Source organism: Tachyglossus aculeatus, chromosome 1, assembly GCF_015852505.1.
Source record: "Tachyglossus aculeatus isolate mTacAcu1 chromosome 1, mTacAcu1.pri, whole genome shotgun sequence".
Classification (NCBI taxonomy): Eukaryota; Metazoa; Chordata; class Mammalia; order Monotremata; family Tachyglossidae; genus Tachyglossus; species Tachyglossus aculeatus.
Window position 1 is genome coordinate 102,243,779 of NC_052066.1, and position 144,179 is coordinate 102,387,957.

At 43.2% G+C, this 144,179-nt stretch overlaps 1 protein-coding gene, 1 non-coding gene and 1 pseudogene across 4 annotated transcripts; 2 read left to right on the forward strand and 1 right to left on the reverse strand.

Moving 5' to 3' along the window:
* Window positions 1-24,930: 24,930 nt before the first annotated feature.
* Window positions 24,931-108,020, forward strand: AGTR1 (angiotensin II receptor type 1). Of its 3 annotated transcripts, none has more exons than XM_038752357.1 (2): window positions 24,931-25,043; window positions 105,986-108,020. In XM_038752357.1, the coding sequence occupies exon 2, from the start codon at window positions 106,031-106,033 to the stop codon at window positions 107,108-107,110; it is 1,080 nt and encodes a 359-aa protein (XP_038608285.1). In that variant the 5' UTR covers window positions 24,931-25,043; window positions 105,986-106,030; the 3' UTR covers window positions 107,111-108,020. The 3 variants fall into 3 exon arrangements, with proteins under 3 accessions (XP_038608285.1, XP_038608294.1, XP_038608303.1); XM_038752366.1 differs by lacking the exon at window positions 24,931-25,043 and adding an exon at window positions 99,716-99,794; XM_038752375.1 differs by lacking the exon at window positions 24,931-25,043 and adding an exon at window positions 103,266-103,283.
* Window positions 49,764-49,901, reverse strand: LOC119935398. The gene has a single exon (XR_005453287.1). It is a non-coding gene; the product is annotated as a small nucleolar RNA SNORA7 (small nucleolar RNA).
* A 23,593-nt stretch (window positions 108,021-131,613) lies between the features above and the next one.
* LOC119927122 lies at window positions 131,614-140,746 on the forward strand (annotated as a pseudogene).
* The last annotated feature ends 3,433 nt before the right edge of the window (window positions 140,747-144,179 follow it).

A 144,179-nucleotide genomic window follows, 5' to 3' on the forward strand; every position in this document is an offset into this window, starting at 1 on the left:
AGGTGATTTACCTCATTCTCTCTTTCCCTTTAACTGTGAGCCCCTTTTGGAACAGAGTGTGTGCCTGATCTGCTTATACTGTATCTACCCCCATGCTTGGCACTTAACAACTCCTACAATACTATTATTGATTTTCAGGTATACAGAGAATAACAAAAGGGGTGTAACAAAATTAAGATGGGTAGAAAGACTGGCTCGTCGGGTTTGCAAGCGTCAATGATGTCAGGGACGGCACCAGTGACTTGGTGGGGGAACACCCCAGTAGTGCTGGAGATAGTGGAGCCCTCTATCCCAGCCACTAGGAGTGCTTCTGCATTATAAAATGAAAGAACATAAGAAGGTCCAATTTTTTGTATGGGAAATTTTGATTATTTTTTTCACAACTTTCTGGGTTTGTCATGTTGGGGAAGCAGGGAGGGGTCCAGAAGGTCTATCTCGGAGTGGGTAAAGGGTCATAAATATAAGATGGAAGGGGCTGGGAGTGTCCAGAGGCTGGACTATGGCCTGGGGACCCTAAGGGAATGGCATATATGGTCTCAATTAAACACTGATACTCATTGAGCAGTTATTGTGTGCATTCATTCAACTGTATTTGAGGGCTTACTGTATGCAGAGCAGTGTACTAAGCACTTGGCAAGTACAAGTTGGCAACATAGAGACAGTCCCTACCCAACAGTGTGCTCACAATCTAGAAGGGGGAGACAGACAACAAAACAAAACATATTAACAAAATAAAATAAATAGAATAAATACGTACAAATAAAATAGAGTAATAAATACATACAAACATATATATATAGGTGCTGTGGGGAGGGGAAGGATGTAAGGTGGGGGGGAGGAGGAGGAGGAGAAGAAGGAGGGGGCTCAGTCTGGGCAGGCCTCCTGGAGGAGGTGAGCTCTTAGTAGGGCTTTGAAGGGAGGAAGAGAGCTAGCTTGCAGAGCACTTTATTAAGTGCTTGGAACAATACAATGCCACAGAGTTGGTAGACTTGTTCCTTGCCCACAAGAAGTGGGAAGCAGTGTGACCTAGTGGATAGAGCTAGGGCCTGGGAGCCAGAGGACTTGGATTCTAATTCCGGCTCCTCCAATTACCTACTGTGTGATCTTGGGCAAGTCACTTAACTTCTCTAAGCCTCAATTTCCTCTGTTAAAAAAAAATTCATTTAATTGTATTTATTAAGCACTTACTGTGTGCAGAGCAGTGTACTAAATGTTTGGTAGAGTACAATATGATAAACAAACATGTTCCCTGCTCACAGTGAGTTTACAGTCTAGAGGGGGGGAAACAGACATCAGTACAAACAAATAAGGTATTCATTCAACCACATTTATTGAGCACTTACTGGGTGCAAAGCACTGTACTAAGTGCTTGGAAAGTACAATTCGGCAACAGAGAGACAATCTCTACCCAACAACGGGCTCACAGTCTATAAGGGGGAGACGGACAACAAAACAAGTAGACAGGTGTCAATACCATCAAAATAGATAAATAGTTATAGATATATACTCAGGTAGATATGTGTATAAGTGCTGTGGGCCTGGGTGAAGGGAAGAACTAAGGGAGAAAATTGGGGTGACAACGCAGAAGGAAGTGGGAGAAGAAGAAAGGGAGGGCTTAATCTCGGAAGGCCTCTTGGAGATGTGCCTTCAATAAGTTTTTTGAAGGCAGGAAGAGTGATTGTCTGTCAGATTTGAGGAGGGAGGGTGTGGGCCAGGGTTTGGTGGCAAGATAGGTGAGATTGAGGCACAGTAAGAAGGCTAGCATTAGAGGAGTGAAGTGTGAGGACTGGGTTGTGGTAGGAAAGTGGTGAGGTAAGAGGGGGCAAAGTGATTGAGTGTTTTAAAGCCAATGGTGAGAAGTTTTACTTTGTGGAGGTGGAAGGGCAACCACTGGTATTTTTAGAGGAAGGGGAGAAGGGGATGACATTTTTGCAAAAAAATGAATTGGGCAGCAGAGTGAAATATGGACTGGAGTAGGGGGGGACAGGAGGCTGGGAGATCAACAAGGAGGCTGATACAGTAATCCAGGTGGGATAGGACAAGTGACTATTGTCATAGCAGTTTGGATGGAGAGGAAAAAATGGGGATTCAATATCTGTTCTTCCTCCTACTTGACTGAGCCCCATGTAAGACAGGGACCGTATCCACCCTGGTTACCTGTATCTACCTCAATTCTTAGGACGGTGCTTGCCACATGGCAAGCACTTAACAGATACCATAAAAAGGGAATTTACCATTTACAGCACCAAATGCCATAGTGAGCAGGAAATTATGGTGGCCACCATAGTGACAATCCCATGGCTGACACTTTCAGCAAGTCTGGACCTGTTAGCAGGGGCTCTGCTGCAGATGCAGCCTATGATGGGAGAGAAAGACAGAGATCAAGGAAAACTAAGTGACAAAGCATTCCCTCAGCTGCATTCTCTGCCTCAAAACTTTACTCATAAGGAAGGTCCAGCACAACTAACCTAAAGTTTCCTGCACTGCCTGTTTCTGAACTATGGGACTCATGGAGAACAGAGATTTGTGCTGGGGTGAAGTCATGAGGATCTCACTGTGGACAGGAGATATGCATACCAACTCCATTGTATTGAGAAGCAGCATGGCTTAGTGGATAGAACACAGGTCTGGGAGTAAGAAGGACTAATCCCACTTGTCTCCTCTATGACCTTGGGCAAGTCACTTAGCTTCTCTATGCCTCATCTGTAAAGTGGGGATGAAAACTGAGCCCAGTGTTGGACAGGGACTGTGTCCAACCCAATTACTCCTTATCTAACCCAGCACTTAGTACAGTGCCTGGTATATAGTAAGTGCTTAACAAATACCACTATAATTATTATTATTATTATCATCATCATCAATCCTGGGTCTGCCATTTTGTGTGACTTTGGGCAAGTCACTTAATTTCTCTCTGACCCAGTTCCCTCATCTGGAAAATGGGGATTAGGACCGTGAGCCCTATTTGAGACAGGGACTGTGTTCAACCCAATTACCTTGTATCTATCCCAGATCTTAATACAGCCCCCAGCACATAGTAAGCTCTTAACACAATTATAATTATTATTGTACTCTCCCAAGTCCTTAGTAAGGTACTTTGCTCCAAGTAAGTGCTCAGCTGATCTGAGCACTTTAATACCCTAAAGAAAAGCCTGGAGACCTGTTGCTTCCTCATAGTCTCTTTAATGGGCAGGAACCGTCTGTCAATCCACACCAGAGGGTTGTGGAAATCAAAGGTGAAGTTAGATTTCATATTTTCTCTGAAAAATATCTGCAGCTGTTGAAGCAGCAATTTCCCAAAGCACTTTGAACGAGCAAGCAACAGCACAGACAGGGAGCGGAGCAGAGGAATGATGCAAGAGTAGAGAAGCAGGTCAGATTAGCAGTGTCTGGGCCAGGATGAGAGAATGGTGGCTGACACAGCTTTTATTGACCTGCTCATTAACGGAGCTCATTAGTGGCTTCAGAAGATAGAGGCTCCACAGCTGGAGCCTGACAGGCTGAAGAGAGGCTCAAAGCAACCATGGCACAAGTTGTTATAGGGTCTTGAATTTAGCCTGGTCGCCTTTCAGTACTGCTAGTGCTGTTCCAGGAAAGCTGAGCTAAATGACAATGCCTGCCCCCGCCCTTCACTGCTTGGCCTTTGCCTGCCCACATGTATCCAGTCTGTAGCATGGTGAGCCATGACTGGACCTTAAGATGTGAGATTTGCCTGTGCAGTGAGACCATAGCTGTACCACACCAAGGACACGCTCCTCTTGGGCATAAAGCAATTGTAGCTAGACTGTAAACTCCTTGTGGGCAGAGGTCACCTAGCAGATGGCACCTTGTGGTGGTTTTTTTTCCTAAGATAAACTGTGAACACTTGTTTGCATTTATCATGGTATTTGTTAAGTGCTTACTATGTGCCAGGCTCTGTACTAAACACTGGGTTGGATACAAGTAAATTGGGCTGAACACAGTACCTTGTCCCTCGTGGGGTTCACAATCCCAATCCCCATTTTACTGATGAGGTAACTGAGGCACAGAGTAGTTAAGTGACTTGCCCAAAGTCGCACAGCAGACAAGTGGCAGAGTCGGATTAGAACCCATGACCTTCTGACTCCCAGGCCTGTTCTCTATCCACTATACCATGTTGTTTCGCTCTTCTGCATTCTTCCTTGTTCCTTATTCCTTGACCCTTGTTCCCACTGCCTTGCCCTCTGGCACTTCATAATAATTTTGGTCTTTGATAAGTGCTTACTGTGTGCCAAGCACTGTACTACACACTGGGGAAGATACAGTATAAGCAGATCTGACATGGCCCTGCCTACGAGCTCCTCTTAATATCCTTGGTCTTTGGTAAGTGCTTACTATCTATCAATCAGTCCATTATATGTATTGAGTGCTTATTGTGTGTGGAGCACTGAACTAAGCAATTGGGAGAATACAATATGTGCCAAGCACTGTATTTAAACACTGGGGAAGATATAGTATAAGCAGATCTAACACTGTCCCTGTTCCATATGAGGCTTAAAGTCCTAAAGGGGAAGGAGAACAAGTATCTTATCCCCATTTTTTACAGATGAGGAAACTGAGGCTTTGAAAAGTTAAGTGATTTGCCCTAGGTTACACAGCAGGCAAATGGCAGAAGTCTCCCGACTTTCAGACACGGACTCTTCTTTCTCTGGGTCATGCTTCCTCTTCAGTGTCATAATGTCCTGGAAGAAGTTAGAATTTTGACTCTCAAACACACCGTGGTGGTCACTTAAAGGTCAAGACTAGGTTACTGATCCATAGACACCAGTCTACATTCCAGAGGTTCAATGACTTTTTAATAATTTAAAAGCCATAATAGTCCCGTTCATGTCCTGAAAATTTTGTTTTAACCACTACTTTGTCTAATTGGGTTAGGAACCAGATGTTCAAATAACTCCCTCAGTGGATAAACACTATTTTATAGTTGCAGGAAGCTGTTAAAGAGGCTTTGGAATTAGGAGAAGGACAGCACTTCCTTTGGAGAGGACCAAGTTTTCCTATGTGGTCAACTGGTTCCAAATGTAATTTTCTATCAATCAGTCATCCGTGGTCTTTTCTGACCACTTATTGGGTGCCAAGTAGTGTAAAAAGAGTTTAGGAGAATTGTTGTTTGTAATCTTCTAAATGCTTAGTACAGTGTCATGCACATAATAAGCACTCAAATACAATTGATTGATTACAGTATAACAGGGTTGGCAAGCATGTTCCCTGCCCACAGGGAACTTAACAGCTTAGGGCTCCTGAATCCCAAGGTCTGTGTCTATGGCTTCCAGCTTTGGTTATAGTCCACAAGAAATATCCCCACAATATGACAACCCATTCATTGTCCCATCAAACTATTGCCTACAAATATCTAACTTCATACATATGGCACTGGCCAGAGGAGCAGGCCTAAAGGCTTCTGTTTTTAATATTGGAAGTGCTTGGGTGTGTACATGGGGGACACACAGACAGACACCAGCAAGGAGGGATTTTGTAAAAATTGCTTTCCCACAAGCCCTGTCTTTGACCCTTTTGGCTAGTTCCTCTGAAGTGCCAGGAATTTTTTGGCATTGCCTTCAGGTGGTCATGACATTTTTAGTAGATCAGCATGGCTTAGTGGAAGGAGCACGGGCTTTGGAGTCAGTGGTCATGGGTTCAAATCCCAGCTCTGCCAATTGTCAGCTGTGTGACTTTGGGCAAATCACTTGACTTCTCTGCACCTCAGTTACCTCATCTGTAAAATGGGGATTGACTACGAGCCCCCTGTGGGACAACCTGATCACCTTGTAACCTCTCCAATGCTTAGAACAGTGCTTTGCACATAGTAAGCGCTTAATAAATGTCATTATTATTATTATTATTATTATTATTTTGGTTCCTGCTCTTGATGGCCTTAGTTGGATCCAAGTAATATTTCAGTATGTAGGAAGATCTTGATAGATTTTGATACACTGCCTTTACTCACACAATTACTCTACTCTTTTTTTCATAATTCATAAACCATTTAAACAGTAGTGGGGATATTATATGGGTCATTTAGGAAGTAGGTCTAGTTATGGGGCTGTGTAGGGAGAAGAGGAGAAAAGGTGAGATCCCTGCCTTGAGAGTAGGGACCAGTTGAGTCCATTTAGTCTATTGTACTCTGCCAAGGGCTTGAAACAGTGTCCTGCATCCAGCAACTGCTCGATAAATGCCATTCAATCGATCAATCAATCGTATTTATTGAGTGCTTACTGTGTGCAGAGCACTGGACTAAGCGCTTGGGAAATACAAGTCGGCAACACATAGAGACAGTCCCTACCCAACAGCGGGCTCACAGTCTAGAAGGCAGAGACAGAGAACAAAACCAAACATACTAACAAAATAACATTCATTTAAAGGAGAATGAAAAGGAAGGCACTTGAAACAGCATATCTTCTATACTGCACTCTGATGAGTGCTGCACATAGGCACATATTGTGAACTGTACAGTTTTCCCTTGTCCTTTATTCTGTTCTATTGTTTTAGTGTTTCATTGCTCCCGGTGTGTCTCCAGTCTTCCCCAGCCTTCTAGATTCATAGATTGTGAACCCTTCCCAGGACAGGGTCCAAATCTACTTCCCACCTGCATACTCTTTCCTAGTGCTTAGTACAGTGATTGGAACATAGAAAGCACTCGGTAATTACCACTGATTCGATAGGATTCCCTGGGGATGCTAGGTTGAGATCTAAATGTTTTTGAAAATGTAAAGCTACATAAACATTCAGGGGTGACCTGAAACTATTTTTAAGAATTTCATGGAAGTGAACTTTGTGTTGGAAACATTGTTCATCTATTCAGAAGGGCATATTGAGCTTCAGGAAATAAATGGGGTGGATGTAAGAAAAATCCTACAACTCTGCCAATTCTTCCTAAACATCTCCCAGATCCCACCCCGTCCCCTCTGCTCAAATTGCTGCCAACATGGTACAAGTTCTGGTTTAGACTATTGCCTCAGCCTCCTCACTGGTATCCCAGCCTTCAACCTCTCCAGTCTTGACTACCCACAACTAGAAGGATCATCTTCTTTAAACATCACTCCGTCCTCATCTCTCGCCTCAAAACCCTCCACTGGCTTCTCTCAACCTACAGCTTGTCAACGTTGCCATGAGGCTCACTTCAGCCTATTGTCATGCTCCTTCTGTGGAGTGTCTATTTTGGGAAAGTCACTAATGAGCTCCATTAATGAGCAGATCAATAAAATCTGTGTTAACCACAGTTGTCTCATTCTGGCCCAGACACTGCAAAAGGTGTTCATTCATTCATTCAATCATATTTATTGAGCACTTACTGTGTGCAGAGCACTGTACTAAGCGCTTGGGAAGTACAGGTTGGCAACATATAGAGATGGTCCCTACCCAACAGTGGGCTCACAGTCTAGAAGGGGGAGACAGAGAACAGAACAAAACATATTAACAAAATAAAATAAAATAAATAGAATAAATATGTACAAGTAAAATAGAGTAATAAATACGTACAAACGTATATACAGGTGCTGTGGGGAAGGGAAGGAGGTAAGGTGGTGGGGATGGAGAGGGGGAGGAGGGGGAGAGGAAGGAGGGGGCTCAGTCTGGGAAGGCATCCTGGAGGAGGTGAGCTCTCAGTAGGGCCTTGAAGGGAGGAAGAGAGCTAGCTTGGTGGATGTGCGGAGGGAGGGCGTTCCAGGCCAGGGGGATGACGTGGGCCGGGGGTCGACGGCGGGACAGGCGAGAACGAGGCATGGTGAGGAGATCAGTGGCAGAGGAGCAGAGGGTGCGGGCTGGGCTGGAGAAGGAAGGTGAGGTAGGAGGGGGCGAGGTGATGGAGACCTTGGAGCCAAGGGTGTGGAGTTTCTGCCTGATGCATAGGTTGATTGGTAGCCACTGGAGATTTTTGAGGAGGGGAGTATCATGCCCCAGAGCGTTTCTGGACAAAGACAATCCGGGCAGCAGCGTGAAGTATGGATTGCAGTGGGGAGAGACAGGAGGATGGGAGATCGGAGAGGAGGCTAATACAGTGTTCACAATTGGCTTCAAGGTTCTCCACCATTCATTCATTCAATCACATTTACTGAACGCTTACTGTGTGCAGAGCGCTGTACTAAGCACTTGGGAAGTACAGGTCGGCAACATATAGAGACGGTCCCTATCCAACAATGGGCTCACAGACTAGAAGACTTACCAACTCACCTACCATAGATATCTTAGATCTAGCCTCCTCCCCCTCCCTATCCTCCCCCGCCTTACCTCCTTCCCCTCCCCACACCACCTGTATATATGTATATATGTTTGTGCGTATTTATTATTCTATTTATTTATTTATTTTATTTGTACATTTATTCTATTTTATTTTGTTAATATGTTTTGTTTTGTTGTCTGTCTCCCCCTTCTAGACTGTGAGCCCGCTGTTGGGTAGGGACCGTCTCTATATGTTGCCAACTTGTACTTCCCAAGCGCTTTGTACAGTGCTCTGCACACAGTAAGCGCTCAATAAATACGATTGACTGAATGAATGAGCACGGGGAAGTGGATAGAGCATGGGCCTGGGAGTCAGAAGGTCATGGGTTCTAATTCCAGCTCTGCTACTTGCCTGCTGTGTGACCTTGGACAAGTCACTTCACTTCTCCATGCCTCAATTACCTCATCTGTAAAATGGGGATTGAGACTGTGAGCCTTCTGTGGGACAGGGACATGACAGCTTGATTTGTCTGTACCCACCTGAGCGATTAGTACAGTGCCTGGCACATAGTAAGTGCTTAAATATCATCATTTATTGTTATTATTATCTGCTCTCTTCACCCATTACTCCCCAACCTACTTCATTCCTCCCAAACTCTCCTGTCACATCCCCTCTACACCTAAACTCAGTGCACATACGTACCCACTAAATGAATGGCATTTGAGTGTTTACTGTGTGCAGAGCACTGTAATAATAATAAGAATAATAATAATGGCATTTATTAAGCACTTACTATGTGCAAAGCACTGTTGGAAGCGCTGGGGAGATTACAAGGTGATCAGGTTGTCCCACCGGGGGGCTCACAGTCTTAATCCACATTTTACAGATGAGGGAACTGAGGCCCAGAGAAGTTAAGTGACTTGCCCAAAGTCACACAGCTGACAATTGGCAGAGCTGGGATTTGAACCCATGACCTCTGACTCCAAACCCCCGGCACTTTCCACTGTGCAACGCTGCTTTTAAGCTGTACTCAGTACCGGGCAGAGTACGATACAACAGAGGTGTTCCCTGCTCACAATCTGCTCTTTCCCACCTACTAATCCTCGTTCCTTTTTCACTAACTTCCAGCTCTTATGCTTTACTCTTCTCAACCAACCCATTCACTGTCCCTCATTCTTGCCTCCTTAACATATATCACATATCACGTAACACATGTCATTTTACTACTCACTACTAGTCGCCTCAATGAACCCACTACTGCATTGCTGGATTGAACTGTCACCTTTTTCATCTTCTTCCTCTGATCCGTGAAGACTTGAACATTTGTGTTGATTATCAGATGCCTTCTGACCCCCCACTTCCAACAAAGCTCCAGTATGCTATCAACAGACCCACCCTGCAACAGCTCTAACTCACATGAATACACTATGGGTCTGCACTTCCACCATCACTAACTTCATCCCCTCCACCTTCTATTCTCTGTCACTAACATCCCCTTGTCCTCCACCAAGGCCTCTCAATGATCCTCTCAGCCTGACGATTTGAAACCATTTCACAAAGAATCCAAATTGTTTTCTGATGTCTGCTTCCAGCACCTAAAATGCCCTTGAGCATTGTGCCATAAAAAAAGGTCCATCAAGGTGGACCTAGTGCCCATTCCAGCTTAAATTCATTGCTAATAGACAAAACATCAGGCAAGGCCAGAATTAGCCATGTCATATAAAAATGCAAGGAGAGCATGATGGTCAAATGTTGTTACTGAGGAAATGGCACAAAATTCAAAATGACACCGTTGTCACGATCTTCAAAAAATAAAGGGGTAAAGTCCGGTTTTGGAAACTATCATAGGATCTCACTTCTCTCTGCCACTGTCAAATCCTAGCCACAGCCTTAGGCCCAACTGCTGAAAAGCATCTTTAAACATGTGCGACTTCTCACTGCGGTGGGACAGATATTTTCTGCATGTCAGGTGCCATGGAATGCAGGAAATTGTGTCCAAAGACCTTTCAAAAGTTTTGGTCTCTGACAAGATTTAAAGGTTTGGTGACTAAGTATCTCAAGATCCTAACATTACTTCACAGTGAAATGTCTCTGTCAGAATTGGAGGGGCTCTGTCTGAACCTTTGCCTGGCATCAACAGAGTAAAGGAGTGCTATGAGCTTGATCCAGTCTTGGTACACAACCATGTTCACAGACACTTCAAAAATCATGGATGCTGGAGTCATAGTTCAATTCCTAACTTCTGAAAAACCCTTTCAGCTTGATGTGTTGAGTGCATCAGGTGTCTTTGAATCATTAATGCAGGAATTCCTCAATGCTGTGGAGCCTCTCCTGGTGGAAATCCAAACACCAGGCTGACCTCGTCCACCTCAAATTCAACTTCGCACTAACTTTGCCCGCTCCTCCTCCTGTTAACACTATTTCTCCATCCTTATTGACTCCCATGCTAGCTATTTCAGATGTCTAATTACCTCTTCAAAATACTATCCCCCTAAACTCCCCATTTCTTTCCCTTAATGATCTGACCATGTATTTTACTGATAAAATTGACACCTTGTCCATGATCTCCTTCTGGCCCGGAACTCCCTCCTGCTTCTTTTCCAGCAGACTAACACTCTCTCTACCTTCAAAACCCCTACTAAAATCACATCTCCTCCAGGAAAGTCTTCCCTGTCTAAGCTCTCATTTATTCTACTCCCTCCTCCTCCTGAATTGCCTGTGCATTTTTATCTGTATGCTTTAAGCACCTGATATTCATCCCACCCCCACAGCACTTGCGTATGTGTCTGTAATTTATTTCAATGTCTGTCTTCCTGTCTAGACTGTAAGGGCATGTGTCTACCATTTCTGTTAAAAATGGTTTCTGTCTTCTACCATTTCTGTTGTACTCTCCCAAGCACTTACAGCACCGTTCTGCAGTCAATAGCGTTGACTGCTTGATCAATGCCTACTGTTGACCAGGCATTGACAAACCCTGGTTTGAAAATGGAGATTGTTAGCTATGTGTAGGGTTTGCCTGGTGTTGGTTTTTATATCACCTTGCTCTTTCAGAAGAAGATTTATGGACTGACAATTTTTCTAAAGACCAAAGATACATATAAAAGCCCACAAATGGAAAAATGTTAGACATAGTTAACAGTCTCCATCTGAAAGTGATAGCTGAGAGCTATCATTGAAATCTGTTACCTGGGGGTAGTGCATTGTCTAATGACACAAAAACAGACAAGAAGGTAGAAAACCAAATCAAGACTGTAAACTCCTTGTGGGCAAGGAACATGTCTACCAATCCTGTTGTATTGTAATCTCCCAAGTGCTTAGTACTGCACTGTGTATACAGTAAGCACCCAATAAAGCTGGGAAACAGCATGCATGGCGTAGTGGAAAGAGGTAGACTCCTAGTGAGAATCAGAGAACCTGGGTTCTAATCCCAACTCCACCACTTGTCTGTTGTGAGACCTGGGGTAAGTCACTTAACTACTCTGTGCCTGTTACCTCATCTGTAAAATGGGGATTAAAGCTGTGACCCCCATGTGGGACATGGACTACATCCAACCTGATTAGTTTGTACCTACCCTGGCATTTAGTACAGTGCCTGGAAAATAGTAAGCACTTAACAGATACCATTAAAAATCACAATAAATTAATAAATATGATTTATTGAAGAAGATAATGAGGACTTTGGAAGATTAAAACACTGGATGTGGTGACAATATGGCTTCTTCAAGATTTGGACTAAACAGAAGTTCTGTAGAGCCATTTAAGTTCCCCCCGTTCTTAAAGCCTGAGAACTAGCCCCTGCAAGGAAGCCACTTCCCCACAGTTCCACATACCCATGTTTCCCCATCCTAAAAAAAGCCTCCCTTGACCCCATCTTATTATCTCCAGTTATCTCCCCATCTCCCTCCTACCATTTCTCTCCAAACTCCTTGAACAAATTGTCTATACTCCTGTCACAAATTCCTCTCCTCCAATTCTCTCCTTGACCACAATACAATCTGGCTTCTGCCCCCTTCACTCCACAAACACCACCTTCACAAAGGCCTCCACTGATCTCCTTCTTGTCAAATCCAATGGCCTCTACCCCATCCTAATCCTCCTGGACCTCTCAGCTGCCTTCAACACTGTGGACCACCCCCTTCTCCTGTAAACATTATCCAACCTTGGCTTCATTGACTCTATCCAGTCCCGGTTCTCCTCTTATCTCTCTGGCTGTTGATTCTCAGTCTCCTTCACGGGCTCCTCCTCTGCTACCCCCTCCCCTGCAACTGTGGAGGTCCCTCAAAGTTCAGTTCTCGGTTCCCTTCTATTCTCTATCTACACTCACTCCCTTGGAGAACTCAGCTCATTGTAGGCAGGGAATGTCACAGTTTATAGTTGTATTTTACTTTCCCAAGTGCTTAATACAGTGCTCTGCACACAGTAAGTGCTCAATAAACATGATTGAATGAATTCCCTCCCATTGCTTCAACTATTCAACTACCATCTCTAAGCAGATGCTATCCAAATGTACATCTCCAGCCCTGAACACACATACACACACACTCTCTCTCTCTCTCTCTCTCTCTCTCTCTCTCTCTCTCTCTCTCTCTCTCTCTCTCTCTCTCTCTCTCTCTCTCTCTCTCTCTCTCTCTCTCTCTCTCTCTCTCTCTCTCTCTCTCTCTCTCTCTCTCTCTATTTCCTCTTGCCTTCAAGACATCTCTACTTGGATATCCTCCCATCACCTTAAGCTTAACATGACCACATGTCCAAAACTGAACGCCTTATCTTCCCACACAAACCCTGCCCCCTCCTTGACTCTTCAATCAGTGTAGATGGCACCCCCATCTTTCCTCACAAATCTTTAACCTTAGTGTTAGTCTTGACTCCTCTCTCTTATTCAAACCACATATGCAACCTATCATTAAAATCTGTCAATCCTACCTTCACAACATAGCTAAAATCCACACTTTCCTTTCCATCCAAGCTGCTACCATGTTAATACAATCACTCATTCTGTCCCACCTGGATTACTGCATCAGCCTCCTGATTAACTGATGGTATTTGAGTGCTTATTCTGTGCAGAGCACTGTAATAAGCAGCTGGGAGAGTACAAAATACCAGAATTGGTAGATACATTCTCTGCCTACAGCGAGCTTCAGATCTTCACCTTGTGGAACATATGAGTGCAGCACTACACTTAAATGGCTCCTTTGTGTTCAGCTGAAGTGGACAAAATAAATGATTAGTTTGTAAGTTATTTGAGGATTAGGATCTTGTGAATGGCTTTGGCTTTAATGTCCCAAACACACAGCTGCTTCGCACTCAGTAAGTACCCAAAAAATACCTTTGACTGATAGACTGATAGAGAATAATAATAATAATAATAATGGCATTTGTTAAGCACTTACTATGTGCGAAGCACTGTTCTAAGTGCTAGGGGGGATACAAGGTGATCAGGTTGTCCCACGTGGGGCTCACAGTCTTAATCCCCGTTTTGCAGATGAGGTAACTGAGGCACAGAGAAGTTAAGTGACTTGCCCAAAGTCACACAGCTGACAAGTGGCAGAGCTGGGATTAGAACCCATGACCTCTGGCTCCCAAGATATGGGTTCTAATCCTGGCTCTGCCACTTGTCTTCTGTGTGACCTTGGGCAGATCACTTAACTTCTCTGTGCCTGTTACCTCATCTGTAAAATGGAGATTGAGACTTTAAGACTGCAAGGGACTCTGTCCAACCTGATTAACGTCTATCTACCCCAGAGCTTAGAACAGTGATCAGCACATAGTAAGCGCTTAACACATACCATAATCATTAATTATTATTATTATTGACCTAATATATGAAATGCTGTAAAGACAAACCAAACAATAACAGAAAATATTTGGGAGGCAGCAGCAGCAGAAGACTGATAACTTGATGTGCAGAAATCAGAAATAGGATGAAAGTCTTAGAGCTGAGGCTTTGGGAAGACTATGACACCAAGAGGTAGAGATGAAAACAGCACTCATCTCTCTGGGTAGCAAATTCCAAAATGTATTAAAAGGCCATTTTTACATGCACATGATGCAAATGTGATTGTCAGCCCCTCTCTGGTCTTAACAGCCACCCTTGCAGGCATCGATAAAATTCATTCAATCATATTTCTTGAGCGCTTACTGTGTGCAGAGCACTGTACTAAGCCCCTGTAAGATAAAATCTTACATCCTGAAGGTAGTTATGTATTTAGTCATGAAACTAAAATAAAATATTTCAACTCAAAACTGAAAGGAGGGTGGCTCTGTAAAGCCAGTGGGATTTCAAAGATCATTTCAAACTGCTTTCCTAAACCTTACTTTTTTCACTTTTTTACATGGTATTTAAGTGCATACTATGAGCCATGCACTGTACTAAGCTCCTGGGTAATGCCAGTTAATCACTTTCAAGAACTAAGGTTAATTTAGTAGGTAGTTTTACCAATAAAACCAAAGTGAGTCTAACAATGAAGATTTGGCATCTATGCTTTTCAAATGATAACTTAGATGCAATGTTTTGTAGCATTATGCTACACAGCCTTATGATCTCTGAATACAATGGACATTTTAGAAATTTTTTATCAGTTCTCATTACATTGAGTATTATGCATGCATATACATAGAGTGTACTACAAAGATCAGGGAACACTAATGCATCTTCATTTAAAAGTCCTGTTAATACTGCTCATGAAAAATTCTCCATAATGATCAGTGTCCTTTCCTTTTGAGTTTCTACAAATGAACTCTTCCAATTTGATCATTTTAGTTTTTCATTTCTGGAAACCCTACTGAGTATTAAAAAAGCATGTTTTTCAACGTTTCAACATACTTTTAACACATTTCATTAGCATTTTTAGTCCAGCACTTAGGTTACATTTTAAAATACAAACTAATATTTGCTTTATGCTGGAAACCCTTTCTAAATATTATCCATAAAATAAAATGTTTTTTTATGAATTTTGAGTCATTCTAATGTTGTTCAATCAGAAGTTCTGTGGAAAATAGTGAATGGCATATGGTCAGAGAAATTCGAGGAAATAATTACAGCGATAATAATTCTGCTCTTCAAGATGTGCCAAAGGGAAGAGCCAGGAAATTATCAACCAGTTAGCTTAACCTCAAAACTGGGAAAATATTCAAACTAATAATGAGGCCATTGATCTGGCAGCACTTAGACAAAAACAATTTAATGAGCAACAAGCAGCATGAGTTCATGAGGAGACGATCAGGCCCGACAAATCCAATGATAGAAGTCCAAGATCAGTAAGTCAATGGGATTTAAAGGAAGGGGGACATATCCAAGTTTTGCTAGTTTTTTTTCTGGAAGAATTTGTCAAAGATGGCCAGAGGAAGTGCCATTTTTCCTGACTATGACTGTTCTCCAGTCCAGAAAGAAAATAGAATCAACTACTAATGAAATGTCCCTTTTAGCTTTCCTGGGACCTGCCCAAGAAAGAAATGGGGCAGAGTCAGTAGAACAACCACAACAGCAAGAAAAAAGGCAGTACATCATTTTAAGCTCTTTGTGGGAAAGGGTGATGCTTCAGCTCCTTTCCTTGTCATCCAAATTGCTACTATGTTAATCCAAACACTTATTTCCACCTTAAGTACTGCATCAACCTCCTCACTGACCTTCCTGCATCCTTTCTTGCCTCTCTCCAGTACATACTTCACTCTGCTGCCCCAATCATTTTTCTAAAAAAAGTTCAGTCCACATCCAGTGCTTAGAACAGTGCTTCCAGTGTTTAGAACAGTGCTTTCCACATAGTAAGCGCTTAACAAATGCTATTATCATTATTATTATTATTATTATTATTATTATCTCCCCACTCAAAAACAGCAGCACGAGAAGCACCGTGGCCTAATAGATAGAGCAAAGGCCTAGGAATCTGAAGTACTTGGGTTCTAATCCTACTCTGCCACTTGTCTGCTGTGTGATCTTGGGTGGGTCACTTCACTTCTCTGTGCCTCAGTTACCTCTTCTGTAAAATGGGGATTAAGACTGTGAGCCGTATAAGGGACAGGGATTGTGTCCAACCGGATTACTTTGTATCTATCCCAGAGCTTAGTACAGTGCCTGGCAAATAGTAAGCACTTAACAAATACCATAAAAAGCCCCTCCAATTGTTGTGCATCCTTCTCCACATCAAACAGAAACTTCATAGCATCAAATTCATTATTGTTAGTAGTAGTAATAATGATAACTGTATTAAGTGCTTACTATGTGCAGGCACTATACCACGTGCTGGGTTCCCTTCTACTTCACCACAGCAATCTCCTACTATAATAATGATAATAATTCTGGTATTTCTTGAGTACCTTCTATGTGCAGGGCACTGTACTAAGCTCTGGGATGGATACAAGCAAATTGGGTTGGACACAGTCTCTGTCCAACATAGGGCTCACAATCTTAATCCCCATTTTACACATGAGGTAACAGGCACAGAGAAGGGAAGTGACTTGCCGAAGACCACACAGCATATGTGTGACAGAGCTGGGATTAGACCCCCTTACTTTCTGACTCCCAGTCCTGTGCTCTATCCACTATGCCATGCTGCTTCTCAAACTATAAAATTCAACCCACAGACTTCACTCTAATGCCAACCTACTCACTGTGCCTCCATTCATTCATTCAATTGTATTTATTGAGCACTTACTGTGTGCAGAGCCTCCATCTCACTGACTCCTTGCCCACATCCTCCCTTTGGCTTGAAATGAACTCCCACTTCATATCTGAGAGCTCACCACTCTCCTCATCTTTGAAACCCTCCTAAAATCACTTCTTCTCCAAGAGGTCTTCCATGACTAAACCTTCATTTATCCTATCCTCCCTCCCTTCTGTCACCTATGCACCTGTCTGTGTACCCCCTAATCACTTGGATACTAACCCCAGTCACACATCATTTATGTACATATCCTTATACTCAACTATTTCCCCTAACTGCACTTCATTTTATTGTCTTCTCTCCCCAGCCCCTCCTCCCCACCAACCCCCAAAAAGATAATAAATTCCTTGTGGGCAAGGATCCTATTCACCAACTCTATTGTTCTGTACTTTCCAAATCCTTAACACAGAACTCTGCAAATAGTAAGCACTCAAGAAATATCACTGGTTGACGATTAATAGTGTTCTCCCTAACACTTAATATAGTGCTCTGAACACAGTAAGTGCTCAGTAAACACCATTGTTTGATTGGTGGGAGGAAATAATCTTTGTATTTCTCCACACTCTTAGGCAGTGCTGTCCTGGGCTGTCATAACTTCATCAGTTCTAAAAGTTGCATAGGAGCTTTAACCTGCTTTATACTACTGCAGGATGATTTTTCTTCTGAACAGTGGTGGACAGGGAGGGTGGGAGTGGAGAGGCATCCCAGTGATAAAAAAAAAGTCTGATGTCCTCAATGATCTGTGTGCTAAAATCGCATCGTATTAAGGTCACATCTCCTCTGAGATTCTTTCCCCAAGTAGCCCCTCTTTTCCCTGATTCCCTCTTCCTTTCGTTTCATCAATCAATCAATCAATCGCATTTATTGAGCACTTACTGTGTGCAGAGCACTGTACTAAGTGCTTGGGAAGTACAAATTGGCAACATATAGAGATGATCCCTACCCAACAGTGGGCTCACAGTCTAGAAGGGGGAGACAGAGAACAAAACAAAACATATTAACAAAATAAAATAAATAGAATATATATGTACAAGTAAAATAAATAGAGTAATAAATATGTACAAACATATATATATATATATATACAGGTGCTGTGGGGAAGGGAAGGACGTAAGGCGGGGGGGATGGAGAGAGGGTGAATGGGGAGAGGAAGGAGGGGGCTCAATCTGGGAAGGCCTCCTGGAGGAGGTGAGCTCTCAGTAGGGCCTTGAAGGGAGGAAGAGAGCTAGCTTTGGCAGATGTGTGGAGGAAGGACATTCCAGGCCCGGGGCATGACTTGGGCCAGGGGTCAACGGCGGGACAGGCGAGAACGAGGCACGGTGAGGAGATTGGCGGCAGAGGAGCGGAGGGTGTGGGCTGGACGGTAGAAGGAAAGAAGGGAAGTGAGGTGGGGGGGGGGGGCGAGGTGATGGAGAGCCTTGAAGCCGAGGGTGAGGAGCTTCTACCTGATGCATAGGTTGATTGGTAGCCACTGGAGATTTTTGAGAATTTTTCATCTGTGCACTTGGATCTGTTGCCCAAAAGGAATTCCCCCAATCGCACTTATAATGCAAAGCATTGTGCTAAACACTTGGGAGAGTACAATACAACAATAAGCAGACACATTCCCTGCCCACAGCTAGTTTACAATCCAGAGGGGAACATGTCTACCAACTCTGTTGTACTCTCCCAAGCTCTTAGTATGATGCTTTGCACAAGTGTTCAGTGAATACCATTTATTGACTGATTGACTTCCTTCAAAATGCAGTAGTAGTTCTACTGTCCAACTACTTTTTCTCTCCCCCATGGGGTAGTAATAGTTGGGATTGTTCTATTTTGTCATTGAATACTGAGTTCAATGCATGGAACTATCAGGGGAGACAGACATAAAAATATTTATAAATAATCAGTAAATAATAGAACATGCAATTCAGTATACATATATACAGAAGTGCTGAAGATGAGTTTAATAAATATATACATGATAATGGTAGCCTTTGAGTTGATATGATGAGATGGGGGAATCAGGGAAGGCTTGTTAGAAGAGGTGAAATTTTAGGATGACTTTGAATGAGGGGAGAGCTGAAGTCTGGTGGATTTGGAGGGAGAAAAAGGTCCAGGTTAAGGGAACAGGATGAACAAAGAGTCTAAAGTGAGTAAGATGAGAGTGAGCTAAACTTATGTTAACCTGGGGGCATGAAGAGTGTGAACAGGGGAGGAGTGAAAGAACAGCAAGTATATGTAAAATGGAGTGAGTGAGTGGAGAGCCTTGAAGCCAGTGGAAAAGTGTTTTTGTTTGCTGCAGAGGAAGATGGGCCACTATTGGAGATTTTTGAGGATTGAACAGACTTGTCCTGCCTGGAGTATAAACTGAATGAAGAAGAGATTGAAGGCAGGGAGACCAGTAAGGAGGCTGACAACACTGATATGATGATTCCTTCAATGCCAACCTATGCACTGTGCCTCACTTTGGTCTCTCTTGTTTTGACCTCTTCCTCTTGCCTTCCCTCCTTGCCTGGAACTCCCTCCCTCTTCATGTCTGGCAGACCACTACTCTCCTCATCTTCAAAGCCCTATTAAAATCACATCTTCTCCAGGAAGCCTTCCCTAACTAATCTCTCAGCTCCCCACCCTATTTCCCTCCCTCCTGCATTACCCGTGCATTGAATCTTTACTCCTTAAGCACTTAGGTATTCAACCTACCACCTCTCCCCACAGTACTTGAGGGTATGGCTCATATCTGCCTACTGTACTCTTCCAAGTGCTTAGCATAGTATTCCACTCACTGCAAGTACTCAAATACTATTGATGGATTGACTGCGATACTATTTGAAAAGGAATGGACCCCATCCATCCAGGCAGGAAAGTGAACAGCTGTCCTATGTCCAAACACCACTGTTTGAGACAAAGGTGTGAATCTGCATGAGAGAAGACTTTCCACTGGCTCTTACCTCGTTGTCTTCCAAACACTTGTTCTTCATTCCACTAAAACAAATCTCTCAATCACCCCCCTCTCGATTTCTTTATCTCTGAACCATTGATCATCCCTTTCCCCAGGCCTGGGAAAACCTATGAGTTCAGCTTTTAAGTGCTTTACCAAATATTATTATTATTATCATCATTATAATAATGATGATATAATATAACATATTACATATAACATATATGTTATATACATATTACATAAAACATATAATATGTTATATACTTATTACATATAACATATATGTTACATGTACATATAACATGTATAACAATAATAATAATGATATTTGGTAAAGCACTTACCAGACACTGTTCTAAGCACTGATATCACATCCCACCTCTCCATCAAGCCCTTCTAAAAAGCCACCATCCTTCTCTACAACGCATTTACTGATAATTTCCTCCCCCCACCACTGCCCTGTCGGACATTTCTTCAGCAAACATGGATCACCTTATATGCAATGTGGCCTAATGGATAGAGCACTCTCCTGGGAGTCAGAAGGACCTGGGTTCTAATCCGGGCTCCAATATTTTGCTGTCGTGTGATTTTGGGCAAGTCATTTAACTTCTCTGTGTCTCAGGTCCCTCTTCAGTAAAATGGGTATTAAGATTGTGAGCCCTATTTGGGATAGAGACTGTGTCCAACCTATCTTCTATCTCCCCCAGGGCTTAGAACAATGCCTGTCACATAGTAAGCACTTAACAGATACCACAATCATTATTATTATGCAATTACCTTTTTGTCATTTAGTGTTTCGTGCTTTTTATTTCCATCTGAGCTCACGAGCCACTTCCATGCATGGGTCATTGGCTGTCCTACAATTGGCTGTCCTACAGATGCTTATCTTCCTCATTTTAGTGAAAACTTCCGAGGATGTCTCTGGGCTCCACTGGGCATTTACTGTGTGCAGAGCACTGTACTAAGCGCTTGGGAGAGTACAGTTCAGCAGAGTCGGTAGGCAGCTTCCCTGACCCCAACGAGCTTATAGTCTAGAGGGGAAATCAGTCTAGAAAATTCTAATTCTCTGCAATCATGTGAGCAGTTGGGAAGTCGAGCACGTCATCTTGGACTATGAGGGAGAAATGATGGACAGTGACTGAATTCCGGCCTTTGGACGAGAATACACCCTCTGCAGCTGTGGACGGACACGAGGCCCAGACAGTGGGTCTTCTTAGGACTTAGGATGCAGGTCTGAGTGTCCCCTGTGCCAAAGGAACTGAATGCACTCCCTTTTTCCAGGCATTCCCCCGACACCTCCGACTTTCCAACCCCTGAGTGAACACCCTAGACGCACGCATTCCAGCAGCCCACAGTAACGACCGTGCTAAGCATTCATTGATTCATTCAGTGGTAATCCAGCATTTAGAACAGTGTCCAGTGCTTGGCACATAGTAGGCGCTTAACAAATACCATCATTATTTATTGAGCCCTTAATGTGCGCAGAGCACTGTACTAAGTGCTTGGAAAGTACAATTCAGCAACAGAGGCAATCCCTGCCCACAACGCGCTCACAGTCTAGAAGAGGGGAGGCAGATATCAAAACAAGTAAACAGGCATCAGTAGCATCAATGCAAATAAATAGAATTATAGATAGATGATGGGTGGATGATGGAGTGGACAGACCACCACACCTCCAAATACCTGAACCTGTTGGACACGGCGGAGGGCGTGAGATGCTCCCAGTTAAACGCGCTTCTGAACACCGGGAAAAAAGTTGGAAGCCACTTCCACTCCCTCCTCGAGGAGGTTTTCTGTTTCGTCTGTTCAGTGTCGGAAAGGAGATGGTAAAAGGATCACCCGGTGCGCGGGATCCCACTCCCTTCCACCCCGTTCTGGAGAAATCCACGGTGGAAAGGTGGGAAGAGAAAGGTTGAGTTTATCGGGAGAGAAGTTGCCGGCTGCAGCGCCCAAGAATCCAGACCCGTTCCCCCACAGCCGGGTGGGTCTCAGCCATAGCGGCTGCCCCGTGGATAACAACAACGATAATAAAAAATAATGGTAGTTAAGTGCTTACTATGTGCTAAGCACTGTTGTTATTAATACTAATAATAATGATGATGATGACAATAATAATAATGATATTTGTTAAGCGCTTACTATGTACCAAGCACTGCTCTGAATAATAATAATACTAATGGTATTTGTTAAGCGCCTACTATGTGCCAAGCACTGTTTGTAATAATAATAATGGTATTAAGCACTTACTATGTGCCAAGCACTGTTCTTAGTAATAATAATAATAATGTACTAAGCGCTTACTATGTGCCAAGCACTGTTCTTAATAATAATAATGGTATTTGTTAAGTGCTTACTATGTGCCAAGCACTGTTCTTAGTAATAATAATAATAATGATGTATTAAGCGCTTACTATGTGCCAAGCACTGTTCTTAATAATAATAATGGTATTTGTTAAGTGCTTACTATGTGCCAAGCACTGTTCTTAGTAATAATAATAATAATATATTAAGCGCTTACTATGTGCCAAGCACTGTTCTGAACAATGATAATGGTATTTGTTAAGCGCTTACTATGTGCCAAGCACTGTTCTTAGTAATAATAATAATAATAATGTATTAAGCGCTTACTATGTGCCAAGCACTGTTCTTAATAATAATAATGGTATTTGTTAAGCGCTTACTATGTGCCAAGCACTGTTCTTAGTAATAATACTAATAATAATGTATTAAGCACTTACTATGTGCCAAGCACTGTTCTTAATAATAATAATGGTATTTGTTAAGCGCTTACTATGTGCCAAGCACCGTTCTTAATAATAATAATGGTATTTGTTGAGCGCTTACTATGTGCCAAGCACTGTTCTTAGTAATGATAATAATGTATTAAGCGCTTACTATGTGCCAAGCACTGTTCTTAATAATAATAATGGTATTTGTTAAGCGCTTACTATGTGCCAAGCGTTGTTTTTAGTAATAATAATAATGTCTTAAGCGCTTCCTATGTGCCAAGCGCTGTTCTTAGTAATAATAATAATGTCTTAAGCGCTTACTATGTGCCAAGCACTGTTCTTAATAATAATAATGGTATTTGTTAAGCGCTTACTATGTGCCAAGCACTGTTCTTAGTAATGATAATAATGTATTAAGCGCTTACTATGTGCCAAGCACTGTTCTTAATAATAATAACGGTATTTAAGCGCTCACTATGTGCCAAGCACTGTTCTTAGTAATAATAATAATAATAATGTATTAAGCGCTTACTATGTGCCAAGCACTGTTCTTAGTAATGATAATAATAATGTATTAAGCGCTTACTATGTGCCAGGCACTGTTCTAGGCGCTGGATAATAATGACGGCGTTTGTTAAGCGCTTACTCTGTGCCAAGAACTGTTCTAAGCGCTGGATGATAATGACGGTATTTGTTAAGCGCTTACTATGTGCCAAGCACTGTTCTTAGTAATAATAATGTATTAAGCGCTTACTATGTGCCAGGCACTGTTCTAGGCGCTGGATAATAATGATGGCATTTGTTAAGCGCTTACTCTGTGCCAAGAACTGTTCTAAGCGCTGGAAAATAATGACGGTATTTGTTAAGCGCTTACTCTGCGCCAAGCACTGTCTAAGCGCAGGGATCCTAATAATGATGGCATTTCCTAAGCGCTTACTATGTGCCGAGCACTGTTCTTAGTAATAATAATAATGTATTAAGCGCTTACTATGTGCCGAGCACTGTTCTTAATAATAATAATGGTATTTGTTAAGTGCTTACTATGTGCCAAGCGCTGTTCTTAGTAATAATAATAATGTCTTAAGCGCTTACTATGTGCCAAGCGCTGTTCTTAGTAATAATAATAATGTCTTAAGCGCTTACTATGTGCCAAGCACTGTTCTTAATAATAATAATGGTATTTGTTAAGCGCTTACTATGTGCCAAGCACTGTTCTTAATAATAATAATGGTATTTGTTGAGCGCTTACTATGTGCCAAGCACTGTTCTTAGTAATAATAATAATGTATTAAGTGCTTACTATGTGCTGAGCACTGTTCTTAATAATAATAATGCTATTTGTTAAGCGCTTACTATGTGCCAAGTGCTGTTCTTAGTAATAATAATAATGTCTTAAGTGCTTACTATGTGCCAAGCACTGTTCTTAATAATAATAATGGTATTTGTTAAGCGCTTACTATGTGCCAAGCACTGTTCTTAATAATAATAATGGTATTTGTTGAGCGCTTACTATGTGCCAAGCACTGTTCTTAGTAATAATAATAATGTATTAAGCGCTTACTATGTGCCAAGCACTGTTCTTAATAATAATAATGGTATTTGTTAAGCGCTTACTATGTGCCAAGCACTGTTCTTAATAATAATAATAGTATTTAAGCGCTTACTATGTGCCAAGCACTGTTCTTAGTAATAATAATAATAATGTATTAAGCGCTTGCTATGTGCCAAGCACTGTTCTTAATAATAATAATGGCATTTGTTAAGCACTTACTACATGCCAAGCGCTGTTTTTAGTAATAATAATAATGTCTTAAGCGCTTACTATGTGCCAAGCGCTGTTCTTAGTAATAATAATAATGTCTTAAGCGCTTACTATGTGCCAAGCACTGTTCTTAATAATAATAATGGTATTTGTTAAGCGCTTACTATGTGCCAAGCACTGTTCTTAATAATAATAATGGTATTTGTTAAGCGCTTACTATGTGCCAAGCACTGTTCTTAGTAATGATAATAATGTATTAAGCGCTTACTCTGTGCCAAGAACTGTTCTAAGCGCTGGAAAATAATGACGGTATTTGTTAAGCGCTTACTCTGCGCTAAGCACTGTCTAAGCGCAGGGATCCTAATAACGATGGCATTTACTAGGCGCTTACTATGTGCGAAGCACTAAAGGTCATCGGGTTGCCCCACGTGGGGCTCCCCGCCTTAATCCCCATTTGACAGATGAGGTCACTGAGGCACACAGAGAAGTGAAGGGGCCTGCCCGAGGTCGCACAGCAGACAGGCGGCGAGGGGGAGGAGGAGGAGGAGGAGGGGAAATGCGAAGCGGCCCCCTCCCTCCCCCCCCCCCAGTCCCCTTCCGCCCGGGCAGCAACGCCCCCTCTATAAAGAGGGGGCCACCAAAGCGTCCGGATAGTCGGGGGGGGGTCCAAGGTGGGCTGCAGGAGTTGCAGGGCCGAGCTGCAGCGGCTGCAGGAGTTGCTGCAGGAGTTGCTGCAGGAGGAACAGCGGCAGGACGCGGCCCGGACCCGCTTTGGCCAGGCGGAGGAGGCGTCCAGCCAGTAAGCTCGCCCGCGCGTCCGGGGGGGGACACGAGAGACCAGGAGCGGTAACAGTAATGCTGGCATTTGTTAAGCGCTTACTATGTGGCAAGCACTGCTCTAAGCCCTGGGGCAATAATAACAATAATGATGGCATTTGTAGAGCGCTTACTATGTGCCAAGCACTGTTCTAAGCCCTGGGGTAATAATAATAATAATAATGGCATTTGTAGAGCGCTTACTATGTGCCAAGCACTGGGGCAATAATAATAATGATGATGGTATTTGTTAAGCGCTTACTATGTGCCAAGCACTGCTCTAAGCCCTGGGGCAATAATAATAATAATGATGATGGCATTTGTTAAGCGCTTACTATGTGACAAGCACTGCTCTAAGCCCTGGGGCGATAATAATAATGATGATGGCATTTGTTAAGCGCTTACTATGTGGCAAGCACTGTTCTAAGCCCTGGGGCGATAATAATAATAATAATGATGGCATTTCTAGAGCGCTTACTATGTGGCAAGTACTGTTCTAAGCCCTGGGGCGATAAGAATAATAATGATGGCATTTGTTAAGCGCTTACTATGTGCCAAGCACTGTTCTAAGCCCTGGGGTAATAATAATAATGATGATGGCATTTGTTAAGCGCTTACTATGTGCCAAGCACTGTTCTAAGCCCTGAGGTAATAATAATAATGATGATGGCATTTTTAGAGCACTTGCTATGTGGCAAGCACTGCTCTAAGCCCTGGGGCAATAATAATAATGATGATGGCATTTGTAGAGCGCTTACTATGTGCCAACACTGTTCTAAGCCCTGGGGCGATAATAATAATGATGATGACATTTGTAGAGCGCTTACTATGTGCCAAGCACTGCTCTAAGCCCTGGGGCGATAATAATAATGATGATGGCATTTGTAGAGCGCTTACTATGTGCCAAGCACTGGGGCAATAATAATAATGATGATGGCATTTGTAGAGCGCTTACTATGTGGCAAGCACTGCTCTTAAGCCCTGGGGTAATAATAATAATAATGATGGCATTTGTAGAGCGCTTACTAAGTGCCAACACTGTTCTAAGCCCTGGGGCAATAATAATAATAATGGCATTTGTAAAGCGCTTACTATGTGGCAAGAACTGCTCTAAGCCCTGGGGCGATAATAATAATAATAATGATGGCATTTCTAGAGCGCTTACTGTGTGGCAAGTACTGTTCTAAGCCCTGGGGCGATAATAATACTAATGATGGCATTTGTTAAGCGCTTACTATGTGGCAAGCACTGTTCTAAGCCCTGGGGCGATAATAATAATAATAATGATGGCATTTCTAGAGCGCTTACTGTGTGGCAAGTACTGTTCTAAGCCCTGGGGCAATAATAATAATGATGATGGCATTTGTAGAGCGCTTACTATGTGCCAACACTGTTCTAAGCCCTGGGGCGATAATAATAATGATGATGACATTTGTAGAGCGCTTACTATGTGACAAGCACTGCTCTAAGCCCTGGGGTAATAATAATAATGATGATGGCATTTGTAGAGCGCTTACTATGTGCCAAGCACTGGGGCAGTAATAATAATGATGATGGCATTTGTAGAGCGCTTACTATGTGCCAAGCACTGCTCTAAGCCCTGGGGTAATAATAATAATAATGATGGCATTTGTAGAGCGCTTACTAAGTGCCAACACTGTTCTAAGCCCTGGGGCAATAATAATAATAATGGCATTTGTAAAGCGCTTACTATGTGGCAAGCACTGCTCTAAGCCCTGGGGCGATAATAATAATAATAATGATGGCATTTCTAGAGCGCTTACTATGTGGCAAGTACTGTTCTAAGCCCTGGGGCGATTATAATAATAATGATGGCATTTGTTAAGCGCTTACTATGTGCCAAGCACTGTTCTAAGCCCTGGGGTAATAATAATAATGATGATGGCATTTGTTAAGCGCTTACTATGTGCCAAGCACTGTTCTAAGCCCTGAGGTAATAATAATAATGATGATGGCATTTTTAGAGCACTTACTATGTGGCAAGCACTGCTCTAAGCCCTGGGGCAATAATAATAATGATGATGGCATTTGTAAAGCGCTTACTATGTGGCAAGTACTGTTCTAAGCCCTGGGACGATAATAATACTAATGATGGCATTTGTTAAGCGCTTACTATGTGGCAAGTACTGTTCTAAGCCCTGGGGCGATAAGAATACTAATGATGGCATTTGTTAAGTGCTTACTATGTGCCAAGCACTGTTCTAAGCCCTGAGGTAATGATAATAATGATGATGGCATTTTTAGAGCACTCACTATGTGACAAGCACTGCTCTAAGCCCTGGGGCAATAATAATAATGATGATGGCATTTGTAGAGCGCTTACTTTGTGCCAACACTGTTCTAAGCCCTGGGGCGATAATAATAATGATGATGACATTTGTAGAGCGCTTACTATGTGCCAAGCACTGCTCTAAGCCCTGGGGCGATAATAATAATGATGATGGCATTTGTAGAGCGCTTACTATGTGCCAAGCACTGGGGCAATAATAATAATGATGATGGCATTTGTAGAGTGCTTACTATGTGGCAAGCACTGCTCTAAGCCCTGGGGTAATAATAATAATAATGATGGCATTTGTAGAGCGCTTACTAAGTGCCAACACTGTTCTAAGCCCTGGGGCAATAATAATAATAATGGCATTTGTAAAGCGCTTACTATGTGGCAAGCACTGCTCTAAGCCCTGGGGCGATAATAATAATGATAATGATGGCATTTCTAGAGCGCTTACTATGTGGCAAGTACTGTTCTAGGCCCTGGGGCGATAATAATACTAATGATGGCATTTGTTAAGCGCTTACTATGTGCCAAGCACTGTTCTAAGCCCTGGGGTAATAATAATAATGATGATGGCATTTGTTAAGCGCTTACTATGTGCCAAACACTGTTCTAAGCCCTGAGGTAATAATAATAATGATGATGGCATTTTTAGAGCACTTACTATGTGGCAAGCACTGCTCTAAGCCCTGGGGCAATAATAATAATGATGATGGCATTTGTAGAGCGCTTACTATGTGGCAAGTACTGTTCTAAGCCCTGGGGCGATAATAATACTAATGATGGCATTTGTTAAGCGCTTACTATGTGCCAAGCACTGTTCTAAGCCCTGGGGTAATAATAATAATGATGATGGCATTTGTTAAGCGCTTACTACGTGCCAAGCACTGTTCTAAGCCCTGAGGTAATAATAATAATGATGATGGCATTTTTAGAGCACTTACTTACTAAGTGCCAACACTGTTCTAAGCCCTGGGGCAATAATAATAATAATGGCATTTGTAAAGCGCTTACTATGTGGCAAGCACTGCTCTAAGCCCTGGGGCAATAATAATAATGATGATGGCATTTGTAGAGCGCTTACTATGTGCCAACACTGTTCTAAGCCCTGGGGCGATAATAATAATGATGATGACATTTGTAGAGCGCTTACTATGTGACAAGCACTGCTCTAAGCCCTGGGGCGATAATAATAATGATGATGGCATTTGTAGAGCGCTTACTATGTGCCAAGCACTGGGGCAATAATAATAATGATGATGGCATTTGTAGAGCGCTTACTATGTGCCAAGCACTGCTCTAAGCCCTGGGGTAATAATAATAATAATGATGGCATTTGTAGAGCGCTTACTAAGTGCCAACACTGTTCTAAGCCCTGGGGCAATAATAATAATAATGGCATTTGTAAAGCGCTTACTATGTGGCAAGAACTGCTCTAAGCCCTGGGGCGATAATAATAATAATAATAATGGCATTTCTAGAGCGCTTACTATGTGGCAAGTACTGTTCTAAGCCCTGGGGCGATAATAATACTAATGATGGCATTTGTTAAGCGCTTACTATGTGCCAAGCACTGTTCTAAGCCCTGGGGTAATAATAATAATGATGATGGCATTTGTTAAGCGCTTACTATGTGCCAAGCACTGTTCTAAGCCCTGAGGTAATAATAATAATGATGATGGCATTTTTAGAGCACTTACTATGTGGCAAGCACTGCTCTAAGCCCTGGGGCAATAATAATAATGATGATGGCATTTGTAGAGCGCTTACTATGTGCCAACACTGTTCTAAGCACTGGGGCGATAATAATAATGATGATGACATTTGTAGAGCGCTTACTATGTGACAAGCGCTGCTCTAAGCCCTGGGGCGATAATAATAATGATGCTGGCATTTGTAGAGCGCTTAATATGTGCCAAGCACTGGGGCAATAATAATAATGATGATGGCATTTGTAGAGCGCTTACTATGTGCCAAGCACTGCTTTAAGCCCTGGGGTAATAATAATAATAATGATGGCATTTGTAGAGCGCTTACTAAGTGCCAACACTGTTCTAAGCCCTGGGGCAATAATAATAATAATGGCATTTGTAAAGCGCTTACTATGTGGCAAGCACTGCTCTAAGCCCTGGGGCGATAATAATAATAATAATGATGGCATTTCTAGAGCGCTTACTATGTGACAAGCAGGGCTCTAAGCCCTGGGGCGATAATAATAATGATGATGGCATTTGTAGAGCGCTTACTATGTGCCAAGCACTGGGGCAATAATAATAATGATGATGGCATTTGTAGAGCGCTTACTATGTGCCAAGCACTGCTCTAAGCCCTGGGGTAATAATAATAATAATGATGGCATTTGTAGAGCACTTACTATGTGCCAACACTGTTCTAAGCCCTGGGGCAATAATAATAATAATGATGGCATTTGTTGAGCACTTACTATGTGCCAAGCACTGCTCTAAGCCCTGGGGTAATAATAATAATGATGATGGCATTTGTAGAGCGCTTACTATGTGCCAAGCACTGTTCTAAGCCCTGGGGTAATAATAATAATAATGATGGCATTTGTTAAGCGCTTACTATGTGACAAGCACTGTTCTAAGCCCTGGGGCAATAATAATAATAATGGCATTTGTAAAGCGCTTACTATGTGGCAAGCACTGTTCTAAGCACTGGGGTAATAATAATAATAATGATGGCATTTGTAGAGCGCTTACTACGTGCCAAGCACTGTTCTAAGCCCTGGGGCGATAATAATAATAATGATGGCATTTGTTAAGCGCTTACTATGTGCCAAGCACTGTTCTAAGCGCTGGGGTGATAATAATAATAATACTTGTACATATCTATTCTGTTTATTTTATTTTGTTAGTATGTTTGGTTTTGTTCTCTGTCTCCCCCTTTTAGACTGTGAGCCCACTGTTGGGTAGGGACTGTCTCTGTATGTTGCCAATTTGTACTTCCCAAGCGCTTAGTACAGTGCTCTGCACATAGTAAGAGCTCAATAAATACGATTGATGATGATGATGATGATGAATAGTGGCATTTGTTAAGCGCTCACTATGTGCCAAGCACCGTTCTAGGCGCTGGGGAGGATGCAAGGTCATCCGGTTGCCCCCCATGGGGCTCACAGTCTTCATCCCCATTTTCCAGGTGAGGGAACTGAGGCCCGGAGAAGTTAAGTGACTTGCCCAAAGCGGCGGAGCCGGGATTAGAACCCACGACCTCTGACTCCCAAACCCGGGCTCTTTCTACTTATAAGCCACGCTGCTTCTCAAATACTTGTCCAGACTTCCGTGCATCCCCTGCCCTCCCCTTCCGTCAATCAATCAATCAATCAATCGTATTTATTGAGCGCTTACTATGTGCAGAGCACTGTACTAAGCGCTTGGGAAGTACAAATTGGCAACACATAGAGATAGTCCCTACCCAACAGTGGGCTCACAGTCTAAAAGGACCCTGCGGGCCCAGGGTGCAGGGGCCGAGGCTTGAACCCGGGAGGTTTTGCGCTTTGAGAGCCCCCTGGCAGGACATCTCCCCAAACTTGGGTGCAGTTGGCACTGCCAACTTGGTGGCGCCCCTTAAAAGCTCTCGGGCTGTGCCCAGGCAACGGCCCCAGCCCCCGAAGTCGCCCTCCTTTCCCTTCCCAGCCTTTTGGCCTCCAGCTGTCCCAGGCAGGAGCTCGCCCTGTCCTCCGGAGGCCTGGTTGTCCGGAAGCCGGCCCTTTGCCAGGGTGGTAAGCGCCCCTCCGAGCTGGGCACTCCCTTTTCCCCCCTCCTGGGTCTCTGCCCAGGCCCTGACCTCCCCTGGGTTTAGGGATCGTGCCCCTCAACTGGCCGGCACCCTGCCTCAGTCACCCACCCACCCTCTGCCCAGCCCCGGATTCCTCTAGTAAAGTGTTAGTAAAGATATTTATTGGACGCCCAACCAGTGTGCTGCCCGCTTTAATAATCATAATCAGGGTATTTGTTAAGCACTTACTATGTTGCCAACTTGTACTTCCCAAGCGCTTAGTACAGTGCTCTGCACAAGTAAGCGCTCAATAAATATGATTGATTGATTGATTGATGTGCCAGGCACCATATTAAGGGCTGGGGTGGGGACCAGCAAATCGGGTTGGACATAGCCCCGGTCCCACGTGGGGATCACAGTCTCGATCCCCACTTTCCAAAAGAGCAACCTCAGAGAAGTTGTGATAAGGCCCTGAGAAGTTAAGTGACTCACCCAAGGTCACACAGCAGACAAGGGGCAGAGCTGGGATTAGAACCCACGACCTTCTGACTCCCAGGGGGGTGCCCTATCCCCTACACCATGCTGCTTCTCTGTACTAAGCGCTACAACAGAAACAAGAATCTGACTTCTTTGCTCCTTCCCAACTCCACACGCCCCTAGTTACTCTCCAGCCAGGAGTTGTTTCACAGGGATACCAGATCTTCCTCAGGTTCTCAATCTACCACCCCCTCCCCCACCCCTCACCCGCCATGTGGATAGAGCAGGGATCTTAGAACAGTGCTTTGCACGTAGTAAGTGCTTAACAAATGCCATTATTATTATTATCTGAAAGTCAGAAGCATCTGGGCTCTAATTCCTGCTTCACCACTTGTCTGCTATGTGACTCTGGACACATCACTTTAATTTCTCTGTGCCTCAGTTCCCTCATCTGTAAAATCAATCAATCGTATTTATTGAGAGCTTACTGTGTGCAGAGCACTGTACTAAGCACTTGGGAAGTATAAGTTGGCAACATAAAATGGGGATTAATACTCTGAGCCCCATGTTGGACAGAAACTGTGTCCAACCTGATTTGCTTGTATCCACCCCAGGGTTTAGTACAGTGCCTGGCACAGTGTAAGCACTTAACAAATACTAGCACATTATTATTATTATGCTCTCCACTACCTTCACTATTATTATTATTATTATTATTATTATTATTGTTATTATTATTATTCACTGATGGGTCTTTATCCTGAGTTAGCAACCAGCTTCATTCAGCCTTTCCAATTTCAGATTGGCAGCATCCAAGTCCCTCCCTTTTAAGGAGAAGCAGTGTTGCCTAATGGTTAGAGCACAGGCAGACCTAGTAGTCAGAGGACCTGGGTTCTAATCCCAACTCCACCACCTGTCTGCTTTGTGACTGTAGGCAAGTTACTGAGCTTCTCTGGGCCTCAATTACCTCACTGTAAAATGGAGATGACTGTGAGCCCCATCTGTACCCACTGTTGGGTAGGGACTGTCTCTATGTGTTGCCAATTTGTACTTCCCAAGCGCTTAGTACAGTGCTCTGCACATAGTAAGCGCTCAATAAATACGATTGATTGATCTGTACTTCCCAAGTGCTTAGTACAGTGCTCTGCACACAGTAAGCGCTCAATAAATACGATTGAATGAATGAATGAATGACTGTGGAACATGGACTGTGTCCAAACTGAAAAGATTGTTTAGCAATAATAATAATAATAATAATAATAGTGGTATTTGTTAAGTGCTTACTATGTGCCAGGTACTGTACTAAGAGCTGGGGTGGATACGAGGAAATCAGGTTGGACACAGTCCCTGTCCTGCATGGGGCTCACAGTCTTTATCCACATTTTACAGATGAGGTAACTGATGCACAGAGAAGTGAAGTGACTTGTCCAAGGCCACACAGCTGACAAGTTGAGGAGCTGGGATTAGAGCCCATGACTTTTTGACTCCCAGGCTGTTGCTGTATCCATCTACCTCAGGGCTTAGTACAGTGCCTGGCACACAGTAAGTGCTTAATGCATACCATAAAAAGACTCCTTCTGAGATGTGCCCTCACCAGTTAGAATGGGGCTCCTAGGGACTCTGCCCTTTCCTGGTGCTAGTGTGAGCCCCTGGTCTGCCATCCACGCATCTCTGAGCAACCCGCCTCTTGCTCTGTCCCTGGAGGGAGTCTGAAACCAAGTCTCCCTCTGGGATCCCAGTTGTGAACTCCCCGTTTGGGGACTTTGAGCGCAGAGGCAAGAGGGAACTTCTTCCCCAAGGGAGCATGGACCCTAGACCTTAGTCACATAGTCACACAGAAGCAGAGTCCGATTTCTTCATTTGGTCAGTCATGAGTCTTCCCACTGCTGGGAGAGCATGATCCTTCCCTTTCCTGGTATATGAGAAAGGGGTCCCCTAAAGCCGCTGTCGTGAATATGAGTGCCCCGTCCTGACTTTGGCTCGCGGCCCTAGCTTTCCCAGTCCTTCTCTTAAATTCTTTCTGTTCATTCGATCCATCGAGGGTAATTATTCAGTGCTTACTGTGTGCAGAGCACTGCACTAAACACTTGGTAGAGTGCAATATGCAGTAGAGTTGTCGCAGCCTTTAGTGTCGTGGAGCTAAACTTTCACCACTGTTCTTGTGACCCTTCTCCATGTTGGCCTCCTGTTCCCTAAGGGTCTGTTTGCTCAATTAAATGTGCTCTCTCCTCAGGCTCTTATTCCACCTAGATGACTGTGCTTGAAAAGTTCTGCCCCAGTCTAAGGTGGTGGGTACAAGTGGCCCTGGAACTTCTTCACAGAGCTGTAATGTATTTGAAGATCACATTTTTTTCTTTTAATGATATTTATTAGCATTTACTAAGCTTCAGGCACTGTACTAAGCACTGGGGTTGATACAAGATAAACAGGTTGGACACATGTCCCACATGGGGCTCATGGTCATCATCCCCATTGTAAGAGGAGATAACTAAGACAAGTGACTTGTCCAAGGTCACACAGCAGACAAGTGGCTAAGATATTCATTCAATCATATTTATTGAGCACTTACTGTGTGCAGAGCACTGTACTAAGCGCTTGGGAAGTACAAGTTGGCAGCATATAGAGACGGTCCCTATCCAACAGTGGACTCACAATCTAGAAGGTATGATAGTAGCAGAGCTGCTTCTTGCTGAGTGCCCCAAAGTGAGGACTCCAGAGAGCCTAGCAAGAAAAAGAGCAGCAGCAAGTGGAGCAGGTGAGAAGAGAAATTGCCCATGTTACGCCACACTATGCCACTTTCTCCCAGCTTTGTGAAGTAGTTTCTCTCACACCAGCTACTGCTGCCTTATGCCCTCTGCTCTGGCTCCAGTGAGCTTTCCCTCATGAGGCGGGTAGTGGGGAAAGGAGGGAGGCTCTTTGGAAGACCCTTTGGGATTGTGAGTTACAGGTTCTAAAAGAATAACAACCCTTTCTTAAGTACTCAGTAGCTTTTGCTTCTGAGACATTTAAAGGTTAAAAGTCTTTCCAGTTAAGCTGTCGTCTTAAATGAACCTGGTTAAATGTCCCTGGGGTACCATCTGTAGGTCAGCTCTTCCCTGTTCTAAACCATCTCTCTGTGTATCTGATCATTCATAGATGTTTATCTAGGACGTGGCCCTTTCAATTTCCACCTTTCTTAGTGCATCAAGCTCACCACCCTGGCTCCTCAGACTCTATCTCTTCCAGTCCTGTGGTCACTAGACCTGATTCTTGCGTCAAGTCCTCTCTGCTCCCCACCTCAACTGGAATACCATATACTTGGGTGACTAAAGCTCAAAACTTTCTCAGAGAGTCTTAAAAGTTCTTCTATTTTTGTCTGTCATGGGCTAGACCTTCCTGCAACTCCTGCTTTTAGTATTGTTTAGGAATCTTAAGAAAAAAAAAACACTTCCAAGTATAGTATCCCAGAGTCTTGTTACAGCTTTGAGAGACTTGCACTCTACTCTTGCTAATTTAAGAACTTGTAAACCAGTGTGTGGGTAATCTAGGCCTCATGCTTCTCTCAGCCACCAAGCTTTTATGATTTGATAAGCAGCTAAACCCAAAGGTTGGGAAGAGCGAGAAAAAGTGGGTACTGTTTCAGAAAGTCCATTACCGTTGGTGGGCCATTTTCTGCAATGAGGAGAGAGGGGAGAGGAGAGAGAGAAGGGGAGAGGGTGAGAAGGGAGAGAGAAAGGGAATGGAGAGCGAAGGGGAGAGGGAAGTGTAAGCCGGGTGTGGGCAGGGATTGTCTCTACTGCTGAATTGTACTCTCCAAGTGCTTAGTGCAATGCTCTGTACACAATAAGTGCTCAATAAATATGAATGAATGAATGAAAGAAGGGAGATCGAAGGGGAGAGGGGAGAAGGGAGAGTGAAGGGGAAAGATGGGTAGGGGAGAGAGAAGAGGGAGAAAAAGGGAGGGGAGGGGAAGAGAAAAGGGGAAGAGGGAAGAGGTGGGGAAAGGGGAGAGGGAAAAGAGAAGGGTAGAGGACAGAGAGAGGGGGACAGGAGGGAGAGGAATTGGGTAGGGGTAGATGTGGGGGAAGGAGAAGTGTGGGAGAAAGAGAGAGAGAGATTCAACAGATGGTTAAAGTAAGGGGTTTGCATTCTCTGAAAATTTTTCTGATCCACCCTCTCCCTGAAACCCATCTGCATGGATCACCAAAAGTTGGCTCGAGTTTGCCTGTCAAATTGTTTCCAGGAGAGACACTGAAAAGCAGGACCAAGGCCAGTTCGGGAAGCCCACGCCTTGCGTTTATCTCATTAGGCAATCACAAGATAAATCTTGCTCACATGTTCATGGCCACATGTGAGCGCCTCTCAGCCTCTTATCAGCAGTTACAGCTAATAGAGAGAAGAGGGTTCCACTTGCAAGAAGCTGTGATTTCATGTCTTTGTAAATCTAGCAATGGTAGGGTGTGGTACTAGAGACTCCTAAGTGAACTTCCATGAAGGCTTAAACAATAAATGTTTCTGTTAAAAATCTGAGTTTCCTTCAACTTCCTAAGCGTAAGCTGTTACCTCTACATGAATGCAAGAGCAGCGCAAGTTCTGAGCAAAAATTGTTTTCATCATAATGAGCTGCTTAGCATAGTTTGTTCCAAAACAAAACATGATTTTCAAAAGTCAATGTAGAACCTTTTTTTATTATTACTACAGTATTTGTTAAGTTCTTACTATGTGTCAGGCACTGTTCTAAGCAGTGTGGTAGATACAAAGTAATCAGGTTGGACACAGTCCATGTCTCACCTGGGGCTCACAAGCTTAACCCCTATTAACTCAGAGAAGTCAAGTGACATGCCCAAGGTCACACAGCAGACAAGTAGAGAGCTGGGATTAGAACCCAGGTCTTTCTGGCTACCAGGCCCGTGCTTTCTGGAGTTACGTAGCCCCTGCATATTTCACTGACTTATTGATTATTTCAGATCAACTTAACAAATTGCAGTTGAAAACCGGAGAACACTCAAAGCACTGCACTATAGGAAAGTCAGACTGGTGAATGCTGTTGCTGATATGGTCATGCATTTTTATGGTCATTTCTCTTCCTTGTTGTAAATGTATAAACATAATAGGTATTCTTATTCATTAAAACGTCAGTTGTAGTTTTATATAGCATTAACCAGTTGTGTACCACTGTGAATTACATACCACTGTACTGATGTACTAATGAAGGACTCTAGTTTCTGAGGCAGTACACTCTTTTGTGCTCTACTACCACTTATATATTTTTTAATTTTAAGCCACCGTATATTTGAATGAGTCCACTAGATAAACTGGTTTGGAAAGAATTGATTGTGGTTTCTTCCTGTAGATTTTAAGCAGGGATCTTGCTTACTAACTCTATTGTACTTTCCCAACCACTGTATACCATTCCCTGCATACTGTCAGGGCTCAGTATTCATTCATTCATTCATTCAATCGAATTTATTGAGCACTTACTGTTTGCAGAGTAGTGTACTAAGTGCTTGGCAGAGTACAATATAACATTAAACAGACACATTCCCTGCCCGGGAAATATCACTGGTTGATTGATTGGCTGATGTTCCCAACTGTTTTGCAAGGGATGTTTTCCTGCTGAAAACAAGCTTTGGCTATTTTTTTAGAAATGTATTAAAAATTGTATTTACCAACACCTGAAGATAAAAGGGACTTAATGGAGACTGGCTGCCTGACTAGAAAAGCAGGGCAAAGCTGGCTGCCTTCTGGCTTCCAATCCTGATGATGGTCTTCCTTCAGATTTGTCTGTCTCTCCTTTAACCTATCCATTTCTAGCATTTGACTTTCCTTTGGGCAATACTGAAGGATATTTTTTGTGTATTAGATTATACTTTCTTCACTTTGTTTAATGTTGTGACTGGTCTGAGAACATAATGGCAACTTTCGGTGTCTGGAATGGTGTGATGATTAATAGAGGTGTATATTCCCAAATATAAGGTTTGAGAGGTTAGTGGTGTCTAATCCCTGGAACTTTATCTTAAATCTTGAGCCAAATCCAAAAGCCTTAATCTTAAACTCCTAAGGCAATCAAGCCTCCCTTTCTTAAAATAAAAATACTTAATCCACCACAGGAACCATTGGTTCAAGTATGCATCATGTGTTTACTCTCTCAAAACTATTTCTACCAAATCTAGGAGCCAAGTGTTTAAACTTGGAACTCAAGTGCCTTCATTTCTCTCTGGCAATTCACTCTTTCTCCCTCCATCCTGTAGTTCCCCTGTGTGAAAAATGAAACATGTCTGTGGACTTTTTCCAAATTCAACTAGCAAGGTCTACTTGGAAACTGCATCATGAATTGAGGTAACAAATACTGTAATGTATAAAAGGGTTAACTGTTCAGCAATTGATATCTCTTGCTTCATTGGTTCTGCTGAATATAAACCTCTCAGTCTAGTTTCCTTCCATATGCTGGATGAGCTATTCCCGAGGGATGGAGTAAGGGCCGGAAGCCAGTAAGTTTCTTACTAACCATCCCGAAAAGGAGGTGAGGCAAGTCGCTTTAGCTTTCTCTGCTCCAGAGCCAATCATGTAATGACTCTCATCGTTTCACCCCCAGGGCCTTGGGGAGAGGCCCAAGGCCTAGGCAGGAAAAGAGAGTTCCCAGGAACATAAAGGAGAGCCAAGGTTGTCTACGGTTGGAGGCGGTTCACGTGGGAATCCTTGGAAGGTGGGACCAGAAGGCCTCTGCTGCCTAGCCCTGGAACCTAACCTCTCTCCTCTTGGCCAATACCCTGACTCAGACTGCCTCCCCTCTGGAGCCTCTTGCATACCGACTAATTAGGACTTCCCAAGATAGAGAGAATGTTAGGATGTCTCCCCGACCTGGATGTGTCCTGTGGGCCATGGCACATCCTCCCTCTGGCCTGGAACTCCTCCCCCTTCATATGTGACAGACCACTGGTCGCCCCACCTTCAAGACCCTTCTAAAATCACATCTCCTAATAATACTAATTGTGGTATTTAAGTGCTTACTAGGTGTCGGGCACTGTACTAAGCGCTAGGGTAGATGCAAGTTAATCAGGTCAGTTTCACAGTCTAAATAGGAGGGCAAACAGGTATTGAGCTCCCATTTTGCAGTTGAGGAAATGGAGGCACAGAGAAATTTAGCGACATGCCCAAGGTCACACAGCAGTCAAGTGGTGGAGCTGGAATTAGAACCCTGGTTCTCCGGCTCCCAAACCTGTGCTTTATCCGCTAGGCCTTGCTCCTTCTGAATACTGTATTCTTTCCAAGTGTTTAGTACAGTGCTCTGTAAGCAGTAAGCGGCGAGAAGCAGCGTGGCCTAGTGGATACAGCCTGGGGCTGGGAGTCAGAAAGATCTGGGTTCAAATCCCAGCTCCACCACTTGTCTGCTATGTGACCTTGGGCAAGTCACTTCTCTGTACCCCAGTTCCCTTATCTGTAAGATGGGGATTAATGCTGTGAGCCCCACGTGTCCAACGTGATTAGCTCATATCCACCCCAATGTTTAGAGCGATGCCTGGCACGTAGTAAGCACTTTGCCAATACCATTAACATCATTATTATTATGACAGTAAGCACTGAAGAAACACCCAGACCATTAGCGGGAGCCATTTCTGGACACATGGGAAGAACCCTCAGGGACCTTGGAGTGCTGGCTCCAACACAACCAGATGACCACGGTGCTGTGCTACCAACCTACAGTCACCTATGGCTGCCTACCTCTATTGCCACCTAAACTGTGGGAATGGCAGGCGATGACATCAACAAAGAATAATGGAGGGCTGTGGCAACAGCAGTACTGAAAAAGGTGTAGGGGTGGAAGTGGGAATGGGCAACCGTTCTTACCCATTTCTTTTATTTTCAACCCCCCCACATAGCACCTTCTCCCTTTCCTCCCTCAGTTCTACTCACTCTTTGCCTCGTTCCCACTCCCTAGTCCTGCTCACTGACCAGCACCTAGGCTTGGGTCAATTCAGATGGTGTCAGTGGGATGCCAAGCCCATCACACCACAGTCACAATGATGGGAGGATACCGGGATAGGGAAAATAAGGCAAAGACTGGGATGCAGGAGGCTGAGAGAGTGTGCTTGGGGGAGGACTAGAGGGACAGTGTGAAGAAGGGGAAGAAGACCCTCTCCTCCCAGCCCCACTAAATTGTAAGATCCTTGTGGGCAGGCATCATGTCTACCAACTATATTGTGAATTCTAAGTACTTTGTATGGTGTCCTGCTTACAGTCAGTATTCAGTAAATACCATTGATTGCCCATTTCCCACTCTTGTCCCTACCATTTCTTCCTGTTCTTTCCTTTTTCTTATTTCCTCATTCCTTTTCTCCTCTCCTTCCCCATTCCTGTCCCCTATTTTTACTTCCCCCTTTCTCACCAAGTTTCCTCCTTGCCACCCCACAGTGCCTGGGGTCCAAGCAGCAGAGGGGAAAGGCTCATTGCAGCGTGGCTCAGTGGCAAGAGCCCGGGCTTGGGAGTCAGAAATCATGGGTTCTAATCCCAACTCTGCCACTTGTCAGCTGTGTGACATTAGGCAAGTCACTTCACTTCTCTGTGCCTCAGTTACCTCATCTGTAAAATGGGGATTTAAGACTGTGAGCCCCATGTGGGACACCCTGATAATGTTGTATCTCCCCCCCCCCCCAGTGCTTAACAGTGCTTGGCACATAGTAAGTGCTTAACAAATGCTATCATCATCATTATTATTATTATTATTACTGCGGGTGGGGAACACATCTGCCAACTCTGTTGCATTGATGTGAATAGTAAATGCTCAATAAATACCATTGATGATCATCCTCCAGACTGTAAGCTCTTTATGGGCAGGGAACATGTCTACCAAATCTGTTACATTGAACTCTCCCAAGCTCTTGAGAAGCAGCATGGCCTAGTGGATAAAACATGGGCCTGGAATTCAGAAGGACCTGAGTTCTAATCCCAGCTCCACCACTCGTCTGCTGTGTGACTTTGGGCAAGTCTCTTCACATCTCTGTTCCTCAGTTAGCAATCTATAAAATGGGGGTTAAGATCGTGAGCCCCCTGTGGGACTGGGACTGAATCCAATCTGTTTAGCTTGTATCTACCCCTGATCTTAGTACAGTGCCTGGCACATAGTAAACACATAGTGAATACCATAAAAAAGCACTTAGTGCAGTGCTCTCAGGAATAGTAAGTGCTCAATATATACCATTTGGGATGATGATGACGACAATGAAAGAGGGTAGGGGAGGTTTTCTTATCCACCCTTTTCTCCTTTTCTAGAGCAGGCAGTACCGATTGGCTTGAGCCAAAAGTAGACTTCGGAAACAGCCGATCAGAATCGGTCATTCGGGCGACAGTTGGGGTCACTGTAAACTGGGATCAGGTGGCCTGGATAGAGCAGAGCTGTTAGGTTTGGAGGAACTTCTCACTCGGAACAAACACCAGGGGTCCCAGATGATCTTGGAACCAAGTCATGTCTAATCTCTCATGGTGTACAAACAGGGTGTGTCTCTTTCTGGAATTACTTGAAATCTCACTGCCAGCACAGATGTGAAATTACTTTCTTGGTTATCCATTCATTCTGGGACTTTTCACCCACCCTTAGTACATAAATTTCCAAGAAAATGGCCCAGAGTACTTGCTTCTATGTCTCTCAATTGCCCTCTGCAGGCCACATTGTTGGCTTCCAATTTTGGCACCCTCATTTTCTCTGAAAGCGAAAAGGTCAATTTTTAACCTTAATATATCTTGTCCATTGCTGCTGACGCAGTTCTCAGGCTTTCAAGTCTACAAGGTATGGTCCTGGGGTAGGAATTTCCTACCCAAAGAGCTTCTGATAGCCGAACACTTTCAGCAAATGATGTCATTTCGTATCTATCTATACCCAGATAATCTTCACACAATTCCCTGCTGGCACCTCAAGGACTAAGAGACATCACCATACAGATGCTCTGTATCTGCAGTGCATTCCGTCCATTGTTTTTGTGCCTTGGACACATTCCACTCATGGAAGGAGACTCAAGTCTTGAGACTGATCTCCAATCACATCTGCCTTTATTCCTTCAAATCTCTGCCAGTCACATGACCTGGAAAGCTCATCATTCTTCTCCTAAAATCTCTTACTTTAGGCTTCTAGCTGAACTTCATTTATAGACCTTCCCTGACTAAGCCCTCCTTTCCTCTTCTCCCATTCCTATCTGAATCTCCCTGAGTCACTCCTTTTATCTATTCCCCCTCCCAGCCTCACAGCAGTTATGTACATATCTGTAATTTATTTATATTAATGTCTTTCTCCCCCTATAGACTCACTAACTATTCTTACCCAAGCTCACTGTGGACAGGGAATGTGTCTGTTCATTATTGTATTGTACTCTCCTAAGCGCTTAGTACAGAGCTCTGCATACAGTAAGCACCTAATAATAATAATAATGATAATGGTATTTAAGTACTTTCTATGTGTCAGGCACTGTTCTAAGCACTGGGGTAGATACAAGGTAATCAGGTTGTCCCACGTGGGACTCGAAGTCTTGATCCACATTTTACTTCTCTGTAACTGAGGCACAGAGAAGTTAAGTGACTTGCCCAAGTTCACGCAGCTGACAAGAGGCTGAGCCAGGATTAGAAACCACGACCTCTGACTCCGAAGCCTGTGCTCTTTCCATTAACCATGCTGCTTCTTAATAAATACAATTGACTATAATTGACAATTTAGTGTGCCACAGGCCAGTCTGATCTGGGGAGAATGTGAAACTGTTCCCTTTATTAATCCACCCTCCTAGCCCTACAGCATATATGCACATAGCTTTAATCTTATTTATTTATATTATTGTCTATCTCCCCTTCTAGATTGTAAACTGGTTTTGGGCAGGGAATGTGTTGGTTATATTGTACTCTCCCAAGCACTTAGTACAGTGCTCTGCACATAGTAAGCACTCAATAAGTATTATTGACTAAATATTAATTGGTCATACTAAGTATCTATTATCTTCCAGGTCAGTTCTTCAACTTTGTCAATATTCATTTCTGCAAACAGGGTGGTCAGTAATTTAAAATCAAATTTATAGGAAAGCAAATCATAATTACCAAGGAAAATGAAATGTTAAAATACTGTGCTAAGCACGGGAGATGATTCATGAGAATCAGATCAATAGTGATCACAGTGACTGTCCCAAATAGTTGTCAGACAGGGAATGAGAATAGGTATCTTATTCCCACATTACAGATAGGGAAACTGAGGCATAATCAATCAATCAGTGGTATTTATTCAATGCTTGCTGTGTGTAGAATGCAGTACTAAGCTCATGACAGAGTACACTACAGTAGGCAAAATCTCTGCCTCCAAGGCACAAATCAATCAATCAGAGGTATGGAGTGTTTGCTATGTGCAGAGTATTGTGTTTTTAAGTGCTTACCTTGTGCAGAACACTGTGCTAAGCATTTGGGGGAGTACAATACAACAGAGTTGTTAGACATGTACATTGCCCATGAGGAAATTAATCACAGAGAGTACATTCCTTTTGGAAAGAAAAATGTCTTTTTTTTTCTGGCTTTTCCCAAGCTCTTACACAATGTGTTGAGCCCAGGAGGTCCTCAATAAATGTAACTATTCTTACCCAAGAGGTTAAATGACTTGCCCAAGGTCACACAGCAGGCCAGTGGAAGAGCTGGGATTAGAATATGGGCTTCCTGACTCCCAGTCTCATGCTCGTTCCACAAGGCCATACTAGTATGATACCCATGTAGCACCAATGCTGAAAAAATGATCTATTTATAGAAGGGGAGCTGAAGCTGTGTATTTGCATCATTAATTCTGAGCCTAAGGATACATTTTGGGTCTCAATTATCCGGGTCTTTCAGGATCTCAAAAGTCTCCTCTATAACTTTCACCCAAATATTTCACCCAAAATAGTTTCCTCATCTGTAGAATGGGGATTCAATCAGTCAATCACTCAGTCATTTATTGAGCACTTACTATGTGCAAAGCTCTGTAATAAGCACTTGGGAGAGTATGCTACAACAGAATTAGCAGTAACGTCCCCTGCTTACAGTATAGAGGAAATGTCGTCCCCCTCTCCATCCCCCCCGTCTTACCTCCTTCCCTTCCCCACAGCACCTGTATATATGTATATATGGTTGTACATATTTATTACTCTATTTATTTATTTATTTATTTATTTATTTTACTTGTACATTTCTATCCTACTTATTTTATTTTGTTGGTATGTTTGGTTCTGTTCTCTGTCTCCCCCTTTTAGACTGTGAGCCCACTGTTGGGTAGGGACTGTCTCTATGTGATGCCAATTTGTACTTCCCAAGTGCTTAGTACAGTGCTCTGCACATAGTAAGCGCTCAATAAATACGATTGATTGATTGATTGATTGGTATCTATTCTCCCTCCTGTTTAGACTGTGGCCTCCACATAGGACAGGGACTGGATCCTACTTGACTATCATATATTTATCTCAGTCCTTAGTGTAGTGTTTGGCAAGTAAACTCGTAGGCGGGGAATGACTCCACTAATTCTATTGTATTGTATCCTCCCAAGTGCTTAGTACAGTGCTCTGCACACAGTAAGTGCTCAATAAATCCCATTGATTAACAAATAGCACAGTTATTATTGTTATGATCATTACTACTCAGAAAGTTAAGGTTTATGTGTATTTTGGCATTTATGGCATTTAGCTGATGTGTTTGTCCAAATAATTTGTTACCACAATCACAACTTTAAAGTACTCTGGATTTCTTGGAATAAAATATTTTGCAATAGAATACTGAATGCACTTAGAGTTATCATCCATTACTATCTCATTTTTCAGATCTGACACATGATAGAGCAGCTTGAATTGCCAACCTTTCTCCTGGGCAATAATTAAACAAGAAACCATCAGTATGATTTTTATTGTATTTAAGTGCTTGCTATATGTCAAGCACTCTCCTAAATGCTAGGTTAAATATAAGTTAATCAGGTTGGACACAGTCTCTGTCTCACATGGGGTTCAGAGTCTAAAGTAGAAGGGAGAACAGGCATTGAATCCCCATTTTAGATTAGGAAACTTTGGCACAGAAGTTAAACGACTTGCCCAAAGTCCCACAGCAGGCACGTGGCAGAGCTCGGATTAAAACCAGGTCCTCTGACTCCCGGACCTGTGCTCTTTCCAATTGGCCATGTTGTTTCCCATCATGATAAAATTGGGATTATTAGGTCAACTTTCTGCTGTCAATAGTAGTAAGTCCTTCACAACACTTCCCTAATCCCTAAGGCTCTCGCAGGCTCCAAACATCAAGCATCTAAAGTTGCGGTGTGGCTCAGAGGAAAGAGCCCGAGTTTAGGAGTCAGAGGTCATGGGTTCTAATCCCGGCTCCGCCACTATACTATCTCGAGCATTTAGTACAGTTCTCTGCATGCAGCAAGCACTCAATACCGTTAATTGATTAGTATGATCCCTGACCTCAAGGAGCTTACAATCTTGAAGGGGAACCAAATCATAAAAATAAAAATTACAGGTAGAGGATTGCCAACTCTATATTGTTTCCAGTGACAATGTATGGATCCGATAGCTGGACAGTGAAAAAACAGGATAGAAAGAACATTGATTCTTTTGAAGTGTGGTGCTGGAGAAGGCTTTTGTGAATACCATGGACTGCCTGAAAAACAAACAAATGGATTTTGGAGCAAATTAAACCAAAGCAGTCTTTGGAAGGCCAAATGACTTGACTTAGATTAACATCTTTAATCATTCATTCAATGGAATTTCAATCATATTTTATTCAATCGTATTTATTGAGCACTTACTGTGTGCAGAGCACTATACAAGCACTTGGGAAGTACAAATTGGCAACATACAGAGACGGTCTCTACCCAACAATGGGCTCACAGTCTAGAAGGGGAGACAGACAACAAAACAAAACAAGTAGGTGTCAATACTATCAGAATAAATAATTATAACAATATACGCATCATTAATAAAGTGAACATAGTAAATATGTACAAATAAAATAAATAGGGTAATATATATGTAGAAATAAATGCAAGTGCTGTGGGGAGGGGATGGGGGCAGCGTGGGGGGGAGGGGGAGAGGGAAAAGGGGGCTCAATCTGGTAAGGCCTCCTGGAGGAGGTGAGCTCTCAGTAGGGCTTTGAAGGGAGGAAGAGAGGAGGCCTGGCCAGCCAGCAAGGGAGCCAGAGTGGCCTCCCTGATGAAAAATCCTCAGTTGGCTCACTGGTGCCCGCCATTTCATTCATTCATTCAATCATATTTATTGAGCGCTTACTGTGTGCAGAGCACTGTACTAAGCGCTTGGGAAGTACAAGTTGGCAATGTATAGAGGCGGTCCCTACCCAACAGCGGGCTCACAGTCTAGAAGGGGGAGACAGACAACAAAACAAACCATATTAACAAATAAAATAAATAGAATACATATGTACAAGTAAAACAGGGTAATAAATATGTACAAGCATATATATATATATATATATATATATATATATATATATATATATATATATATATATATATAGACTGTGAGCCCACTGTTGGGTAGGGACCGTCTCTATAGGTTGCCAACTTGTACTTCCCAAGTGCTTAGTACAGTGCTCTGCATACAGTAAGCACTCAATAAATACGACTGAATGAAATATGTATATATATATATATATACACACACACACAGGTGCTGTGGGGAGGGAAGGAGGTAAGGCAGGGGGAGGGGGAGGAGGGGTAGAGGAAGGAGGGGGCTCAATCCCACTGAGGGCAGCAACCAGCAGAGCCGACTCGGGAGGGGGCCAGTAAAAGCTGGCCAGCCAGAGGCACTGTACTAAGTGCTGGGGTGGATACAAGCAAATTGAAGTTGGACACAGTCCTTGTCCCACATGGGGCTCACATTTCAATCCCCATTTTGCAGGTGAGGTAGCTGAGCACAGAGATGTGAAGTTACTTATCCAAGGTCACGCAGCAGACAAGTAGTAGAGCCAGGATTAGAACCCATATCCTCCTGACTCCCAGGACCATGCTCACTATGCCACGCTGCTTCTCTTAAAGCCGATACAGCACCAGCTGTCAGGGCGAAGGAGGTGGGAGGGGGCATCTCAGTCTCTTCTGGAAAATCCCCCTCCACCCGGGAGCCTTCCCGAGCCCATACTCAGGAGGACTAATTCTCTGTAGAAGACACTCATGCTAGGAAAAGTCCAGGGGAAACATGGAAGAGGCAGACCAGCAGCTAGGAGGATAGAGACCATAACAATGATAACGGAAGAACCGTAAGATTGCAGATTATGGCAGAGGACAGAACGTTCTGGAGAAAGTGTATCCATGGAGTCGCTATGAATTGGAAACGACTTGATGGCACTTAATAATAATAAGAGGAGGGATTGGAGTATAATGATATGTACATATAAGCAACTGGAGGATGTGAGTAATCAAATGCTTGGGTGATGCAGACATATTAAAGTGGCAGCTGAGGGCAGGGAGATGTGTTTCATCAGGAAAGACTTCCTGAAGAAGATGTAATTTCAGAAGATGGGGATAGCAGAGGTTACTGGATGTTAAGAGGAAGGGAGTTTCAGGCTGTTCTCCCTGCAAGAACATAAAACAAGCTTGATCCCAATTTGCAATTTGTCTCTGGACCAAATTGATATTTCCACAGATAAAATGGGTGGAGTAAGATCCAATAATAAGTTAAGCACATTTGCAGGTAACTATCTTTCATTCTTGACCCTACTACTAACAATAATAATAATAATGATGATGGTATTTGTTAAGCACTTACTATGTGCAAAGCACTGTTCCAAGCACTGGGGAGGTTACAAGGTGATCAGGCTGTCCCACAGGGGGCTCACAGTCTTCATACCCATTTTACAGATGAGGTAACTGAGGCACAGAGAAGTTAAGTGACTTGCCCAAAGTCACACAGCTGACATTTGGCAGAGTCAGGATTTGAACCCATGACCTCTGACTCCAAAGCCCATGTTCTTTCCACTGAATCATGCTGCTTCTCCTTCCAGCTTGGAATATTCTCTCCTCATTTTAGCAAAACCACACCCTTCTTATAATGCTTCTGGCAAGCCACCTCCTCCAGGAGATATTCCTTGATTAATCCACTCACCTTCCTAGTCATGCCACCTCTTCAGTCAACTCAGCAGTCTTAGGCATTTGCTTGTTTATCTGATGTTGATTTACCAATTTATGTTCATTATTTTTATTTATTCTCATTATTTAGATTGTCCTGCTTTGTAAGTACACAGTACTTTTGCAAATGGTCTTATACTCTGTTTCCACTATCTGTAATCTATTTTAATGTCTGTCTCCCTCTATGTACTATAAGATCCTTATTGATGATAATAATAATTAATAATAGTACTTGCTAAACACTATGTGATAGTTCTAGGAACTGGGATTGATACAAGGTACTCAGGTTGGACACAGCCCCTATCCCACAAGGGACTCACAGTCTGAATTGGAGGAAAGGGGATTAAATCCCTTCCAGATAAGGTAACTGAGGCACAGAGAAGTTAAGTAACTTGCCTAAGGTCACAAAGTAGACAAGTGACAGAGCCAGGATTGGAATCCAGGTCTTCTGACTCCCAAGCTCATGCTCTTTCCACCAGGCCACACTGCTTCACGTGTGGACAGGTATCACATCTACCAACTCTGTTATACCGGACTTTACAAAGCACTTCGTACAGTTCTCTGCACATTGTAAGTGCTCAGTAAATACCATTGATTGATCCTTATGTTTCTTTTTCCCATTACTGTAAGCTTGTATTGCACCCAGTAGGTGCTCAGTAACCCTGATTACTACTACTTACCCTCTTCAAATTGTTTCATGTGCTTATGTCTGCTTGTCTCCTCCATTAGATTACTAGCTCCTCGAGGCCAAAAATCACTTCTTTTCCTTTTTCTAAATATTCCCCAAGTAATTGATTCCACTAAGATATTCAAGTCAAGTCAGCCCTTCTCTCTAACTCCCCACTCACATTCCCTTCCAGGCATGTTGAAAATTTTTGTTTGTTTGTTGGTTTCTTAGTCAAACATTTCTAACCGAAGCATGGCGGGGGCTGGTGAAAGTGGGTTTTTAACCCACTTTTAATAATGTTGATTTGACTGTGCTTATGGTCGTGGATGATTCATCTCTGCTGGGCAGCAGCGGCATGGGAAAGAGTCAAGGGTGGATGATCAAGTGGTCAAAACGTTGATCAAAGACCAAGGCAGAGACTCAAGTTTTTTACTGTACTGAAGAAGGCAACGGTAAACCACTTCCATATATTTACCAAGAAAATTTTGTGTATATAAATACCAGAATAACTTTATGGCAGAATATGGGATGTTCTGGAGAGGGTAGGTCCATGGAGTCGTTATGGATCAGAAAAGATTCGACGGCATTTGAAGAAGATGATCATGGACCTCACAGTGTAGTGTAGTATAAATATTTACATTGCTAGGTCCCTCCAAAATTTTGACATAGTTTTGCAGTTGTAGAACCCTGACCTCTTATTGATTCACCCCATTGTTGATTTTAACCAACTCTTGTTACCCAACAGTCAAGAAACTAGTTCATTTGGACCAAAGGGCTTATGATGAAATCTATTTACCAAAAGAAGAACCCACAAAAAAACCAGAAGAGTTTAGTGGCACCTTTAAAGGATTAAGCTCTCCTTTCTCTTATGTCATCAGAACATTAAGTAGAGGCTGTGGAATTGGGATGGCAGTGCTGAAATGTTTTCTAATTGAGCCTGGAGTCTCCGTAATGAAAAGCAGCATGTCCTAGTCATTAAAGCAAAGGCCTGGAGTCAGAAGGACCTGGGTTCTAATCCCAGCTCCATTGCTTGTCAGCTGTGTGACCTTGGGCAGGTCACTTCACTTCTCTGTGCCTCAGTTACCTCATTTGTAAAATGGTGATTAAGACTGTGAGCCCCTATGTGGGGCAGGGATTGGATCCTAACTTATTAGCCTGTAGCTACCCCAGAACTTAGAACAGTTCCTGGCGTATAGTAAACACTTAACAAATCTTGTCTTATGCTGCGAGTCATGTCCGACCCGTAGTGACGCCGTAGACACATCTCTCCCAAAATGCCCAAACTCCACCTGCAATTATTCTGGTAGCATATCCACAGAGTTTTCTTGGTAAAAATACGGAAGTGATGTGCCATTGCCTCCTACCGCGCAGTAAGCTTGAGTCTCCACCCTTGACTCTCTCCCATGACACTGCTGCCCAGCAAAGGTGAGTTTTGACTTGTAGCAGATTGCCTTCCACTTACTAGCCACTGGCCAAGCTAGGAATGGAATGGGTATGCCTCTGCTTGACTCTACCTCCTGTAGTCATGACTGGTAGAGTGCTGGAAACTCTCCAGGTGAGAGTTTAAAAAAAAATAAAAAACTAGCTGCTCCCTGGGGAACTCATAATTCAGAGTTACCGCTGTGCTGCTGCTGCTGCCTCCAAGTTGTCTGGTTTTGGGGATGGCCCTGAGACCTCCTAGAAAGGAAGTAGGAATAGATGTGTCAGTTGGATGTCTAAATGCTCTATTACCAGTCAAGCAAACAAGGTGACAACAGAATTCTGGAAAGGGTTTAGAGGTAAGGCTCATGTCACATGCCAGGAGTAACTTGTAATGTGGTGTTAAGCAAGGATTTTGCCCCTGGCCCAAACAGTATTTCCCATTCAAATTTTTTCTCCCTGAAATTTTTATTCCCACATGGGACAACCTGATCACCCTGTATCCCCCCAGCACTTAGAACAGTGCTTTGCACATAGTAAGTGCTTAACAAATACTATTATTATTATTATTATTATTATTATTATTATTATTATTATTATTATTCTAAGGCCTGGAACTAACATCAAGAAAATAGGTCGATGGAGATGGATTTAGGTCTCTAAAGGTTTCATTTTACTCAACATAAACTTTTGAAGAGTGCACGTGTTGCTCTGTTTGGAAAATAATAATAATAATAATAGTAGTTTGGTACTTGTTTGGCACCTACTCTGTGCCAGACATTGAACTAAGCTCTGAGATAGATGCAAGATAACCAGGTCAGACATGGGGCTCACAGTCTAAGTAGAAAGGCTGCATGGACAATGAATGTCAACTTAAATGATTTTTCAGCAGGCTGCCACTTCAGTTAGTGATTCCATCAATCAATTGAATTTACTGAGCGCTTACTGTGTGCAGAGCACTGTACTAAGTGCTTGGGAGAGTATAGTAAAGCAATATGAGACACATTCCATTCCCACAATGAACTTACAGTCTATAGGAGGAGTGTGGCGAAACAGTGGGGTACAGAAAGTCTTGACCACTTTTATCAAGTTGAATCATTCCTTGTAAGAACTCACCTCCATTCTTCAGCAGACTATTGGCCAGCTGTAAGATTATCCAGGTTGCAGATTTTTCTCCCAAAGAGACCATCTGGAGTTGTCAAATGAGAGAAGATTGTTGCTCTTCCAATCCCACCTCTGATCGATTTTTCTAATTTGTTTTCTCATTTGCACTGTAGTATTATTATTACTAAGTGCCATCGGAGTCGTTTCTGATTCATAGCGACTCCATGGATATACTTTCTCCAGAACATCTTGTCCTCCGATTTAATCCACAATATAATGGTTCTTCCATTATCACTGTTATGGTCTCTATCCATCTAGCTGCAGGTCTGCCTCTTCCATGTTTTCCCTGAGCTATTCCTAGCATTAGTTTCTTCTCCAGAGAATTAGGCCTCCTGATTATGTGTCCAAAATATGCTAATCTAAGTCGAGTCATTTAGCCTTCCAAATGCCACTTTGGCTTAATTTGCTCCAAAATCTATTTGTTTGTTTTTCAGGCAATCCATGGTATTCACAAAAGACTTCTCCAACACCACATTTCAAAAGAACTGATGTTCTTTCTAGCCTGTTTTTTCAGTGTCCAGCTTTCTGATCCATACATTGTAAAGGAACCTGTATAATAATTGTATAAAGGAACCTGTATAATATTTAGTTGTATCTCCTTTTTTCAGTATTGGAACATAAGCTGATTAGATGGCAATCAGATGGCCATTGAGTGGTTAGCCATACCTGTTGACGTAATTTGGCAAGGACTTTTACCAATTCCTCTCCAGCTGCCTGAAACACTTCAATAGGAAGCCTATCAAAGCCAGATGGCTTATTTTTGGCAAGGCAGTGTAAAGCTGATCTAACTTCACTTTCCATGATGAGTGGCTCTAATACAAAAGGAACTTCTTCAAATACTTCTTGAATATTGCTATAGTAGATACAAGTTATTCAGGCCAGATATAATCCCTGTCCCACATGTGGCTCACAGTTTCAGCATTCAGATATGAAATCACTCGAACCCAAGTCTATTTGTCAAAGTAAATAAAAAATATTAAGTTTCTGAAAAAAATATAATTGCTTTCACGAAACTACAAATAGAGTGTAATCTGAACCTGACAGATTTAGGCAAGAGGGAACACATGGTTTTGGCTTACATGCAGTTGTTTTTCTGTAATTCAACCTGTTCAGAACACATTATTGGCACACATATAGGTGTGAATGGGAACACCATGCTTTGCATAAGTAAATATAGCCAGGATCAATTTTTAAGGTGCTCTGCATTGTAGTTCTGAATTCTGCACTAAACCACACTCCATTGAGAAGCAGCATTGCTTAGTGAAAAGAGCCCGGGCCTGAGAGTTAGAGGACCTGGGTTTCAATTCCAACTCTGTCTCATGACTGCTGTGTGAACTTGGGCAAATCATTTAACTTCTTTGTACCTCAGTCGCCTCATCTCTAAAATGGGGATTCAATATTTGTCTCTTTGTGGGCAGGGAATGTGTCTACCAACTTCGTTATATTTTACTTGCCCAAACTCTTAGTACAGTGTTCTGTACATAGTAAATGCTCAGTGAATACAGTTGACTGATTGCTTGTTCTGCCTCCTACTTAGATTGTGAGTCCTATTTGAGACAAGGACTGTGTCTGACCTGAATATCTCATATCTTCCCTAGTGCTTAGAACAGTATTTGACACATGCAGCCTAGCCTAGTGGATACAGCCTGGTCCTGGGACTCAAAAGGACCTGGGTTCTAATCCTGCTCCCCCACTAGTCCGCTGTGAGATCATGGGCAAGTCTCTGAACTTCTCTGTGCCTCAGTTACCTCATCTGTAAAATGGGGATTAAGACTGTGATCCCTATGTGGGACAGGCACTGTGTCCAACCCAATTTGCTTGTAACCACCCCAACATTTAGTAGAGTACCTGGCATATAGTAAGTGCTTAACAAATACCATTATCATCATCATCACTTAACAAACATCACAATTATTATTATTATTAGTTAGTTCAATTTACCACCCTCCCATCTGTCAGCCACCAGTATTCCAGAAGTCCTAATGCTGTGATGTCATTAGTTGCCTCTTTGCCCATTATTGTGCAAACCTGCAGATTCGGCTTCCCACAAGAACTCCAGTTTCCCGGCACCCAATATTTCTTGAAGTGGAGCTCTGTCCATTTATGTCAGTAAATGCGTCTTCGATTTTGAGTTTCTAAAGATGTGTCTGTGTTTGCCTCTATGTCTTACCAGGGCAATAATAACATTTCTTCAACTTCATCTTTAGTTTTTCCCCACATACAGAGCAGTGGACCGGTTTCTTGGGAGTCTGTATCTCTGCAGTCTGCCAGAGATTTCTGGTTCTGTCTGTGTGTCTGACTGTAGCAGCATTTTTGTCTGTAGATCAGTGATGAATCTAATGGTCTTGCTGAGCATTTCTGTGACTTTTTCTACACATTACTTTGTCTCCATACTCAACTGTATAAGTAGCATCTCTGCCTCATGAGTTTGTTTCTGTGATTGTACTCTCACCTATGTTGCTGTATGTATTTCTGTTGAAATAATAATAATGATAATTGTGGCATTTGTTTTAGCACGTACTATGTACCCAGCGCTTAGAACAGTGCTTGGCACATAGTAAGCACTTAACAAATGCCATTGTTATTACTATGTACCAGACTAAGCGCTGGGGTGGATACAGGCAAACTGGGTTAGGCACAGTTCCTGTCCCACGTGGGGCTCACAGGCTTAATCTCCATTTTCCAGAAGAGGTTACTGAGGCCCAGAGAAGTGAAGTGACTTGCCCAGGGTCACACAGCAGACAAGTGGCAGAGTAGGAATTAGAACCTAAGTCCTTCTGACACCCAGGTCCATGCTCTATCCATTAGGCCACGCTTTTCCGATATTGTTGTATTTCTAGGATGAGCATTTTCTTGTTGTTACAGTGTATTCCAACCCGATTTCAATGATTTTAGGTTTTTGTATAAAAAGTACTGCATTATCAAACCTTTGGACTAGTATTTGCCAGTGTTTTCCATTCTTCCATTTGCTTCCACAAACATTGTGAAGTCACATGCCATGTCAATCTGTCTGCCTCCCTTCAATCAACAGTATTTATTGAGCACCTACCATGTAGGAAGCACCCTCCCATCTCTCACCAATCCTCAGTTTCACTGTTGCCTCGTCTATCCTTCGGTGTGTCTTTAAGATAAGTCTCTTAATTTCTCTGTGCCTTAGTTACCTCATCTGTAGAATGGGGATTAAGATGCAAACCTCATGTGGACAGGAATTATGATCAACCTGATTATCTTGTATCTACCCCAGTACTCAGTACAGTGCTTGGAACATATTAAGCACTGCACAGATACTTAGATATAGCACTGGCTACTGGAAAAGCCCCCTCTGGCTTGGCAGATGACAGCTTATCCAAATGACTTCAGGTGCCTAGAAATCAGCTCTCTTTGACTCTGATAGTCTTCACAGTAAATTAGGAAGGCTGTGAGAGGGAGAGGCTCTGAAGTGGCATGTATATGTTGGAGAGCCTACTTTTCCACAGCTCTGGGACTCCCTGAGGCCTGAAGAAGATGAGGCTTCCTGACCTTGGATGAAGGTGCATGGTTGGGGCGGAGGGAAAGGGAGGCATTATAGTAAAGTGGGATTGAAGAGGTTTGTGGAATTATGAGATATTAAGGAATCACAGACCAGAAGGCCCAGGAAATAAAGGAAATGTCACCTTATGAAAGTCAAAATGGTACCTAAAATGTAGTCATGATGGTCCTAAATAGCAGTGAAGTGTAGTGAAAAGAGCAAAGGTCATCTGGGAGTCAGAAGACATGAATTCTAATCCCTGCTCTGCCGCTTGTCTCCTCTAACTATCCCAGTGTTTAAAACAGTGTTTGACGCATAATTAGCCCTTAACAAATATTATTATTATGATGAACATTATTGTTATTATTATTGTTAGACATCCCTCCCAAATTCAGGCCACATATTTTAGTGGACTTTATCCTGAATTCATTTTCTGATTTGATTTTGTGTGAGTTTGGGGACCTTGAAATATATATTTCAGGGCTTCAATGACCCTGAAAAATTTCTAACAACTCTGTCTTGGAGCATCTGCCTTGAAGATGAAAACAGGGGGTGCAGAGAAGGCAGAAACTGTGGCTGGAGGGAAGCCTATTTCTTCTTTTATTGCTTGGATGTAAGTAATGTTGATTGTTTGAGGGGTCTCCCAATCCACACCCAGAGACCCACTTAGTAAATCAGGGTTAAGGGGACAGAAAATGCAGTAATAAGATGAGAACAAATGAAATCAGTAGGGCCATTAGCCATCAATCAATCAATGGTATTCATTGAATGCCTCCTACATGCAGAGCACTGTACTAAGTATTTGGGAGAGTACAACAGAGTTGGTCGTCTTGTTCTCTGCCCACAATGAGCTTACAGTCCAGAAGGGGAACAGACATTAATATAAATAAATAAATTAGCCATGCCTGTATTGTAAGAAATTCACAATCTGTGGCAGAACAGGCCTTGCAAACTAAATAGGTATGACCTTGGAGTTGCCCAGTTTGCAGGTTGCTGCAGTTGGAACTGTCCCAGGTAGCTAAGGCCAGATTTTTGGTGGACTGGCCTTTCTATTCTCTTTTTAAAGGAAGCAACAATTAAAAATATATATATATCTACTCCTGCCCTCCTTTGCATCACCATTTTCTAGTGAGGGTTAGAAAACAGTCACATTTAGAAATCTGTTTGCAGGTTGGGAATGAGAAAATGAAGATTAATAGTCGTTTCTCTCCTGCTAATTTGATTTTTGCAACTCCTCTTCTGCCAGCTCGGCAAAGAGGGTTTAGTCACTCTTTCCAGCTAATGGATACAGGAAGAAGGTAAAGGTGCCGTGACGTCATGCCTCCCAACATGAGGCCAGCTGGCTCGCTCTTCAATTAAAGACTTTCCGCTCATTCAGAAATGAGGAGCAACTGGTACCTAAGTGACAAACACCTCATTTTCTCTTCTCCGACCGTATAACCCCTTGGCTGGAAAAGAAGGATTTAGAGGAATTTGATTCCGAAAATGAAGCTAGACTCTGATCTCTTTTCTGCCCCAGTGCACAGCTTGTTAGCTGAACCCTGTCCCTTTCCCAATCGCTCTCCTGACTGGAAATATGACAGAACTATTTTAGGGCTGGCCACCTCTTTGTAGTCTCAGTAGTGAGGAGGGCAGACAGTATTTCAAGTCTTGAAGTATATTCAGGTTCTTAAAGTGTCAAGATTCTTAGGAATGGATTGCCAATCTACTGAAAATTGTTACTGTCTTCCCAATATCTCCCATTCAACTTTTATCCTTTCCATGCACATCAGAATGATAATAGCAATAATAATGTATTTGTTAAGCATTTACTATGTCCCAAGCACCTTACTAAGATCTGGGGAAAGTGCAAGATAATCAGATCAGACACACAGACCCTGTCCCAGATGGGGCTCACAGTCTAAAGTAGGAGAGAGAACAGGATTGATTTGGATCCCCATTTTACAGATGGGAAACTCAGGCACAGAGTCATTAAATGTCTGCTATGTGTCAAACACTATTCTAAGCGCTGGGTAGATACAAACTGATCAGGTCAGACACAGTTCCTGTCCCACATGGGGTTCACAGTGTAAGTAGGAGGGAAAATAGGTATTGAATATCCATTTTTCAATGAGGAAACTGAGGCACAGAGAAGTTAAGTGACTTGCCCAGGGTCATGCAGCAGGAAATTTTTTTAAGGGTATTTGCTAAGTGTATGTATCAGTCATGGTACTAAATGCTGGAGTAGATGCAAGCTAGTCAGGTTGGACATAGTCCATGTCCTTCATGGGGTTTACAGTCTTAATTCCCATTTTACAGATGAGGTAACTGGAGCACAGAGAAATTAAGTGACTTGCCTGCTGTGTGTGACCTTGATCAAACGGTGGAGCTAGGATTAGAACCAAGGTCCTTCTGACTGTCAAGCCAGGACTCCTTCCATTATGCCACACTGCTTTTAGGAATCAGGTTGTTTCTCTGTACTGAAAAATAATTTGATGAAAAATTAACATGTGGACCGCAACCATCTTCATCAAAAAGAGATTCAGTCTTAGGGGTAAGCCAAGCCAATGGGAATCCTTCCAGATGAGGTTTTGAGTCTCTCATCATTCAGTGTTCAGGATTTGAGACCTTTTTCGATTGTTAGCTACCTCCTTGTGGGCAGTGATCACTTCTACCAATTCTGTTGTATTGCACTCCCCTAAGAGCTTAGCTCAGTGCTTTGCATACAGTAAGCACTCAATAAATAGCCTTGGTCTATTTGTGTTCAGGCTTCTAGGTTAGGGGAAATAAAGTGTGGATTCTAAGGAATACTGCGAGAGTTGGAGGATGAGTAAAGGCTGAATATCATGAGGTTTTGTGCACAGCATCAAAAGACACCTTTAGGGTGTGAGTCTGGAAGCATGACAACCATGATGAAATAGATCTCTCTGCTTGTGACTCACTGGGTGAGGTTGAGCATTATTTTTGTGGCTGAGGTCTAATTTCAAATCTAGCTGAAATCACCACATCATCTATCACCTATAATGCCACAGAACTTATCCGCTGGGGAAACGGGACGGTAGAGAAAAGACATTTTGTAGCCCTAGACAGCCCCAACCTAGAACTGGCTCCTGAGGTTTTCAATTCCAGTGCTCCTACCAACCCATCAAGTCAGTGTACATCACCAGGAAATGCAATGTCCACCTGTTAGAACAGCTTCATGTGATAATAATAAATCAGTAGTATTTATGAGGTGCTTACTATGTGCAGAGCACTGTTCTTAAGTATAATTTGAGACTAAATTATTCAAAAAGTATAGCACAGTAAATGTTATTCAGCTGACAATACCAACAATTATAGACAATCTTCCAAACTCGCAACCTGGATATCATCAGTTTCTAAGCAGGAGGGAGAAAGCAGTTTAATAATTAAAATCCACCAACCTGAAAACTGACTGGAAATTCAAGCTTACTTAGCTCCTTTATACCCCAAGGTTTGTAACTGAAGTAATTTAATACACTTTGCATTATGTACCTTTCAATAATGACCCAAACTGGGCTTTTTTCCTGGGCTTGATGGAACTCTAAAGAGTTAAAAAAATTAACTTAGAGTCACCTGTAGAAGCTTTGGCAAGAGTTTATTTTTTTAAGTATTAAGCTTTGAGGTGAATCCAATTGATCTTCCAGATAACATTTTCAAACTATCTTGATTTTCAGAAAGTGATATATGAAACATGGCATTTCCTCTGCTTATTCTCCTCAAAGCATCCAGGACAGCGACATGATGCAATAATGCTTCTTAAAAAAAAAGAGAGAGAGAAAGAAGCCTTTGGTTTTACACTTTGCCTTTCAAGACATGTAGTTTTTGCAGTGGAAGTGATGGAATTACAGTCCATGACAATAATTCATTAATCAGTCCCAAGCTTAACATGAGTTAGTAAATCATGATTCTTAGGTCTAGTAGTTTCCAACAAATACATTTCATTGAGTGGACGGATACATGTAATTTTTTTTCTTAAATAAGCCTAACCGAAAGAAAAGCAGATCTAGTTTCATCAGGCATCACTATTAGAGATCATTCCATCTTACCCACAACTGAAAGGTATTTTTTTTAATCTTTGTAGAACTTCCTGAACAACGCAATAACTCTCATCATCCCTGTAAATTCACAGGGCACAATGGCATTTGAATCATGACCCAAACTATAAAATCTGGTTAATAATGAAATGAAAATGGAGTGAATGAAATTATGGGCTTGCAATTAAGGTGGAAAACAGTGGGTTTGTTTTTTGTAGTTCCTGCCACTCTCAGGTTGAAAATTTGGGTTTGTAGTGTAGTCTGATATAAGATTCAAGTGCCCCTACTGATGCACTTGCCAAATATAAACAGTTTGGGAGTGAAAACTTTGTGGTACTTTCAAATTTGGGAAACTTAAAGGCAACAACATCTCTATTATATATGAATAACTGTTTTTTTGTTTAAAATGATTTTGAATACAGGTTGTTTTAAGGTTTTATTTTCAAGTGAGGTGAAGTACCAGTGGACAGATGTGAGGCAGCATCTATCAGTGGTTTTTCTTGATCAATCAATTATATTTATTGAGCCTTGACTATGTGCAGAGCACTGTACTAAGTGCTTAGATAGAACACTATAACAGAGTTGGGAGACATGTACCCTGTTCAGAAGCTTACAGTTTAGATGTGGAGACAGATATATAATAGTAATAATAATGATGGCATTTATTAAGCGCTTACTATGTGCAAAGCACTGTTCTAAGTGCTGGGGAGAATACAAGGTGATAAGGTTGTCCCACGAGGGGCTCACAGTCTTCATCCCCATTTTACAGATGACGTAACTGAGAGAAGTGAAGTGACGTCCCCAAAGTCACACAGCTGACAATTGGTGGTGTTGGGATTTGAACCCACGACTTCTGACTCCAAAGCCCGTGCTCTTTCCACTGAGCCACACTGCTTCTCTATATGTACATAGGTGCTGTGGGACTGAGGGTGGGGTAAACAAAGTGTACAAATCCAAGTTGAAGGGTGATGCAGAAGGGAGAGGGAGTAGAGGAATGAGGGCTTAGTCAAGGAAGACTTCTTGGAAGAGATGTGTTTTTAATGAAGATGGGGAGAGTGATCGTTTGCCAGGTATGAGGGGGAGGGAGTTCCAGATCAGAGGCAGAACATTGTGAGGGTACGACAGTGAGATGAGATCCAAGTACAGTGAATAGGTTGACATTAGAGGAGCAAAGTGTTCATGCTGGGTTGTAGAAGAATAGCTTTAGGTGTCAAGGGAACATCTAAGTAGAGATGTCCTGAACGCAGGAGGAAATGCAAGACTTCTGAGGATAGGGAGAATCAATTAATCAACTGTATTTGTTGAGCACTTACCATGTTCAGAGATTGTGTTAAGCACTCGTGAGAGCACAATATTAATAGATATGTTCCCTGCCAGGCTGGAGCCATAGATTTGAGAATCAGCCACATCTGTTAGAGATGGTGGTTGAAGCCACAGCAGTCAATGAATTCTCCAAGGGAGTTGGTGTAGATGAACAGTAGAAGGGGACCCAGAACGGAGCCTTGAAGAAGTTTCACAGTCAGAAGGTCAGAGGCAATGGAGGGGGCCACCAAAGAGACTGAGAATCAGTGGTCAAAGAGACAGGAGGAGAACGACAAAAAGAAAGTGTCAGTGAAGCCAAGTTAGATGTTGCTTCCAGGAGAAGGGGGTGGTCGACAGTGTGGAAGGTAGCTGAGAGATCAAGGAGGATTTGGAGAGCATAGAGGCCACTGAATTTGGCAAGAAGGAAATCATTGCTGACTTTTGAGAGGGCAGTTTCTGTGGAGTGTTGGGGACAGAAGCCAGTTTGGAGGGGTCAAGGAGAGAATTGAAGAAGAAATGGAGGCAATGGGTGTAGACAAACTGCTCAAGGAATTTGGAGAGGAATGGTAGAAGGGGGGATTGGGTGATAACTGGAGGGAACCAGGGGGTGAAAGGACATCTTTTTTTTAAGGTAGGGGATACATGAGCATGTTTGAAAGCATTAGGAAAGAACTCATTGGAAAGTGAAGAGTTGAAGATGGCAGTCAGGAAGGAAAGAAGGGACAGGGCAAGTGTTTTGATAAGGTGAGAAGGGTTGGGGTCAAATGTGCAGGTAGAGGTGGTAGATTTTGCAAAGTGATGGGAGAGCTCCTCTTGAACTACTATTAGGAAAGATGAGAGAGTTGAAGAAGAGGCAGGAGGAAGGAGGTACTGGGAGACAAACAGGGGAGATTTTAGGGAGATCACACCTGATGATATGTGGCCAGATCATTAGGGGCAAGAGATGCAGGGCCAGGGAACAGGAGGTTTGAGAAGGGAGTTGAGAAGCAGCTTGGCTCAGTGGAAAGAGCAAGGGCTTTGGAGTCAGAGGTTATGGGTTCAAATCCCGGCTCTGCCAATTGTCAGCTGTGTGACTTTGGGCAAGTCACTTAACTTCTCTGGGCCTCAGTTCCCTCATCTGCAAAATGGGGATTAAGACTGTGAGCCCCCTGTGGGACAGCCTGCTCACTTGTAACCTCCCCAGTGCTTAGAACAGTGCATTGCACATAGTAAGCGTTTAATAAATGCCATTATTATTATTACTATTAACTGAAACAACTGGTGAGGGCAATGGGCATGGAAGTCAATAAGGATGAAGAAATAATTGCCAGGCGGAGGAGAGGGTTGAGTTAAAGCAGCTAAATGAATTTGAGATGGACTAGGGTCAGCCTAACATCTGGATTTCCACCAATAGCACTCTGCAGCTTGTGCCCAGGAGTGAAGGAGGAGTTTTGTGGAGAAAATCTAGGATTTTGGTATAACATCATCGAAGGGGTGGAGAGAGAATGAGTTGAGTTCAGAAGAGAGGGTGGTCGTTGAGGGTGTCAGTTTGTGCATCAAAGAAAGGTAGTTTGGCTTTGGAGTCTAAATGAGGCGTGATAACGTGAAAATCTGTGTGGGTCCAAGGATCGGGGTCTCTGTTAAGGAACAGATGTATTTTGGGTTTGGGGGGGGAGGGTGTGTTTAGATAGAGGGATTTCAGAGATGGTGAGGGTAGAGACTGAACAGCAACTAGAGAAGATGTGATCAGGTATGTGTCCAAGTTGGTAAGTGAGTGAGGTGGGGTAGAGCAGGTGGAGTTGAGGGGTGATGGGAAGTGGATAATGGACAGGTCATTGGGAACATCCTTATGGATACTAAATTCCACAAGAATCAAAGTAGGGATAGAAAAAGAGAGAAGGAATATGAGAAAGGGATCAAAATGGTTCAGAAATTTGGAGGTAGTACCTGAGGTGGCAGTACATAACTATGACTAGAAACTGAAGTGGACGGTAGAGACCCTCTTCAAAGGAAGAGAAAGAAAGGGATGGGGGAGGTGGAATTATACAACAGCAGGATTGGAGAGTGAGAAGGTAGCAGACTCTTCCACCTTTCCCAGTGAGTTTTGGGAAGTGGGAGAAGGTGAGACCCCCCTCTAGAGAAAGTGACAGGGGTGACTGTGTTGTCTGGGAAGCAGTGTGACCTAGTGGATAAAGCATGGCCTGGGAGCCAAAGACCCTGGGTTCTAACCTAGCTCCATCTCTTGCCTGCAGTATTACCATAGGCAAGTCACTTAACTTTTCTTTGTGCCTCAGTTTCCTCAACTGCAAAATGTGATTGCAGTACCTGTTCTCTCTCCCACTTAGACTGTAAGCCCCATGTGAGGCAGGGACTGTACCTGGCCATATTTACATTTTAATATATCTATGGTATTTGTTAATAATAATAATAATAATAATAATTGTGTGGTATTTGTTAAGCGCTTACTATGTACCAAACACTGTACTAAGCGCTGGGGAGGATACAAGTAAATCAGGTTGGACACAGTCCCTGTCCCACGTGGGGCTCACAGTCTCAATCCCCATTTTACAGATGAGGGAACTGAGGCCCAGAGAAGTGAAGTGACTTGCCCAAGGTCACACAGCAGACAAGTGGCTGAGTTGGGATTAGAACCCACATTCCTCTGACTCCCAGGCTTGTGCTCTGTCCACTATACCATGCTGCTTCTCATATTTGTTAAGCGCTCTCCCGCATGGGGCTTATAGTCTCAATAGGATGGAGAACTTGTGCTTAGAACAGTGCTTGACATATACTAGGCATTTAACAAATGCTATTTAAAAAAAAGCCTTGGGAGAGCCATGTTTCAGTGATGGCCTGGAGGAAGTGTGACTGGGGCAGGAGTAGGTCAGAGATGCAGGGAAGCTTTCCTAACATGGAGTGAGGGTTCCATAGGCCACACTTGGCTGAGGCTTGGTGTGGGAGGGGAGGAAAGCACAGCATGAAGGGTGTGGAGGGGTTGGATGGGAATAAGCTGATGGGGGTCAGAGCAAGCGGTAGGAGATGAGGGTCTGCGTAAAAATAATAATAACATTAACAATAATAGTTGTAGTATGTGTTCAGCAATTACTATATGCCAGGCACTGTACTGAATGCTGGGGTGGATACAAGCAAATTGGGTTGGACTCAGCCCCTGTCCCATGTGGTGCTCACAGTCTCAATCCCCATTTTACGCAGAAGATAACTCAGGTCCAGAGAAGTGAAGTGATTTGCCCAAGGTCACACAGCAGACAAGTGGCGAAGATGAGATTAGAACCCTTGACCTTCTTACTCCCAGGCCCGGGCTCTAAAAGGACAAGGATGGGGCAGTGTAGAGGGGAGGGGATGCTACAAGGAGTGGGATGGGGTGGGATGAAGGCGGTGCTGGGAAGAAACGATGGGATGGGCTGATTAGAGGGCGGGGATTGAGGGGACATGATGAGATCGGAAAAATTTAATACTTATTGAGTGTTAACTCTGTCCAAAGTCAGTCACTCAATTGTATTTATTAAATGGTTACTATGTGCAGAGCATAGTACTAAGTGCTTGGGAGAGTACGATATAACAGTAGAACAGACATATTCCCTGCCTCCTATGAGCTTACAGTCTGGAGCACTGTACTAAGAGCTTGGACAATAGAGTTAGAAGACATGATCCCTGACCTTAATAATAATGATGGTACTTAAGTGCTTACTATTTACCAAGCACTGTTCTAAGCACTGGGGTAGATACAAGGTAATCAGGTTGTCCCACGTGGGGCTCACAGTTTTAATCCCCATTCTATAGATAAGGTAACTGAGGCACAGAGTAGTTAAGTGACTTGCCCAAAGTCACATAGCTGATAAGTGGCAGAGGTGGGATTAGAACACACAACCTCTGACTCCCAAACCCGTGCTCTTTCCACTAGAAGAATGTACAGTGCAGCAGCAGTCAGAAATTGGTGACTGTCTTAGAGCAGAGGCTTTGGGAAGATTGTGACACTACGTGAGAGAAAAAAAAATGGTGGCAGCCCCCCTACTAGACTGTAAACCCACTGTGACTGTGGGTTTTTAGACTGTGAGCCCACTGTTGGGTAGGGACTGTCTCTATATGTTGTCAATTTGTACTTCCCAAGCACTTAGTGCAGTGCTCTGCACATAGCGCTCAATAAATATGATTGATGATGATAAACCCATCGTTGGCAGGGAATTTGTCTACCAACTATGTTATATTGTACTCCATTAATAAGATTGATTGATTGCAGCAAAAGAAAATCTTTGACATCTTGAGGAAGGAATCAGGAGTCTCAAACTGGTCAACATCTGCACGCTGAAAATCTCCCCATTAGTATTGATTTTTGAATCGAAAAGACTGTGACTTATGACTATCATTATGATAAAATACTATCTGTGAAATTTACAAATGGGCCCAAATGTTTTTCAAAATCATTTTTGATCCAGGTTAGGATCAATCAGGAGACAAAAACTCATGGAACCTCAAAACCAAAACAATCAAAAACCAAAACATTAAGTTGTGAAACAAATGTCTGAGCCAATTAAGCCTGGAATGAATGAAAATTATTTTCAGTTTTCCTCTTCTGCTAACATTAGGAAAACATATTGCATAAATGATGTCACATAGAAATCATGAAAGAACTGAATCTACAATGTGGAAGCATTGGTCGTTTTCATTTTCATTTTCAAGGAAAGCATTTTACACGGTACAAATGTGTTTTCTTCATTTGGTTAAGGAAATTAAAGGAGAGAAAAAATTGGTATTCTAAGCAATATTAATGTTGACTTTTGTTTGAGTGACCTTATTTTGTAATATTAAAGTCAGAAAGCTGAGTATTCATCAATAATAACGAAGGAATTTGGAAATCCCCCAACAAGGCCTACAGAATTACTTCTGGTAGGACCGTCTTCTCCACTTCTTAAGAACAAGGGGCCCTCAAAATTTCCTTTATTTGAAGCAAATACTGAGTGTTGACATTGTTGAGTAATTACAATTTGGTAGACTGGAATTTTTTTGAAACAGGTAATACAGACCTCTAGCGGTGGAAGCACATATATTTAAAAAGTTCTTTATTTTTTTTTCTACCAAAGCAAAGATGCAAAGTCTGTATGGACAGTAACTATTTTTAAACCGTCCTTTTTGCATTTGCAAATGCATACCTCAGCCACAAATAAATGCAATTTTTTGACCATTTTAAGGGATCAGATTAATATTTTTCATACCAATTGCAAAGCCTGGGCTGTGGTCCAGTACCTAGTTTAACCATATTAGCAAGCATTTTGTCTCCGTGAGGAGGTGTAGGTGACTGTGGGCACAAATGTGAGAATTTTTGCTAGTTCCCTTGAGTTTCTCCCCCTCTATAGACAGTAAGGATCATTTTTTCATTCAATCGTATTTATTGAGTGCTTGCTGTGTGCAGAGCACTGTACTAAGTGCTTGGGAAGTACAAGTTGGCAACATATAGAGACGGTCCCTACCCAACAGTGGGCTCACAGTCTAGAAGACTGTGCAGGGAACATGTCTACCAACTTTTTCATATTGTACTCTCACAAGTGCTTAGTACAGTGCTCTGCAAAGGGCTAAATAAATAGCACTGATTGATTGATTGCTTTCTTTTTTAGCATCTTTGCAAATACTGAGCCCTCATCCTTTTTTTTTTCCCTATGCGACTCACGGTAGAGTGTTAAAACAAAACTTATTTTCTACGTTCCCATTCTCGGTTCTCAGTGCACACCTTTTCTGTTTCAGATAGTTCAGATCTCAAGTTCAAACTCAGTACTTTGAAAAATAATGTACTTAGTGGGCTACTTTTTTGAGTGGGTGAGAACTATCTCTCAACCCATGAATTTCATGTACAGCTGCGGGGGTAATAACACCTCTAATTACCTAGTTTGTCGGGGAAGGAAATCACTGTAGGTGGGAGGAAAAATTCGTAAGGTCCAAGTTGCATCCACATTGGAAAATGACAGAATAAATAGCACTATTTGATAGCATAATAGTCACAGATCAGATTGAATAGTATGGAAACTTATTTTCAGATGAATTCTATTGAAGTCACTCAGCTGGAGGAAGGTACACTTAGTACATTGTCAAGCCACTGTGTGAAAACCATAATTTGGGTACACCCTGTGTCATGAACTAGTCAGAAAGAGCAGCCTAGAAACTTTTATCATTTATTTTTCAATAAAAATTATATTAAGATTTTCCTGGCAAGAAAGGAACATAAATTATTATGCCTGTGTGGCAATTTCCATACTCTCCTCAAGCATGACTTAGCTGAAATAATTAACTATGTACAATACTTAACAATATGCAAGTAATTTGTCTAATTGCCTCATTCTACCACAGCCTAAATAAACACATCATCCAATTAAACGTTAGAATTTTACTGATTTTGTTTTCTTCTCAAGTTTCCATTTTGGTTAGTTGAGGTGTAGTGATTTTCAGTGAGACTGGGCCTCTCATCAGTCAATCAATCAGTGTTACTTACTGAGTGTATTCCATGTGCAGAGCACTCTACTTACTTCATGCCTGTGAGACTGCAATACCGCAGAGTTGGTAGTCTTAATCCCTGCTCTCCAGGAGCTTAAACTCTAGTTGGGGAGACAGACATTAAAGTAAATTACAGATAGGTGAAGCAGAAGAGTATAAGGATATGTTCAGAACTGTTGTGAGGCTGAGGCTGGGGTAAGTATTAGAGTTCTTAAGGGGTACAAACCCAAATGAATAGGCGATGCAGAAGAGAGGGCGAGAAGGGTGGGAATGGATGGATGGGACTGTAAACTCTTCGTGGGCAGGAATGGTTCTGTTTATTGTTATAGCGTACTCTCCCAAACACTTGTACAGTGCTGTGCACACAGATCTACCATTTTGGTTAGGTAACTTCCACCATTCATGTTTTTAATGACTTCCCTTTCATGGGTGGGGTGAGTATTACAGTTCTTCAAGGGTGCCAACCCAAATACACAGGCATCGCAGAAGGGAGAGCAAATAAGGTAGGGGTGGATGGGTACAGACCTACTATTTTTCAGTTGGGTAACTTCCTCCGTTCATGTTAATAATGAATTATTCTTCATGGGAGGCCCATGAAGATTGTTATCTCATTTTGGGAAATACAGTGGTATTTGTCGAGCACTTACTATGTATGAGGCACTGTACTAAGTGCTGGGGTGCATATAAGCAAATAATGGAGTTGGACACAGTCTCTGTCTCCTGTGGGGCTCACATTCTCAATCCCCATTTTACAGATGAGGTAACCGAGGCACAGAGAAGTAAAGTGATTTCCCCAAGATCACATGGCAGACAAGTGGCAGAGCAGGGATTAGAATGCATGTCCTTCTGACTCCCAGGCATGTGCTCTTTCCACAAGACCAAATTTTGGTTTCCAGAGCCAAGAGAAATATAGTGGGGGATGGATTCAATCAATCATATTCATTGATTATTTACTGTGTGTAGAGCAGAGTACTGAGTTGTAAGGAGACAAGATGACCGTGGAGGGAGGCAGCTGCATGTCCAGTCAATCAGTCATTCAATCAAATTTATTGAATGTTTACTATATACAAAGCACTGTACTAAGCACTTGGGAAAGTACAATATAACAATAAACAGACACATTCCCTGCCCACAACCAGCAATAAAAGCCATCCCCTCCAACCTGCTCAAACCTTGGTAGGCTGGGACTCCTCTTTATAATAATAATATAATGATGGCATTTATTAAGCACTTACTATGTGAAAAGCACTGTTCTAAGCACTGGGGAGATTACAGGGTGATCGGGTTGTTCCACGGGGGTCTCACAGTCTTAATCCCCATTTTACAGATGAGGTAACTGAGGCACAGAGAAGTTAAGTGACTTGCCCAAAGCCACACAGCTGGCAATTGGCGGAGCTGGAATTTGAACCCATGACCTCTGACTCCAAAGCCCGTGTTCTTTCCACTGAGCCACGCTGCTTCTCCATCCAGACTTCCCACACAGCTACTTTGAGGGAGGAAGAACTAATGATAATGCTAATGATATTTGTTAAGCCCTTATAATGTGCGAAGCCCAGTACTGAGTGCTGGGGTAGATGTAAGATAATCAGGTTGGACACAGTCCCAGTCCCACGTGGGGTTCACAGTGTAAGTGGGAAGGTGAACAAGTAGTGCATCCCCATTGTACAGATGAGAAACCTGAGGCACAGAGAAGCTAACTGACTTGCTCAAGGTCCCCCAGCAGGCAAAGTGGTGGGTCAGGATTAGAACCCAGATCCTCTGGCACCTAGGCCCGTGTTCTTTCAATTAGGTGGTACTGCAAGCACAAGTCCAATGTGAGGAAGCTGTTGACTCCAGTCCTAGTTCTAAACTACCATCTAGTATAATTGCTTATGGTGTCCATAGCACTGGACTAACATTTTCCCCTATTGTCCCCTAGCATTGGGGAAAATAATCACAGTTAGAAATGAGACATAGTCCCCATCCCTCAGGGGGATATTTTCACAATTGAGAATAAAAAAGGGTGAGGGGGCTAGTGACAGGTGTTTGCGGAGGATGAGAAGCAGTGTGGCTTAGTGGCAAGAGCCCGGGCTTGGGAGTCAGAGGTCACGGGTTCAAATCCTGGCTCCGCCCCTTGTCAGCTGTGTGACTTTGGATCAGGCACTTCACTTGTCTGGGTCTCAGTTACCACATCTGTCAAATGGGGATGAAGACTGTGAGCCCCACATGGGACAACGTGTTAATCTTGTATCTACCCCAGCACTAAGAACAGTGCTTGGCACAGAGTAAGCACTTAACAAATACTGTCATTATTATTATTATTATCTAGATTGAGCACTTAACAAATGCCATTATTCTTCTAGACTGTGAGCCCATTGTTGGGTTAGGACCATCTCTATATGTTGCTGATTTGTACTTCCCAAGTGCTTAGTATAGTGCTCTGCACACAGTAAGCGCTCAATAAATAAGATTGAATGAATTGAATGAATGAATGAGGAGAGGTGAAAAAAAACACTAAGACAACATGGAGACTAAAATGAAGTTCTGTAGGGGACTGTGTCCAGAGGTCAGGCTATGGTCAGGCTCCCTGAAGCTTGGAGTCCTCAGTCATAACCGCAGCCACAGTGACTTCCAGAGCATCAGCCCCCACAGTCTTCTTAGCTGTCTTAATCAATCAACTAATCAATCGCTTTTATTGAGCACTTACTGTGTGAAGAGTACTTGGGAGAGTACAATATAACAGAGTTGGTAGACATGTTCCATGCCCACAACAAGCTTACACTCTAGAGAGGGTGACAGACATCAATACGAATAAATAAATTTCAGATATGTACAGAAGTGCTGTGTGACTGAGGGAAGGGTGAAGAAAAGAAGGAAATCTAAGTGTGAGTGTGTTGCAGAAGGGTGTGGGAGAAGAGGAAATGAACGTTTAGTCAGGGAAGGCCTCTTGGAGGAGATGTGCCTTCTCTAATAACTGGCATATTTGGATCTTGGGGTTCTGAGAGGAAGTTCCCTGAAGGTTTGTTCTTCTGACCCTCAGTAACCTCTTTTCCTTTTGGATCTCTTCTATTCTCCATCTATGCCAACTCCCTTGGAGAACTCACTTGCTCACATGATTTCAATTACCACCTCTATGAGGATGATTCCCAAATCTGCATCTCCAGCCCTGCTTTTTCGCCCTCGCTGCAGTTTTGCATTTCCTCCTGCCTCCAAGACATCTCTACTTGGATGCCCTGCTGTCACCTCAAACTTAACATGTCCAAAACAGAACTTCCTATCTTCCCATCTAAACCCTGTCCTCCTTGTGACTTTCCCATCACTGTAGACAGCACCTCCATCCTTCCTGTCTCACAAGCCCATAACCTTAGTGTTATCCTTGGACTCATCTCTCTCATTCAATCCACATATTCAATCTATCACTAAATCATGCTGGTCCCATTTTCACCGCATTGCTAAAATCTACACTTTCTTCTCCATTCAGACTGCTACCACTTTAGTCCAGGCATTTATCCCCCTTGTCCCCCTCTCCATCCCCCCATCTTACCTCCTTCCCTTCCCCACAGCACCTGTATATATGTATATATGTTTGTACATATTTATTACTCTATTTATTTATTTATTTTACTTGTACATAGCTATTCTATTTATTTTATTTTGTTGGTATGTTTGGTTTTGTTCTCTGTCTCCCCCTTCTAGACTGTGAGCCCACTGTTGGGTAGGGACTGTCTCTATATGTTGCCAACTTGTACTTCCCAAGCGCTTAGTACAGTGCTCTGCACATAGTAAGCGCTCAATAAATACGATTGATGATGATGATGATTTATCCTTTCCCATCTTGATTATTGTAACAGCCTCTTTGCTGACCTCCCTGCCTCCTGTCTCTTCCTGTGCCAGTCCATATTTCACTCTGCTGACCGGATATTTTTCTACAGAAGCATTCAGTCCATATTTCCCCACTTCTCAAGAACCTTCAGTGGTGCCCATCCACTTCCACGTGATACTAATCATAACAGTAATAATTATGGCATTTGTTAAACACTATGTTATCAAGCACTGTTTTAAGTGTGGTGGTAGGTGCAAGGTAATCAGGTTGTCCTACATTGGGCTCACAGTCTCAATCCCCATTTTACAGATGAGGAAACTGATGCACAGAGAAGTTAAGTGGCTTGTCCAAAGTCACACAGCAGACTAGTGGCGGAGCTGGGATTAGAACCCACGTCCTCTGACTCCCAAGCCCATGCTCTTTCCACTTAGTCACATGCATCAAACAAAAACTCCTTACCAGTGACTTCAAAGCACTCAATAGCTTTGCCCACTCGTACCTCATCTTGCTACCCTCTTACTACAGCCCAGCCCTCACACTTCAGTCCTCTAATGCCAACCTATTCACTGTACCTCAATCTCGTCTATCTCACCACCAACCTCTTGCCCACATCCTGCCTCTGGCCTGGAACACCCTCCCTCTTCATATCTGGCAGACAATCACTTTCCCCACATTCAAAGCCTTATTGAAGGCACATCTCCTCCAAGACGTCATTTCCTTTTCTCCCACTTCCTTCCGTGTCATCCTGAATTGCTCCATTTATTCACCCCATGCTCAGCTCCACAGAATTTATGTACATATCTGTAATTTATCTGTAATTAATGTCTGTCTCTCCCTCTAGACTGTAAGCTCGTTGTGGATGGGAAATCTGTCTGTTATATGGTTCTATTTCACTCTCCCAAGCACTTACTACAGTGCACTGCACTAAGTTCTCAATACATCTGATTAATTGAGGGACACAAAATAAAGTGTATCTGATGCTCCAGGATCCAGGTTGCAAAGGTCTACCCCGTGGAGTCTTCTCCTGCATAAAAAAACCTCAAACGTGGAAGTTTTTGCCATTATGGGGCTCCACTTAAGACTGTGAGCCCTATGTGGTACAAAAAGTGTGTCCAATCCATTTATCTTGTATCTACTCCAGAGCTTAGAACAGTGCCTAGCACATAGTAAGAGCTTAGCAAATACCACAATTATTATTATTAATGGGAAAAACAAGACGAGCTTCCAAGGGGAAAAGAGGCACAACCTCTTCTTTTTTCTTTTCCATTGGTATTGGTTAGGCACTTACTATGTGTCAAGCACTGTTCTAAGTGCTGGCGTAGATAGAAGGTAATCAGGTAGGGCACTGTTCTGCCCCACACGGGCCTCACAGTCAAGAAGCAGCATGGCCTAGTGGATAGAGCACAGTCCTGGGAGTCAGAAGGTCATGGGTTCTAATCCCAGCTCTGCCGCTTGTCTGCTGTGTGACCTTGGGCATGTCACTTCACTTCTCTATGCCTCAGTTTTCTCATCTGTAAAATGGGGATTGAGACCGTGAGCCCCTCATGGGACAGGGACTCTGTCCAACCCAATTGTCTTGTATCCACCCCAGCGCTTAGTACAGTGCCTGGCACACAGTAAGCCCTAAATAGTACCATAATTATTAATAATATTAGTTATTGACTCTCTGTTTTGCAATTGAGAAAACTGAGGCATAGAGAAGTGAATTTATTTGCCCAAGCTCACCCAGTAGACAAGTGGCAGAGCCAGGATTAGAACCCAGGTCCTTCTGCCTCCTAAACCCGGGCTTTTTTCACTACACCATGCTGCTTCCTATGATTGCCTTCTGGGGACTGGCATTTTCCTTATGTGTTTGCCCCTTACAGATGCTGAGACACTCTGGGACCTCTCCTCCCCTGAGAGAGAAGTTTGCCTAATCCAGCAATTAGTGACTATGCATGTGACTCTTACTGAGCCATCCACATGACTCTCCCTTCCTAGTCACTGGCGTGCCTCCCAGTTGAACGGTGGTAGCATAGCTCAGTGGAAAGAGCCCGGGCTTTGGAGTCAGAGGTCATGGGTTCAAATACCGGCTCCACCAATTGTCAGCTGTGTGACTTTGGGCAAGTCACTTAACTTCTCTGTGCCTCAGTTACCTCGTCTGTAAAATGGGGATGAAGACTGTGAGCCCCCTGTGGGACAACCTAATCACATTGTAAACCTCCCCAGCACTTAGAACAGTGATTTGCACATAGTAAGCGCTTAATAAATGCCATCATTGTTATTAGTACAGTGCTCTGCACACAGTAAGCGCTTAATAAATACGATTGAATGATTGAATGAACAATGAGAGCCTTCATATATGTACCTCCTGATTGGGCTGGCATCCTAAAACACCCCTGGAATTCTATCCAATTGGGCTACTTCCATGTTCTTGGCCTATCTGTCCCAACAAGCAATTCTAAAACGGGTGTAAAGTTTGTCCTCTAGACTAAGCTCCTTGTACGCAGGGAACATGTCTACCAACTCCATTTTAATAATTGTGATATATGTTAAGCGTTTAGTATGTGCCAAACACTTACAAAAGCAGTATGATCTAGTGGATAGAGCATGGGCCTGAGTCAGAATGTCATGAGTTCTAATCCCGCCTCTCCCATTTGTCTGTGTGACCTTGGGCAAGTCACTTCACTTCTCTGTGCCTCAGTTCTCTCATCTGTAAAATGGGGATTGAGACTGTGAACCCCACTTGAGAGGGCGTCGTGTCCAACCTGATTTGCTTGTATTACCCCAGCGCTTAGTAAATTGCCTGGCATATAGCAAGTACTTAACAAATGCTATTATTATTATTATTATCATTGTTATGCTCTCCCAAGTGCTTAGTCCCATGCTCTGCACACAGTAAGCACTCAATCAATCAATCAATCGTATTGAGCGCTTACGGTGTGCAGAGCACTGTACTAAGCACTTGGGAAGTACAAGTTGGCAACGTATAGAGACAGTCCCTACCCAACAGTGGGCTCACAGTCTAGAAGGGGGAGACAGAGAACAAAACAATAAATACCATTGATGGATTCAGAGAAAAACCTTAAACAAACCCCCTGGTAATAGCAGGATCATGCCCCCCTCATACAAAATATAATGAATTCTCTAAAAGTCACAAAAGTTCTGTCTTTCCATTCAGCCAGCTTTTACTGAGATCATGACAGCTCTGTTGTATTTTCCAATGAATCTGGACATTTTGTTGCACTGGCTAATATATTTTATTAGAACTAGAATCCCAAATGTACAGTTTGTGTTGCACTATTCAGTTAATCAGAAACGTACTGGGTTCATCCCATATTCACCTCACACTAGGCACTAAAACTAATTCAGTCAATTCATCTGCTTACTCTACGGCTTATGTTTTTAGCCCGCTGGTTATGAAAACAGAAATGAACAATTATAATAGTCGGTAAAAACCTCCTCTTTACACCTTGCATTCTTGGTGCCCAAATCAAGAAAGAGCAAACTCATCAAAGACGATATTAACAAAAGATAGTATGTAGCTTTGATGTCTTTGATATTTACATTTATGGAGCAAATCTCATTTTGAAGAGAATTTTATTTCTTTAATGAACTTTTTTAAGTAGAGAATATTTTCTCAACATAAGCAGGCCTAGATGTAAAGGTTTGTAAATGATCTATATCACCAGTATCATCATCAATATGTACTCAGTGCTCACTGTGGATCTGGAGGCATACCAGGTGGCAGGGGGGCTGTACAGAGCAGAAGACGAAAGTCTTGCCCTGATGGCTCACAGTTGTTTCCACAAGCCTAGTAAAACCAAGAATTTCCAGGATCCTCAAATATAATATGACGGTCACATTGCTGGTGATTAGCAGTCATAGGGCAAGGAATATATAGCAGATGACCCGTCTGGCCACTGTCGGACCAGGAAAATGCTTAATCCAGGGAAGGAAAATCATAGACTGGTCCATAGAAAATTGAATCCACTTACTCTCAAGTTGAAAGGAACTACTTTTCCTTTGGCAAGTTGGGGTCCTCCACATCAAGCATTCACACAATACCTCCATTTTCTAGATGATCCAGGTTTTTGGAACCGAAATCGCTCAAAATATACTTCATTCATTCATTCAATCTTATTTATTGAGTGCTTATTGTGTGCAGAGCACTGTTCTAAGCGATTGGGAAGTACAAGTTGGCAACATATAGAGACGGTCCCTACCCAACAACAGGCTCACAGTCTAGAAGGGGAAGACAGACAACAAAACAAAACATGTAGACAGGTGTCAAAGTCATCAGAACAAATAGAATTAAAGCTATATGCACATAATTAACAAAATAAATAGAATAGTAAATATGAACAAGTAAAATAAATAGAGTAATAAATCTATACAAATATATTTACAAGTGCTGTGGGGACAGGAAGGAGGTAGAGCAGAAGGGGGAATGGGGAGGAGGAGAGGAAAAAGGGGGCTCCGTCTGGAAAGGCCTTTTGGAGGAGGTGAGCTCTCAGTAGGACTTTGAAGGGAGGAAGAGAGCTAGCTTGCGGAATGTGTGGAGGGAGGGCACTCCAGGCCTGGGGAAGGACATGGGCTGGGGGGTCAACAGCAGGACAGGTAAGAACGAGGTACCGTGAGGAGGTTAGTGGCAGAGGAGCGGAGGGTGTGGGCTGGGCTGGAGAAGGAGAGAAGGGAGGTGACGTAGGAGGGGGCGAAGTGATGGACAGCCTTGAAGCCGAGAGTGAGGAGTTTTTGCTTGATGCGTAGGTTGACAGACAGCCACTGGAGATTTTTGAGGAGGGGAGTAACGTGCCCAGAGCATTTCTGCACAAAGATAATCTGGGCAGCAGAGTGAAGTATAGACTGAAGTGGTGAGAGACAGGAGGATGGGAGATCAGAGAGGAGGCTGATGCAGTAATCCAGTCGGGATAGGATGAGAGATTGAACTAGCAAGGTAGCGGTTTGGATGGAGAGGAAACAGCGGATCTTGGCGATGTTGTGGAGGTGAGACCGGCAGGTTTTGGTGATGGATTGGATGTGTAGGGTGAATGAGAGAGCGGAGTCGAGGATGACACCAAGTTTGCAGGTTTGTGAGATGGGCTTGTCTTGCCGTGAGACCTTGGGCAAGTAATTAACTTCTCTGGGCCTCAGTTACCACATCTGTAAAATTGAGATTAAGACTGTGAGCCCCAATGTGGAACAGGGACAGTGTACAACCTGATAACTTGTCTCTACCTCAATGCTTATAACAGTACCTGGGACATAGTAAGCCCTTAATAAGTACCATAATAATAGTAATACTAATTATCATTATTATCATTATTGTTATCTACCCCAAAACTTAGAACAGTACTTGGCACATAGTAAGCGCTTAAAACAAATACCATAATAATAATAGTAATAATAATAATGACATTTATTAAGCGCTTACTACATGTAAAGCACTGTTCCAAGCACTGGGGAGGTTACAAGGTGATCAGGTTGTCCCACAGGGGGCTCACAGTCTTCATCCCCATTTTACAGATGAAGTAACTGAGGCACAGAGAAGTTAAGTGACTTGCCCAAAGTCACACAGCTAACAATTGGCAGAGCCGGGATTTGAGCCCTTGATCTCTGACTCCAAAGCCCGGGCTCTTTCCACTGAGCCACGCTGTACATACATACATACAAGAGAAACAGCGTTACTTAGTGGAAAGAGCCCCAGCTTGGGAGTCAACTCCTCCACTTCTCAGTTGTGTGACCTTGAGCAAGCCATTTAACTTCTCTGTGCCTCAGTTACCTCATCTGTAAAATGGGAAATAAGACTGTGAACCCCACGTGAGACAATCTAATTACCTTGTATCTACCCCAGCGATTAGAACAGTGCTTAGCACATAGTAAGCGCTTAACAAATACCATAATTATTAATTTTATAATCATTATTATTAATGCACTTTGGAGGTCTTTAATACAATCTTGGATGTGATACCCATAATGGTGGTGATGATGATGGTGACGGAGCCAGGGGTATTTTAATTCTAAGGATTTGTATTGCTTTAACATCAAAATCCAACTTTCCCTCTTACAATTTTCTAGTGAACTGAAAGGAAAAACCAATAAAAAGTAAATAAAATAGCCATTTAACTTGTTACAGTGAATTTGCAGGACCTAAAACTCAAACTCTCAAGCCTTCTTTCTCTGGTTAAGTGGTTTAATGCAAATATATCCAATATGGTTTTCTAATTTATTCATCAGCGAACACATGTTAATGGTAGTTTAATGTACTGTGTGGATAATCTCTCTGAACGGTTAATGGGTGGGTGGAAACCTGTCGCTAAGAATTGTTTATACACTTATGCATACTGGAAGAGCAGTGATTTTTTCAAAATCAGATGGCTTGGAACCTATACCAATCAGGGGAAGGGTAGAAATGTGAAATTTACAAAATGTTCCTTTTACAGGTCCACAGACTTCTTGTGAATTATAATTCAAAATCTGGCTTGAAATGTATCTGAGTAGAGAAATGTTTAGTGAAATATTTTCAGTTCAATGTTTTAGCAAAGTAAATTGAAAGACATTAAATGTAATTCCCAGTAACAATCTAGAGGTGTGCAATTGATAGATTGTAAGCATCACTTGGAGGCAGCATGGCCTAGTGGGAAGAGCACAGTTCATGGAATCAAAGGGCATGGGTTCTAATCTCAACTCTGCCACTTGCCTGCTGTGTGACCTTGGACAAGTCATTTAACTTCGCTATGTCTCACTTTCCTCATCTGTAAAATGGGGAGTTACTTAGACTGTGCCTCCTTGTTACTTAGTCAGTGAGCTCCATGTGGATCTGGGACTCTGGCCCACTTAACTTTTACCTTGACACATAATAAGTGCCTGGCAGAAACCATAATTATAATTGTAAATTAATCACAAAAGTAAAGGACCCTCAGTTTACAACACAGCAGAGGAGAGATTTGGAAGAGGAAACTTCCTGAGTTCTGCCTGATATGGGGTAGCTTCCCCAATTTAATGACTGAAAGGTCACCCTAACCTCAAGGTATAGGAAGAGTTTGTTTTCCCATTCCTTTACTCCTGATAACTGGAGAGCCATAATGTTAAGATGCCCAGTGTCCAGCTCCATTACTCCTGTTCATTCCTGAAGAAGAGTGAAACATGGACTTGTCTTTCTGTATTCAATGAAGAATTTCTACTATTTATTTATTTATTTATTTTTATTTAATGGTATTTGTTAAGCGCTTACTGTGTGCCAAGCACTATACTAAGTGAATATCCAATGCTGGCCCAGTGACAATGGAGACTGTGGTTTTTGGAGTCTTGCTTCCCTAATCTCCATCCTCCCACATGCCCAAGGAGTTCACATGTCAATGTGTCTACAGACTCACCAGGTATTTCAGCATTTTCAGTTCCTTCAGGCCTGCCTGCCCCCACCCAGTGTCCAGCTCCATAATATGGAGCTCCATTTCGAAAGGGGGTCCCTGGTTGTCCAAAAACCAGATCCACTGCTGGTGAGTGTGGTTTAACAAATTTAAAACGAGATGGAGTCCCAGGAAAGGAGAAGGACATGAGCTAGGGACTGTAGATCAGAGAGTCAAGAGGGTGGGACAGTGGGAAAATTTGCTTGGGGAAGCGTGTCTACCAATTGTTATATTGTACTCTCCCAAGCACTTAGTCCTCAGTGCACACTGTAAGCACTCAATAAATACCATTGATTGATTGGAAGAGCTAGGGAAGAGAACCGATGAGAAATTGATCAATCAATCAGTGGATATTTTCTGATCACTTAATGTGTTACGAGCAGAGTACTAAGCTCTCGGGAAAGTACAGTACAACAGAGTTGGTAGACATGATCCTTACCTTCAACTAGTTTTCCCGAATATTTGAGATATTTGCTGGAGTAGATAACCATACTGGACATAGTCCCTGTCCCACATGAGGCACAGTCTAAGTAGGAGAGAGAACAGGCATTTAATCCCCATTTTACAAACGATGAAACTGAGGCACACAGAAGTTAAGTGATTTTCCCAGGGTCACCCAGCAGGCAAGAGATGGAGCCAGGATGAGAACCCAGATTCATGGTTCCTAGGTCGGTGCTCTTTCCAATAATAATAACAATAATAATAATAATAATGGTATTTGTTAAGCACTTATGTGTGAAGCACTGTTCTAAGCGCTGGGGGAATGCAAGGTGATCGGGTTGTCCCACATGGAGCTCACAGTCTTAATCCCCATTTTACAAATGAGGCACAGAGAAGTTATTGACTTGCCCAAAGTCACACAGCTGACTCCCATGCCTGTGCTCTTTCCACTGAGCCATGCTGCTTCTCCATAGGCCAAGTTGCTTGGAGAGAGAACTAGTGAAGAGCCTTGAAATCAGTGATCAGGATTGAGCAGATTTTGTTTAGTGTAGAGGGGACATGGGCATCCACTGGAGGGTTCTTTGGTGGAAAGAGACATGAGTTGAATATGTTCTTAAAAAGATCTGGATCTATAGTATAGACTGAGAATGGAAGAGGTTGGAAGTAAAGACACCATTCAGGAGGCCCCTGCAGTAGTCTAGTTGGGAGAAAATAAGTTTGAAACAAGGCGCTGGTCATTTGACTAGAAAGAAAGAGGCTTATCCGAGAAAGATTTTGGTAAACGAGGACAAGATTTAGCAACTAAATGAATGAGGGTAAAAATATGAGGAGTCAGAGTTCATTCATTCATTCAATCGTATTTATTGAGCGCTTACTGTGTGCAGAGCACTGTACTAAGCGCTTGGGAAGTACAAGTCGGCAACATATAGAGACGGTCCCCAACCAGCAACAGGCTCACAGTCTAGAAGGGGGAGACAGATAACAAAACAAAACATGTAGACAGGTGTCAAAATCATCAGAACAAATAGAATTAAAGCTATATGCACATCATTAACAAAATAAATAGAATAGTAAATATGTACAAGTAAAATAGAGTAATAAATCTGTACAAATATATATACAAGTGCTGTGGGGAGGGGAAGGAGGTAGGGTGGGGGGATGGGGAGGAGGAGAGGAAAAAAGGGGCTCAGTCTGGGAAGGCCTCCTGGAGGAGGTGAGCTCTCAGTAGGGCTTTGAAGGGAGGAAGAGAGCTAGCTTGGCGAATGTGTCGAGGGAGGGCATTCCAGGCCAGGGGAAGGATGTGGGCCAGGGTCGACAGCAGGACAGGCGAGAACGAGGTACAGTGAAGAGGTTAGCGGCAGAGGAGCGGAGGATGTGGGCTGGGCTGGAGAAGGAGAGAAGGGAGGTGAGGTAGGAGAGGGCAAGGTGAGGGAGAGCCTTGAAGCTGAGAGTGAGGAGTTTTTGCTTGATTCGTAGGTTAACAGGCAGCCACTGGAGATTTTTGAGGAGGGGAGTAACATGCCCAGAGCACTGCTGTACAAAGATAATCCGGGCAGCAGAGTGAAGTACAGACTGAAGTGGGGAGAGACAGGAGGATGGGAGATCAGAGAGGAGGCTGATGCAGTAATCCAGTCGGGATAGGATGAGAGATTAAACCAGCAAGGTAGCAGTTTGGATGGAGAGGAAAGGGCATATCAAAGGCAACTGAGGGGACAAGAAGGGTTAAGGTAGATTAGAGGACTTTAGACTTGGCTGAAGGTAGTCATAGAAGACCTTGGCGTGTATGGCCTCAGTAGAGTGAAGGGGGCCAAAGCTCAGTTTGCAGAGATCAGACAGAGAGATGAAGCAGAGGACATAGTGACAGTGGGTGTATCAGTCAATCAATGGGATTTATTGAGCACTTACTGTGTGCAGAGCACTGAACTAAGCACCTGGGAGAGTAAACATAAGAGAGTTGGTAGAAATGCTCCCTAACCACAAGGAGCTAGCAGTCTAGAGGGTGTATTGTTTGAGATGTTTATGCAGGAAAGGGAAGAGGGACATGGGGTTTCAATACCAGTTCTCCCTCCTGCTTAGACTGTGAGGCCCATTTGGGACAGGGACTGTGACTCCCCTGATTAACTTGAATCTACCTCAGTGTTTGGAACAGTGCTTGGCTCATACAGAGTACACACTTAACAAATACTATAAAATGACAGGGTAATAACTGGAGGGTTTAATGAGATTCAGAGGTTTTTCAGAATGGCAGACTATTATTGCTTGAAGATTTAAGGGGAGAAGCCAAAATAGATGCTGCGTGAGATTGCTTTTGAACCATGAAGAGTCTCTTGGATTTCTTTAATCTTGGCAATGCTCAGGTGGATAAGACTGCAAGAAGAATTAATGGACTCTTTTCTTCCCTTGCAAACCCATGTGGAAGCAACAGAAATAAGAGGGTTAGAAAGTCGCTCTCATCCTCTGCCTCAGTCTTGATTGGAAGCCAGCTTTAGCCAGCTGGAAAAGAGTTTAGTGAAGCTAGGAGGAGAGGGAAAAGCTTTCCCTCAAAATTTCCCACCCTACATGCCCAAAACTCTGCCTTCGGCCAGATCCCCATATAGTGCCCGTGTTTTATGCAAATGATCACTTGCACCATCAATCATTCAATCAATCAATGGTATTTATTGAGCATTTACTGTGTGTGCAGTACCATACTGAACAATTGGAAGAGTACAGTACATCAGAGTTGGTTGGCACATTCCCTGTCCTCAGTGAGTTTACAGATTAAAACATCTGGGATGGGTCTGGGATGCCAAATCGCATGCCAGCCCTAGGCACCATCGAGACAAAGGGAGAGCTATTTTTCCACTTACCAGGGTGCATTCTTCTCCTTTCCATGCAGATAGAATTCATGGCCTAGTGGATAGAACACAATCAGAAGGGCCTGGATTCTAAACCCAGCTCCGCCACTTGTCTGCTATGTGACCTGGGGCAAGACACTTCACTTCTCCATGCCTGATTTACCTCATCTGTAAAATGGGGATTAAAACTGTGATCCCCATGTGTGACATAAACTGTATACAACCTGATAAACTTGCAACCCAGTGCATAGTATAGTATCTGGCACATAGTAAATGCTTAAATGTTTGGTTTTGTTTTCTGTCTCCCCCTTCTAGACTGTGATCTCATTTTTGGGTAGGGTCTGTCTCTATATGTTGCCAGCTTGTACTTCTCAAGCGCTTAGTACAGTGCTGTGCACACAGTAAGCATTCAATAAATACGATTGATTGATTGATTGATTAAATACCATGAAAAAGTGTTCTCATGTTCCAACAGCTATTCTAGCTTCCCCCTTTACTGAAGTAACTGTGATGGTTTGAAATTGCCAAGGGACACAAAACTTCATTTTCAGCCAAAGTATTTGTTTATAAAACCAGGGAGGACTCTGCAAGTTTGTCAAGTTAGCTTGTCATTTTCCATTTAAGGGGCTAAACTGAAATTTAGTCTCTTGGGGGTTCTCTTCTTACAACATTGAATTTGGATGGGGGCCTGTTATTTGTGTGGACTGAAAAGCAGATCATCTGTAAGGAAAGTGGGACAGAATGCAACTTTGGGAAGAAGCAGGTGAGATATCGAGGTTGGGTTTTTTCCCATCTGGGACAGGAAGAGAGAAGTTTAGGAAGGCAGCTTTTACCTCTCAAGACCTTGTGGTTAGTGGTAAAAATAGAAACCACATAATAGTAATATAACAGAGAAGCAGCAAGGCCTAGCAGAAGGAGCACTGCCCTGGGAGTCAGAAGACCTGGGTTCTAGTCCTGATTCTGCTACTTGTCTGCTGTGTGACCTTGGGCAAGTCAGTTAACTTCTCTGTGCCTCAGTCATCTCATGTACAAAATGGGGATTTGATACCTGTTCTACCTCCTACTTAGACTGTGAGCCTTCTCTGGGACCTGTTGATCTTGTAGCTACCCTAGTTTAGTATAACATCTGACACCTAGCAAGTGCTTAACAAAAACATTATTATTATTATTATTAACAATAATAATAATATTTAGTAATAATTATAGAACAGATTTAAAACTTAATCTGTGTTTAGGCAGTGGGATGAAAAGAAGATAAGCAGGCAATGTTTGGAAAGGTGTGAACACAGCAGAAAGAGAAATATCTAGGATGAAGTTAAAGAAAACAAGAGACAACACTACTCTTGGAATGGAACAGAATGTTCCAACCCAAACTAGTTCTTAAGGAGTTCCTGTGGTCTGAGGAACATGATGTTTCACTCTCCAAACTTCTACAAGCAGAGGGATTCCTCTTATTTTGCATTTATAGGAGGAACAAATAATCCATCAATCAATCCAAAAGAATTGTGCATTTACATTACTCAGCTCCCTTGCAGGGAGTTTGACTTCCCTGTTCATAGTCAGTCTGAACTCAAATCCTGGAAGCATATTTTAATTTCAACTCTCTGATGGGTGACAGCTGTTTACTCATTTATTGCTAATGGAGTTTTCACAGGAAGCAGCAGACACTGGTATCTCATCTTATTTTTCATTTGGCCAAGTGTTGTTTATCTTTGCCCAGCCTAGCAGTTTAATTAGAAAGCAGATATTTGAACTTAGGTAGTGAGGGGGAGATATAGAGTGGATAGACTGATCTGAGGCATTACTTGCAATCAATTACCTATTTAAATTGAGATCGCTTATGAAAATGTAAAAACTAGATAAGAGGTCAGCAACTTAGCACTCAATCAGTCAAGGCTATTTCTTGAGCCCTTACCTGTACAGAGCACTGTACTAAGTGCATGGGAGAGTACAGTACTGTAGTTAGTAAGTACAATTCATGTGCTCAAGGATACAACCTAAGGGAATTTAACAGAAGCTTTGCTTTAGGACAGAATAACAAGTCACGTCCTCATGTCATCAAACACTTCAGCTTTCTGGCAAAAACTTCCATCGGGCTGACAACTTTATGTGTAAACTACTACTCTCCCAGTTCATTATGACTTCATTTTATCAGGGATCATCAGGATTTAAACTAAATTCAAAACATTCATGCTTTATTTGGATAAATACAGTGCCAACAGATTTCAGCTTTCAGTTTACCAATCCCATCTGGAAGGTTATCCATTTCTCCTCTCCTCATTACAGAGATGTGAGAATGAAATTTGTAATCTGTGTAGCATTGAGTGAATTTAGTAAATGAAACGATTCATTTTGATGAAGGTTTTTCGTGGAAATTCCACATTAGTCTCTGGAAGCAGTGAACTCAACTCCAATTGGAGGGGTGTTTTTTTTAGTAAATTCTATAAGACCTACAGAATTGGTGATGATTTATTCAGTAATTTAAAGATGAAATGTACCAAATGCACATCTACCTTTCCAATCAAGTGGCAGAAAGAATTAATAGTGACCATGTCCTGGGAAAAGTTAGTTTCCAAGAGGCCAAATTTTCTCTCCCCTCTCAGGATCAGACTGATGATAATGGTGAGTTTCCAGTACTCTACCAGTCTCAGCTATGGAAGGGAGATTCAAGCAGAGGCATACTCATTCCATTCCTAGCTTGGGTAGTGGCTAGAAAGTGGAAGGCAATCTGCTACAAGTCAAAATTCACCTGTGCTGGGCAGCAGTGGCATGGGAGAGAGTCAAGGGCGGAGACTCAAGTTTACTGCGCGGCAGAAGGTGATGGTAAACCACTTCCGTATTTTTACCAAGAAAATTCCATGGAAATTCTACCAGAACAATTGCAGATAGAGAGTGGGGCATTTTGGGAGACATGTGTCCACGGAGTCGCTATGGGTCGGAGACGACTCGACAGCCTAATACAAGACAAATTTCCTCTACTGTTTACTCTGATGTCCCTGTGCTGTTTCAGAATTTTGTGCACATTTTCAGTGGTGGATATTTTTTCCTAAATAGAACGAAAACACAGTGAAACCTTAGAAATGGAAAAGACCAACTACAGTTGTTTTCATAACTGGCTGCCAGTTCCCTTTAAAAAGCTGGTAGATATTTAAGTAAAAATGTTATTTGTGACATAAGCTAGTTTAAGCTGCAGAGATTGAAAATGGAATGGAAGCTTTTGCAGAAACAGGAGTGCTGGGTTTTCAATTATTCATGATGACTGAGGCAAGAGCATTAATTAGAGATTTTCCCTTTCAGTGTAAACATACACTTGTTTTCTCAGCTTTTTTTATTTTTTTGTGAGAGTTCATAGGCATGAAATTCCAGCTTCTTGGACTGGGTGAAAAATGCCAATAGATGATCAATAAATGTCAACAATCAACAGTGGGAGACCAAACTACTAAAAAGGAATCATTATAATAATTATGACATTAAGTATGTACTATAGTCTGTAGCAATATGTTAAGAACTGTGGTAGATACACAATGATTATGACAGTGGAGGAAGGAGAGCATTCCAGCATCTATCTTGTCTTTGCTGCCACCAAACCATTTTTTAATGGTATTTGTTGAGCACTTACTATGTGCAAAGCACTGTTCTAAGTGCTGGGGGGATACAAGGTGATCAGGTTGTCCCACGTGGGGCTCACAGTCTTAATCCCCATTTCACAGATGAGGGGGCTGAGGCACAGGGAAGTGAAGTAACTTGCCCAAAGTCACACAGCTGACAATTGGCGGAGCTGGGATTTGAACCCATGACCTCTGACTCCAAAGTCCAGGCTCTTTCCACTGAGCCACGCTGCTTCTCTGTTGTCCACAGGTCCAGCCACCAAGATTGGGAAATTCTACCTGACCTTCCCTCCTTGATCCACCCTAGGATCAAGATAGTTTCCATGACAGCCTGAGGGAAATCATTCCCTGAGTTGATTTGCATTTGGTGATTTGTATACCCTTCCCAATCTCCTCTGAAAAGCCCTCTCTAAGCCCTCTCTAAGGTCACCAGTGATCTCCTTCTTGCCCAATCCAAAAGCTGCTTAATCATCATCATCATCATCATCATCAATCGTATTTATTGAGCGCTTACTATGTGCAGAGCACTGTACTAAGCGCTTGGGAAGTACAAATTGGCAACATATAGAGACAGTCCCTACCCAACAGTGGGCTCACAGTCTAAGGGGGGGGGGGGGATTAAATGGATTAAAATTCTTAATCCATTTTAATCCTTCTTGACCTCTTAGCTGACCTCAACACTGTGGATCACCCCCTTCTCCTGGAAACATTATCTAACCTTGGCCTCATTGACACTATTGTCTCCTGGTTCTCCACTTATTCTCCATCTCTTTCACAGCCCCTCCCCTGCCTCCTACCTTCTAACTTCCAACTCCTTACCATCGGCTTTACTCAATCACCATGCCCCTTCTAAACTTACCTGTGGTTTCTTACTACAACCCAACCCACAAACTTCGTTCCTCTAATGCTAACCTCCACACTCTACCTCAGTCTCATTTACTTTGTCACTGACTCCTTGCCCATGTTCTCCTGAGCTGTAACTCCCTCCCCAATCAAATATGACAGTCCACCAGTCTCTCCATCTTCCCTGACTAAGCCCTCATTTCCCCTACTCCCTCTCTCTTCTGCATTGTCCATGCACTTGGAACTCCACCTTTTAAGCACTTGATAGTTCATTTATTTGATTGTATTTGTTGCGCACTTATTGTGTGCAGAGCACTGTACTAAGCTTTTTGGGAGAGTACAAAACAACAATAGACACATTCCCTGCCCACAACCAGCTTATGGTCTAGAGGAAGGAGACAGACATCAATACAAATCAATAAATTAAAGATATGTACATAAATGCTGTGGGGCTGGGAGGGGGAAAGAACAAAGGGAGCAAGTCAGGATGATGCAGAAGGGAGTGGGAGATGAGGAAAGCCACCCTCACCTTCAGGCTCTCAGCACTTTTATCCAAATCCTTACACTCTGCACAATCCCCTATCAGTATTTTTTTAATGTCTGTCTTAATGATGGCATTTATTATTTACTATGTGCAAAGCACTGTTCTAAGTGCTGGGGAGGTTACAAGGTGATCAGAGTGTCCCACAAGGGGCTCCCAGCCTTCATCCCCATTTACAGCAGAGGGAACTGAGGGCCAGAGAAGTGAAGTGACTTGGCCAAAGTCACACAGCTGACAAGTGGGTGAAGCTGGGATTTGAACCTATGACCTCTGACTCCAAAGCCCGGGTTTTTTCCACTGAGCCACGCTGCTTCCCTTCTATACAGTAAACACCTTGTGGGCAGGGACCGTATCTATCACCTCTGTTATATTGTGCAATCCCAAGCACTTAATACAGTGTTCTGCACATAGTAAGCACTCAGTAAGCACTTTGATAGATTCATTACTATGAAAGTTTGGAATCAAAGATTATTAGCATCCAAAGATTATTTAACATCTAATCAATTGTATTTACTGAGCACACAGTAAGTGCAGAACACTATACTAAGTGCCTGAGAGAGTACAATATACCAGATTTGGTAGAGGCAGTCCTTGTCCACAAGGGTTTTACAGTGTAGAGCAGGAGACAGACATTAATATAAATAAACAAGTTATGGCTATTGTTAGAAGTGCTGAAGGGCTGATGGTGGGATGAATAAAGGGTGCAAATCTAGGTGCAAGTACCTTGCAGAAAGGAATGAGAGAAGAGAATATACAGACTTAGGGGAAGGCCTCTAGGAAGAGATGTGATTTTAATAAGTCTCTGAAGGTGGGGAGAGTGATCATTTGTCAGATATAAGAGGGTAGGGAATTCTAGGCCAGGGGCAGAATATGTGGGCAAAGGGTCAGTGAAAAATAGACAAGACTGAGATACAGTGAATAGGGTGGCATTAGACGAGTGAAGTGTGCAGAGGGAGAAGGGGATTGAGAGATTTAAATCCAATGATAAAGAGTTTCTGTTTGATGTTGAGGTGGATGGGCAACCACTGGAGGTACTTGAGGAGTACTTGCGGAGTGGGAAAACCTGGATTAAATGGTTTTGTAGAAAAATGATCTGGGCAGCAGTGTAAAGTATGGACTTTAAGTGGGGAGAGACAGAAGGCAAGGAGATCCACAAAGATGCTGACGTAGTAATGAAAGTGGCATAGGATAAGTGCTTGGATTAACATAGTAGTAATTTGGATGAAGAGGAAAGGGTGGATTTTAGCAGTGTTGTGAAGGCTGAACCAACAAGGTTTGGGAACAGATTAAATATGTGATGAGACTCTGGGACTGTAAAATCTTTGTGGGCAGGGAATGTGCCTGTTACATTGTACTCTCCTAGGTGCTTAGTACAGTGCTCTGCACACAGTAAGCACTCAATAAATACAGTTGAATGGCTGATTGACATGGAGCTAGTCGAGGGTTAGGCCAAGGTTATGGACTTGTGAGATAGGGAGGATGGTGGTGCTCTCTAGAGTGATGGGAAAGTGGGGGAGAGGACAGGATTTGTCTGTTTTGCATAAATTAAGTTTGAGGTGTCAGCAGGATGCCCAAGTAGAGATGTCCTGAAGGTAGGAAAAAATATGAGACTTCAGTGAAGAAGAATGATCAAGGCTGGAGAAGTAGATTCGGGAATCATCTGCATAGAGTTGATGCCATGGGAGCAAGTGAGTTCTCTGAGGGAGTAGGTATAGATGGAGGATAGAAAGGGATCCAGAACTAAACCTTGAGGAACTACCACAGTTATGGGGTGGGAGACAGAGGAGGACCCTGTGAAGGAGACTGAGAATGAGCTGCCAGGTAATATAGGAGGAGAACCAAGGAAGGACAGTGTCAGTGAAACCAAGTTTCACTGTTATTCACAAGTTTCCAGTTATTTCACTGGAAATAAGGTTGGCAGGAGAAGGAAAAGGTCCACAGTGTCAAAAGAATCTGAGGTGCCCAGAGCTGAAATTGTAAAGATCCCTCAAGCATTTCCTCAAAGTACTAAAGATTGCTGGAAATCACTAATGATGGGGTCTCCTGTCGAGAATGACAGATGAACATCAGAACTGACACTTTGGGATTGAAAATAACATAAAGGAATTGATTATAAGCACTAAAAGCTAGGGACAATGTGAGGAACACAGTGTGTGGAAAGTGACTCATGGGGAGTTTTCTGGACTTGTTTCAAGAAACAGAATTTTGCAACAACTGTAGAGTAGATGGAAATTCGGATAACATTCTGATCACGTACTATAGGAAATGCAGTGCCAAGAAACAAAAACTGTTAATCTTGTTAGACAAATACAGCTCAAATTAAAAAAAAAACTGTTCCACATCAAGCCACGTGTATGAGTCTAAATGCCCGCCTGATTCGCATTATTACTACAGATAGATCACACATCATTCTCATTCTCATCTTTCCCTGCTATTGACTTCTTGCTCATGCCCTTCCTTATTCAAGGTACTCCTTCCCACTTCACATCCATCTTCTTCTCCTAAAAGCTTTCCCCAGTTATTTTTTACTTATCCCACCTTATCTCCCAAGTGCTTGGTACAGTGCTCTGTGCATAGTAAGTGCTTAATAAATAAGATTGATTAATGGATATACCCACCCCTGCTATTTCAGTACTTTCTGCCTTCTAAGCACTTAAATTCTCAAAAAACCCTGTAGCACTTATTTGTGGTTCTTTATTCTCTGATTATTTCCTCCAGTCCGTCATTCACATTAGTGTCTATTTTCCCCAGTATAATAAAAGCTTCTTAAGGGCCAAATTTCTATTGCAGTGTTCCCAAGTGCATAGTACAGTTCTCTGCAAACAGATGACATTCTGTAAATACTTTTGACAGACTGGTTGTTTGAGAAGCCAGTAGCCATATTGTAGGCATATTGAATCAATCAATGAATGGTATTTATTGTCCACTTACTGTGTGTAGAGCATTGTGCTAAGCATTTAGGAGTGTACATTGTAACAAGAGTGGTAGACTTGTTCCCTGTCCAGAAGGAGTTACAGTCTAAAGAGGAGCTTACAGTCTCTTGAAGACTGTAGACTTTGTATGCTATATCTCCAACGTTGGCTTTGTCTCCTGGGCCTCCTATCTCTCTGGCCACTCATTCTCAGTCTCTTTTGCAGGTTTCTTCTCTTCCTCTCACCTCTTAACTTTGCATGTCCTTCAAAGTTCAGTTCTGGGCCCCCTCCTTCTATTCTCCATCTAGACCCACTCCCTTGGATAACTCATCTGCTCCCATGGCTTCACCTATCACCTCTATGCAAATGATACCCAAATCTACACCGCTAGCCTTGATCTAATTTCCTCTCTGCAGTCTCATATTTCTTTCTGTCTTCAAGAACCTCTACTTGGATGTCCTCCCATCACCTCAAACTTAACATGTCTAAAACAAAACTTTGTATCTTGCTACCCAAACCCTGTCCTTCCCTTGACTTTCCCATCACTGTAGATGGCACTACTATCCTTTCTATCTCACAGGCCTATAACCTTGGCATTATCCTTGACTCCTGTGTCTCTTTCAATCCACATATTCAATCCATCATTAAATCCTGTTGGTGTGACCTTCACACTATTGCTAAAATTTGCTCTTTCCTCTCCATCTAAAATGCTACCACATTAATCCGATCATTTATCCTATCCCCTTTGATTACTGTATCAGCCTCCTTGCTGATCTCCCTGCCTCCTGTCTCTCCCCACTCCAGTCCATACTTCACTCTGCAAAAATATTAAGGCCATGTTTCCCCTCTCCTCAAGAACCTCCAGCTGTTGCCCATCCACCTCCATGTCAAACAGATACTCCTCACCATTGGCTTTAAAACATTCCATCACCTTGTCCCGATACCTCACCTTGCTATTCTCCTACTACAACCCAGCCCATGCACTCTGCTCCTCTAATGTTAACCTTCTCACTGTACCTCTGATTTCATCTATCTCACTGCTTACCTCTCTCCCATATCCTGCCTCTGGCCTGGAGTGCCCTCCCTCCTCAAATCTGACAGACAATTACTCTCCTCTCCTTCAAAGCCTTATTGAAGGCCCATCTCCTCCAAGAGACCTTCCCTAAGTCCTCCTTTCCTCTTCTCCCTCTCCCATCTGTGTCATCCTGACTTGCTCCCTTCATTCATCCCTTCTCCCAATCCCACTGCACTTATGTACATATCTGTAATGCATTTAGGTATATTAATGTCTGTCTCCCTCTCTAGACTCTAACTTCATTGTGGGCAGGGAATATATCTGCCATACTGTACTGACTTACATCTCCTTTGTAAACCCACTGTTTTGTCTGAAGTTTAATGCACAGGGTCACTTGATCAGCTTTCCAGAAAGCATTCCTGCCTTCTTGATTCCATTTTCCACTCATTTGTCCATCACTGTGGCAGCTTTGAATGCCGTTATTATCACTGGAAATGTTTGGTTGTGTTTTCAATTCCCTTGGTGTGGATGTTACACAAACTCAGTTATGCTGTTCTGGGCACTTTTCTTGTTTTCTATTTGCAACAGAGATCTGTCTAAAACCTCACTGACATTCAGGAAGTGACTGGGTGTCACTGTTTTTCAGAAGCCGGTTCAGAATGACTCTGACTGTCTGCTCTGTGATCTCCCAGCAGGAGAAAACACTGAGCTGCTATAATTGCCCACAATCAGTTTTCTCACCTTCTTAAAGATGATGTTGATGGTGACATCCCTTATATCTTATGGCATGTCCTAGGCATGCCATATATTCAGAAGAAATTCTTGAAGCTAGGATCTTCTTTTCCCTGAAGATCTTGACCCATCATCTCTGAGAGCTTTATCGGGTTTTTCTTATGTTCCCCAGATGACAATGTCTCCCCTGCCACTTTCTTTAGAGGGGTCCTTATCTTCTCCCACTCCCCAAGACTCCCTGGGAAAGGGGGAGGAATCCGCTTCTGTCTCGCTCCCCAGTGCCGCTTTGGCACAATTCCACCACCTTAATTCTTCTCGTTCTCTTCCTTTGAAGTCCATTATCATCCGCCTCTACCATCCACTTCAGCTACTAGTCACGGTCATCTACCACCCCCCAAGCCCCACCTCCAGCTTTCTGAACCATTTTGATCCCTTTATCACATTACTTCACTCTTTCCCTCTAAACTGTAAGCTCTCTGTAGGTAGGGAACATGTCTACCACCTCTGTCATGCTGTACTCTCCCAAGCGCATAGGTCAGGGCTCTGCTCACAGTAAGTGCTCAATAAGTACGATTGATTGATTGATTGATTGATGCCCCTGCATGACTTCCTGACTGATGAACATTCCTTACCTGTTGGACTTGAAGAGAGGTCCATGATGGATTTCCACAAGTAAGAGTTCTAGAAATTCAGCGAACAACTTTAAGGTTGACTGTCCTTAGGCATTTAGAGTGCTATGTCCAGCTTAGTTGCGATTGAGCTGTTGCTGACCAGTCCACATCCTTGGATGACTTGACCTCAGCTGCTGCCTTCAATTCCAAGAAGGAAAAAAAATTGCAGCAGTAAACTCAGGACACGTTTGCCATCTGGACAATGTTTCTTCCTTCCCTAGTTCAACTGCAGGCCTAACTAGTTTGGGGACCTAATGGTTGGAGTCAGAATATGGAATTTGGAATCCAGAAGGTCAAAGATATTATTTATATTATTCTCCTCTTAGATGTTTGCACGACTTTCTTCCAAGATGTCTTTTTTCCTTCCTACCAGCCTCCTACAAGTGACAGAAAGGCTTTCTTTTTTCAGCGCAAACATGTTTGGCCTTATGGACTTCACATAACAGGAATATTTCCTAGTAAAACTAAGTCAGAGGGAATATTCAAGTATGTAGATTAATCTTTTAATTCATTGGTGTGTTTTTCTGGCTTTGAGTTCTATTTCTTCCTTTGTGGAAAAAAAAAAGATGATAAAAATAACCCAAAATTTGGATTTAGGGAGAGAAGCAGAGAGGAAGAAGGGGAGGAAGAGAAAGAAAAAGCTGAGACAGGAGGAGTAATTGAAACAATTATATCAGTCAAAGGGCTTAGACTGCAATTTGCAATAAGACTTATAAGCTCTTGACTAGACTGTAACCTTGAGAGCAGGGTATGTGTCTACCAGTTATACTGAATTGTACTCTCTGTGCCTATCTCATCTGTAAAAAAATGAGGATTAAGTTTGAGCCCAGTGTGGGACAGGGACTGTGTCCTATCTGATTAACTTGTACTACCCCAGTGCTTAGAACAGTGCTTGGAACAAAGTAAGTGCTTAACAAGTGCCATAATTATTATTATTATTATTATTACTCTCCAAACCACTCAGTACAGGGTTCTTTGCACATAGTAAGCACTTAATAAATACCCTTGATTGGTTGACTTATTGATTAGAAGTTGGAGAAGAGAAAATGGAGGAAGCAGTTGTATACAAATGAGGAGTTTGAACCAGAAGAGGAGGAGAAAGGTGGGTCGATAGCTGGATAAGTTATTTTCCTTGGAAGGCTTTTCCCTTTAAATTAAGGGAAATATGAGCATGTTTGAAGGAAGTGGGAAGGCACCATCAAAGATGAGTAGTCGAAGGTGTATAGGCTTTCTCCACCGAGATGTTGGGAGAGTTTTCTGAGCTGAATTCCCAGACTTGCTTACTTGGGTCTCCATTTAGGGCAGAAGAGACCCAAAGTGGTAGCTTTCTGAGCTGTCAGCTCTTTGAAGCCTGCCCCATCCCCTTTAAAGCCCTGGTTCCCTTCTCAATCCATGCCCAAAAGGAAGAATAGTAGGCACAGGTGTTTCTAGAAAGTGAGAAGGCATGGGATCAATGATACAGGTGAATTTTGAAAGCAGGTGGGGAACCTCCTCTTGGGGACTCCACCTCCATGTCACAAAGGACTTGTCTATGATTATATGCCAAGTACCTGGGAAAACATATACAGGAATCGTAAACTCCTTGAGAGCAGTGATCATGTCTACCTACTGTACTGTTCCCTCCCAAGTGCTCTGCACACAATAAGCACTCAATATATTGAATGATGGTATTAATTGAGTGCTTAAAGAAGAAAAAGGGATCTCCAATTAATCATTATTATATTCATCACTATCATTAGTGGCATTGACTAAATGCTTACAGTGGGCACTGTGCAAAACTCTGGGGAGAGTCGATGGACACAATCAGACACAGTTTGAGGCCTTCAGGAGACTCAGTCTGAATGAGGAGTAAGACAGACATATGAGGAAAAACATTGCAGTCGAGGAACTGCAACTGAAAAACAAGAGTTCATTAGTGCTAAGAGGTAACAGTCTTCAAATGCCCCTCTCCCAAGAAACCCAGGGGCAACAAGCAGAGCAGGAGGCCAAGAAGTGGGGATAGGAGTTGAGTCATGTGGAGTCAGGAGCTGGGAGAGGCCGAGGTCTGAGGAGCAGGTGTCTGGCTGGCAAAAAGAGTGCCTCATGTAATAATCATATTAATAATGCTATTTTTTAAGTGCTTACTATGTGTCATGCCCTGTTCTAAGTGCTGGGGTAGATACAAGCTAATCAGGTTGGACACAGCCCCCATTCCACATGGGGCTCACGGCCTTAATCTCCATTTTACAGATGAAGTAACTGAGGTACAGACAAGAGAAGTGACTTGCCTTAGGTCGCACAGCAGACAAGTGGCGAAGCAGGGATTAGAACCTGGATCATTCTCACTTCCAGACCTATACTCATTCCAGTAGGCTATGCAGCTTCTGGGTTGAGCTGGGGAGAGAGCAGAGCTGTTTGTAGGGCAGAGTGGACAGTGGGCCTGCCATCCTCACCTCTGGGACCAGTTTCCTGGGGAGGGGACAGAGGGGAAAATTGGATTCCTTGGCCACCACTTAAGGAAGCCAAACCCAGTATCTGCTGCCTGCCTCACGTGACTCCATCTCACCAAACTCTGTTTCTGCATCCTGACCGAGAGATCTGGGGAGGGATAGGTTGGGGAGACGCCGGTGCAGGCTGGGAATGGATAAGAGAAGCTAGAGCAGCCATCTGCAGGGAGGGGATGGTGCTGAGAAGACTGGTATTCTGCAGACTGGGGTTGGTGGATGCAGAGGAGAGCAACTGTCTTTAGCTGCAGCTGGTGGGAGGGGGTGCAGAGGAGATCAGCTACCTGTAGGCTGCTGTGAGGGGCGTGCAAAGGAGCGCAACCACCTGCCCGCTACCCGGGGTGGGAGGGTGATGCAGAGGAAAGCAGCTCTCTGCAGGCTGCAGTGGGGAGGTGCAGAGGAGAACTGCAGGTTGCAGTGGGAGAATGCGGAGGAGAAGTGCTCTGAGCTGTCTACAGGCTACAGCATAGGGAGGGTGCAGAGGAGAGCTGCAGGCTGCAATGGGGACATGCAGAGGAAACCAGTGCTCCGCAGGCTACAGTAATGGAGTGTGGGGAGAGTGCAGAAAAGAGCAGAGAGGGAGAGTGGAAAGGGCAGACTGGGAGTGATGGGGCCAGGGGTGTGAACCACTGCCTCGGACAACTGTGAGCCCCATGTGGGACAGGGACTGTGCCCAATCCAATTTGCTTCTATCCACCCAGTGGTAATGCTGACCAGAGTGCTGGCATTGGTTAAGGAATTAATTATGGTGGTAATGGATTCATTCATTCATTCATTGTCATATTTTTTGAGCGCTCACTGTGTGCAGAGCACTGTACTAAGCGTTTGGGAAGTACAAGTCGGCAACATATAGAGACGGTCCCTGTACAACAACGGGCTCACAGTCTAGAAGGTGAACTAGGTGATAGCTTTCCCACTCCTGGGCTCTTCCCATCAACCAAATGATGACCCTCCCTAAATGGTAATCAGGGTAGGGGGAAAGACAAGGAGAGCAGTACCACTACTGCTACTACCACTAATTATGATATTTGTAAAGTGCCTACTATGTGCCAAGCTCTGTACTAAATGCTGGAGTAGGTACAAGATAATCAGGTCCCACATGGGGCTCAGAGTTTGAAGGAGAGAGAACTGAGGCACAGAGAAGTTAAGTGATTTGCCCAGGGTCACACAGCAGGTAAGTGGAGGAGCTCAGGAGTCCACTCTGCTTCTCTACAAGCCTATACAACCCACAGGCACTGCTCAAGGGCTCAAGTGCTTCCTTTGACCTCAAGCAACAGCCACCCATAGGGGAATTAAGTACCAAGAACTGACTCCAAAGCAATGGTCTTAGGACTCGATGTACTCACTGAGAGGGGCCCAACCCAACAGGCAAATTTGGAAATAGATGCCTTGGTGAATTTGTCCTTTTAGGACCTTGAACTCATCTTAATGGCAGATTATTCGGAAATATAATTACTTGGTCTTTCAGTTTCCTCCCTATTATCGGAGGATACTGTGGGGCTGTTGTTTTTTTTCCCCTTTAGATTGCAATCTCATTAAAAAGCAACTTGTAATGAACAGTTTAATTAGATTGTTTTTAGCTTGCCTAAAAGCAAAAGAAGGTATTAATATACTAATCAAACGTTCTTGAGGGGAGGGAGAAAAGAATTTGTCACATTTGGAAAGAATGAAAAGAACATGTTTTTGGAGGTATTTGGGTTGTTGTGAAAAGCTGGGAAACCTTTTTTATTTTTTTAATGGTATTTGTTAAGCACTTACTGTGTACCAGGCACTGTTCTGAGCCCTGGGGTAGATAAAAGATAATCAAAATGTATGAGTCCATGTCCTACATGGGGCTCACAATTTTAATCCCTGTTTACAGATGAGGTAACTGAGGCATAGAGAAGTTAAGTGACTTGCCCAAGGTGACACAGCAGACAAATGGTGGAGTCAGAATTAGAACCCAGGTCCCTCTGTCCCAGGCCTGTGCTCTATCAATTAGACCACACTGCTTCTCTAACCTGCAGATAATGTAAGCAAGCCTCCAAAGAAAAATTCAGAGAACAATGTCTTTCAAGCTGTGAATCAGGCTGCTATTAGAGCAGGCCAAAAGTCTTCACCTGTTGTTTGTTCAATTTGTTTAGCTACCAAAAATGACATTTTTCCCCAGTTTGAAAGGGCAAGGGCCTTCAAAATGTGGACAGTTTGACACTTTTAGACATTTTGCTGCTGCTGGGGGAGCTTACTGAATACAGAAGAGTGAATTTTAAAAGCAAATCCCAATTCCATATAAATCTATGAACTGAGATTAGTGTTCAGCCTCCTCACTGACCTCCCTGCCTCTTCTCTCTTTCCCCACTCTGGTCCTCATTTCAGTCTGCTGCCCGGATCATTTAAAAAAAAATATTCAGTCTGTGTCTTCCCACTACTCAAAAATCTCCAATTCTTGCCTAACCACCTCCACTTCAAAAAGAAACTCCTTATCATTGTTTTCAAGTCACTCAATCAGCTCCCCATCTCCTATCTCTTACCTTGCTGATCTCCCACTACAACCCAGCCATTGTACTTCATTCCTCTAATGATAATAGTTATGGTATTTATTAAGTGCTTACTGTGTGTCGGGCACTGTACTAAGCACTAGGGTGGACACAAGCAAATTGGGTTGGACACAGTCCCTGTCCCTTGTGTGGCTCAGTCTCAATCCTCATTTTCCAGATGAGGTGACTGAGGCCCAGAGAAGTGAAATGACTTGCCCAAGGTCACACAGCACACAAGTGGCAGAGCCGGAATTAGAACCCATGACCTCCTGACTCCCAGGCTCTATCAACCACGCCATGCCGCTTCTCTTGCAGGTTCTCATGCTGCTTCTCATAAATTTTACATACTCACTATTACCACCATCTCTTCTACCTCACCGCTGATCCCTTACCCACGTCTTCCCTCTGGCCTGAAACTCCCTCCATCTTCATGTCTGACTTGCCACCACTCTCCCCACCTTCAAAGCCACCCTAAAATCACATCTCCCCTGAGAGACCTTCCCTAAGTCCTCATTTCCCCTCTCTCTCTCCCTTCTGTATCACCTATGCATTTGGATCTGTCCCTTTTTTGTGGTATTTGTTAAGTGCTTACTACGTGCCAGGCACTGTGCTAAGTGCTGGAGTAGATACAAGATAATCAGATTTAACACAGTCCCTGTCCCACATAGGGGTCACAGTTTTAATCCCCATTTTACAGGTGAGGTAACTGAGGCACAGAGAAGTGAAGTGACTTGCCCAAGGTAACACAGCAGACAAGTGGCAGAGCCAAGATTAGAATCCAGTCCTTCTGACTGTCATGCTGCTGCTTCTTTCCCTGCGAGCAGTTGATATTCACCCTACCCTCAGCACCACAGCATTTACATATATATATATATATATATATCTGTAATTTATTTACTTATATTAATTCTGTCTCCCCCCTAGTCTGAGCCCCATGTGGGACAGGTACTGTATCCAGCCTGACTATTCAATCTATCAATCATATGTATTGAGAACTTACTGGGTGCAAAGCACTGTACTGAGCATTTGGGAGAGTACAATATATCAAACACATTCCCTGCCACATGAGTTCACAGTCTAGATGGGGAGACAGACATTCATATAAATAAATAGATATATAAATAAATTACAAAACTATGCAGCGATATACATATGTTCTGTGGGGAAGGGAGAAATGATGAATGAAGAAGTATGAGAGACGCAGAAGGATGACACGCAAATTCGTGAAGCATTCCATATTTTTCTATTTATTTTATTTTGTTAGTATGTTTGGTTTTGTTCTCTGTCTCCCCCTTTTAGACTGTGAGCCCACTGTTGGGTAGGGACTGTCTCTATATGTTGCCAACTTGTACTTCCCAAGCGCTTAGTACAGTGATCTGCACACAGTAAGTGTTCAATAAATACGATTGAGTGGGAGAAGAGGAGAGTAGGGTTGAGTCAGGGAAGTCTTCCTGGAGGAGATGTGCCTTCAATTATTCATTCATTCAATCATATTTATTGAGCGCTTACTGTGTGCAGAGCACTGTACTAAGTGCTTGGGAAGTACAAGTTGGCAACATATAGAGACGGTCCCTACCCAACAGTGGGCTCACCGTTTAGGCTTTGAGGCGGGGGAGGGCAATTATCTGACTGTTATGAGGAGGGAAGGCATTCCAGGCAAGAGGCAGGATATGGGAGAGAGGTTAGTGGTGAGATAGACAAGATCTAGGTACAGTGAGAAGGTTAGCATTGGAGAAATGTAGTATGCGGGCTGGGTTGTAGTAGGAGAGTAGTGAGGTGAGCTAGGAGGGGGCACTTGAGAGCCAATAATGTAACAGACTTGGTAGACACATTCCCTGCCCTTAACATATATCTACCCCAGCACCTAGAACGCAACTTGACATATAGTGAGCTCTTAACAAATACCACAAAAAAAACAAACACAACAGAGAATCAGGTGAGAGAGCTTACACAACCAACAAGACATCCTGCTGGTTTCCCAGCAGCCTCACAGAGTCCCTTGGTTGTCAGAGAGCACTTACTGTTCTCAAACTCTTGGGAGAGCAGAGTGAGGGGGAGAACTAATAATAATTACAATGGTATTTGGTAAGCGCTTACTATGTGCCCAGTACTGTACTAAGTACTGGGGTGGATACAGGCAAATTGGGTTGTACACAGTCCCTGTTCACATAGGTCTCACAGTTTTAATCCCTATTTTACAGATGAGGGAACTGAGGCACAGAGAAGTTAAGTGACTTGCCCAAGGTCACAAAGCAGACAAATGGCAGAGCCCTGAATAGAACTCTTGATGATAGGGACCAACCATTGATCCTCGTAACTTCTGCAGTATACTGCCTCTCTGATTCACATCTGATTCCTGCCACCAACCTCACTCATACAACTCCTAGAAATATGAAAAGGATTCAATCAATCAATCAATCATATTTATTGAGCGCTTACTGTGTGCAGAGCACTGTACTAAGCGCTTGGGAAGTACAAGTTGGCAACATATAGAGACAGTCCCTACCCAACAGTGGGCTCACAGTCTAGAAGGGGGAGACAGAGAACAAAATAAAACACATTAACAAAATAAAATAAATAGAATAGATATGTACAAGTAAAATAAATAAATAAATAGAGTAATAAATATGTACAAACATATATACATATATACAGGTGCTGTGGGGAAGGGAAGGAGGTAAGACAGGGGGATGGAGAGGAGGACGAGGGGGAGAGGAAGGAGGGGGCTCAGTCTGGGAAGGCCTCCTGGAGGAGGTGAGCTCTCAGTAGGGCCTTGAAGGGAGGAAGAGAGCTAGCTTGGCAGATCAATCAATCAATCAATCAATCGTATATATTGAGCGCTTACTATGTGCAGAGCACTGTACTAAGCGCTTGGGAAGTACAAATTGGCATCACATAGAGACAGTCCCTACCCAACAGTGGGCTCACAGTCTAAAAGGGGGAGACAGAGAACAGAACCAAACATACCAACAAAATAAAATAAGTAGGATAGAAATGTACAAGTAAAATAAATAAATAAATAAATAAACAGAGTAATAAATATGTTTATTACATAAAGATGGGCAGAGGGAGGGTATTCCAGGCCCGGGGGATGACGTGGGCCGGTGGTCGATGGTGGGACAGGCGAGAACGAGGTACAGTGAGGAGATTAGCGGCAGAGGAGCGGAGGGTGTGGGGTGGGCTGTAGAAGGAGAGAAGGGAGGTGAGGTAAAAGGGGGCGAGGTGATGGACAGCCTTGAAGCCCAGGGTGAGGAGTTTCTGCCTGATGCACAGATTGATTGGTAGCCACTGGAGATTTTTGAGGAGGGGAGTAACATGCCCAGAGCGTTTCTGGACAAAGACAATCCGGGCAGCAGCATGAAGTATGGATTGAAGTGGGGAGAGACACGAGGATGGGAGATCAGAGAGATGGCTGATGCAGTAGTCCAGACGGGATAGGATGAGAGCTTGTTCTCTCTGCAACGTAAGCCACGAGCCCCATATGAGACAGGCACTGTGTCCAATGCATATAATGTATCTACCCCAGCACTTAGTACAGTGCTTGAAACATAGTAAGCACTTAACAAATACCACAACTATTATTATCACTATTGTTATCATTATTGTTATTAACAGCAATGAAATCTTGTGATAGCCACTGAAAATGAACCTTTGGGCATTTGTTTCCATAGTGTCTTTACTTTCTTCACAGTAATGTGAGTATTTGGAGTTATCTGGATGGACGTTTGCAGAAAATTTGTGAAATTGTCCTGTGCCATGTGAAATTAGAGGTAAAAAGACCGAATCTATTAGTCACCTTTCAATGCAAGTTTTTTTTTTCTAGGCTGGATTATTTTCTAAGCAGCATGGCCTAGTGCAAAGAGCACAACCTGGGAAGCAGAGTACCTGGTTCTAATTCCAGCTCTGCCATTTGTTTGCTGTGTGACCTTGGTTAAATCATCCAACTTCTCTGTGCCTTAGTTTCCTCACCTGCCTAAATGGAAATTCAGTACCTGTTCTGCCTCCTATTTATACTGTGAGCCCTATGTGGGACCTGATTATATTGTGTCTACCCCAGATTTAGTACAGTGCATGACACAGAGTAAGCATTAAACATTTACCAGCATTATTATTATTATTATCAGTACTATTAGTATTATCATCTAGAATTTCATCCAGTTGCTTTCACAACTCGAGATACTATTTATTGGCAGACACTTCATCATTTACCAGGACTGAGTATTTAAAAATACTGATAATCCACAGCTTTGTGAAGAGTTTATTTAATGGCCTGGTTCAATCTCTCATCCTATCCCGACTGGATTACTGCATCAGCTTGCTCTCTGATCTCCCATCCTCCTGTCTCTCCCCGCTTCAGTCTATACTTCACTCTGCTGCCCAGATTATCTTAATACAGAGACAATCTGGGCATGCCACTCCTCTCATCAAAAATCTCCAGTGGTTGCTTGTCAACCTACACATCAAGCAAAAACTCCTCACTCTTGGCTTCAAGGCTCTCTATCACCTCGCCCCCTCCTACCTCACCTCCCTTCTCTCCTTCTACGGCCCAGCCTGCACCCTCCGCCCCTCTGCTGCTAACCCCCTCACTGTGCCTCGTTCTTGCCATCCCCCCGTCAGCCCCAGGCCCATGTCCTTCCCCTGGGCTGGAATGCCCTCCCTCGACAAATTTGCCAAATGAGCTCTCTTCCTCCCTTCAAAGCCCTACTGAGAGCTCACCTCCTCCAGGAGGCCTTCCCAGACTGAGCCCCCTTTTTCTTCTCCTCATCCCCATCGGCCCCCATGTGCCCTTCCTCCTTCCCCTCCTCACAGCACTTGTATATATTTGTACATATTTATTACTGTATTTATTTTACTTGTACATATTTACTACTCTATTTTATTAATGATATGCATATAGCTATAATTCTATTTATTCTAGCGGTTTTGACACCTGTCTGCATGTTTTGTTTTGTTGTCTGTCTCCCCCTTCTGTGAGCCCGTCGTTGGGTAGAGACCATCTCTATATGTTGCCGACTTGTACTTCCCAAGTGCTTAGTACAGTGCTCTGCACACAGTTAGCGCTCAATAAATGTGATTGATTGAATGAATGAATAATGGCCAGACCTATCCCTGGTGAAATCTATTTTATTTTCTTTCCTAAGCATTTTGATGAATTTGTCTAGAGAATCTGGCATTTATATTCATGATTGTCTCTTCCTCTAGACTGAAAGCTTGTTGTGGGCAGGGAACGGGTATACCAACTCTGTTGTACTGTGCTTTCCCAAGTGCCTAGTACAGTGCTCTGCACATAGTAAGAGCTCATAAATACCATGGTGATGATGAATATATATGAATATAGAAAATATCCCTTCACCAGCAGTCCCTCTATCTCACCCCAGGACAAGACTTTGCCTCAACCCTAAGTGTAGAAGTTTCACTTGAACTATATTGTGTCAAAAGATACTTTTTATATCATCTAATAAATCCCCTACTGAGTTTTTTCTGCAGGGATGTAACTTCCTTCCTGAAATTGTAAGGGACAAGTGTAAAGACCTGGCTAAAACTGCAAGTCACAGAAACTACTTGATTGTATTGCTAAACATATCTATTTGATTCACAAGAGTTAATCCATCAATGGTATTTATAGAGCACTTACTGTGTGCAGAGCACTGTACTAAGCATTTGGGAGAGTACATTGCAACAGCATTCATGGGAAGATCTGGGGTAAATTGAGAAGATTAATTAAAAGCAAAACAGTTGGGAGAACTTGAAACCCACTGCATTGCTTTTAAGGAGATAAAGTCATTGAGTCCAAAACAAGTGATAATAGAATCCATGCAAGCAGAAAATATAATGATGATTTTTAAGGTATTTGTTAACTCCTTTACTATGTGCCAGGCAGTGAACTAAGCACTGGGGTAGATGCAAACCAGATTATACACAGTCCATGTCCCACAGGGGTGTCAGTCTAAATTGAAGGAAGTAAGATTTAATTTTACAGATGAGGAAACTGAGAAACAGAGAAGTTAAGTGGCTTACCCAAGGTCACATAACAGACAAGTGGTGGAGGTTCAAGGGGATATTGGCTTAATTAATGCATAGGTGGCCCATAATGGATTTTAGAGGAAGAATTGCAGATATAGTGGGGAAAAGTTAGGCTTGTAAACTGTAACCTCCCTGTGGGCAGAGGACTTGTCTTCCAACTGTTTCATCATACTCTCCCAAGCAGTGTGTTGTTCTGCTCACTGTAAGTGCTCAATAAAACCATTGATTGATTGATTGATATATCCCTAATGCATTAGGACAAGTAACCTTCTCCCTGACTTTCTAAGCATCCTGTTTCCATTGTTGGAAACAGAACTCTGGTGTGAATGAACTACTGGATTGGTCCAGATTTGACAGTGTTTAGGTTCTTATGTTCAGAAGAAGCCACACCCTATAGTGCTCACTGATTTGAACAAACTCTCTGTGTTCCACCCTGTCCCAAGCCCCTCTACACTGAGGAGATAATTAGGCCTGAATCTGGGCATGAGGAGTGCAAAATTTGACTCTGTGATAAACATGGTGATTTTGAAAGGTGATTTGTATGACCCCAGATCTATGATTGAGACAGACTTAATTAGTCTTCTCTGTCTTAGCAGCAATTCAAACTGAAAGCACTCCGTTAGCATATTTAGACAATCCTGATGCATAGAATCCAGCTGCAAGACACTTTTACACCACCCTTGTTCACCTGAAAGGTGGATGCTTTCTTGGGAATTGAATGTATTCTGTATAAAAAAGAAAAAGTGAATTTAAAAACGTTTCATAGCAGAATTAATCAAAATACAATCAATCAATCAATCATATTTATTGAGCACTTACTGTGTGCAGAGCACTGTACTAAGTGCTTGGGAAGTACAAGTTGGCAACATACAGAGACAGTCCCTACCCAACAGTGGGATCACAGTCTAATACACACAGAAAATATTTTCTGTTTTCTAACTAGAATAAAGTAAAATTGAAATGGTGGTGGTGGTTGTAGTAGTAATAGGAATGAGTACAAGTAAATTACTTGTCACCTCTCAGGGTCACACCTGGAGAGTTTCCAGTAGTCTACCAGTCTCAGCTATGGGAGGGAGAGTCAAGCAAAGGCCTACCCATTCCATTCCTAGCTTGGGCAATGGCTAACAAGTGAAAGGCAATCTGCTACAAGTCAAAACTCCCCTATGCTAGGCAGCAGCGGCATGGGAGAGAGTCAAGGGCAGAGACTCAGGTTTACTGCACGGAAGAAGGCAATGGTAAACCACTTCCAAATTTTTACCAAGAAAACTCTATGGATACACTACCAGAACGATTGCAGAGGGAGGTGGAGTATTCTGGGAGAAATGTGTCCATGGCATCGCTATGGGTTGGACATGACTTGACAGCATAAGACAGCAACAAATTTCTTGTGTACAAGAAACCTGTCTACCGACTTTGTTATATAGTACTCTCCCAAGCACTTAGTAAAGTGATATACACTCAGTAAGTACTCAGTAAATACCATTTATTGACAGTAGTGGCAGTGATAATAGTAGAATTAAGAGGAAGTGTAGTAATAATAGTAGGAATAGTGGTAATAGCAGTCATATTCATTGAGCACTTACTGTGTGAGAACACTCTACTAAGCACTTGGAATAGTGCAATAAAATCAATCAATCAATCAATCATATTTATTCAATCAATCAATCAATCATATTTATTGAGCACTTACTATGTGCAGAGCACTGTACTAAGCGCTTGGGAAGTACAAATTGGCATCACATAGAGACAGTCCCTGCCCAACAGTGGGCTCACAGTCTAAAAGGGGGAGACAGAGAACAGAACCAAACATACCAACAAAATAAAATAAGTAGGATAGAAATGTACAAGTAAAATAAATAAATAAATAAATAAATAAATAAATAGAGTAATAAATATGTACAACCATATATACATATATACAGGTGCTGTGGGGAAGGGAAGGAGGTAAGATGGGGGGATGGAGAGGGGGACGAGGGGGAGAGGAAAGAAGGGGCTCAGTCTGGGAAGGCCTCCTGGAGGAGGTGAGCTCTCAGCAGGGCCGTGTGCAGAGCACTGTACTAAGCACTTGGGAAGTACAAGTTAGCAACACACAGAGATGGTCCCTACCCAACAGTGGGCTCACAGTCTAGAAGGGGGAGACAGAGAACCAAACAAAACATATTAACAAAATAAAATAAATAGAATAGATATGTACAAGTAAAATAAATAGAGTAATAAATATGTACTAACATATATACATATATACAGGTGCTGTGGGGAAGGGAAGGAGGTAAGGCGGGGGGGATGGAGGGGGGAGAAGGGGGAGAGGAAGGAGGGGGCTCAGTGTGGGAAGGCCTCCTGGAGGAGGTGAGCTCTCAGTAGGGCCTTGAAGGGAGGAAGAGAGCTAGCTTGGCGGATGTGGGGAGGGAGGCCATTCCAGGCCAGGGGGATGATGTGGGCCAGGGGTCGACGGCAGGACAGGTGAGAACGAGGCACAGTGAGGAGATTAGCAGCAGAGGAGTGGAGGGTGCGGGCTGGTCTGTAGAAGAAGCGAAGGGAGGTCAACAGAATTAGCAGGCATGTTCCCTGCCCATAAGGAGTTTACAGCCTAGAAAGGGAGGCAGACATTAAATAAATTATAGCTAAATACATAAATGCTATGGGAATGAGGGAGGGGTGAATAAAGGGTGCAAATCCAAGTGCAAGGGTGACGCAGAAGGGTGTGGGAGAAGAGGAAATGAGGGCCCAATCAGGGAAGGCCTCTTGGAGAAGATTTCTCTCATGAAGGTTTTGAAAATGGAGAGAGGGATTGTCTATCAGATATGAAGTGGGAGTGCATTCCAGGCCAAAGGCAGGAATGATAATGAGAGGTGGGCGGTGAGATAAATGAGACTAAGGTATGGTGAGTAGGTTGGCATTAGAAGACTCAAGTGTGGAGGCTGGGTAGTAGTGGTAAGGTAGGAAGGGGTAAGGTGATTGAGTGTTTTAAAGCCGATAGTAAGGAGTTTCTGTTTGATGAGGAGGTGAATGTGTAACCACTGGAAGTTCTTGATGGGTGGAGAAACATGGATTGAATATTTTTTTGGTAGCAAAATGTTTCGGGCATCAGGATGAACTATGGACTAGAGTGGAGAGAGACAGGTGGCTGGGAGGTCAGCAAGGAGGTTGATGCAGTAATCCAGGTAGCATAGGTTAAGCGTTTGGGTTAATATGGTAGCAGTTTGGCTGGAAAGGAAAGAGGGGGTTTTAGTGATGTTTTGAAGGTTGAAACAACAGGATTTAGTGATAGATTGAATATGTCAGTTGAAAGAGAGATAAATTGAGGTTAACTATAAGGACAGGCTTGTGAAGCAGGAAGGATGGTGATGTTGTTTACAGTGACTGGAAAGTCGGGGGAGGACAGCGTTTGGGAGGGACAATAAGGTGGCTATGTTAGTAGTAATAGGAATAGGAGGACGAGGAGTAATGGGATAGTGGATAGAGCCTGGATCTGGGAGTCAGGTGGTCATGGATTCTAATCCCAGCTCTTCCACTTGTCTGCTATGTGACCTGGGGCAAGTCACTTCACTTCTCTGGGCCTCAGTTACCTCATCTGGAAAATGGGGGTGGAGACCGTGACCCCCACATGGGACAGGGACCGTGTCCAACCCGATTTGTTTATATCCACCCCAACACTTAGTACAGTGCATGGTACATAGTAAGTACTTAACAAATAACATAATTACCATGGAACTCCCCACTGGAGGCAATGCACTGTACTCAACCCTTGTGAGGTGAAACATAGGAGAATTTTCCTTTGTCTCACAGATGATGATGCGTACAGTGAGACTGCAGCTATTGCTTTGAAAGAAAATGAAACGGAATTAGTTTATAATTACTTAGGGAAAACAGTGATTTTAAACCTGTAACAGCAAAAAAAAAAGTTTAATAATTCATGGTTTTACTTTTCCTTCTCTAGATGGAATCTGCCTAGAGTCCAGAACCCGTCATCAAAGAAACCAAAATGATTCTAAATTCTAGTACCGATGAGACTATTAAAAGAATCCAAGTTGATTGCCCCTCGGCAGGAAGGCATAATTACATATTCATCATGGTCCCTACGATCTATAGTATCATCTTTGTGGTGGGTATATTCGGAAACAGCTTGGTGGTGATTGTCATTTACTTCTACATGAAACTGAAGACTGTAGCCAGCATCTTCCTGTTGAATTTAGCCCTGGCCGACTTGTGTTTTCTCATGACTCTGCCTCTGTGGGCAGCCTACACTGCCATGCAGTACCGCTGGCCTTTTGGCAACTGCTTGTGTAAGATTGCCTCGGCCGGGGTCAGCTTCAACCTCTACGCCAGTGTGTTTCTCCTTACATGCCTCAGCATCGACCGCTACCTGGCCATAGTCCACCCGTTGAAGTCCCGTCTCCGGCGCACCATGCTCGTGGCCAAAGTGACTTGCATCGTCATCTGGCTGCTCGCCGGCCTGGCCAGTTTGCCAGTGGTGATTCACCGGAACGTGTACTTCATCGAAAATAACAACATGACCGTCTGCGCTTTTCGCTATGAATCGCACAACACCACCCTTCCGGTGGGGCTGGGCTTAAGTAAGAATATGTTAGGCTTTTTGATTCCCTTTCTGATCATCCTGACAAACTACACCCTCATTTGGAAGGCGCTGAAGAAGGCATACCAAATTCAGAAAAACAAAACAAGGAATGACGATATCTTCAAGATCATTGTGGCCATTGTCCTTTTCTTTTTCTTTTCCTGGATTCCACACCAAATATTCACCTTTCTGGATGTACTGATTCAGTTACACATCATAAACGATTGTAAAATCATCGATATCGTGGACACAGCAATGCCCATCACCATCTGCATAGCGTATTTCAACAACTGTCTGAATCCCCTATTCTATGGCTTTCTGGGCAAGAAGTTTAAAAAATATTTTCTCCAGCTTCTGAAATATATGCCTCCAAACGTCAGATCTCATTCAAGCCTAACAACAAAAATGAGCTCCCTTTCTTATCGCCCATCAGATAACTTAAACGGGTCTACTAAGAAGTCTTTTGGGGCCTTCGATGCTGAATGATATGCAGTAAGCATGATCCTGGAATGATATTGTGAGGGCAGCTGTGGGAAGACTTCACGACCTACAGCACACAAGAGTTACTACCCCACAAAACAATCTGAAAATGACGTGAATTTTCTTTTGGCAAGCTCCGAGCAAGATATTGCTATTTTTGTTTCTTAAACAAACTGAACGACAGAGCTAACTTTTTCATCACTTCCACATCCTCAGATTTGGGATTCAAACTAGAGAAGGAAAGAGTTCAGCAACTGGACAAATGTTGGTTGAACATTTAAAACTTCTAGTGGCCTTCTGGCTGCAGAAGGGATGGGGGAATCAAGTCTCCCCCTTTAGCAATCCTTTCTGCAGAAAAACCTTAGAACTGCCCTAGAGGAAACACAGAAAAACCAGAGCATAAAATGTAAATTGCAGTTCTTTCAAAACCTTGTCATTAAGCCTAATTGTTGTTGCCTAACTACCAGATTTCTAAATCAGGTGCATTGTTTAAGAAACAATGAGGTCAGATGATCCACAGGCCCCAAGTCTTACCTGAGGGTAGTGTGGATCTGTACATAATGTTGTGCAAGATTCAGGAATCTTCAGTGAAATTCATTTGGTGTGGACCTACCCTCATGGCAAGTGCTGTGGATTTTCACTGCCAAAGTGGCTTCAGTTTAACCTGGTTGGTTAGATGAAAGTGGTTCATGTTGTTATTTTCTGTGGCTGTTTTCCTAATGATATTTGTTAGCTTTTGTGTTTGTAAAGAAAAATGATGAAATATGTCTAAATGTTCTCCAGTTCAAATGTCAAGTCTCACAATGCACATTGTTGTTTGAAAACTCTCCACCCCTTGTTCAGTATATTTAACCATTCACTCTTAATTCAACCATGGAATAGGCTTATTTTCCATGAAATAAAATGTAATTTAATATATATCTTCTTTACTATTGTGAATATACAGAAATCCAACTTGTGAATCCTCACTTACTGGACTCTTTTTGATGCAAATACTGAACATATGGAAATAAGTTCATTTAATAAAATATTCCCATTCATGACCATCTTAAACACAGATATAATTCATTTGGAAAATCAAAATATCTTAAGAAAACCTACCTTAACATTCCAGATAGTTTTCCCCTTTATCCTCTAAAGCTATAATATGTTGAGTTTCTCTTTTCTTTAAGAATGTATTGTCTGTTTATTTTTCCAACTTTCCATTAGATTGTAAACTCCTTGTTGGCAGGGATCGTTTCTTCTACCTCTATTGTACTTTTCCCAGTGCTTAGTACAATGCTCTGCACACAGTAAGTGCTCAATAAATATTATTGATTGACTGACATTATTTTGCAAATATACGTGTCTAATCTGCAATCATAACCGATCAGTTTTCTCCCGTTCAGTTCACATGTACATAACGTATTTTATTTCAAGGAACCTCAAACAATGTGTATGATAATAAATAACAATAATCATAATAATCGTAATGATGATGATAATAGTAAACACACATGAGAACCTCCACAGGCACTTCCTTGAGTTGCGCATGGTTTGCGGGTTACTATTGCCTGAATTCGATCTTTGCTTGGCAAGGTTGGTGGCCAGGTTTTGACAGAGTACTTTGTAGTTTTCCTACAAGTAGAACAGAGACTGACATTCTGACGTTCTCTAGACTGTAAACACGCTGTGGGCAGGTAACATCTACTAATTCTATTATATTGTACCTCCCAAGCACTGAATCTAGTGATCTGAACTCAAGAAACACTCAATTAGTACCTCTGATTAATTGATGATTATGATGGTATTTGTGAAGCACTTACTCTGTGCCAGGCACTGTTCAATGCATTGGGGTGGATACAAGCAAATCAGGTTGGACACAGTCCCTGTCCCACGTGGGGCTCATAGTCTCCACCCCCATTTTCCAGATGAGGTAACTGAGGCCCGTGCTCTATCCACTGAGCATGCTGCTTCTCAGATTGCTTGATTGATTCTGCTCAAGGCCAGCTTGAAATATCTGGGGCCCTTGGGCTGTGAAAGGCTGTTGAAACAGTGGGAGGAAAGAAGAAGTTGGAAAGAGAGAAGAGGCAACAGCACATAATTTGCCCTTATGTTGGAGTCAGCCCTGGTTAGATGGGAAGCAGCATGGCTTAGTGGAAAGAACCCAGGATTGGGAGTCAAAGGTGGTGGGTTCTAATCCCAGCTCCGCCACTGGTCAGCTGTGTGACTTTGGGCAAGTCACTTTATTTCTCTGGGCCTCAGTTACCTTATCTGGAAAATGAGGATTAAGACTGTGAGGCCCACATGGAACAACCTGATTACCTTGTATCTACCACAACGATTAGAACAGTGCTTGGCACATAGTAAGTGCTTAACAAATACTATTATTATTAATAAATATATTCTGTCATTATTTCTCTCTTCCGTGAAGCTGTGAATTATGTGTTTTTGTGGATTCTTTGCTTCAATCCACTTTCGGTGAGTTGGTACTGATTATTGTAATGTTTCCTCCCTGTAAAGTGGGGTTTAAAAAGTGATCATGGGGAACTGTCTACCAATTCTGTTGTATCGTACTCTACCAAGCACTGAGTATAGTACTCTGCATACAGTAGGTGCTCAATAAATACCATTGATTGATTGATTGACCATCTCCAAAACTGTAATATTTTATACTCTTTAGAAAAATTGTCCTCTACTGATTCTTATAAGGAGAAACTATTAGAACTGTCTGGAAGCATTTCTTAAGGTTGAGTTGGTATAAATTGATTTACTTCTGCAGTGGCCTAGGGAGAAGAACAAAGCCTGGGAATCAGAACAATAATAATAATAAAACAGCATTTGTTAAGAGCTTACTATGTGCCAGGCACTGTTCTAAGTGCTGGGGTACAGATACAAGCAAACTGGATTGGACACAGTCCCCATTCATTCATTCATTCATTCAGTCGCATTTATTGAGTGCTTATTGTTGCAAAGCTCTGTACTAAGTGCTTGGCAACGTACAATACACCGATAAACAGTGATAGTCTCTGCCTACATTGAGCTTACAGTCCAGAGAGGGAGAGACAGACATCAATACGAACAATAAAATTGCAGATATGTATAAAAGTGCTGTTGGGCTCGGAGGGGAGAAGAGCAAAGGGAGCAAAGACCAAAGGAAGCAAGTCAGAACAACGCAGAAGGGAGTGGAAAGGGAAGAGGAAAGGGGGGGGCTTAGTCTGAGAAGGCCTCTTGGAGGCCTTCGTTCTCACCTTCACAACGTCACCAAGATCTTCCCTTTCCTCTCCATTCAAACCACTACCACGTTAGTACAATCCCTCATCCTGTCATGACTGGATTACTGCATCAGCCTCCTTACTGACCTCCCAACCTCCTGCCTCTACCACTCCCATCAATACTTCACTCCACTGCCCGGATTATCTCTCTCCAGAAACGTTCAGGGCATGTCACCTTCCCTCCTCAAAAATCTACAGGGATTGCCTATCCACCTCCTTATAATAATAATAATAATAATAATGATGGCATTTGTTAAGCACTTACTATGTGTGAAGCACTGTTTTAAGCGCTGGGAAGGATACAAGGTGATCAGATTGTCCCACGTGGGACTCGCAGTCTTCATCCCCATTTTACAGATGAGGTAACTGAGGCACAGAGAAGTTAAATGACTTGCCCAAAGTCACACAGCTGACAATTGGCAGAGCCGGGATTTGAACCCATGACTATGTTTATCAAACAAAAGCTCCTCACATTGAATTTAAAGTGCTCCATCACCTTGCCCCCTCCTACTTCACCTCACTTCTCTCCTTCTCCATCCCAGCCCACCCACTTCGCTCCTCTGGTGCTAACCTCCACACTGTGCCTCCACCTCTCCTGTCTCGCTGCCGACCCCTAGCCCACTGTGCCAGGGTGAACCGGGGCACTGGCCATCTCAAGGTCAAAATGCTACCTGTAACTTAACTTCTCTGGCCATGAAGGCACATGGGATTCACAGTCTTGCTCCCCATTTTAGAGATGAGGTAACTGAGGCACAGAGAAGTTAAGTGACTAGCCCGAGGTCACACAACAGACATGTGGCAGAGTCAGGATTAGAACTCTGATCCATCTGACTCCCAGGCTCTTATCCACGAGACCATGCTGTTTCTCCGAAGCCTTGGATTCTGTTCCCGGCTCCACCCCTCACCTGGCCAGTGATGCAAGTTGCTTAACTGCTCCATGGCTCAGTGTTCTCATTTGTAAAAATGGGGATAGAATACCTGTTTTCCCTCCCTCTTAGGCCGTGAGCCATGTGTGGTAGAGGGACCGTGTTTGATTAGATTTTCTTGTATCTACCCCAGGATTTAGCACAGTGCTTGGTACATCTAAGTACTTGCTAAATGCCACCATCATTATTATTTTGAGAAGAAATTTTTAATTTGAACATTTGACTCTTAGAGGTGGCTTTCAGTCTGTGTAATACACACTTTAAGGTTCTGTATGTCTAACCGTAAACTTGGCCATGACAAAAATTTCCTCCAGCTCTCTCCCAGGTAAGTCATTAATACTTCCATCTCTCCCCACCCTACACTCTCCTATTCCCCCACCTCTTATGCACCAATTCCTCCAATCCCTCAAATTTGCCCTATCAACCATTTTTTGGATCCTTATTCCCTGTTTTTATCCCGTTCTCTGCCATGTCATTTCTATCTGACCCACACTGCCTCAACACCCTAAAACCACAGAGAGATTTCTGTTCTGCCGGCCAACAATAGCAAGCAAATTTATCCCACTGACATGGAGCCCTTGACTTATGGATATATTATGGTTCGTCTTGAAAACTAACTATTCATTCATTCAGTTCATTCAAGTGTATTTTTTGAGAGCTTACTGTGTGCAGACCACTTTACTAAGTCCTTGGGAGAGTATAATACAACAATTAAAGACACATTTCCTGGCCACAATGGGCTTACAGTCTAGATGGGGGAAGACAAGACAACAATACAAATGAATTATAGATATTTGGACTGTTTCCTCCTTCTAGACTAAGCCCATTGTTGGGTAGGGATTGTCTCTATCCATTGCCAAATTGTACTTTCCAAGAGCATAGTGCAGTGCTCTGCACACAGTAAGTACTCAATAAATAGGATAGAATGAATGGTACCACAAAGATCAATTTCACTGAGAAAATGAAAAGGGAACATGTCTACCAATTCTGTTATATTGCACTCTATCGATACTGTGCTCTGCTCACAGTAAGTGCTCAGTAAATACCATTGCTTGGTTGAGAAAATGATAATCTGGGAGTAGTGGCTTTGTGCACAAATTCTCATTCTAATAGAAGGTAAGAGATGTTTCCGGGTGGATTTCTCCAGAGATGCTAAAGATTTTCCAGGCTGAATAAGTCCCAGTGAATGATACCCGAAACTGAGACAAGAATACTGGACTCCAGATACAGAATCTTCATTTCTTAAGACAGAGGAGGCTAGAGAAGGTAAGGAAACCGATTCTGCTGACCTGCTGAGATATCTTTTTCATCATTAAAGCCCTCTACTTATCTGTGTCTGTTGTACCAGTGATGTCCTGCTGATATTGATCTTGCATACAGTACTAGAACAGTGCTTCGCACATAGTAAGGGCTTAACAAATATCATCATTATTATTATTATTACTAATGCTATCATCAAAAAATATATTAAGGTCCATCTACATTCTGCATTCTTTTGGCACTTCTCACAACTGAACTATCTGGTTGAAGAAAGTTGTGAGGGTGTGTAAATCCACCAAAATCAAGAAGGTTGGGACAGTGTGACTATCGATGTTTTCACCCATGTGTGAAAAACAGAAGAAGGCCTGAAATGAATATCAAGTGGCATTTTTAAATGCCTGTGCTCCTGCATGTTTTGAACAGATATTACTGAGAAAGTGGCCAATGCTGCTATTTTTCGCAGTTAAACCCATAAAAATGCATCTGTAATTATTTGTATTATTCCTCCCTAGTGTAATTGTGGCACTCTCGTTTGGTTAGCTGAGTTAATAATATTGCTGTATAGGTCATGAATAAATGACTTTCACCAAGACAGTATGCTTTCCTATTAGAAAGGTTAGCAAAGGTTAAGCACTCAGTTTATTGTAATTAGCTGATAATTACTGTGACTTTTGAGGGGCATGGGGAAAGAGGAAGAACACTGAGATGGATTCAAATGAAATTCAAACTGCATTCACAGGCATCTGCAGACTGGGGGGGTCCAGGGATCAGGGCTCAAAAGTCTGAATGCTTGCAGGACTCTTGTCCTGACTCTGAGTGGCACGTGTGGATACCCTAGGAGAGTAGCAGATCATGATGATGGCATTTGTTATGCGCTTACTATGTTTGAAGCACTGTTCTAAACACTGGGAGGGGAGGATACAAGGTAATCAGGTTGTCCCACGTGAGGCTCACATTCTTTATCCCCATTTTACAGATGAGGTAACAGGCACAGAGAAGTTAAATGACTTGCCCAAAGTCACACAGCTGACAAGTGGCAGAGTCAGGATTAGAACCCATGACCTCTGGCTCCCAAGCCCATGCTCTTTCCACTGAGCCACGCTGCTTCTCATCACTCAGTCCTCTAATTCCAGCACCAAGCTGCCATCCTTTCTCATGAGAAGCAGCCTGGCTTAGGAGATAGACAATGGGACTGGGAGTCAGCAGGACCTGGGTTCTAATGCCAGCTCCACCACCTGTCTGCTGTGTGACCTTGGGGAAGTCTCTTTACTTCTTGGTGCCTCTGTTACCTCATCTGTAAAATGGGGGTTAAGAGTGTGAGCCCCATGTGGGGCAGGGACTGTGTACAACCTGATTAATTTGTATCTACCCCAGTGCTTGGAACAGTGCTTGGCACCTAGTAAGCACTTATTATTATTAAGTGCCATCAAGTCATTTCCAATTCATAGCTACTTCACGGATATACTTTCTCCAGAACATCCTGTCCTCTACCATAATCCACAACCTTTGTAATGGTTCTTCCATTATCATTGTTGTGGTTTCGGTTCATCTAGCTGCTGGTTTTCCTCTTCTACATTTTCCCTGGACTAAAAAACAGGTAGCATAATTATTATTATGATTATCATTAGCATTTAAAGGACAAGTGGATCAAGGATGTAGTCCTTAATAGAGCCGTGGGAGGAGTCCGCAAGACTTGTGTATAGTGAGAGATTTAAATTTCAAGAATGTGACTAAAGAGGATATTTCAAGGGAAAGAGACTTTTCCCCATTTGTCTCTACAGATGATTAGGTATGAAAGATTTAAATAATAAGGAGCTAACTGGCTGCAACTATGGTTTCCTTCAAGTTGGCAAGGATTCTTAAGGAAAGAAATCCTTAATTAAGGGATGGTGATATCCTGTATAGTGCCTGTTACCTGATCTGTAAAGTGGGCATTGAAACTGTCCAAAACTATTTGCTTATATTCACCCCAGTGCTTAGTACAGTGTCTGGCACATAACAAGTGCTTAATAAATACCATAATTATTATTATTATTATTACTGCAGGGTTTTTCCAGCTGATGAGATTTTTCCAAATGAAGGGCTTCCGCAACTTTTAGGTATGCCTCTTTCCTTTCAAAATTATCTGACCAACAAAATCACAAGTATATTATAGCCGAATCTGTACAAAATGTCAGTCAGTCAGGTAATGGTAGTTACCAAGCTCTGGAGGCTCCAAGCACCATGGGAAAAAAAACAACTTAGACTAAGATATGATATTTATGAAGCACTTATGTTCTAAGAACTTTACTAAGCCCTGGAGTAGATAAAAGTTAATAACCTAATCACGTTGGACACAGTCATCATCATCATCATCATCATTCGTATTTATTGAGCACTTACTGTGTGCAGAGCACTGTACTAAGCACTTGGGAAGTACAAGTTGGCAACATATAGAGACAGTCCATGTCCCACATGGGCTCACAGTCTTAAAACCATTTTACAGATGAGGTAACAGGCACAGAGATGTGAAGTGACTTGCACAAGATCACACAGCAGACATAATAATAATAATAATAATAATGGCATTTATTAAGCACTTATTATGTGCCAAGCACTGTTCTAAGCGCTGAGGAGGCTACAGGTGATCAGGTTGTCCCACAGGGGGTTCGCAGTCTTAATCCCCATTTTACAGATGAGGTAACTGAGGCCCAGAGAAGTGAAGTGACTTGCCCAGAGCCACCCAGCTGACAAGTGGCGGAGCTGGAATTTGATCCCATGACTTCTGACTCCAAATCCCGGGCTCTTTCCACTGAGCCACGCTGCTTCTCTACATGTGGCACAGACAGAATTAGAACCTAGGTCCTTCTGACTTGCAGGCCTGTGCTCTATCCACTAAGCCACGTCATTTCCCTCTTCCCTCAGAGAGTTTACAGGATATAGGGAGGACACACAAGTAACCATAAAATCAAGTAACTGGTATACAAGTCCCATCATGCTCAAATCCCAATATGCACTGTCCCAAAAGGCACATGATCCCTCATGCTCTCTTCCAGCCAACCTCCCCATCAAAGGTAACCATCTCTCAAAGGCAAGAGCTGATCATTTTGAGTTGCTGAAGATTCAGTTTCCACTCCCAAATATTCAGTCAACCCCCTCAGTGTCCTAAAAACTAAATACTTTCATTTCTTTTGAAGAGATGCAGGCTATACTATTGAAGAAAGGGTCCCAACCTATACCCACCTTTCCTAGAAGACTGAGGTACTGAAACCAATGTGAGTACATTTTGTCTGGGTGATATTATCAGTTACTGTTTTCATATGTTTATGGTAATTTTAAGTGCTTACCATGTGCCAGACACTGTACTAAATGCTTGGGTAGATACAAGCTAATCAGGTTGGACACAGTCAATTTCCCACATAGGGCTCACAGTTTTAATCCCCAGTCTTAATAATAATAATAATAATTAGCATTTGTTAAGCGCTTACTATGTGCAAAGCACTGTTCTAAGTGCTGGATAATGATGGCATTTATTAAGCACTTACTATGTGCACAGGGTGATCAGGTTGTCCCACGTGGGGCTCACAGTCTTAATCCCCATTTTACAGATGAGGTAACTGAGGCCCAGAGAAGTTAAGTGACTTGCCCAAAATCTTAATCCCCAATGACCTCCTTCTTGCCAAATACAACAGCTCCTACTCCATCCAAATCCTCCTCGATTTCTCAGATGCCTATAACACTATGTACCTTCCCCTTCTCTTGGATACGTTACCCAACCTTGGCTTCACTGAATCTGTCCTCTCCTGGTTCTCCTCTTATGTCTCTGGGCTTTCATTCTCAATCTCCTTTGCAGGCTCCTCCACTCCTTCCCATCCTCAAACTGTGGGTGTTCCTCAAGGTTCGGTTCTGGTCCCTTTTATTCTCCATCTACACTCATTCTCTTGAAGAACTCATTCGCTCCCACGGCTTCAGCTATCATCTCTATGCAGATGGTACCAAAATCTACATCCCCTCCCCTGATCTCTCTCACTTTCTCCAAGCTCACGTCTCCTTCTGCCCTCAAAGCATCTCTACTTGAATGTCCTCCTGTCTCCTCAAACTTAACATGTCCAAAACAGAGCTTCTTATCTTCCCTCCCACACCCTCGTCTCTCCTGTAATTTCCTGTCACAGTAGATGGCACAGCCATTCTTGACTCCGCCCTCTCATTCAACCCACATATCCAATCTGTGGTCTCACCTTCACAACAATGCCAAAATCCGCCCTTTCCTCTCCATTCAAACTGCCACCACATTAGTACAATCACTCATCCTATCCCACCTAGATTAGTGCATCAGCCTCCTTTCTGACTCTCAACTTCCTGCCCCTCCCCACTCCAGTCCATACTTCACTCCGCAGCCCAGATTATCTTTCTACAGAAACATTCAGGGCATGTCACCCCAATTCTCAAAAATCTCCAGTAGTTGCTCATCCACCTATGTATCAAACAAAAACTCCTCACTACTAGCTTCAAAGCTCTCCATCAACTTGCCTCCTCCTATCTCACCTCCCTTTTCTTCTTCTAAAACCCAGCCCATATGCTTCGCTCCTCTGGTGCTTACCTTCTCACTGTGCCTCGATCTCGCCTGTCTGGCCGCTGACCCCTGTACCACGTCCTACCTCTGGCCTGGAACACTCTCCCTCCTCAAATCTGCCAGACAATTACTCTCCCTGCCTTCAAAGCCTTACTGAAGGCATATCTCCTCCAAGACGCCTTCCCAGATTTAGCCTCACTTTTCCTCATCCCCCACTCCATTCTGTCACCCTGACTCACTCCCTTTGCTCTTTCTCCTCTCCCTGCCCCACAGCACTTATGTATATTTCTGAAATTTGACTCATTTATATTGATATCTGTTCACTTGTATTTATGTCTGTCTCCCCCCCCCCCCCCCCCCCCCCCCGCCCCACTAGACTGAGCTTTTTGTGGACAGGAATTATCTCTCTTTATTACTGTATCGTACTTTCCCAAGCACTTAGTACTCTGCACACAGTAAGCGCTCAATAAATATGATGGAATGAATTTAACAGATGAGGGAACTGAGGCACAGAGTAGTGAAGTGACTTGCCCAAGGTCACACAGCTGACACGTGGTGGAGCCGGAATTATAACCCAGGTCCTCTGAATCCCAGGCCCATGCTCTATCCACTAGGTCCCACTGCTTCTCATATTCAAAGGAAAGCCAATTTCCATAATTTTGGAAGGCAAAGATAATACAATGCTGTTAAAATCAGCCTATCACAGAAGCATTTTAAGGAACTGAATGAAACAAAAGATAAATTTTCCAGTTCTCAGGAGCCAAGATTGCATCTATAGTGCTCTGCAGGGAGCAGCGTAAGTCAGCTCCAACATTCTCAGAGAGTTCACAGCACCAGAGGCAGAGGAGCACTAAGCCCACCTCTTGGAAAGGAACAAGAGAGAAGAGAAAGGAGAAATGAGGTTGGGAAGAGAGGGAAGAGGGAGAAAGGAGCAAAGGGGAAAGGAATGAAATTACCTTGCCTCTACTGCATTCTCCTTGGCTACCTTTTCTGCCCAGCAACCTCAAAGGTGACATGGCCCTGGTCAAGCCTAACTGAGGCCCCATAGCTTCTGCCTGGGTTGTTGTAGGGGCAATAGCAATGCCAGCACTGTCCCCTGGTAAACCAAACTACCACCACTGGGGCCGTGGGGTTGCAGTGGAAGCCGTGGCAAACATCCACTAAGAAAAAGACATGGCCTAGTGGATAGAGCATGGCCTAGGAGTCAGAAAGACCTGGGTTCTAATCTTGACTCAGCTAGTTGTCTGCTGTGTGATCTTGGGCAAATCACTTCACTTCTCTTTACCTTAGTTACCTTATCTGTAAATTGGGGATTAGGACTGCAACCTCTCTGTGGAACAGGGACTGTTTCCAACCTGATTAGCTTGTATCTACCCCAGTGCTTAGTACAGTGCCTGACACATATTAGACACTTAATACCATAAAACAAAAAAAAAATCCATCACTGCTGCTACCTCATCCCTTGAAAAAGCAAAGAGCCCTCTGCACTGTAAACTCCCAGTAACAGAGATCATGTCTACCAACTCTATAGTATTGCAATAATAATAATAGCATTTGTTAAGCGCTTACTATGTGCAAAGCACTGTTCTAAGCACTGGGGAGGATACAAGGTGATCAGGATGTCCCACGTGGGGCTCACAGTCAATCCCCATTTTACAGATGAAGTAGCAGAGGCACAGAGAAGTTAAGTGACTTGCCCAAAGTCACACAGCTGACAATTGGCAGAGCTGGGATTCAAACCCATGACTTCTGATTCCCAAGCCCCTGCTCTTTCCACTGAGCCACGCTGCTTCTCAGTATGTACTCTCCTAATCACTTAGTACAAGGCTCTGTGCACAGTAAGTGCTCAACGAATACCACTGAATGACACCCTTGCTGTTGTAGCCAGCTGCCCTGCCAGAAAGTCATATTCCCCCATGGTGGTGATGGTAATTGATGCTGCCAAGGAGAAGGAAAAGGAGCAAGAGGAGGAGGAGAGGGTGGCTCCACTCTGCAGCAGTTGCTACCACCATCAGAAATGCCATCTTTTTGTATTTTGAGTTCGAGGGCAAAAAGGAGGTGTGGATTTTACCAAGAAGATGAGAATGAGGAGAGGAGGTTTCAAGCAATTAGTAAGCTAGAAAGCCACTATTATGGATCTTTTCCAGTAAGTCCTATTCAGCCATGGTGGTGATGTGGTGATGATATTTGATGCTGCAGAGGAGGAAGGGGGGGGGGGAGGAAGAGGAGGAGGAGGAGGAGAGGGAGGAGGAGAAGGTGGCTTCACTCTGCATCAATTGCTACCACCATCAGAAATGCCACTTTTTTATTTTGAGTTCTGGGGCCAAAAGGAGGTGTGGATTTTACCAGGGTGATGAGAATGAGGAGAGGATAGATTTCATGCAATGAACAGGCCAGAAAACCATCATTTTGGATCTCTTCAGTCCTAGCTGGAAACTCCTAAGTCTTATCAGAGACCTGGTGTGAACAAGGCCGGGAGTATAGCTTTGAAAGTCTCCACCACTCCAATCACCCCAAAAGAATGGGCCTCTATGGCCACCATCCCCACTGCCCAGGACCCTCCTTGAGATGGTGGCTCCCTCGCAAGGACCCAACTTAGCTAATGGAAAAGAACCCTGAAAATCATGACCACCCCATTTGCTTCCCAATGACTATCCACTGGGCTACCCTAAGGTGGCTGGTGGCTCCACTGCCAGTAATAATAATAATAATGGTATTTGTTGAGCACTTATTATGTGCCAAACACTGTTCTAAGCACTGTAGATACAAGGTAATCAGGTTGTCCCATGTGGGGCTCACAGTCTTAATCCCCATTTTACAGATGAGGTAACTGAGGCACAAAGAAATTAAGCCACTTGCCCAAAGTCACACAGCTGATAAGTGTGCTGAGAAGCAGCGTGGCTATGAGAAGGAGCGTGGCTCAATGGAAAGAGCGTGGGCTTTGGAGTCAGAGGTCATGGGTTCAAATTCCGGCTCCGCCTGTTGTCAGCTGTGTGACTTTGGGCAAGTCACTTAACTTCTCTGGGCCTCAGTTCCCTCATCTGTAAAATGGGGATTAAGACTGTGAGCCCCCCATAGGACAACCGGATCACTTTGTAACCTCCCCAGCGCTTAGAACAGTGCTTTGCACATAGTAAGCACTTAATAAATGCCATTAAAACAAACAAGTGGTGGAGTCAGAATTAGAACCCACAACCTCTGACTCCCAAGCCAGTGCTCTTTCCACTAAACCATGCTGCTTTTCTGAGCCTTCTGGCGGCTGGAGTTCCATCAAGCCCAAACAGAGTAGAACCCTCTTGTCTTTATGAAGGTACTCCAAGGAACTCATCCAATCAGGCCCCAGCATAGCATGGCTCAGTGGAAAGAGCATGGCCTTGGGAGTCAGAAGTCATGGGTTCAAATCTGTGCTCTGTCAATTGTCAGCTGTGTGACTTTGGGCAAGTCACTTAACTTCTCTGTGCCTCAGTTACCTCATCTGTAAAATGAGGATTAAGGCTGTGAGCCCCAAGTGGGACAACATGCTTACCTTGTATCTCCTCCAGTGCTTAGAACAGTGCTTTGCACGTAGTAAGCGCTTAACAAATGCCATCATTATTATTATAGAATCAAAAACATAGGATATCTTTCATCCCCAAGCCCCCTTAGACAGGCTCGAGGCACAATAAGCAATATTCCCCTGAGGAGGAGAATCAGCATTATTATTATGTTTCCTTCCCTTACACCACAGGTGGGTTGCGTCAGTCTGAGAGTATGTTTAGAACAGGTTGTCAAAGGTTTAAAATATGTGGCAGAAAGTTCATTTTTCACTACAAAAACAAGAAACGTTCCTATGAGTCAGGTTTTCAAGGCAGCTCTGCTCCCATGAAGGAAGATAAGTGCATTTGGAGGTGATTGAGGGTTCAATTAGTCCCCGAGGGCTCTCGTTAGCACCAAAGGAGCTTGAAAGAGCTAATGTCTCTCTTGGGTCTGATTCAAAGACCCAAAGGAAGCTAGGGCCTTGGAGATCAGAGCTCTCAGTGCTGTGGCTCGCTGACACATCCCTCATTACCTACAAAGTGGCCTGGTCGGTGTGGAGGTAAAATTGGGATTTATCGGCCAGTGGCAGGATCCAGGAATATCTGTATGTGCGTACATGGACTCTAAATTTTACAAGTGAAACAGGTTCTTCTGGAAACTCTTCAGGGACTTTGCTAATGGGATTTCTTTGCCTCAAAGATCTAAATGCAGTCAGGAAGCTAAGAGCTTCCAAACCTTGTAGTCTGAGTCTTGATTTCTATCTCAAACAATGGTAGTTATTGAGTGCTTACTGTTTACAGAACACTATACTAAGCACTTAGGAGGATACAATACAATAGAATTAGTGGTCACTGTTTCCTACTCCTAATGTTTTTACAGCCTATTTCCTGAAAAATGTCCTCTTCCATCCCACATAACAAAAGTAATAACAAGAATATTTTAATATTTAACATTTAATATTCTAATTTAAAATAATAATAATATTTTAAGCATTTAGTGTGTGTCAGGCACTGTTCCAAGCACTGGGGTAGATACAAGTTAATCAGGTTGGACAGAGTCCCTGTCCCACTTGGGGCTCAGAGTCTTAGTAGGAGGGAGAATAGGTATTGAATCCCCATTTTACAATTGAGGAAACTGAGACCCATAGAACTTAGATGACTTGCCCAAGGTCACACAGTAAGCAAGTGGCAGAGCCTAGATGAGAATCCAAGTCCTTTGACTTCTAGGCCTATGGTTTTTCCATTAGACCCCACTGCTTTCTTCTTCTGTCAAGTGCAAAGCATGATAGAAGAAGGGATTCTGAACACCACCACTTGACAGTTCTTGTTCGATATGATTTTGTATAAGCTCCTAGCCTGTAAATGGGTGGCAGAACAGCTGCCTTTTTAATCAATTAATTGGTGATATTTATTGAGCACTTACTATGTGCAGAGCACTATACCAAGCACCTGGGGAAGTACAATAGAATTGGAAGACACTATTCCTGCCCACAAGGAGATTACAATCTAATCTTCTTTATAGTAACGTAACAGGTGGAAAGAAGTCTAGAGAGTATATTCTTTTCCATCACATAGAGGTGTGACTCTCCAAGATGGAGTGACAGTCTTCCAGAAGCGAGCCAGGGATTTGCAGAAATTCATGGTTTCCACCCTGGCCCTCATCACAAGCCCCCTCTAACTACCAGGGAGGTGCACACCCACTTCTGCCCTTCCCCACTTTGGCCCAAAGCCCCTTTCTTTCGAGATCATTCTGGGCTCTATTTCTCTTGGTAGAATGGATGGAGTGGAAGGCTGCTCAGGTGCGTTTCTGATTCAGAAAACCTGCTACAGAGACCCCATGCTGTGGAGGAAGCCACCACACTCCTCAAGAACAAATTCCATTGCAGAAGTTTGGCAGTGTGTCTTGAGGGGTCAGCTCTTCCCCAACCCTGCATCTCTCCCCTCTCTCCTTTCTCCAGCAGGGAAGATCAAGATCAAGGTGGCCAAGCCTTTAGTGGTATTTACTGAGCACTTCTAGTGCATTGTATTGAGCACTTGCGAAGCTAGAATACAACAGAGTTTCTAGACCCAAGGATTTCACAGTCTAGACCTATGTGGATGTGGCCAGTGAGACCCCCCCCTTCTCCACATGGCATCCCCCTTGAATTTGTAACCAGTGACAGCTTGTTCCAGAGGCATAGCACAGTGACCATCCATTGGCCCTGGCTAAATACAGCTGTAGGGGGTCAGGGACCTGTGACTCTCCAGGCCCCCTGCACTGTGTTCAGTGTCACTGACTCTCATGACTGGTATATATGAACCAGTTTAGGAGAACAGCCTGGCCTAGTGGATAGAGCACAGTCCTGGGAGCCAGAAGAACCTGGGTTCTAATCCCAGCTCTGCCACTTGTCTGCTGCGTGACCTTGGGCAACTCGCTTCACTTCTCTGTGCCTCACTTCCTTCATCTGTAAAATGAGGGTTAAGACGGTGAGTCCCATGTGGGACATGGTCTGTGTCCAACCCGATTGCTTTGTATCTACTCCAGTGCTTAGAACCATGCCTGGCACATAGTAAACATATAACAGCATTAAAAAAAATTGGAACAGTGATGCTACTCATCATCATCATCAATCGTATTTATTGAATGCTTACTGTGTGCAGAGCACTGTACTAAGCGCTTGAAAAGTACAAGTTGGGAACATATAGAGACAGTCCCTACCCAACAGTGGGCTCACAGTCTAAAAGGGGGAGACAGAGAACAAAACCAAACATACTAACAAAATATAATAAATAGAATAGATATGTACAAGTAAAATAAATAAATAAATAGAGTAATAAATATGTACAAACATATATACATACATACAGGTGCTGTGGGGAAGGGAAGGAGGTAAGATGGGGGGATGGAGAGGGGGACGAGGGGGAGAGGAAGGAAGGGGCTCAGTCTACTCATCAATCAGTGGTCTTTCTTGAACACTTACTGTGTACAAGTACTTTATTAAGCAGTTGCGATAATATAATGCACTAGAGCTGGTAGATAAGATCCCTGCCCTCAAGGAGCTTCCGTTCTAGCGATAATTTAATGATTTTCTATTTATTTGGAGGAAAGATGGGTAGGGACAGAATGTTAAAAACAGTGATTTCCCAATTAGTCTTAAGCCATGGTCAAGGACAGTCATGGAGTAACCACAAAGTTAAGCTAAGAAAATAGACAAATTAAAAGTTTATAAACATTCTTTTATCTTGAGTATAGGTGAATTTTTTAATTAAACAGGCCCGCAGGGTGCTTCTGTGGCTTTTTAAAAAAGGATAGTCCTAGAATTATGAATTTGTGGCATAACGTGGACTAAATTCTTAAGAGATAGCAGTTGCAAATCATATTTAAGTTGAATTATATAAAAGACCATTGAAATAAGCATGATAGGAAGACACCCAAAATAATGTGCATGATTCTTTATTCAAAACTCATTGCAAGTCATGTTCACTCTATATTAAACCAATATGTCCTGGCTCGCAGAAGGAATTTCAAATAGTCTTTGTCCTTGAAAGTTGGGGTCCTTAATGGAAACCACTAATTGACCCTTTGCAGTGTAGCACTGAATTTGCATTTATTGTAATTTGATTTTGAATGAGTTTATATAATGCCTATCAAATAAACAAGACTACGACTGTTACAGTAATTAGTTAAATAGCCTAGTCTTTCATGCAGCCAGGAATTTAGATAGCATTTGCTAAATGGCCAAAAAAAATCCCTACATGCATTTTTAGAGCCAGAATTTTACCTTGTTGCAGGCCGATGAAATGATGGGCCATGGACCAAACATATATAATAAGATGTATTTCGAATAGATGTTTTTGTATCCAGCTTTCAATTACCCCTGCAAATGAAGGGGAGCAAAAACTTAACTGATGAAATCAAACAGTGAAAGTGACTTGGACCCCATTTAGCCAGAAGGGGAAGGGAGAAGGGAGGCAGCTTCAAGACTGTGGAATGGAGAGTAGCAGCCCAGAAGGGGAACAGTGTATGCAAAGGGGAGAAGGAAGGAAGATAGGATTGGCATTGGTGATAGCTTTCTCAGAAAATCCAGAAAGTGATTAATCCAAATGGATAATTTAGGATTCACAGTGCTTGCAAGTGATTCTTCCCAACTTGGACTGGGAATATTTAGGGAGGCAGAGAGTGGTGGCTTGCTCCTCAATTCTGAAGGGAGTAGACTACTCAAACAGGGTGAAGGAGAAGGAAATCACTTTCTGCTGGGATATGGAAAATGGAAAGTAGCCCTTAAAAAAAGATAGAGAGGTGATGTTTGAAGCCATGATCAGAAATAAGTACAGCCCTTCAAATTTAGGGAAATCTATAATTCTATTTATTTATATTGATGCTATTGACGCCTGTCTACTTGTTCTTTTGTGTTGTCTGTCTCCCCACTTCTAGCCTGTGAGCCCGTTGTTGGGTAGGGATTGTCTCTATTTGTTGCTGAATTATACTTTCCAAGCGCTTAGTACAGTGCTCTGCACATAGGAAGCGCTCAATAAACACTATTGAATGAATGAATGAGCTCCCCAATCTATCAGCCAATGGTATTTATTGAGTGCTTACTGCATTCAGAGCACTGTACTAAGCACTTGGGAGAGTGCAATACAATAGAATTGGTAGACACAATCCCCTTGGCCTCTGGGAACTTATAGTCTAGTGTAGAATCAATCAGACAACGAATGGTATTTTTTGAGTGCTTACTGTATTCATTCATTCAGTCGAATTTACTGAGAGCTTACTGTGTACAGAGCACTATACTAAGTGCTTGGAAAGTACAATTCAGCAATAGAGACAATCCCTGCCCACACTGGGCTTACAGTCTTGGGGCGGGGGGGGGGGGAGACAGACATCAAAACAATTAAGCGGGTATCAATATAAATAAATAGAATTATAGACATATACACATCAAAACAAGTAAACACACCTCAATATAAACAAATAATAATAATAATGGTATTTGTTAAACACTTACTGTATGCCAAGCACTGTTCTAAGCGCTGGGGTAGATACAGGGTAATCAGGTTGTCTCATGTGGGGCCCACAGTCTTAATCCCCATTTTACAGATGAGGGAACTGAGACACAGAGAAGTTAAGTGACTTGCCCAAGGTCATACAACAGACAAGTTGGTGGAGCTGGGATTAGAACCCATGACCTCTGACTCCCAAGTCCGTGGTCTTTCCACTAAGCCATGCTGCTTCATGTATAGATAAGTGCTGTGGGGCCGGTGGGGAGAGAGTCAAGGTGATGCAGAAGGGATGGGGGGAGCTGAGGAAAAAGGGGGCTTAGTCTAGGAAGGCCTCTTGGAGGAGGTGCGCCTCCAATAGGGCTTTGAAAGGGGGGGAAGAGTGATTGTTTGGTGGATTTGAGGAGGAGGGTGTTCCAGGCCAGAGGTAAGATGTGGGCCAGGGGTCGACGGTGGGACAAGCGAGATGGAGGCACATTGAGAAGGTTAGCACCAGAGAAGTGGAGTATGCGGGCTGGGATGGAGGAGAGAAGGGAGGTGTATTGAGTGCTTGGGAGGGTATAATACAACAGACCTAGTAGACATGTTCCTTGCCAGTTTACAGTCTAGTGGAGGAGACAGACGTAAAAATAAAGTACACGTATGTATGTAAGTCCTGTGGGACTGAGGGTGGGGTGACTAGCAGCGTGGCTCAGTGGAAAGAGCACCGGGTTTGGAGTCAGAGGTCATGGGTTCAAATCCCTGCTCTGCTGATTGTCAGCTGTGTGACTTTGGGCAAGTAGCTTAACTTCTCTGTGCCTCAGTTATCTCATCTGTAAAATGGGGATTAAGACTGTGAGCCCCCTATGGGACAACCTGATCACCTTGTAACCTCCCCAGCGCTTAGAACAGTGCTTTGCACATAATAAGCACTTAATAAATGCCATTATTATTATTATTATAGAGCCAAGTATTCAGGTGAGAAGCGAGAGGGGAGAGAGGAAATGAGGCTTAGTCAGGGAAGGCCTCTTGGAGGAGAAGTGATTTTAACAAGGCTTTGAAGATTATCCAATAACAGAAAAATTTGTTCACACTCACAAACCGAAATTACATCACAGGATGTAGTTTAAGTTGAAAAGGGGACTTTGAACAAAGCCTTGAATGTCCCCCACAGGGAGTGGGAGAAAGAGGAAGAACCAGTAAAAGATACTGAGAAGGATTAATGAGAGAGATTGGAGGAGGACCAGGAGAGAACTGAGAAAATCCAAGATTGTCTGGGAAAGACTGAATGGAGAGGCTCATGATAACATCACTAAACCTAATAATAACTGCAATTGTAGTATTTTCTCTCTGCTTACTTTGTGCACAGTACTAAGCACTGGGGTAGATACAAGATAATCACATCCCACAGAGGCTTCGCCAAGTGGGAGGGAGAACAGGTACTGACTCCCCATTTTGCAGATGAGGGAACTGAGGCACAGAGAAGTTAAATGATTTGCCCAAGATCACACACTAAGCTAGTGACAAAGCCAGGATTAGAACCCCAAACCCACTCCCAGGTCAATCCTCTTTCCACTGGACCATGCTGCTTTTCAGTTAAATTGGCAGCATCCAAGTTCCAACCTGCTCTGAGACTGGATTATTTTGTATGTTCGGTGTTATCTTTCCCAGCCTGTTTTCATCAGAACCCACATTGCCCCGCTCCTCAGTTAGAAACAACACTGGGGGGATGGCAGTGCTGCCCAGCTGGAATTGACACCACAGCAGGTGAGATTTTTTCACTGTATGTCAGTGTGTCTGAAAAGACTGGTTGGTGGGCTGTGGCCTCTTAGGAAAGCTTGTATCTTGCTGTCCTGTTTCATTCCTTCCCCCAAGGCCTAGCACTGTTTTCACGCCTACCTTTTGATTTCAGAATCTTTCCAAACTTTCCACCTTAAAAACCATTCCCTGTCTAGTTAATGTACAATAATTGAGCCTGTCTTCTGCTTCTATCTCTCAGCTGTCCACGGTCATGTCACCAAGTTTGATGTTTGGCTTCGTGTTTTTAAAACATTTCCATTGGTCCCTATGTTTATCACTAATAATAATAATAATAACAATAATAAGGCATCTGTAAGCACTTACTGTGTGCCAGGCACTGTACTAAGTGCTGGGGTGGATATAAGCAAATTGGGTTGGGCTCAGTCCCCATCCCACATGGAGCTCACAGTCTTAATCCCTATTTTACAGCACTGAGAAGTGAAGTGACATTCCCAAGTGGCTAGAATACACCCATTTCCACTCACCAAAAAGCAGCTCATTGGGTATCCAGCTACTACCCACTCCGTTCACATGTCCCGCACCAGGTAGGTGTGAAGTGACAAGTTCAGCTTCGACACGGATGGTCTCACCCTGCTCCATGATCTTCTAACCAGCTCCAATCTTTTGGCAAAGAAATTAGGAAGCACCCACTGCCCAGGATCCTATTCAGGTCACTTCAGATGACTCTGCTGCTATTGCCATCCGATGAAAAATCCAAATATTTAAAAATCAAAATCAATACCTAGCAAACCACCAGCAGGCCAACTGACAAGCACATCCAAGACTAATGGAATCATCACATTCTCCCAAACCCTAAGGCTATTAATTTACAATTGGCTGACGGGGGGATTGGCTTGGCAGGTGTTTCGAGATGATTTACATTACTTAAATTAAAGTTGAGTCCACGTTCCCTTGTACTATGTGTTCTTCCCTTAACTTTCTGAGAATGCTATATCCAGAGCACGCTATGAACTGTGGCATGCAAAAGCGGAATGGTCTAGCTGAAGCAGCAGAAGCTAAAGGAAAGAGCACAGGCCTGGGACCTGAGTTCTAATCCAGGCTCTGCCAGTTGTTCGCTGTGTGACCTTGAGCGAATCACTTAACTGGGCCTCAGCTCTCCTGTTCTCCCTCTTAGACTGTGAGCCCCATGTGGCACAGGGATTGTGTCCAAAAGCAGTATGGCCCAACAGAAGCAGCGTAGCCTGGTAGATAGAGTACGGCCCTGGGAGTCAGAAGCACATGGGTTCTAATCCTGTCTCTGCCATATGCCTGCTGTGGACCTTGGGCAAATCACTTAAATTCTCTGGGCCTCAGTTACCTTATCTGGAAAATGGGAATTAAGAGTGTGAGCCCCATGTGGGACAGGGACTGTGTCCACCCTGATTAACGTGTACCTATCCCAGCGCTTAGAACAGTGCTGGCACATAGTAAGTGCTTAACAACTACAGTAATTATTATTATTATTTATCCTCCAATAAAAAAAGAATAATAACAATAATGGTTATTTGTTAAGCACTTACTATGTGCAAAACACCATTCTAAGCGCTGGGGAGGTTACAAGGTGATCAGGTTGTCCCACAGGGGGCTCCAAGAAAAACAAAAGAGCAGAGGAAGGGCTCATTGTGGGCAGGGAATGTGCCTGTTTATTGTTTTATTGTACTCTCCCAAGAACTTACTACAGTGCTCTACACAAAAGTAAGTTCTCAATAAATACTACTGATTTAATTAATTAATTAATGGGAGACTTTTACCAACTTGATGAGTGTTGGTCCCAGGTATCTCCTGACTGGCAAGCACGCTTAGGAATGAGGAAGGAGGAAGCAGGAGGAGCAGAAGGCAGGGGTGGATGCTGTAGCTTCCACGGACCCACACCTGTCAATAATAATAATAATGATGGCATTTGTTAAGTGCTTACTCTGTGCAACGCACTGTTCTATGTACTATGGAGGTTACAAGGTGATCAGATTGTTCCATGGGGGGCTCACAGTCTTAATCCCCATTTTACAGATGAGGGAACTGAAGCCTAGAGAAGTTGTGACTTGCCCAAAGTCACACGGCTGAAAATTGGCGGACTGGGATTTGAACTCATGACCTCTGACTCCAAAGTCTGTGCTCTTTCCACTGAGCCATGCTGCTTCTCTAAGATGCAGATACAGTCAGCATCCTCTGCATTCCATGGACCCACAACACTCATGTACATATCTGTAAACCTAAGAGTAGAAATTATTCATTTCAATTAATATCTGTCTCCTCCTCTAGACGGTTAGCTCATTATAGGCAGCAAATGTGTCTGCTAATTATGTTGTACTGTACTGAGAAGCAGCGTGGCTCATTGAAAAAAGCACAGGTTTTGGAGTCAGAGCTCGTGGGTTCTAATCCTGGTTCCACCAACTGTCAGCTGTGTAACTTTGGGCAAGTCACTTAACTTCTCTGTACCTCAGTTACCTCATCTGTAAAATGGGGATTAAAACTGTGAGCCCCTCGTGGAACAACCTGATCACCTTGTAACCTCCCCAGCACTTAGAACAGTGCTTTGCACATAATAAGCACTTAACAAAAACCATCATTATTGTTATTATTATCACTCTCCCAAGTGCTCAGTACAGTGCTCTGCATATAGTAAAGTGCTCGATAAACACTAATGATTGACTGATTGATTGCTGGGAACCATGGTGGCCATAACATTAATCAATTGGAGGCCCAAATTTGGCTCACGGACCATATTTTTCCCAGCCTGGTATAAAGGCTGGATCGCCCCTCACATCCCCACATCGAGGGCTATGGAGAAAGGAGAGGTGGGTGGGTGGAGCAGGGCATCAAACAATCAATAGTACTTATTGAGCACTTATTGTTTGCCAAGCACTGTACTAGACACGTGGGGGAGTACAATACATTTGGCAAGCACAGTCACATTCTAGTGAGGGAGACAGACATTAGAATAGATCGCAAGCTCTACTGAGGAAGACAACCATTAGAACAGATTGCAAGTACGGGCAAGGAATACAATATAAAGATATTCTCCTATTCTCCTATTACAACCCAGGCTGCACACTTTGCTCCTGTAATGCTAACCTTCTCACTGCACTCTGAGCTTGTCTGTCTCGCCATCGACCTCTCTCCCATATCCTACCTCTGGCCTGGAGTGTCCTCCCTCCTCCTCTCCTACAATTACTCTCCTCCTCTTCAAAGCCTTATTGGAGCACATCTCCTGCAAGAGGTCTTCCCTGACTAAGCCCTCCTTTCCTCTTCTCCCACTCCCTTCTCCGTCGCTCTGACTTGCTCCCTTTATTTAACCCCCCTCCCAGCCTCATAGCAAATATAGCGTGGCTTAGTGGAAAGAGCATGGGCTTGCGGGGCAGAGGTCGTAGGTTCTAATCCCAGCTCCGCCACTTGTCAGCTGTGTGACTTTGGGCAAGTCACTTAACTTCTCTGGGCCTCAGTTACTTCATCTGTAAAATGGGGATTAAGACTGTGAGCCCCATGTGGGACAACCTGATGACCTTGTATCTACCCCAGCACTTAGAACAGTGCTTGGCACATAGTAAGTGCTTAACAAATACCAACATTATTATTATTATTATTATTAATAATTTATATATTTATTTATATTAATGTCTGTCTCCACCTCTAGACTGTAAGCTCATGTAGCAAGGAATGTTTCTGTTTATTATTATATTGTACTCTCTCAAGTGCTTAGTACAGTGCTTTGCACACAGTAAGCACTCAATAAATATGATTGGTCGAATGAATGAATGTATGAATGAATGGAGGAGTATTCAAGGGCTAAGATGATGAGGAAGTTATGATGCAGCAGGAAGTTGGGGAAATAGACTGGGGAAATGAAAAATTATGTGGAGCTCTGTCCCCTTTGATATTTTTTCTGTCTCCCTCCTCCCGCAGGTGCTGCTGGAATAACGTACCACTGGCTTCCCTAGCAGGGGCTGCTGTGCCTAAGCCATCTCTCTCAGAGAAGTGTTATCACTGAGAAATGTCTTAGTCTGGAGCCTGAATCTGTATAAACAGAAACTCCCAAAAAGCCCTAAAGCAGGCAAAGCCCCTAGGGAACAAAGAGCAACAGAGGGAAAACCCCACCCATCAAATGGATCAAGTTCTGCTCATTCCGGCTCACCGGAGTGGCTACTCCTCCATTCTTCTAAAGGTCGACCCTCAAAACTGTTGCTCTAAGCATGCATGTAGCACAAAGCAGGCTGTGGGGAGGCAGGCTGTGGCATAACAGGCCAGCATGGTAGACAGCAGGTGAGTGAGGCCCTGCTTCCCTTGAGCAGTGGTTAAGGGAAGAAGGAAAGATTAAGAGACTAAATATAAGCAGCTTGCTTGAGAAACAGTTACCTAGTGCATAGAGTACAGGCCTGGGAATCAGAGGACCTGGGTTCTAACCAGGCTCTGCCACTTACCTGCCATGTGACATTGAGCAAGTCATTTAACTTCTCTGTGCCTCAGTTCTCTCATCGGCCAAATGGGCATTCAATACCTGTTCTCCCTCTTAGACTTTGAGCCCTATGTAGGACCTGATTAGCTAGTACGGAGCTTGGCTTGCACTAAGAGCTTAACAAAAACCACAATTGCTATTTTTATTATTACAAAACAGTGGCAGGCACTGGCAGTAGCAAATACTTCAGTGCAGAAAAGGATGATCTATCTATGTAATAATAATAATGATAGTTGTTAAGCTATGTGTCAGGCACTGTACTTAGATTCAAGTCCCCTTTGAGAAGCAGCATGGCTCAGTGGAAAGAGCATGGGCTTGGGAGTCAGAGGTCATGGGTTCCAATCCTGGCTCCGCCACTTGTCAGCTGTGTGACTTTGGGCAAGTCACTTAACTTCTCTAGGCTTCAGTTCCCTCATCTGTAAAATGGGGATTAAGATTGTGAGCCCCACATGGGACAACCTGATCACCTTGTATCCTCCCCAGCGCTTAGAACAGTGCTTTGCACATAGTAAGCACTTAACAAATACCAAAATTATTATTATCTTTTCAGTTGCCTTAGCTAGCAGGGAGAGGCTATCAACCAATCAATACTACTTATTGAAGACCTATAAGTGCAGAACCCTGAACTAAGTTTTTGGTTGAATAATAAGGATGGTATTTACTAAGTGTTTACTCTATGTCAAGCACTGTTCTAAGCCCTGGGGTGGATAAAAGTTAATCAGGTCAGGCCCAGTCCCTGTGGTAGAGCCCCATTTTAAAGATGAAGAACCTGAGGCACAGAGGACTTAAGTGACTTGCTTAAGGTCACACAGCAGGCACGTCCTCTGACTCAGAGGCCCCTGCTCTTTTCACTAGCCATGCTGAGTGTAGTAGGAGCCGAAGACATGGTCCTTGCCTTAAGCAATCTAGTGGGGTAGACAAACACAAATAAATGACAAATTGCGGAAGAAAGAGGAAAAACAAATATACACCTAGTCATAAAGGACTATAGAAAGATGAATAGGTGAATAAATAAGTAGAGAAGCAGCATGGCTCAGTGGAAAGAGCCCGGGCTTTGGAGTCAGAGGTCAGGGATTCAAATCCTCTGCCAACTGTCAGCTGTGTGACTTTGGGCAAGTCACTTAACTCCTCTGTGCCTCAGTGACCTCATCTGTAAAATGGGGATTAAGACTGTGAGCCCCCCGTGGGACAACCTGATTACTGTGTAGTCTCCCCAGTGCTTAGAACAGTGCTTTGCACATCGTAAGTGCTTAATAAATGCCATTATTATTATTATTATAAATGTATTCATACATTAGTGCTAAGGATGGCTGACCTTGTGAACAGGGATGGGGTCTACGAACACTGTTATATAGTACCCTCCCAAGTGCTTAGTATAGTGCTTTGCACACAGTAAGCACTCCATAAATACCATTAATTGATTGATTAAATGAAGACTTGCTTTGAGTAGTAGAAATGAGTTTTGGAAGGCTTCCTGAAGGAGACGGATTTTAAGGGCAGCTCTCAAGATGAGAAGTGCTGGGGTCTGGCAGATTTGAAAAAGTGTGGTGTTCCAGGTCATGGGTGACATCTGAGAAAGGGACTGGAGGTGGGAGAGTCAAGAAGGAGGCACAGTGAGAGCTTGAGATTGGGGAAAATGAAGAGTGCAAGTCAGAAAGTCATGGGAGAAGGTCGGGAAGAAAAGACTAGAGGGAGAAAGCTGGAGGAAAGTCTTGAACTGAAAGGACAGGAATTACTACTGGAAGCAGAGGGAAATGGGTAGTGGGGCCCTATTCTTGAGAGACAGCATGGCTTAGTGGAAAAAGCACAAAACTGGGAGTTAGAAGATAAGGGTTCTAATCCTGTCTCTACCACTTGCATGCTGTTTATCCTTGAGCAAGTCACCTAACTTCTCCAAACCTTAGTTTCCTCAACTGAAAAATGGGGATAAAATACCTATTCTCCCCCTCTCAGGCTGATGATGATGATGGTATTTGTTAAGCACTTATTATGTGTCAAGCACCATTCTAAGAACTAGTATAAATACAAGTTAATCACAGTCCCTGTTCCACAGTCCCTATCCCAGTCTAAATAAGAAGGAGGGTAGGTATTGAATCCCCATTTTACAGATGACGAAACTGTGGCACAGAGAAATTAAGTGACTTGCCCAAGGTCATACAGCAGGCAATTGGCAGAGCTGGAATTATAAGCCAGGTTCTCTGATTCCAAGGCCCATGTCCTTTCCACTAGACCCTGCTGTCTGTGAGGGACAGAAACTCTTTCTTATCTTATGATCTTTGTATCTACTTCAGCGCTTAGCTCAGTGTCTGGGACATTGCAAGTGCTTAAGAAATAGCATCATCATCATCATCATCATTGTTCTTGAGGAGTGGAGAGCCAAGTGGAGAGCCAGAAGCCCAGGAAGCAGCATGGCCTAGAAGAGATAGCAGGGGCATGGGAGTTGGAGGACCTGGGTTCTATTTCTAACTCATTCATTCATTCAATCAATCGTATTTATTGAGCGCTTACTGTGTGAAGAGCACTGTACTAAGCACTTGGGAAGTCCAAGTCGGCAACATATAAAGACGGTCCCTACCCAACAACAGGCTCACAGTCTAGAAGGGGGACACAGACAACAAAATAAAACATGTAGACAGGTGTCAAAATTGTCAGAACAAATAGAATTATAGCTATTTGTTATAGCTATCTAACTCTGTCACTGGTCTGCTTTGTGACCTTGGGCAAATCACTTAAGTTTTCTGTGTTTCAGTTACCTCTTCTATAAAATGAAAATTAAGGCTGTGAGCCTTATGTGGGAAAGGGACTGTATCCAACCCCATTATTTTGTATCTGCCCCAGCACCCCATTATTTTGTATCTACCCCAGGCAGTAAAATGCCTGGCACTTAGTAAGCACTTAACAAATGCCATTAAACACAAAATGCTGTTAGAGAAAAATGAATCTTGGCAGCCATTTATAAGTGTACTTATCATTGTGAGGTGCTTAATGCTCTGTAACCAGGAAGTGTCCAGTACAGTACTCTGCAAGCTTTATTGAAGGCACATCTCCTCCAAGAGGTCTTTCCTGATTAAGCTTTCATTTTTTCTTTGCCTACTCCCTTCTGCATCACCCTGACTTGCTCCCTTTATTCACGTCCACCCCCAGCCCCGGTTGTGTTGTATTCTTCCAGCTGCTTAGTACAGTGCCCTGCACACAGTAAGCACTCAATAAATATGATTGATGGGTTGATTGACTGTAGGCCCCCAGCCCGGTGCCCCACACACAATAGGAGCTTAACAGAGTGCTCAGCATATAGTAGGCATTCAAATCTATCCCCTGAATCCAGTAGCTACAAACTGCAGAAACTGAAAATGATAAGCTACCCCCTTCCCAAACCTCTGTTTAAAGTTCGGACACACCACCCCTCAAAGAGAGTGTTTCCGTCCAGATGTGAGCTTGAGCTACCAAATTTGAAGCCTACCAAAACCAAATTCCTAAAAAGAACCCTCTTCAAAGCACCATGGGGAAAGCCACCTGTTTCATTCTGAGCAGTGTTAGTTGTTGGTGACAAATCAATTTAAGACTCCAGGAAACAAGGTAGATTTCCCTTTTCTATAACTCAGATGTATTCAAACAGAGAAGGACTTTAAAAATCTCCATCCACCTTCTCTCTGCTGCTCCCATGCACATTCCAAAGTTTCTCAAAAAATTTCCTGAGCCATTGAGGCCCTTGGATGAGTCTCAGTCTCACTTGAAGCCTTTCTGAAGGCTTTGCTTTGAGGAACACAGAATCATGTGTACCTACTCTACTGTACTTTCCCAAGCACTTAGTAAGGTACTGTGCATGGACCAAGCACTCAATAAATTCTACTGATTGACTGAGATTGTTTGATTAATGTCTTACCTACTAATGGGAAGATCTTGAGGATATACTGAGGGAAGACTTGGTGCCTGTGGAAAAGCAGAGTCTCCAAAAGACTAGCTCTGTGGAGAAAGAGGGGAAAGATTTAGCTCCCCTCCTTCCGCAAGATGTCACTTGGTCAATCAATCAATCACTGCTATTTATTTCATGTTTACTAGTTGCAGAGCATTGTACTGAACGTTTGGAAAAGCACAATATGATAGAGTTGGTAGGCATGACCCCTGCCCACAAGAGGGAAACAGTCTACAGAGGGAAACAAACATTAAAATAAATTACAGATAGGGGACATAGGAAAGCATAAGGATAGGAATTTAAGTGATGTGGGACTGCGGTTAGTATCAAGGCACGGAGCCAAGTGTATAATTGATGGTGATGGGAGGATAGGTAGGGAAAATGAAGATGAACTCAGAAATACCACGCTGACAGGACCATCACTGTTGACGGCACTACCATCCTTCCCATCTCACAAGCCCGCAAACTTGATGTCATCCTCGACTCCACTCTCTCGTTCACCCCTCACATCCAAGTCGTCACCAAAACCTGCCGGTCTCAGCTCCACAACATTACCAAGATCCGCCCATTCCTGTCCATCCAAACTGCTACCCTGCTCATTCAAGCTCTCATCCTATCCCGTCTGGACTACTGTATCAGCCTCCTCTTCGATCTCCCATCTTCCTGTCTCTCCCCACTTCAATCCATACTTCACGCTGCTGCACGGATTGTCTTTGTCCAGAAACACTCTGGGCATGTTACTCCCCTCCTCAAAAATCTCCAGTGGCTATCAATCAGCCTATGCATCAGGCAGAAACTCCTCACCCTTGGCTTCAAGGCTGTCCATCACCTCACCCCCTCCTACCTCAACTCCCTTCTCTCCTTCTCCAGCCCAGCCCGCACCCTCCGCTCCTCTGACGCTAATCTCCTCACTGTGCCTCATTCTCCCCTGTCCCGCTGTCGACCCCCGGCCCACGTCATCCCCCTGGCCTGGAATGCCCTCCTTCTGCCCATCCACCAAGCTAGCTCTCTTCCTCCTTTCAAGGCCCTACTGAGAGATCACCTCCTCCAGGAGGCCTTCCCAGACTGAGCCCCCTCCTTCCTCTCCCCCTCCTCCCCATCTCCCCAGCCTAACCTCCTTCCCTTCCCCACAGCACCTGTATATTTGTATATGTTTGTACGTATTTATTACTCTATTTATTTTACTTGTAGATATCTATTCTATTTATTTTATTTTGTTAATATGTTTTGTTTTGTTCTCTGTCTCCCCCTTCTAGACTGTGAGCCCACTGTTGGGTAGGGACTGTCTTTATATGTTGCCAACTTGTACTTCCCAAGCGCTTAGTACAGTGCTCTGCACACAGTAAGTGCTCAATAAATATGACTGATTGATTGATTGACCATTAATTATTCTGCAATTTACCTCTGAATTAAAACTGCCTCATAAAATATTTCTGCACATAAAATATATTTCCTTCCCCTATTGGAGTGCAAGCTCTTTGTGGGTGGGGAACATGGCTCTTCATTAGTCTGTACTTCCCAAGGGCCTAGCTCAGTGCACAGCAACAAGTGGGTACTCAATAAATGCTGCTACTTCTACTACTGTGTGACTTTGGGCAAGTCACCTAATAATAATAATAATAATAGTTAAACGCTTACTGTGTGACAGGCAATGTACTAAACACTGGGGTAGGTCCAAGATAATCAGGTTGGACACAGTCTCTGTCACCAAAGGGACTCACAGTCTCAATTCCCATTTCCAGATGAGGAAACTGAGGAACAGAGAAGTTAAGCGACTTATCCAAGGTCATACATCAGAGCCGGAATTGGAATCCTGGTCCTCTGATTCCCAGGCCCATGTTCTTTCCAGTAGGCCACGCCGCTTCTCTGTCCCTCAATTTCATCATCTGCAAAATGATGATTCATTACCTGTTCTCCTTCCCCTTTAGACTGCGAGCCCCATGTAGAACAGGGACCGTGTCTGACCTGATTATCTTGTAACTACCCCAGTGCTTAGTACAGTGCTTGGCACATAATAGCTTAATTTATTCTGCTATCATTATTATTGTTGCCACATTCATGGAAGACTGCATAATTGCTAAGTCTGTTTTCAAACATTTTCTAAGGTGGATGCAGTCAGTATTTAAATTATCCTCTTCCATGAAAATTAAAAAGTACCCTTTTCAGGCATGCTGCCTTCAGGTCCCTTCATTATTTGAAATTAACTCTGTTGCTGGGTTCCTTCTCCGTTTGTTCCGTGGCACCAAGGAACAATCTAAGGTAAGGGCACAGTGTTGCTTGGTAACCCATACACCAGTATAAAGCTATAAATTGCAAACTGTCATACCAGCATAAATACTTTAACTGGTGCTTAAGCATATTTTTCCCTGACTGAAGCACAGAATCCATGCCATGCTGGCAAGCCCCCACAACAGAGGCTGGTAACGATTAACCAGCCAAAGCTGCTGAGATTCCTGATCATTACAAGGCTACTTCATCATCATCATCAATCGTATTTATTGAGCGCTTACTATGTGCAGAGCACTGTACTAAGTGCTTGGGAAGTACAAATTGGCAACATATAGAGACTTAGAGAAGCAGCATGGCTCAGTGGAAAGAGCCCAGGCTTTGGAGTCAGAGGTCATGGGTTCAAATTCCGGCGCTGCCAATTGTCAGCTGTGTGACTTTGGGCAAGTTACTTCACTTCTCTGTGCCTCAGTTACCTCATCTGTAAAATGGGGATTAAGATTGTGAGCCCCATGTGGGACAACCTGATTGCTTTGTATCCCCTCAGCGCTTAGAACAGTGCTTTGCACATAGTAAGTGCCTAACAAATACCATCATTATTATTACAGCACTTTGAAAGTACAATACAACAATAAACGGACATATTCCCTGCCCACAATGAGCTTACAGTCTAGAAGGGGGGAGACAGACATCAGTACAAATAAATAAATTGCAGGTATATACACAAGTGCAGTGGGGCTGGGAGGGGGAAGAACAAAGGGAGCAAGTCAGGGCAAGGCAGAAAGGTGCTTGTTTCAGAAGAGGAAGCATAAAGCAGCAAGGCCCAGTTGAAAAAGCCTGGGGCCAGGGTGTCAGAGGACCCGGGTTCTAATCCTGCCTCTGCCAATTGCTTGCAGCATGACCTTGGAAAAGTCAATTAACTTTTCTGTGCCTCAGTTTTCCTGTTCTACCTCCTACTTAGACTACAAGCCCCATGCGGGACAGGGACTATGTCCAACATAATTAACATGTATCTACCCCAGCGTTTAGAATGGTGTTTGACACATAGTAAATGCTAAATAAATACTATTTAAAAAAAATTTCCTTTCACAAGACTGTGCAAACTGAGGAAACAAGCTATAAATTAATCACATCCTGAACTTTCATTACCTCCTCCACCCAAAGGATGTCATCATGTGCCGTTGTAACATTTTTCAGCCTTAAAAGCCACCACACCCATGCTAGTGTGGGCACTCTGGCTATTATTATTATTGTTATATGTGTTAAGCACTTACTGTGTGCCAAGCACTCTTCTAAGCCATAGGGAAGATTCAAGGTAATAAGTTTGGACACAGTCCCTGTCCCACATGGGGCTCACAGTCTAAGTAGGAGGGAGGAGGATTTAATCTCCATTTTACAGATGAGGTACCTGAGTCACAGAGAAGTGAATTTACTTGCCCTAGGTCACACAGTAGATGTGGTACAGCCGGAATTAGAACCCTGGTTCTCTGACTGCTAGGCCCATACTCTTTCTGCTAGGCCATGCTGCTTCTCATGCTGTTTTTGCTCAGCACAAAGCTAGGAGATCGTCGCCCAAAGCACAGGCTATGCACCACTAAGGTGCATCACTTCTCAAATGGGAATTGTAATCAAACTAAGAGACCAAACTGGTGTCCTTAAAGGCTAGAAGGCAGGAATACTGATTATCCTTTACTCTTGCAAATTTGTAAATATAATAAACTGAAATAAAATATAAAACCAGATCCCCTATGCCCCAGTTGATGTAAGCACTACACTCACCTGAGTGCCCGGTAGGACAAGGTCGCCGTGGACTGCAACGTGCCATGGGGGGTGGACTTGCTGACCGCAATGATCTTCCAGGACCGGCACTACAGCTTGTGGACAGCCAGCCAACCACCAGTTCCTGCGCCGTGACAGGCGCCTCAACAACTGGCCAGACTCCGGCGCCAGCTGTGCCCTTGAGTTCTGCTCTGGTAAGGATGGAAACGGCCGCTACCCAGCCCCCTCCGGCCCCAGCGGCATCCTCAGGGCTGGGAAGGCCACCAGGGTGGGCAAGGACGAGCTATCCATCCTCAAGAAGAGCTGTCCCCAGGTCATCCTTCAGGCCAGAAAAGACAAGAAAGTGTCCACCCTCCAGGGAATGGAACTCTCTGCAAATCAGGATGAGGAGAGTGACCAAAAGGCCTTCCAGATGGAGATCAGTAGGGACACCAAGAAGTGTGTTTTCCAGACCTCCACAGGCAAGTACTGGACCCTCACTCCCACGGTGGTGTGCAGTCAACTGCTTCAGTCAAGAATTCCATTTGCTACTTTGATATCGAGTGGCTCGACAGAAGGATCACCCTGAAGGCAGCCAATGACAAGTACGTGACAGCCAAAAAGAGTGGTCAGCTGGCCGCCCCAGTGGAAACTGTGGGTGAAACCAAACACTTTTTGATGAAGCTGATCAACCAGCCCATCATCATCCTGCGTGGAGAGCATGGCTTCATTGGTTGCCGGAAAGTTACAGGGACCTTGGACTCCAACTGGTCTTCTTAAGACATGTTTCAACTGGAATTTAATGATGGTGCCTACAATAGCAAAGATTCCACTGGGAAGTACTGGATGGTTGGGAATGAGTCATTCATCACCAACAGCTGCGTTACCCCCGTGGACTTCTTCTTTGAGTTCTGCAACTACAACAATGTGGCCATCAAAACCAACAGCTGGTACCTGAAGGGCATCCATGCCAGGGTCCTAAAAGCATCCACTGACTCCATTAACCCTTCCATGCTCTGGGAGTGCTAGGTGTAGGTGCACTCTAGCAGCATCGGCTTTCCACTCCCTGCCCTGATGCCCAGTTTTTCAGTTCCGGCTGTTTTCTGATCTGCCCTCCCACCCCCGCCACCTCCTTCTCTTTCCTCATTTCCCAAATCCAGTCCTCTCCCAAACTTTCCCATCACTGTGGATGGCACAACCATCCTTCCCATCTCACAAGCCCACAACCTTGGTGTCATCCTTGACTCCGCACTCTCATTCACTCCACATATCCAGTACGTCACCAAATCCTGCCGGTCTCACCTTCACTACACCAAGATCCACCCTTTCTTCTCCATACAAATCTCCACCACGTTAGTACAACCACTCATCCTATCCCAACTGGACTACTGCCTCAGCCTCCTTTCTGACCTCCCAACCTCCTGCCTCTCCCCACTCCCGTCCATACTTCACCCCGCTGCCTGGATTATCTCTCTCCAGAAACATTCAGGGCATGTCACCACCCTCCTCAAAAATCTCCAGTGGTTGCCTATCGACCTCTATATCAAATAAAAACTACTTACTATTGGCTTCAAAGCTTTCCATCACTTTGCCCCCTTTTTACCTCACCTCCCTTCTGTCCTTCTATGTCCCAGCCCGCACACTCCGCTCCTCTGGTGCTAACCTTCTCACTGTGCCTCAATCTCACCTGTCTCACTGACAACTCCTGGCCCACAGCCTACCTCTGGCCTGAAACATACTCATTCATTCAATCGTATTTATTGGGTGCTTACTGTGTACAGAGCACTGTACTAACTGCTTGTCAAATCTGTCAAACAATCACTCTTCCCTCTTTCAAAGTCCTACTGAAGGCGCACCTTCTCCAAGAGGCCTTCCCAGATTAAGCCCCACATTTTCTCAGCTCCACCTCCCTTCTCCCAACTTGCTCCCTTCGCTCTTCCCTGCACCCCACCCCACAGCACATATGTATATATATATTATACATAAATATTTCTATTTATTTATATTGATGCCTGTTTACTTGTTTTGATATCTGTCTCCCCCCCCCCACCCCCCTAGACTGTAAACTCTGTGTGGGCAGGGATTGTCTCTATTGCTGAATTTTACTTTCCAAGCACTTAGTACAGTGGTCTGCACACAGAAAGTGCTCAATAAATATGATTGAATGAATATAAGACGATACTATAGAAGATGATACAGAGAAGCAGCATGGCTCAGTGGAAAGAGCCTGGGCTTTGGAGTCAGAGCTCATGGGTTTAAATCCCGGCTCTGCCAACTGTCAGCTGTGTGACTTTGGGCAGGTCTCTTAACTTCTCTGTGCCTCAGTAACTTCATCTGTAAAATGGTGATTAAAACTGTGAGCCCCCCATGGGACAACCTGATCACCTTGTAACCTCCCCAGTGCTTAGAACAGTGCTTTGCATATAGTAAGCGCTTAATCAATCAATCAATCATATTTATTGAGTGCTTACTGTGTGCAGAGCACTGTACTAAGTGCTTGGAAAGCACAAGTTGGCAACACATAGAGACAGTCCCTACCCAACAGTGGGCTCGCAGTCTAGAAGGGGGAGAGGGATCATTATTATTATTATTATTATTATTATTACTATTAATGGAGGCAGCATGGTGGAGTAGAAGAGCACCTTTTCAGAAGCTGGAGCACCTGAGTTCAAATATGATTCTGCCACTTGCCTGTTGTGTGACCTTGGGTAAGACACTTAACTCTTTTCCTCAGTTTCCTCATCAGAAAAATGTAGATAATAATAGCTGTCTTTCTACCTACCTCACAGAATTGCTGTGAAGGCAAAAATGAGATAAGTAATGTGAGAGTGATTTGGGAATAAAAGCTCTATACAAAAACTAGGTGTTTAAAGATCCTGAAGTGATTGGGAACAATTTTCTTTCAAAGCTTTATAAAATGTTCCATTTTGCAGTTTAGACTGTTGAACACTTATAGGTCATAAAGAAAATTTCTTGTTATTGCACCATGGAAAATTGCCTCAACCCTCCAATCTTTGAATGACAAGGAGCATTGATACTTTGGCAAAGATACTTTGGCAAAAATAATAGAGTTGTGAATTTCTATGTGATCTAATGGCAGGCCACAGGAACTTATGTCAATCAGTCAGTCAAGAATATTTATTTATTGAGCACTTACTGTGTGTTGAACACTGTACAAAGCATTTGGGAAAGTAAAATATAGTTGGTAGATGCAATTCCTGTCCTCTAGGAGTTTACAATGCCTTCCCCCAAAATCTTTGAAAAGGCCACTTCATGGCTCAGTCAGGCATTCCTCAATTCCAAAATGCGTATTAACAGCCAAGAGGAAAGCAGCAATTTGATAAACTGATAATTTGTTCTTGTTGAACTGTAGACAGAAAAGTGTTAAATGGAAATGGTTGTGTTTTTCTCAAAAGTCATTTCATCATTCCAACCATTTCATAAAGCAAGGTTCAGTTTTAGCTCTATTATCCCTTTAGAATGAGCTCTTAGAGAAGCACCGTTGCTTAGTGGGCAGAGCATGGGTTCTGCAGCAGAAGGGCCTGGGCTCTATTCCCAGCTCTGCCACCTGCCTGCTGTGTGACTTTGGGCAAGTAACTTCACTTCTCTGTGCCTCAGTTCCCTCATCTGTAAAAATGAGGATTAATGTAAAAATAGGACATGAACTGTGTCCAATCTGATTACCTTAGCACTTTGAGCACAAAGCAAGTACCTAACAAACACCCCCAAAATGATGAAAAGACAATCATTAAATATGATTCACATCCCTCAAGAATGTAAAGATTTCTTGGTGTTCCAAAAAGTGTTTACCAATGTCCAGATTCTGGTTGTCTGTGGCCTTCTGACCGCCCTGATCCTTAGGATTGAATTTCTGGGAGTGCACCAGGGGATCTGTGGCAGTTTCCTCCATCTGGATTGTGGAGGAACTGGAATTTGTCTTCTGCTACCAGTGTCTTTGCTCTCATTTGTAGCCCAGTATCCCTTTCCTGCTCAATGCTGAACCCTGGAAACTTGGAAGAAGCCTGTAAGAGGTAGAAGCCAAAATAATCACACCCATCTTGAATGAATGCCATCAGGAGAAAGTGGATTTGGACTCAAAACTTTCGATAATTCCCACCAGTAGGAATGTTACCCAGCCAGTGTGTGCAGTAACAACCTAGGTTACTCTTTTTGGGTCAGCAGACTTACTAGCAATTACACTGGGATATGCTGTTTTCCCTCAGGTAGGGCAAAATGACAGAAATAATAACAATAAATAATAACAATAATAATGGTATTTCTTAAGTCCTTACTATGTGCCAAGCACTGTTCTAAGCACTGGGATAGATACAAGGTCATCAGGTTGTCCCACATGGAGTTCACAGTCTTAATTCCCATTTTGCAGATGAGGTAACTGAGGCACAGAGAAGTTCATGACTTGCCCAAAGTCACACAGCTGACAAGTGGCAGAGTCGGGATTAGA

Excerpts from the sequence above, each read along its gene's own strand:
- AGTR1 (XM_038752357.1), top strand. The coding sequence starts at position 106,031 with ATGATTCTAAATTCTAGTACCGATGAGACTATTAAAAGAATCCAAGTT.